Raw genomic sequence first — 128,215 nt, forward strand, 5'->3', positions numbered from 1 at the left:
CTGTAAGACAATTTAAAAGAGGAGTTGCATAGTATTTTATGAGGTGCTTATTATTCACATCTTGCTTCCCTAAATAGCAAAAACCCTGTGATGCACTAACAATTATTGTAGGCCTATGATATTTGATTTTTGTGTGTTGGACTGAACTGCTTATCATAAAACATTAGGTACTTATAATTCATTTAGGTATCCTGAATTTGTTATTCAAAGTACCTAATAAAAAAATTGATGTTGATTAGTGCTGTAAATTAAGAGGAAACAAATGTAAAAGTGTAATTAATAGAATAAAAAGAATACTGAGTGGAGCGGTAATCCTCCTAGAGCGGTTCCGAACCAGGGACCCTCCACATGAGAGGCGAGTACTCTACCTCTGAGCTACGCCCTGCCATAGCTCCTAGGCCATGTTTTACTATACTGTAGTTGAAAACCTACTTCTCCATTTAGTGGGGGAGCTATGTATATAAAAACTGCAAATTGTTATAAGAAAACCCCTTTTGGTATGAATGTAGGTTATGGTCCGACAACTAAAATAAGATGCGGAGGCATTGCCTAAAGTTGCTATAATCCAAAATGGCTGCCCGTATTTTGTGTTTACTTAGTTATTCACTAATAAAAGCTTGAAAATGGCATTAACACTATTAAATATTGGTATAATCTTAATCTGGAGATTCCGGCCTTTAATTTAATACCAAGTTTGTAATACATTACAATTATATCATCTCTATAATCTGAGGCTGAAAATGTACTCGCTTTCAGCCAATTCTGAAGGTCACCAAAAAGCTGTTTATTTAAGAGTTAATTTATCCCTATAACGTTTTATTTACAACGTGTTTTTCACCTTTGCCTACATCCATTTTGAGACATAAGGAAAATAAAAATAATGTGAAATTACTGTAAAGAGAGTTTCTTCTTCTTCCTTGAGATATTTTTTCCATAAAAATATAAGAGGATAAAAATGTAAACAAAATTATGACACTTTTTTTTTTTTTAACTTTATTTAATTTACAATCTGTTCAAGTTGAACAATAAGCAAATGATATAAATAGTAATACAAAAATAACTTGAAGAACATGAGCTAGTGATTGACCACCGTCAACACTAGCAAACAAAGAGAATTTTGATAACACTTAGCCGAATCTGAATGGTAGGTCCAATATCGTATGTCGCTTCAGTCTGTAGATGGTGTTGTGATTGTCCAATAAATTAAGTGCAAGATGATTTGAATGATTTTCCAATTTTATAATGTATTTTTCACTATATTTTGTAATTTCTTCTTTTACTGTTCGAATTTGAAGATCATTGTGAAGTGTTCTGTTGGTAACAAACCAAGGAGCGTTGACAATTTTACGTAATAATTTTGATTGGTAACGTTGAATAATTTCAATGTTTGAGGTACTTGCTGATCCCCAAAGCTGAATACCATAAGTCCAAATTGGTTTTAAAACTGTTTTGTACAGTAACAATTTATTTTGTGTACTGAGTTTTGATTTAGATCCAAGAAGCCAATTAAGTTTAGTTGTTTTTAAATTTAGATGTTGCCTTTTAGTCCAGATATGTGCCTTCCAATTAAGCTTTGCATCTAAGTGCATACCCAAGTATTTCATTTCCGTTACTTGAGGGAGGTGAATATTGTTCATGGATACTGGAGGACATGTAGCCTGATTTAAGGTAAAAGTAATATGTGCTGATTTATTTTCATTAATTTTGAACCTCCATGTTTTAAACCAATGAGAAATTTCATCCAAGTTTAGCTGTAAATTTGCTGTAGCTTGAGCTGGATTGTCGTGGACAGATAAAATCGCCGTGTCATCCGCAAATGTAGCAACCATAGTGTTTGCACTTTCTGGTAGGTCCGATGTATAGAGAATATACAAGTATGGTCCAAGCACGCTTCCTTGGGGGATTCCTGATTCTATATGGTAAAGGTCAGTTAAGTAATTTTGATGTTTAATTTGGAAAGTTCTGTTGGTAAGATATGATTTTAAAATAGGAAAAACTGAATGGGGTAGTAACTTCTTAATTTTGAATAGTAAACCAGAGTGCCATACTTTGTCAAATGCCTGACTGACATCAAGGAAAGCAGCAGAACAAAATTGTTTGTTTTCCAAACAGTTTCGAATTGTATGAACAACCCTATGGACCTGCTCCACGGTGCCATGTCTCCGTCTAAACCCGAATTGGTGTCCTGGAATGACGTCGTCTTCTTCAAAAAGAGCTTGTAGTCTTTTGAGGAACAATTTCTCAAACAATTTGGACACTATAGGCAAGAGACTTATAGGTCTGTAGGAAGTGATTTCATGAGGAGGTTTTCCTGGTTTTGGTATAACAATTAATTGGGCTTTCTTAAATTGAGTTGGTATGTGGTCTAGTCTCAATATAGAATTAAAGAGAAATGCAATAAAAATCATTCCTTTCCTTGGCAGTTCTTTTAACATTTTCCCAGTGATAGAATCGTAACCAGGAGATTTTTTCGGATTTAGCGATTTGTCAATGGTTGCCTTAATTTCTGTAGGTCTGAATTTTTCCAGAGGAAAGTCAAGTTGAAGTGGAGAGTCCAAGAATTCTATTATTTCTTCTTCATTATTGACCACACCTACATTTGGCTTGAATACATTGGAAAAGTAATCCCCGAAAGCTTCAGATTTTTCTATGTCACTCTTAGCCCAACTTCCATCCGGTTTACGAATTGGCGGGATTGAAATTTGGGGTTGCTTCAGCCTTTTTGTTACTTTCCATAACGAGTAATCCGTAGCTTCCGTAGCCGACAAAGATTGAGTATATTCTTCAAACCATCGGTTTTTTGTGTCGTACAATAATCTTTTCAAATTCCGTGCTGCTCGGTTAAAGTTGGCCTTATCATTTGGGTTTCTTGAGTTTTGCCAAATTCTTCTGAGTCGTCTCTTTTCTGCTATCTTTTTCTTGATATGAATTGGGTAGCCTAGGCCTATTTTCTCTGATTTTTCATGATTAGGTAGAGGTGTGGATTCTTTGGCAGAATTTTGAATACAGTCAACAAAGTGATCAACAGCAGCTTCTACATTTTCAGGACTACGTAGCTGTGTGTGTAAATTTAAGTTTTGATTTATAAAATTTCGAAATTGATTCCAGTCCGTGTATTTATTGAAAAATACGTCCCCTGGTTCTTTGTGAAATATTTCGGTACTTAAATTTAACATAACTGGTGAATGGTCAGAAGATAGGTCAAGACAAGATTTTACTTCAGTGTAATTTTGGTTAATACCTTTAGAAATAAAAAAGTCTAACAGATCAGGGATTTTTCGCATATCAGTGGGCCAGTAGGTAGGTTCACCAGTTGAAAAATGGGTGAACTGATTGTCATTCATTAATCTTAAAAGCTGTCTGCCTCTGGGTGTAGCCAAACGTGACCCCCATTCTTGATGCTTTGCATTAAGATCACCCCCTGCAATAAATCTATTACCAAGAGTGTTGAAATACTGTTCAAATTGATTGTAAGTTATAACATGCCTTGGAGGGCAGTACACAGCTGAAATTGTAATAGGACCAAGCCAATCTTCTAAAACAATGGTGGAAGCTTGAAGATAATCTTCCTTAAAACATGGTATTTCATAGTGTTTAATCGTGTCCCGAACTAGGATTGCAGTTCCTCCATGTGCAGTGTTGTCAGGATGATTAGTGTAGTACAATTTGTAATATGGAATTTTGAAATAGGTTCTGTCCGTAAAATGAGTTTCCGAAATAAGCAATACATCTAATTTGTGTTGGGTAATGAATAATTGAACCTCTTGGCTATGCTGAGCCAAGCCATTAGCATTCCATAATGCCACTTTAAGGAGAATATTCATTTTAGGCGGGCAATAACAGTAGTAAGAAGATTAAGTAAGGTATTAATCTGTTCTGCTTGTTTAGATAATATGCTCTCAAAGCGTGAGAAACAATTTTTTATAGTCTCGGACAGATTGTGAGGTTCTGTGGTTTGTTCACTAACATGATGATTACTGGTGTGGCCAACTTCACTACCATTCCGCGCAGTTTGAGCAAATGTTACCCCTTCTTTTACTAATGAACTTTTAGGCAAGGTATTACTGGTATTAGAATTGTCTTGTGTAAGACTCTGAAGACCCAGATTGCTTTGATTATTACCAAGAGTCTTTTTTCTGAGAGGGGGAACTGCTTATTTTGTATATCTCTATAAACAGGGCAACCTTTGTAATTTGCAGAGTGGTTTCCTGAGCACAACACACAAGACGGGGGTACATCAGGTGGTTTAGGGCAGTCTTTGGTATCATGTTCCTGTGTGCATTTAACACAACGATACTTGTTGTGACAGTAAGATTTAGTGTGCCCATACTGCTGGCAGCGATTACATTGGACAATTTCTTTCTTTTTCTGAGGTGGTTCAAATAAAACCTTAGCATTTAAAATTAATTGTGTTTGAAATATGTCCTTATTATTGTCGCTAGGCTCTAGGTCTATGAAAAAAGAGACATTGGTTTCTTCGAAAATTTGTTCCTTACATTAGTTATATTCCTTACCTTGTGTCCATTTTCCTCAATAGCAGCCTTCAAGTCGTCGATGCAAGTTGAATAGTGCATTCCCTTCAGTACGACCTTATAAGCACGTTCCTGTTTCAGCTGGTATGTATGGAAACATATTCAAATCTGTCAGCCCACGCACTATTTTCCTGTAGTCATCAGAGGTTGCAGGAAACAATTTAATTTTGTCTTGGGGAAGGCATTTGTAGGAATATCCATCGCTTGTCACCATCGTATTCAGAGATCTGATCATGGGTACAACGTTCGTAACGCCGGGAAGAAATATTGGTGGTGGTTTTGACTCTTTAGGCTTGTTAGTCACAAGTTCATCTTCCATTGCATCGGAGGACAGTGGTGCAAAATTGTTTTTGAGAGTAATTCCTTGTGAAGAACCAACATTCTTTGCTGTGGTTTGATGAATGCGATGGCGTTTTGGTCCATGTTCTGGTAACAGCATCAAGTTTCTTTTGCCGTTTCTTGATACAACAGTTTGCCAGTTGTTTTCTGAGTCTTCTTTATCACATTTGAGATCATCTTCACCGGTGATTTGAGAGTTTGGTATCTCTAGAATAACACTTGGTTCGTCTATCAATTGAGTATAGTCATGATCTTGTGCTGGTCCCGTTGCCATAGTTACAATAGGAAACTATACTAACCTTAATATAATTAACAAGTAAAAATGGTAAAAAAGTCCAAGAAAATTGAAACAAACACGGTTTTTGCTGATTACATCGTAAGTATGATCACTTTAGAACAAATTGAAACAAAAACTAAACAGAAATTATACTGAAATTAAATAAAATAGCGAATATTTTCTGGAGGAAAAAATAAACCTGTGTTCCTGCAAAAGCAACAGCTGGACTTTATTATGACACTTTCAATTATTTTTCTCAACCAGGTTAGCAATGCTAAATAGACAAATATTGCCAAACAGCTGATTCTACAGGTCATTGTATAATAATCATTGTCATAATATCATTGTAACATAATCATTGTATAATGATCATTGCATAATATTTACAACAGCTAAAAAAAAAAAAAAAACAGTAGAGGAAGGATTTAAACCTTGATAAAAAATTAGCCTGTGCTAAATACATTAACAATTCAAAAAACAAATGCAAGGCCGCCTGGGACATAATAACACAGGAAAATACAACCACACGCACATCTCATGTTAAACTTGACCCTAACAAATTAAAAACATACTTTACAGATTCAGTTGAGGAACTGGCCAATCAAGTGGGCCAGACTCAAGACACACCAAGAGAACTACTGGAATCTACACAAAAATTGGACGTCTCTAAATTTGAATGGATACCTATTACACCAAATGAGGTAACAAAAACAGTTTCAAAATGTTCAAATTCTAAATCTATGGATCACTTTTGGTTCTCAAACTACATAATCAAGAATATTATACACTACATATCTACACCCCTCTCCACTGTATTTAATAGTTGTCTCCGTAATGGCTATTTTCCTGACCAACTTAAAGTCTCAAAAGTAACTCCAATTTATAAAAAGGGTGATAAGAATCTATGTCAAAACTATCGCCCAATCTCGATAGTACCAATCTTATCTAAGGTTTTCGAAGCTCTCATGTTAAAACAGTTAAATAACTTTTTTGACTCTAATAACTTGGTGACTGAATCTCAATTTGGGTTTAGAGCTGGCAGATCAACTACGATGGCAGTCTCTCACATTTCCAATTATATTATTAATGCTTTTGAAAATAAAAATACTGTTTCTATGCTACTTTTTGATTTAACAAAAGCTTTCGACTGCATCCCGTTTGACATCTTGCTGGCTAAACTCAAATTCTATGGACTTAGCAAAAACACAATAGAAATGCTTGAATCATATCTGACTAATAGGAAGCAATATGTTAGTGTGGAGGGTAAACACTCTACAATGACCACAATTAAACCAGGTGTTCCGCAGGGCTCAGTCCTAGGCCCTTTCCTTTTTATAATCGCAGTAAATGATCTTCCATGTAACACTCCTATCGAATGTGTAATTTACGCAGACGATACCACAATTTTTTACTTCTGATAAAGACCAAACAAAGCTCTCAGAAGCTCTTTCTAAAGCAGAAAAGAGTGTTTTAAACTGGTTTTCTGCAAATAAACTGATCTGTAATCAATCCAAGACCCAGAAAATTGATTTCTCAAACTTTATTAAACAATCAGACCACTCAGTAAAAATTCTTGGCTTCCACCTCGATAGTAAATTAAACTGGAAAACTCACATCACAAATTTGAGCAAAAAACTATCGAGAGTTTCATGTTTATTCTGGAAACTCAAGCCTTATTTTGTCGATATTGAATATCTCAAACTAGCCTATTTTGGGCTGTTTCAATCCCATATTCAATATGGAATCCAACTTTGGGGCCATTCCCCCCATGTCCATGAGCTTCTACTAATACAAAAATACCCCCGCCGCAGCAAACCTGCAGACTAAGCGAATTTCCATTTGACTGATTGGATTTACACTGAAATGTCTACTTAAAAATATAACATTTATTCTCTATTTAAATAGAATTCGTTTAACTACTACTTAGGTTTGCTGCATCAGGGAGAGTAAAACTGTTTTTTTTTTTTGTAAAACGTTAATAGTTAGTAAGAAATAAAAACATTTTCCAAATTTGATCAAAATATGTTCATAAACAAGCAAACTACAACAATTTACTTATTCTCCATAAGAATAACATGGGAATTTTAAATTTACAATTTTTTGGAATTTTCTCCGTAACCATTAGGCGCATAATAACGCTTCAATATACTAAATTATTTGTTTTTTTAAGCTCTACAAAATGGTTTGGAAAGAAATTGCTAAATTTTATGTTTTTTGGGTCAAAAATTTGAAAAACCTATTTTTACCCCATAAAACCCCCCGTAAACCCCCGTTCCCATGGTCCGATCATGCTGGATCGCGAACTCGTTCGAATAAACGTAGGTTTACACGTTTGTACCAAATTTCATCAAAATCGGATCATTTTTGCTCGAGTTATCGTGCTAACGGACACATATATATATATATATATATATATAAATATATAAATATATAAATATATAAATATATATATATATATATGAATTTGAACGGATGGTGTTTTTGGCCTCTAGGGACCTCAAAATGAAAAAAAAAATCGGTCCCGCGTCCAGGTCTTACCATGAGTACTACGGTAATAGCTTATTCCCTATATGGGAAATTCGCTAAAAAGTCATTCGCACAATGTTAGGGGCTGACCCTGCGGAGCACTGCAAACCACTTTTTATCAAACTAAACATTTGCACAATCATTAACTTATACATCTACAATGTACTTATATACACTAGAGCTAATCTCTTTGAGTTTTCCACCAGGCAGAATTACCATTCTCACCATACACGAAGTAAGGAACAACTGGATATACCACATCACAGGCTAGCCATCACAGGTAATTCTTTCCCAGTTCAGGGGTTTTTTTTCTGATTCGAGTGAATGAAGATTGGACTCTAAAAATGGCGAAGCCGTTACACTTAGTTCCTCAGAGTGACTTGGGTAGATACTAACCAAAAGCTGTTGATCGGACCATTTTTATACTGTGCCAAAAGACAGATAATGATAGTTTGCTTTGTTCTGCAAAAAAATGTAAATGCTTGTAGCACCGGATATGTAACGCTTGTCAAAAACTTCAGAACTTTGATGATATAAATGGTTTACCCGCCGATATTGATATAGATATAAATGTTTTCAATGAAAAACTGTGTGGAATGAAATGAATCAAAAATACCCCCGCTGTAGCAAACCTGCAGACTAAGCGAATTTCCATTTGCCTGAGTTGATTTTCAATTAAATGTATTTAATTAGCATTAGGTTTTATGAGTACCTAGGCTTGCTGCAACAGGGAGGGTAAAAAAGTGTGTTTTTTAGTAAAATATCAATTACTTCGTATAAAATAAATACATTAACCAAGTTCGATCAAAATGTATACATAAACAAGCAAACTAAAACATTTTACAACATTCTCCATAAGAATAACATGGGAATTTTAAAATAACAATTTTTGTAATTTTCTCCGTAACCAATAATTGTACAAAAACACTTTTATATACCAAATTATCTGTTTTTTTTAAGCTCTTTAATAAGGTCTGGAGGGGAATTAAGAAATTTTGTGTTTAGAGGGTCAAAAATTTAAAAAAAAAAACAATTTTTACCCCATAAAACCCCCTGTAAAACCCCGTTCCCAAGGTCCGATCATGCTGGTTCGCGAGAACTCATTCAAGTTCATCCCGCCTTACATCTTCAAACCAAATTTCATCAAAATCGGACAAAAAATACTCAATTTAACGCGTTCACAGACACAAACACACAAATATATACATACAGGGTGGCTGAAAAGTAACTTAAATAAAACTAACTAAAAAAGTAACTTAAAGTAACTTAAACTTTTTTTGAAAAAATTGTAAAGATTCAACTAACAGAATATTTAGAAAGCAATAATTTAATAAATCCTTCACAGTTTGGTTTCCGCCCAGAACTCGGTACTGAAAAATCCATAACAAAAATGATTAACTACATTGCGGAAGCCTTGGATGGATCGCAGAAGACTGTGGGTGTGCTATGTGACCTATCCAAGGCTTTTGACTGTGTGAATCATGAGATACTCATAGAAAAATTAAGTATGCATGGAATAAAAAATACTGAATTAAAATGGTTCATATCATATTTAAAGACCCGAAAACAAAGACTTATTTTACAAAAAATGCAGAGAAATTATAAATCAGAGTGGAACATTAACCCCAATGGAGTTCCTCAGGGCTCCATTCTCGGCCCTTGTTTATTTATTATTTATGTTAATGATCTATGCAATGCTACTAAGATGTCCACCTTTCAATATGCAGATGATACCGCTTTAATATGCACAGGACAAAACAATGAGTTCATTCAAGCCTCAATAACTAAGGAATTTCAACTCCTTGGGGATTGGTTTGCAGTAAATGGCCTGTCCATGAATGTGGCAAAAACTCAACTAATTCAGTTTTCTGCATCCAATATTAACCAAGAAATAATTGTAAATACAAACTTAACTACAATTCATTCACAACAGTCAATAAATTATTTGGGAATAGAAATCGATTCACAACTAAATTGGCAAAAACACATTAAAAACCTATCAAAAAGACTACGCTCAGCAACATTTGTTCTCACAATAATTCGGGATACTACTAATCTAGAAACACAAATAGTAGTATATCACGCATATTTTTCATCGATTATGAATTATGGAATTACTGTATGGGGCTCATCAAGCCAGGCCAAAAAAATATTTATTCTCCAAAAAAGAGCTGTAAGATTAATGGCCAGAGTCTCCCGTAGAACACATTGTAAAGATTTATTTATTAATTTTAAAATTTTAACTTTTTTTAGCTCTTATATTTACAAATTGGCATTAATGGTTAAAAGTGATTTCGACACATTCATGGACTGTCAACAATCTCATCTACATAACACAAGATTCAAAAATATTATAAAACCAGTTCAACATAGGCTTAAAATCTTTCATTTATCCCCTCAGTATATGGGACCAAAAATTTACAATAAATTACCCGCTGGGATTAAAAACATTGCCTCATTCTCTAAATTTAAACTATCTTTAAAAAATTTCCTTTTGGAGAGGGCATTTTACTCGTTAGAGGAATATCTGGAAAATGAGTATATTTGAAAGATATTGCTTCTCCTATAGGTTTGTAGCTTATTATATGCTTTATTTATTTTGTAAGCTATTTTATTTTAAAATGTAGTATAGTATTAGTATTAGACTTTGTGACAAATCACCTGTCAAGAGAATTGATGTAATGTGATGATGTTTAATAAATAAATAAATAAATAAACTTGCACCCTCCTTAACTTTTCAACCATTTTAGATATTTGAAATCGGTTTGCGGAAACCTTCTTAGATATTAGGAGCCACAATATTTATGGTCAATTTTGAAAATTTTGCCTTTAAGGGTAGCGAGGGTAGGGAGTAGCTCAAAATTTTTAAATAACAAGTATAGTCGAGTTTGGTATCATTTTACAGGTCTTGACGAAACATAAACATTGACATAAAGAAAACCAAAATCGGCTCACTAATACCAAAATGGCGCCCTAAAACGTTTAAAATCCAAATAACCATGAGGGTGACAAAAAAATTAACTTGCATCCTCTTTAACTTTTTAACTATTTGAGATATTTGAAATCGGTTTGCGGCAAATTGTTTGGATATGAAGGGCTACAATAATTATGGTCAGTTTTTAAAATGTTTCCTTTAGGGGTAAGGAGTAGATTAAAATTTTCAAATAGCAAGTATTGTCGAGTTTGGTATCATTTTTTAGGTCTTGACAAAACATAACAACTACATAAAGAAAAAAGAAATCGGACCATTAACAACAAAACAGCAGCTAAAAATGATTGAGACAATGGTTATTTAAAATAATTTTGAACTGCCATTTTGTTATTAATGGTCCGATTTATATTTTCTTTATGTAATTGTTATGTTTTGTCAAGACCTAAAAAATGATACCAAACTCGACAATACTTGCTATTTGAAAATTTTGAGCTACTCCCTACCCCCGCTACCCCGAAGAGCAAAAGTTTCAAAACTGACCATAATTATTGTAGCCCTTCTTATCCAAAAAAAAGTTTCCGTAAACCGATTTCAAATATCTCAAATAGTTAAAAAGTTAAAGAGAGTGCAAGTTAATTTTTTGTCACCCTCATGGTTATTAGGATTTGAAACGTTTTAGGGCGCATTTTGTTATTAGTGAGCCGATATTGGTTTTCTTTATGTCAATGTTAATGTTTTGTTAAGACCTGTAAAATGATACCAAACTCGACTATACATGTTATTTGAAAATGTTATCACCCCCACTACCCTTAAGGGTAGAATTTTCAATATTGACCATAATTATTGTAGCCCTTCATATCTAAGAAGGTTGCTGAAAACCGATTTCAAATATCTCAAATGGTTGAAAAGTTAAAGGGGGGTGCAAGTTACTTTTTAGCCACCCTGTATATAAAAATGTGAACGAATGGTGTTTTTGGCCTCTGGGGACATTAAAATGAAAAGGTAAATCGGTCCCGGGCCTAGGTCTTACCATGCCACCTACGGTAATAACTACTTTCCTATAGGCAAATTAGCGAAAAATGGTGTTGGTAGAAATATTCTGCAACTTATAAAATATAGCGCTTTTTTATTTGGTGATACAAATGTTCTGTAAATAAATTTACGTTTATTACATTATTACTCAACTTATTTACTTAGCTCATACCTAAATACGTAAAAATTTATCAGAAACACCATTTTGCATGACGTATATCAAAAGAAAATATATAATACCCCCACCGCAGCAAACCTGCCGACTAAGCGAATTTCCATTTGTCTGAATTGATTTTCAGTTAGGCCTAAATATATTTTAATAACATTAGGTTTAACGAGTACCTAGGTTTGCTGCTACAAGGAAACTAATAAAGTGTGTTTTTGAGTAAAATATTGATGGCTTAGTACAAAACAAATAAATTTGCCAAATTTGATCAAAATATATCCATAAACAAGCAAACTACAACATATGACAGTATTCTCCATAAGAATAACATGGGAATTTTAAATTTACAATTTTTTTAATTTTCTCGGTTACTAATAATCGAACAAAAATACTTTTATATACTAAATTATTTGTTTTTTTAAGCTCTTTAAAAAGGTTTAAAGATAAATTGGGAAATTTTGTGTTTTGAGGGTCAAAAGTGAGAAAAACCAATTTTTACCCCATAAAACCCCCAAGTAAAGCCCCGTTCCCATGGTCCGATCGTGCTGGTTCGCGAACTCATTCAAGTTTATCCCGCTTTACACCTTTAAACCAAATTTCATCAAAATCGGACAAAAATTACTCAAGTTATCGCGTTCACGGACGTATATATATATATACAAGTATATATATATATACATATATAAAAATTTGAACGAATGGTGTTTTTGGCCTCTGGGGACATCAAAATGAAAAAGTAAATCGGTCCCGGGTCTAGGTCTTACCGTGCCACCTACGGTAATAGCTACTTCCCTATAGGGAAATTCGCTAAAACCCAAAATACGGGCAGCCATTTTGAAAAATCGGCGCCAATTTGGATTATAGCAACTTTGGTCGGTACCTCCCCATCTCATTTTCATTGCCTAACCTTAAACTACATTCCCACCAAAGGGCATACTCTTATCACAATTTGCAGTTTTCTTATGGTTTTTTTACTTTAGCTCCCCCACTAATTGCTTGTAACAGCGTTGCAATTATTAATTACATCAGTAAACTGTTATTATTCATGGTTTGTAGACTCAAAATTAGAAAATCACCAAACGGGTTTCTACCCGAATATTCTTATGCATGAATATTTGAAAACGTAGTACATAGAGTAGGCTACTTGAAAACATTCTAAACAAAATGTCCTTACGATTTAATTACATTCAAAATTTGAGCCTTCTTTTTTTGCTCGTGGTAAGCTTAATTTTATACGTCAGAATAAAACAAACTATAAAACTCACAGCGAATGCGGCAGCAACAGATCAACTTCCACCTAACTGTTGAGTGTTGAGCGCCGCAACTAGGCCTACAACCGGCTACTACAATGACCGTGTTTGCGGCGACACCGGCGCAGGCTCATTGATGAACATAAATAATAGCGGTTTGATAAATAATATGTTATTGTTTTACTTATATGTCTATATAGTTATTTTTTAAAAGAAGACAATGAGTTTCTACAGCTATTTATTTTTTGTATCAAATGGAAAAAATTCAAACCCTTTATGAAGCATCAGAAAACCCGTGATTGAGGTTAGAAATTAGTGTTGAGAGTTCACTTGTAAAGTTGGCCACGTGACTAGTAAAATACACAGGTAAATACTAGCGCAGGTATTAATTAGTATTTACTAGCGGTATAAAAATGTTTATGAAACACAAACTAGTAGGACAGGTAAATACGGAACGAGTATTTACTAGACTAGTAATTACTAGACTAGTATTTTTATGAAACAGGGCCCAGGGAGTATCTCGCATCCACAGTGCATGCCTATAAATATCCACAATTCAATAGAAACTGTATTCAATTACTGTTTTTGTCTTTTGATTTCAGACACATAATTGCTCAACACTCAAAATGAACCCACATTTAATTTTTTCCCACCTAAGATATCAGGCAATTGTGATACCAAATTTTCTGTGACACCAAAAAGTGTGACTACCACAAAAAAATGATCCAATCAGCTAATTACTTTATATAATTTTATAAATACGTACTGTTATGCACAAGGAAATAAATAAATGATCGACAGATAAAATATATTTTAATAGAACATTTCCACAGACAAACCAAGTTTTATTAGTAAAAATATTTTACAGTTTTGAAAAAAAGCAATATTTTTAAGTTTAATGAGCAAAGACAAACTTAGAGATTTTTCAAAAACCTAATTGGTCTTATAATTTGTACTAAACAATATTATGTAACTGTTACATATTATTTTCCTAATCATTACAGAGAGTAAAAAATTTATTGAAAAAAAAAAAACTACTGCTAAAAAATAACATATTTACAAGAACCTACTATACACACATTGTAAGATACATCATTAACTTCTTGAGGACTTCTCTTTAGATCAGATCAGCCACTGTAACAAGAAACCCCAAATCAATTATTAATAAACTTTAAAACAAAACTACATCAAATTCACTCAATTTTCATATCAGTCCACCACACAAAGCTTTTCACAGGTGGAATCATGACATTTACGGCTTTTCAGTGGTTAGATGGTTGAGGTAAATTAGAATAACAATAGGGGTGCACAAGTAACAAGAAAATGAAACCATAAATTGTTTATGATTGTGAATAGTAACGGGTATCCCAGTAAGACTGCCGGATTTCAGGAGCGTCTTAGCCTTATCTGTATTTCAATAGGAATTCCTAAATTATCAGCGATGTTAGCAGTATTAGGTCCCACTCGTAGTCATGAATCTACACGACGGATCAATACGTGGTCATAGTTAAGGTGCACTACAAGTTCGGGGAATGTTTCGCTGAAACTGTGCAGAAGCTTCGCGATATTTTCGGCCGGGACAATGTACTAAATGAGTGATCTGTCCAAAGATGGATTTCTAAGTTTGAAGAAAATAACTCAGTTTTGGACATTAAAAGACCAGTGCGCAGTCAGGCAGGTTGCCCCCTTGAAAATATTGAGGCTACGTATGTACATGATAGTGTAGAGGACAACGCAAGAACATCAATTCGTCGGCGTAGTCACAGAAAATATACTACTATTACCCAGAATGCTGACTGCTGGTTATAAGCGTTAAGTACTCGGAGAGAGCTTTGCCTGTTGCTCCATAGGCAGCGCCACCAGCATTGACAGGCAAGCGCTGTCAGTGCTGCCAACTGCACGCACCCTTATTTCCCTCTCTCTCCTAGCTAAGCTGGCATGGCTCATCTGCACTGTCTAGTGTAGCCAGCGCGCGCGTTACTTTCAAAACGGAATTGTAGTAGTATTCTCAATTGTCAATGTATATTTGTGTTTCGAAATAGGGTTTTTTTTAGTTGTTTAAGCTAATTGTTATCATGCCAAGGACAAAGTGTAGCTATAAGTCTTGTTCTTCAAGCCGGGAGGAAGGTGTCCGTATGTTCCGGTTCCCAAATTCACCATTAGCTGATATTTGGACGATTAATTGCGGTAAGTACTGAATATCATATATACATATTTATATATATATATTAATGTTTTCACGACACTTTTTTAAGAATTCAAAACTTAAATATTGTTTTGTATTGTGTATTGTGTTGTTCTATAAAGTTCGTACTAATAAGTAAACATTTCAAATAACATCGCAGCATTACGATTAGAAATTATTTGATTGCTCATAACTTCAAATGTATTATGGTGTATAAAACTGAAATTATCAGTAGAATTAGAGGTAATAATCTGGAACAAAAAAATAATTTGTCTTAAAGTGTTTCAGCGCGTTATGCGCCATTGCTTTGGTAATAATAAAAACTAACACTTTGAAATCAACTATAATTGTATTGATGTAGAAATTAACAAATAGGCTAATATTAGTGGGCTGTATAAATGAAACCGTTGTGAAAAAACTAATGTGGTTTTAACATAATGTGAATGAAGACAAATGAAATGTGTGGAGGGATCTACCTCTCACGTTCTATATGAAGCTATGCGAACTTAACAATGTGGTGCTCGTCGAAACAGAGACAAAAGACACCTCCCTTACCCAAGATTTGAGTTACAACATTCTAAGAACTGGCGAGGAAGGTTCTGTCCTTTCGTAGAAGGACGGTGATTTATTACTCTGTACCGCTGCTAAAAGCCGACAAGTGGCCCTAGCTGAAAGAACGTTAGACTCTACATTTTTAAATACTAAACTAAATGTGAAAACTAATTATCCTAAACAACATTCGGGTTATTGACATAATTTATTTATGTTTACAGGATTCTATACGAAAAAAAATCGTTGGTTTAGGAGGATGTCTCAAATAAAAGAAATAAAATGACCCAACTTAGATTTCTTAACACAGGTTATCAGTAAGGCAACAGTTTTTTTTTTTATTCTCAGTGCTTTAACAACTTTGTTGCAACATGTTGAAGCAGAACATTTAGCATGCATTAGAAGTTATCAGTTAAAACTGAGAGCAGAAATAATGAAGGTGAACCTTGACGGCGCAAATAGAGATATTTAAAATTAGTTTCCAAACAAGTTTTCAAACAACTCTAATATGTAACTAGAATTACTCTAATTAAAGCATAACGCTCTCCTCTGCGTTATGTTTCATACTATACGGCTCATTGAGCCGCACGCGTTCTCCAGTATACTGTAATAGGTTTTTTCTTAAAATAAAACAACAAGGCTGCTTTTGAAATGCTTGGACTGTAATTTGTTCTTTAATTCTTGAGACAGTTTATTAAATAATTTTTTGCCCATGTATGTTAGGTTTTTTTTTCTAGTAATGAAAAACGATGCCGCGGATACAGAAAGTTAGTTTTAAACCTAGTATAATACCTATGCTTAACGTTTTCACTACATAATTTTTCAAAATTTCCTTCTACCATCAAGTGTTTTAAAAATTGTTAAACTCGGAACAGTCATTACTCCTAATTCCAAAAAAAAAAGGCTTACATGATGTTCTCGATGGTGCAAATGTCATTATTCTTTTTAAAAACAATTCTGAATCTTAAAAATTAAATCAATGTTGGATGCAAAGCCCTAGAATTCAATTCCATATTGAAGAATTAAATAGAAGTATGCATAATATAACATGAAACGAGTTTTTAATTTAATTGTGTTTCTTTAACATATCATTTGATAACAAGCCGAATTCAGTCTACCAATTAAATTTTCAATGCTTTTGTTCCAATTTAAATTCGAATCTAAGCACAAAACGAGAAATTTTGCATCATCATCAGCTAAATTTTGGTCTATAAACTCTTTCGCCTGAGCAGTACAAAACTATACCAATTAGGTTTTATCTTGATTCATTTTTATACCATTAATGTTGAACCACTGTTCCAGTTTCCATAGGGCTTGTTTAACTTTGAGCAATAATTCTGAAATCATTTTTACATTTGAAAACTGCAGTTGTATCGTCGGCATATGAAATAAGCTTGTTAGAGACATTTTTAGGCAAGTCATTTATATACAAAATAAAGAGTAAAGGTCCAAGGATTGAGCCTAGTAGAGGAACACCAACTGTAATTTTTTCCCATTCTGATATTGATTTTTCATTATTTAAAAAAAATGTTGTTCTTTAAAATGGTTTGTTAAGTGTGAAGTCAACCATAAGACAGATTTTTTTTTCAAAAGTTATATTTAGCTTTTTGAAAATAATATCATGGTTGACAGAGTCAAATGCCTTGGATAGGTCACAAAAACACTCCCATTGTGCTCTGTGACCCATCCAAAGGCCATGAAACCTCACTAATGAAATCTGATAAAGCTTTCATTGTGCTTACACCCTTTCTAAAACCAATTTGTTCACTAGCCAAAATATTATTATCCTCAAGATAACTTGGGTTTTGTTTGGATGCTAGTTTTTCAAACACTTTTGAAAATGATGGTAGAAGCGAAACTGGTCGATAATTGTCCGGATTTTGTCTCTCGCCTTTCTTGAAGAGAGGTTTGAGCTCTGCATATTTTAAATGATTGTATTCTAATTATCAGGATAGTACTGCGGATAGTCATATGGTTCGGTCACCAGGTACTAGTAGTAATAAAACGCAAAACTATGTCAGGCAAAGATGGCAGGGTAACAGCTAGTATATATGAAATTGAATGTATCAAAAGAATCAAGTAAGTTGGGACATCAAAAGGATAAAGTAAATAAGTATTTTGTCTAGGTCTATATGGGAAATTCGCTAATATTTTCTAAATGGGAAATTCGCTAATATTCCCTACATGGAAAATTTGCTATAACCATGGGAAATGGATAACCAATCTTACATTTAAAATCATTTTTAAAGCTGAAAACTGGAATGTGTTTTGTTAGTCTGTTGACTATAAATCATGATAACATTAGTGTTTACTTACCATTCATAGGCATCTCATCTATCTGGGTTGAGTAATACTGTTCAATATCTCTCAAGATACGGATGTCATCATTTTTCACAAAGTTTATAGCTACACCTTTCCTGCCAAATCTTCCAGATCGACCAATCCTAGACAAAAAGATGAGAAAAAAAAATATAACTAAGATAACATTATATACAAATTTTGTAATTAGAAAAAAATCAGTTGAAAACATCCATGTGTCTAGAAACTACCAGACATTTAGTGGAAAGAACCACTTTTAAATAGGAGAATACTTGAAATAAAGTCTAGAGGTTTCCACTAAATATCAATGTTTTAATTTAACATATTTTTAAAAGTAATTAACAATTTATTGTTTAGTGCAAATAAAAATGATCCACTTTTGTTGGAAAAGCCTAAAAGAATGTCTCTTTGTTTATTTTTCTCTTCATAGCAACCAAAATTCAATCAAACTATTTAAAACATCTGTCAGCTGATAAATCTGTCAGCTCACTACAGGAGCCCTCTACGAAGACTGGAAGTCCATGGAGTTTCGGGAGGGTTCCGAAAAGTCACAAAAAAAAAAAAAAAAAATTAAAATTAAATAACAGCAAGGATAAACACAATTTTCATCAAACTGAAATTGGATTCATGAATCTCACTTTTCTTCCAGACTTTGTCGTATACGACTTTTGAAAATCCACATCTTTTGAAGTTTGAGATACAGTTGAGGGCTCAACATCATCATTCTGAAGGATATAGGCCGGTTTAACTCTGTCAAACTATCTTTAACATTAGAACCATTCACTTTTATTGTGATAGTTTTACTGTCTTTCTTGATCACTGGATGAGGTCCCGTGTATGGATGTTATAAAGATTTTCTCATACCATCCACTCTCAGAAAAACGTGTGAACATGTGTCCAAATCACGAAAAATGAAGCTTCGGTTAATACTGTGTCTCTTGATATTTGTTGGTTTTATTGATAAAATCTTGAGTCGTAATCGAGACACAAAATTAGTCGGACCCTCTAAGGGTGCCAGCTGGATTGTTGGCATAAAATACTCGCCAGGGAGGCGTAAAACCTCTCCAAAAACCATTTCAGCAGACGAGGTGTTCGGATCCACACGGAAAGCATTTCTTATTCCAAGAAGCACTGTGGGCAAGGATTCGACCCACGTGGAGGTGGAGTGGCACATGATGGCCGCCTTGAGTTGTCTGTGGAAACATTCCACCATGCCATTTGCACACGGGTGGTAACTTGTTGTCCTTAATCTTGAAAATCCACACAATTTTCCCAACTCAGCAAAGAGTGCAGATTCAAATTGTTTACCCTGGTCTGTTGTTATTCGCAAGGGAACACCATACCTTGATATCCAACAATTGAAAAGAGCTGACGAGACTTCTTCGGCAGAGATACCTTGCAAGGGGTGTGCTTCCGGCCATCTGGTGAACCTATCTACTACTGTGAGACAGTAACGAAGATTTCCAACTTGGGGTAATGGGCCAATGATATCCACATGAATATGTTCAAATCTACAATTTGGCAAAGGGAAATCGTTGATAGGTGTTTGAACATGACGAGTAATTTTTGAACGTTGACACTCTTGACAGGACAAGGTCCACTCTTTACAATCACAATTTATTGAAGGCTAAACATATCTTGAAGTTAACATTTTATTCATGGATTTTATCCCAGGGTGACTTAAGTTATGGAATGAATTAAACGCTTCTCTGCGTAAACATTTGGGGATATACAATCGTTCTCTACCGTTCTTTGTATCGCAGTAGACGAAAACATCAGAGCCAGGAACTGGAACTGGTTGAAGACAAAGTGAAGTACTGTTTTCGAGAATAGACTTAAGTTCCTCATGATTAGATTGAGAATCTGCCAAGAGATACAGATCAATTTTACTAAAGTCTTGTTGACAGAAATAGATTCTATCCTAGAAAAACTGTCTGCTACTATGTTTGAAGCACCAGTAACGTTACTATGTCAGTCGTGAACGTGAGATAAATGAAAGATGGTTAGTTTGAACAGGAGGTAGTTTGTCCTTCTTTTGTTGAAAAACTAAAGTGATGGGCTTGTGATCAATATAGACAGTACAGTTGTTAGCTTCTAATATATGTCTGAAATGTTTAACAGACGAATAGATGGCAAACAATTCCCTATAATAAGCGGGCCAACTGGCTTGCTTAGGTGTTAGTTTTTGGGAAAAGAAGGACAGAGGCTCCCATATTCCATCTTGATTCAATTGTTGTAGTACTGATCCTACTGCAGTATTCGATGCATCACAAAAAAGTGCTAATTTACCATTAGCGTTGGGGTGACAAAGTAATGTAGCTTCGGCTAAATGATCTTTACATTTACTGAATTTTTCAGTCAATACATCGGTCCAAGGGACTTTTTGATTCCCTTTTAATGACGAAAGGATAGTGTGGAGAGGGGCTTGAAATTCTGCAGCGTGAGGCTGCGGTAAAAGTTCAACATTCCCAAGAATTGCCTAAGACCTTTGGCAGTTTGTGGCAAAGGATATTTCTGAAGGGCGTCAATGCGATCACGCACAGGCCTGGTTCCGTCAGCGGTGACTTGATATGCCAAAAAAACTACTGAGTGAGTGTTAAATACGGATTTCTTCACATTTATAAGGACGCCATATTTGACTAACCTCTTGAACAGAATACGGAGGTGTTCTTCGTGCTCAACAGGGTCTTTTGAGAAAACAAGGATATGGTCAATGTATGGGAAACAAAAACTGAGTCCCTCTACGAAAAATGACTTCATCAATAAACCTTTGAAAAGTTTGACCAGCATTCCTCAATCCGAAAGACATGAAGGGGAATTCAAAGAGACCGAATGGGGTCGTTATTGCGGTCTTTGGCACGTCTCCTTTATTAACTGGGATTTGCGTATATGCCTTTACAGGATCTATCACAGTGAAAACTTTGCTACTGTGCAAACAATTTGAGAAATCATGGATATGTCGAACAGGGTAAGAATCTGGAATAGTGCGGGCATTCAATGCTCGGTAATCGCCACATGGTCGCCGCTCATCATTCTTTTTAGGTACCATATGAAGTGGTGATGACCATGGGCTTTTGGATCGACACTTAGTTCCATTTGCTACCATGGATTCAAACTCTAATTTGGCAATTTTATATTTATCCGGAGCTAACCTTCTTGGTCTTAATTAGAGGTGGGCCGATACCGATACTCAATACCAAAATACTCTCAATATCGTCGATACTCGATACTTGCCTGTTTTGGGTTCGATACCGATACTGACACTGAACTACTGAATGCTACGAATCGGTGCGGATTAAGTCAGTTCAGAGCGGGTAAATTGCCATTGCCGTTATAAATCCTTGCTGTTTGCCTACTTAGTTAAATATATTCGCAACTCGAGTCGAGTAGTAGAGGTTAAGCCGATTTCGTTAATGTTTGACAAGTAAATAACAAGAAAGGAAAATGTTTGAGTTTCATTTAATCCCTTAACAACCCCTTTCAATATTGACATACTAGGCCTAATAATAATCGGCAAACTAGACATCGCTTGCGTCATCCATTTCACTGACAGGGACAGCTGACACTGGGTGATAGCGATAGGTAGTGGTGTGCAGCGAGTGCGATGCATTGAAATTTCAATTCGATACATCGAATCCCGATTCGATCCAGCATGCATCGATTTGGTCACGATGCAGTTCTACAAAGGGATGTGTCGATTGTCGTCATCGATACCGCCATCCATTGGTTACCACTTGGACATTGGTATCGGTACCAAGACTCGATTGTCAAAAGTCTATTCCGATGATACCGACACCCGACAGGGATAAATATTTTATTTTAACATTTATTTACTTTATAGCTACAGTATTAGTTTTGTAATCACGGTTAACAATTTTCATAGCAAACTTAGAAACTATCTAGTTCAAAACCATCGACCAGTCATCAGCTGTCCTGTGATACATACCAGCAACCGGAGCAGCCAGTCGAAGAAGAAATAAAAGTGACACTATTTGAAGACAGTGTTATATGTTACATATCTGGTTGGATTGGGAAAAACTGTATAGACAAATTTGCCTGTGACACATGCAAAACAAATCTACTAAAAGAAAACTCTACCGTTTTTATACCGCGTGAACACCTTCTCCTGATGAAAACCTTCACTACGCACACCGGTGAATTAGCGAAGCTGTGCAAGCCATCCGATTTTCTCCACAAAGTTCTTAAATTTCAAGTAATTTGCTTTGCTAATCTTCTTCCAAAGGTAATTGCAAACACCGAAGTTACCAAGACATTGGTGGAGCAAATTTCATTACATACCGAGAAGATATATCCTCAGTGGTTGGTGCAGTGTAAAGAACATAAGTTGTACATGTTAAAACTCTTAGTGAGGTGCAAACTGTTCAACAGTGTAAAGTGGAAGTCAAACAAGATCAGGGACTCAGCATTGTTGAAAATAAGGGTAAAAAGAGTTTCACAGGACGACCACGTAAAACTAAACAAAAAGGTAAAAAAACTGTCTCATGTGTAACAGGCTACAAGAGGGAAAACAAATGCAAGGGTGTCCTCTAGATGTATTTAGTCTACTAGATTTTTTTTTCATTTCGATTTACTGAGATATGTACATATATTTTAATAAACTAATTAAATAGACAGGACTGTTGCACCCTAATTAAACAGCCAGTGTGTAAAATGATTGGAATTTTTTTCCATTTAAAATATTAATGAAATCTGGTAACGCATTATATTATTCGTAGTTGGATTCGTAAAATAACAAGGACTCTTGAAATTTTTAAAACTTACACAATTGTTTTTATGCAACGCACGTATTTAAAAAATTTTAAATCATTAAGCCTATATCCCGCAGGGATATCATTGCCACGCGGTTTGAAAATATTAATTCCGAGAAAAAAGTGTTGTAAATTTACTTTACCGGCTAACACAGACCGCCATTGAAAATTTCACGTTCGAAACCAAATCAAATCAACCGCGTTTTGGTAAGCTCGCCTAATTACGCTTTATCCCTACCTGTCCCAGTGTATATATCAGTGTCGGACGTCCAAATTTGTAAGTAATTTATGTTGTTTATGGTTATAGTTGTAATTTTTCAGTGAATCGCACATGTGTAAAATTTTCATGTTACATTTTGTTAATTCTTGTTATACAAGCACACTAGCTGTACCCGCGGGCTTTGCCCCGTTTAACTTCATATGTGAGCTCGTTCTCTTGGCTCAATCACGTCCTGGTTGAAGTTTGTTCGCTACGCTCACTCACCTTTGGGTTGGAGCTTGTTCGCTGCGCTCACACGTCCTGGTTGAAGTTCATTCGCTACGCTCACTCACCTTTACGGTTGGAGCTCGTTCGCTGCGCTCACTTGCCTTCAGGTTAGCTCGTTCGCTACGCTAACTCGCCTCCGGGTTGAAGTTCGTTCGCTGCGCTCACTCACCTTTTGGTTGCAAATTAGCTGTTGTCATAGATTTAAAAAAAATAATAGTGCTGCACTCTGTTGGTAATCCTAGTAACTTTAATGCTATTGAACATCACAGAACAGAACCAACTTGTTTAATTGAAACAGCTGTTATGATTCATTAATTCCATTTAAATATGAGTACTCATTAGGTTAACATGGGAAACTCCAGAGCCACTGGGGCGGAGCCCGAGAGTCCGATCAGAATAAAAACCACTCAGTTTTCCTATTTAATGCCTAAAGAATCAGTGTACCAAATTTCAGCCTCCTAGGTAAGTGGGAAGTGGGAGAATTAGTGATGAGTGTGTCAGTCAGTCAGTGAGGGCTTTGCCTTTTATATATATAGATGTCTCTAGATCTAAGTTTCGCAGGGGATTTTTATATCCGTTTTTAGTAAATCAATCAGTATTATATAGTAGACTGTAGTAATCTTATGCTTTTATATTAAATTAAATGAACATATTTTTGTAGGAAAGTAACTTGCAAAGAATTCTATCGCAACACAATTATTTGTAGAATCACTGTTGAATTTTGTTGTTAAATTTTAGTAAATATTTATTAAGAGTGCAACAGCCATTGTTTTGATTTGGGGAAAATAAATTAAACAATATTGAAAGTTGAGGTAGGCTGCAGGTTCGACTAGACACGGAAGTGTTAATTGGGATAGTGTGTGTGTTTCATAATAGATGAACCGCCATAGTACTCTTTAGCTATAAAATAATAAGCAGTCTTTCATCACATTTTACTGCGTTCAAACAGAAATACTGTTTAACCAGGTTGGACTACGAGACACGATCTTCACTTTTTAAGTCGTTGGCCAACGAAGGATTTGCGAGTACTGGTCATCTCAAATTAAAGTAAAATATCACACCTCAGTTGGCACATTCGGAGTTGGTTTGTAACCGCGCCATGTACTTCTCTTTCAAGGGGTTCATTCACAATTTTTGATTTAAAATATCTATGATTGTTGCACTCGGAATCTGAGATCTGACGTATATTACATTGTTATTAGAGTCGAAAACACTATAAACCAATCTTTAAGAATCCATTAAATCGTTTGTTGTTATCTTTAGTTTTTGTACAATAAATCGAATTGTTATACATTTTATAGTTTTCAATAACCTTGGTATTTCACTCTTAGCAGTACAATTCATTTAAAAGAGGTTTGGTAAAATACAGTAAATAAAAGGCCACTACAGAAGATTCACATTGAAGTGCAACACTAAATTTAGTGTAGTAGTGAGCAAAGTAAACTCAGTGTACTTTTAAGATTTATTTTCAGCTTTGGAAGAACTTCAAGCAGTATCAGGGACGTCCCCTAAGGATCTCTGGGAATAATTTGGGAACTCTTTTGAAGTTCTTCCAAAGTTGAAAATAAATCTTAAAAGTACACTGAGATTGGTTTATAGTGTTTTTGACTCTAATAACAATGTAATATACGTCAGATCTCAGATTCCGAGTGCAACAATCATAGATATTTTTAATCAAAAATTGTGAATGAACCCCTTGAAAGAGACGAGACCAAGATAGCAGGCTTTTTGGCAGAATTTAATGGCTTTTACAGCCAGAGAAATTAACTTCTGTTATAAAGGCGGTTTGCAGGACCGCCATTACGAAAGCCCCTAACCCCCTACCCTACCGCATACCCATTCGTAACTTGAGTCAGGAACGGTCTACAACATTTTTAGAACAGTAAAAGAGTTTTAAGCCCCTTAGGTATTTTTTTTTCAAAATTATTTATGCAAAAATGTTTGCTAGACAAAAGCTGACACTTCATTTAATATCCTTATACTTGTGTTATATATTAAACATAACAGATAAAAACAACAATCCATTGGTGCAGGTGTTTATTTTTTTTATAAAAACTATCTGGGACAGGGATTTACTCGGAGAAATAGTTATATAATAAAATATCATAATGGCTATATTTTAAATATGTTTTATATTTAAATAAAAAATATGAATTGAGTCTCAATATTGGTAGTGTCTTGAATTATTCTGCGTACAAAGGATACTCCCTCCAATTCACCCCCACCACAACCACAACAGAAATCACTTTCCTGCACGTAAATTTAAAGCTACAAGATGGTCTCATTGAAACAGGAATACATATCTAGGTCTATTAGTTAGTAGTTTCTGATTGTGCAAGATGAATTTGATTTTAAACCAGTTTTGCCGGATATCCTCTTTTAGTAAGGAAGTTATTCATTTTGTCGTTGAATTTTTTAAGTTCTATGTCAGAGGAGCAAATTCTTTTGGCTCTTATGGCTTGACTCTACAGAATTAAACACTTAGTGTTGGTTGGATGGCAGCTACTGAAATGAAGGTATTGGAGGTGGTTGGTCAACTTGGTATGTATTCCTGTTTTAATGACACCATCTTGTAGCTTTAAATTTATGTGCAGGAAAGTGATTTCTGTTGTGGATGTGGTGTGGGTGAATTGGAGGGAACTGAAATTGGAGAGTCGTCTATAAATTTAATGAGAACCTCCTCTAATTCCGTCCATATCATGAAGATATCGTCAATGAAACAAAACCAGCAGGTAGGTTGGGTTTTTGAGTTTTTAGAGCCTATCACCATGGCCTCTAATCCTTAAACACAATCCTAAAAAAAGGTTTTAAAATCCTCAAAGCATTCCCACACACCAAATACTTCTTTAAAAACCTCCCACAACTACATTCCGACAACCAGCCAATTGACAAACAAAAATGTTAGTTCACCCTTGACTACCAAATCCTAAAAAAGACCAAGATAAAGCTGCTGAAGGCTCATTTCCTTGTGACACTTCAAGATGCAAAACCTGCAACATAAATAGACCCAGCACAATATTCGCCAGCACGTCAACAGGAGAAACTTTGAAAATAAGAGGACAAAATAATACCTGCTTCACAAAAATTAATGTCTATCAACTTCAGTGCAACCAATGTCCATATTGGATTTTCCACCACCACCAGCTTCAGAACAAGAACTAACAATCATAGGACAGACATCAAAACAACCATCCAAACCAGTGCCTATTCATGTTGCCAGCTACAATATACAAGATTTAAACATCTTTTATAGTAAAAAATAATAAGATCCTTCCCTCCCACCCATCACAACTAAGGAGATGGGAACTTTCATACCAATGGTTTACCAAATCCAGGGAGCCCCCAAACATCAATCTCAGATAACAATATCTGTTCCCCTTTCCATACCTAAAGAAGGCTTGGACTCTTGTGTAAATATTAATTTATAAATTCATATTGTGTTAGCAGCACTGCTTCCTTTACAAGTGAAAGACTTCCAGAACCTAATGTGACTCTCAATGTTCAGAAAGGGGCCAGTGGCCTCAAAATATTCTGTGTTTCCTTTGTGTTTTCTTTTGTGTTAGGTACTTTAGTGAAGTCTAACATATGCCTACAATTTATAAGGTAAGCCTCCTTATCCTGTCCTTTGTTTTCTTAATTCTCAAAACAAGCCAATGTTTTTAAACTGTAAGTCAATGTTTTTGAAACTGCAGTGACTTATTTTTGGAAGGGCAGTAGGATGTAAACAAACCATAAATCACTGTCTCCAGCCAGGCACAGGCCCACTCAAGGTCATAGACCCTCCCCTTTTATAACTTCCATTTGTAATACAATGTTCAGATTGCAGACATAATTGTGTTACAGATGGTTATTAAAATGAAAGTAGAGTCAAAAAAATATATTTCTCTATTCATAAACAGAACACTGTTACAGATTATTTTCAAAGAAATTAATTCACGGCACGGTACCTGTAGTTTCTTATGTCATTGTGTTCAAATATGTTGGTTATTCATTGTGATTCCTGACAAATACAACATTCAGTTATGTTTTCCTACAGTCACCCAACAAAGTGGGCTTCCTTGCACAGATTTGGCGCACAGTTTTTACTTTGGCACACCTTTTGGATTTAACCTAACCTAAAAAACGTCTTGTACAGTGTTTGGAAGACTAATTATTTGTCTAATTTACAGTAACTGTAGGAAAAATATAATGTGTAACACGAGTGCAAACTACAAATAACTATTGAATGTGACATAAATATGTGAATTACCATAATTTAATACTTTCTTGTATTTACCCTTTTGTATTCAATAGTATTTTGCGGATTAATCACAATTTTACGTATTTGGAAAGCCTCAACTCTACTTGAATCGAGAATCGAGTACATGTTCTCATATTGCCACAAAGGAATGACCCACTCACCTATGAATGTACAGTTCTCTGTTGTTTGGTAGGTCATAGTTTATGACCAAGGAGACAGTCTGTACATCAATGCCACGAGCCCATACATCTGTGGAGATCAGCACTCGGCTGCAAGACAAACAACTCTATTATGCCTCAGTCAAAACAAACAACTTAACAACTTATGAAATCGAATTTGCCAAAACAAAAGCAATTTGGATGGAATTATATCTATTATTTTTATAAGGTATGTTGGTTTAGTTTACAGTAGAACGTCAATAACCCAGATTAATTGGGACCGGACCTCATTAAGATTGACAAATTATCTGGATTATCGAAACTGCCTTAAAAAAGGGCCCAACTTAAAAAAGGGCACTAACTTAGTTGGGTAAAAAACTTTTTTAAATTGCGTATTTTCTATTATAAGTACAGTAAAAAACAGATAAATTTAAAACATTTTAAATATTTGAGCACAGTAGTAGAACCTTGATAAACCAGGAGGCGGATCAAACATGGTCAATAGATGTATAAAATAACGTTGCATAACCTCATTATGTATGAAAAAATACTTTAGTGGAAAGAACCACTTTTAAAAAGGAGAATACTTGAAATAAAGTCTAGGTTTCCACTAAATATCATTGTTTTAATTTAACATATTTTTAAAAGTAATTAACAATTAATTGTTTAGTGCAAATAAAAATTATCCACTTTTGTTGGAAAAGCTTTTGTTTATTTTTCTCTTCATAGCAACCAAAATTCAATAAAACTATTTAAAACATCTGTCAGCTGATAGTGATAAATCTGTCAGCTCACTACAGGAGCCCCCTACGAAGACTGGAAGTCCATGGAGTTTCAGGAGGGTTCCGAAAAGTCACAAAAAAAATTTAAAAAAATAACAGCAAGGATAAACACAATTTTCATCAAACTGAAATTGGATTATTGAATCTCACTTTTCTTCCAGACTTTGTCGTATACGACTTTTGAAAATCCACATCTTTTGAAGTTTGAGATACAGTTGAGGGCTTAACATCATCATTCTGAAGGATATAGGCCGGTTTAACTCTGTCAAGACTAACTTTAACATTAGAACCATTTACTTTTATTGTGATAGTTTTACTGTCTTTCTTGATCACTGGATGAGGTCTGGTGTATGGATGTTGTAAAGATTTTCTCATAGCATCCACTCTCAGAAAAACGTGCGAACATGTGTCCAAATCACGAAAAATGAAGCTTCAGTTAATACCGTGTCTCTTGATATTTGTTGGTTTTATTGATGAAATCTTGAGTCCTAATCGAGACACAAAATTAGTCGGATCCTCTAAGGGTGCCAGCTGGATTGTTGGCATAAAATACTCGCCAGGGAGGCGTAAAACCTCTCCAAAAACCATTTCAGCAGACAAGGTGTTCAGATCCACACGGAAAGCATTTCTTATTCCAAGAAGCAGTGTGGGTTTAAGGATTCGACCCACGTGGAGGCGGAGTGGCACATGATGGCCGACTTGAGTTGTCTGTGGAAACGTTCCACCATGCCATTCGCGCACGGGTGGTAACTTGTTGTTCTTAATCTTGAAAATCCACACAATTTTCCCAACTCAACAAAGAGTGCAGATTAAAATTGTTTACCCTGGTCTGTTGTTATTCGCAAGGGAACACCATACCTTAATATCCAACAATTGAAAAGAGCTGACGAGACTTCTTCGGCAGAGATACCTTGCAAGGGGTGTGCTTCCGGCCATCTGGTGAACCTATCTACTACTGTGAGACAGTAACGAAGATTTCCAACTTGGGGTAATGGGCCAATGATATCCACATGAATATGTTCAAATCTACAATTTGGCAAAGGGAAATCGTTGATAGGTGTTTGAACATGACGAGTAATTTTTGAACGTTGACACTCTTGACAGGACAAGGTTCACTGATAACAATCACGATTTATGGAAGGCCAAACATATCTTGAAGTTAACATTTTATTCATGGATTTTATCCCAGGGTGACTTAAGTTATGGATTGAATTAAACGCTTCTCTGCGTAAACATTTGGGGATATACAATCGTTCTCTACCGTTCTTTGTACCGCAGTAGACGAAAACATCAGAGCCAGGAACTGGAACTGGTTGAAGACAAAGTGAAGTACTGTTTTCGAGAATAAGTTCCTCATCATTATATTGAGAATCTGCCAAGAGATGCAGATCAATTTTACTAGTCTTGTTGGCAGAAATAGATTCTATCCTAGAAAAACTGTCTGCTACTATGTTTGAAGCACTAGAAACATGTTGAATGTCAGTCGTGAACTATGTGATGTATGTGTCTAAATAAGTCTTTTCAACTCGGGTGTCACGTCTGCACCCATTGCAGTTTCCGGTTATGACGTCATCAAAATGGGGGAAAGGGCTAAATTAAAAATAACTATATTTTACATACCATGTATCGGATCGGAATGAACTTTTTTTGTTTGAAAGATAAGTTTACATACTATCTTTCATACATTTACACTTTTGTTGTATGTTTAGTGCATTTTTCGTAATTTTGGAAAAACCTATATTTTTAAATATTTTTGTGTTATTTTTGTTGATTACGTTTTATTGATACAACATATCAGAAATAACTTAAAGAGAAGGTTGTAGCACGTTAAAAGGGCTTTACAAAAATACCAAATTCGATATGCTTTACTCAAAGGGTCACATCAAGAAACTAGAAAAGTCTTACAAAACAACCTAATTTGGCGCAAAAACTCATATAAATCCGACATCGATGGCTGTGTACGAGCCATATATATAGACAGTTTTACCATTCAATGTTGATGTATGTGTCTATAGAATTGTTTTTAACTCGGGTGTCACGTCTGGACCCACTGCAGTTTCCGGTTATGATGTCTTTAAAATTGCTACATGTTACGATTTCACCAACTATTTTACTTAAAATAAGACCATTACCCCCTTTTATGCAAATAAAAGCACAACAAATCAATGTAATTAGTCCATAGGAATGTTCCCACTATATAAATACCCCGGGTGTAGCAATCCTGTTGACTAAGCGAATTTCCATTTGCCTGGGTTGATTTTCTAATTAATCTATTAAATTAACATTGTTTGAGAGTACCTAGGTTTGCTGCTAAATGGAAACTATAATAAAGTGGATTTTTTTATTGAAATATTAATGGCTTAGTAATTGGATAAATAAATTTGCCAAGTTTGATCAAAATATATCCATAAACAAGCCAACAAACACACAACACAACACAACATTTACAATATTGTCAATTAAAATAACATTGGAATTTTAAATGAAAAATGTTTTTATTTTCTCCTTAACCAATAACGCTCAAAAACACTTTTACATACAACATTATTTGTTTTTTCAAGGTCTTTCAAAAGGTTCGGAGAAAAATTGATAAATTTTGTGTTATAAGGGTAAAAAAAAGAGAAAATCCCATTTTAGTCCCATAAAACTCTGTTCCTATGGTCCGATCATGTTGGATCACAAAACTATTCAAATTAATCCCGCCTTAGCAAAAGCTTACCTAGTAGCAAGCAATACCACTATTGGCCAATTAAGTTAAGTTGTAACTTATTTAATTGGTATGTTACCTAAGTATCAGACGGGTAAAAAAAAACAATCAGGACAGTTATAAATTTTTCCTACAGTTACCTAACAATGTACATGTTCTCTCACTGATTTGATTAATTACAATTAATTGACTACAATTAAATGATTGGATTGGAACCATTCTTGTGCAACTTGTAAAGCCTGACTCTCATTTTTTTTAAGTTCCTTTAAATCTTTATGGCTGTTTAGGAGTGTTGTATCATCTGCATAAAGAACAGAGGTACAAGGAATATTGAAAGAGAAATCATTAACTGCAATGATAAATAGTAGTGGCCCAAGCACTGACCCCTGGGGTACACCATTTTCAATTTTCTTAAAGCTAGATTTGTCTTTGCCCTGGATTACCATTTGCTCTCTGTCACTTAAATAAGAAGCTAACAAATTCAACTCTTGATCCCTTATACCATAGCTGTACAGTTTCTTAATAAGAAGCTATGTTGCATACAGTCAAAAGCTTTTGTTAAATCAATTAGTAATGCGGACGAAAGAAGTTTATTATTACGGTCCAACTATGTTTATTATTTATGTTAATGATTTATCAGCATCACTTAGCAATGCTTGTGTGTCACCTTATATGTATGCAGATGATGTAGCTATTCAAATTAATTGTTCTAGTCATAGTTTAGCCAATCAATTGTTGTGTCATTTTAACTTAATAATAGAAGACTGGGTAGCAGCTAATTGCTTATGTCTTAACAAAGAAAAAACAAAAGTAATCAAATTTGATCACAATAATTATGATTTTAGTGAAGACGTTAAGTTTTTAGGTTTGTCTTTACAACCAAATATTAAATGGAACACCCACATCTCAAATGTATGTAAAAAAGTTTCTAGAAGCACTTTGTGATCAGAAGACTTAGTAATATAGTAAGCTTAGATATTTTGTTAGCAGTTTATTTCTCTCTAATTCAAAGTCACTTGATGTATGGTATTGTGATTTGGGGCTGTGATAATAATATTAAGAAATTGTTAGTGTTACAAAAAAGAGCTTTGAGAGTAATGTGTAAAGTAAGGAGAAGAACCCACTGTAAGCCACTTTTTAGAAAACTAGGAGTGTTAACTGTACCTGCATTGTATGTGTTAAATTTATTGGAATATATTAAGTCTAACATAAATGAGTTTCCTACCAATAGTTTAGTTCATAGTCATTGTACTAGACAAAATAGTTTTTTGAGAGTCATTCAGTGCAATTATCAAGCTACTATTAATTCACCTTTTGAAACAGGTAAAAGAATCTTTAACTCTCTTCCTCAAAATATTAAGTTGTTAGATGATAAGAAATTTAAACAGGGTGTCTACTACATTCTGGATAAAAAATTCATGGACAATTCCCGTACATTTAAGGACACTTTGCCGTAACCTTTGTCGGTGTCATTAGGCCTACCGAATAATTTTCCTGATTTGTCAAACTGTATTAATCTTGTTATTCACTGTAGTTGTACCAGAGAGAAAAGTAAATAATAATAGATAAGAGTTAAAAATAACAAAATAGAAATTTATTGAAAGTAAACAAACATAGGCCTACTATTTAGGTAAAGCTTTTACAGTAGAGCCCCTCTTAACCGACCCTAATGGGACCGAACCTAGGTCGGATAACTCAAAAGGTCGGATAAAACGGACAATCCCTAAAATCATAACAACTTAAGTACTGTAATTTATTAATTGATGCTTTCCAAATCCATCGTAATACAGTACAGAACCTTTTGTCAAAATTAAAGATACAAGCAACCACTTTGTTACAAGACAGGACGTTTATTTATAGCCTCTCACTGGAGGCTCGAGGCACCAAAACTATCTTGACCTTGGAGTAGTTACCCTTCCCTGCCCTTCCTACAAGTTGCGTTGTTTGTTTACTCCAGTGATAAGATAATCAGTTCTCAAAATCGTAACACACTTTATGATGTTATAAATTTGCCGCACAGATAACAATCAGATCAGATGCTTGAGCTACGAACGATGATGACAAACTGACAATAGGCTGTGCTATATTTTTTGTGATCAACACAAAATAACTTATTCTTAGTCATATCCTGTGGAGATAAGCGTATGGTTCAGTTCTCATCGCCCAGCGTGGGAGCGGAAATGCCGAGATTCCTAGAAAGCGGCAGTTAAACCGAGCTGCTCTCAAAGAAAGGTCGATTAAAACAAACTGTATTATTTTACGATCGAAGGCGGATAATCCGATTATCGGTTAATACGAGGTCGGTTAAGAGGGGGTCTACTGTATAGTGTAACAGAGAAACGCAATCATTGTCTCCTGCGATAGCGACAAATATCTCCATCAGTCACATAAACTTCATAACATAGCTTATCCGATCCAGGCCGATTAATTTGGCATGATTCGCCCTGGCACAACGTTAGGTTCTCGACTACTTTTGAAAAAAAAATCTTTAATGCATATTGTTACTCAATTCTTCAAGGTTTGGTTAGCGGCTATTAATAAGCAATGAGCACAGAGTAAGATTATTGTATTTTCATTTGCAAAGTTAATATCGACACATAGCAATCATTAGTTGTTTATCTTAGGCTCAATTACATTTTCTTAATATATTTTACAGCTCTTTCAAGAATCAAAATACCCAGGCCTAGACCTAATTATTTAGGAGGGCCTATATAAACTGAGTAACAAACAATGAGGTTATAATAGCAGCAAAGTCACTATCATCATTCTAGTTCATAAGATTTTGATTGCTTAAAGCATACAACTCAATAAATAAATATATGGGAAACAAAAAACATTGAAACCTGAATAGCCAACAATATAAGTCAAAGATACAGAAAATGCAATGACATAATTTGAAACCAAGCAGGCCTACATAGTGATAAAACATTAATGCAAACAACAATGCTTGTGGTTTTGTCAATTGAAAGATAAAATGTCCATAAAAAAGGGGTTAACTTACAAAATAAGACTGTAGATTATTTACATGTTTAATATGAAACCATAAACAGTTTTATGGCACTAGGCAATCGAAAGTACAAGTAAGAAGTGAAATTTAACAGCCATTATAAAGCTATTATTTTCACGATAAAATATGTTTGGGATCTAATAATAATTACCCTAGTAATAAAAAAAGAAGTTGTAAAGGAATAAAAGTGATACAACTTTTATGAGCTAGCTGCTGAGTCAACAGTTCTTGGAAGTACTTGACTTGACACTTGATTGTCGTGATAAAATATTAATGGGTTTGAGATTGTTAATAGGATTTTTATTGCATAATTACTCTAGTAATAAATTATGAAAATGTAAACAAACATCTGATAAACCTTTTATGTGCTCCTAACCAACTAGTGATCAATAAAATTATGGCCCATTAAAAATTTAAGGACATAGTCTAGCATTTAAGGACAATTCCCGTACATTTCATGGCCAGTAAAAATTTAAGTACAATTCCCGGTTTTCCCGGATTTCCCGGTTGGTAGACACCCTGTTTAAAACATGTTTAAAAAGTTTATTTTTAGATATTTGTATATATGATGTGAATGAGTTTGTAGAATATTTGTCTCGACCCAATCTATATTTCAACTTATAGGTCTAGTCAATAGAATGTTAAATAGAAGTCTTGGATGTATACTAGGCCTAATGTTAATTATTATTATACTGTATTCTTCCCGGACGATGCCATGCATGTAACATGTTTTAAAGGCAATAAAAGTTCTTGTCATTTGTCATTTAAGAATAATTTCAATTCAAATAAGAAACAGAATTTATATATCATATTGTATCACAAGTTAAAAACATCAATGAGGTATTTTAAAATAGGTAATCACTTGGATAAGCACTTCATCTGTCTGAAGTTTGAAGGTTATGGGTACTAGGGCTATCCTCTTCACTTAGTACATTTATAAAAATGATCAAGTCACTCGTCTCTGACAGACTGAAAATATCAAATAAAAACATAGTAGGCCTATTATCTCTAAATAAAATCCCACATTAAACACTTAATTTAAAATTAAAACACATTTCACTGTAGCCTGGTGTAGCCTATTTGGCCTTTCTTTATAAACTCACATTTTCTAGGTTAAGTTACAATACAAACTGTAGTTGTCATGTTTCTGCCACCAGATTGAAAATTGCACAATCAAAATCACAAACAGAATATGTTTATTTTACTTTCTATTAAACTTCCACTAACAAAATCAATTTTATTTTACGTTACAAATTCACTTCAAAGTAAAAACATTCAAAACTGACGTTAACATAACTTCACTCCAATCCATTGTTTTGTTTTGTTCTTGTTGTTGCTATGCGTCACCATCTTTATCTCTCTCTCTCTAGTCGGTCTGCTCCTGCTGTCTGCTTCTGCTTTGTTTTCCCATCAAACAGCTGTTTTGCAGGGCTGACGTTGCCATATTTATCATTACACCATTATGGTGAATGACGGCAAAATTATCATAAAATTGTTATAGCTTTTATTTTGTAAAAAAAGTTAATAGTTTGACTAATTTAAATCATGTTTATGTAAACTCATTAGAAAATTATACTTATAGTTTGTTTACGCCAATACCACAGTTGTAAAAGTACAAAAATTATCGTCCATCTGGCAACACTGAGTTTAAAGTGGAACTGATCTTTTCTTTCTGCCATTTGCCTAGACCCAATGAGATTGCGTCATTCAGATGCATCGATGTTCCTTGCAGTAACTTATCGGTTTGTAAAACTAAACACCAATACCGATTAATTTGAAAAAATATTATGCTACAATAGGTTATTTTTATTTGTTGTATTTCTATATTTTGGTATAAAATATTTTGTTATTTCTATATTTTGGTATAAAATATTTTTATGGCAGTTCAAACTAAATCTGATACTGTACTTTATAATATCTTCAAGAATCGTCTGCCATTGTTAGGCCTACTAGTCACGAGACTCCCTTGTTGACTATCGACTATTGCAATTCGATAGATTCATTCAATGCTTTATTTATTTCAACTTACTGTATCGTTATCGAGACGTATTGTTGACTGTTGTAAGAAAGTGAAAGTCTGTTGTTAGTAGTAGTAGTCCTCTTGCTAGCTCTGCCGAATGACGATGGGTGTTTGTTGAACATTTGGTTTACGCTGGTCTAACCTATATGAGGTTAGATAGTTGTTTGTTGTAGGAATGGGGATTAAATAAGGCATCAACACAAAACAAAATATAATTTATTAAATATGGATGTAGAAAATCGTGAATTGGCACTATTTATAACTACTCGACTCGAAATTTTCGAGTAGTAATTACTACTCGACTCGAGGTTGAGTATTTGAAAAAACTCGAGTAATTACTCGAAGGTCGAGTATTCGCCCACCCCTAAACGTGATGCCAGTCTATTATATTCTTTGGTCGCTGGTATTACCGCAGATTATGATAATTTTCTCAAATTGTAAAGTTCATCAATATTTCTGGTACTTTAATTTAATGTTGATTGATCCATTTTAAAAGGAATTTGTTAATGTTTTACAATACTTTTGAGTGTCATGCCATGAAAAGTAATCCAGTTTTTACATTAGACTCTTGACCAAAGAGGATGTTTTAAACGGTTTAAGTTCCTTCATTGGGTATTGTTCCTACTTTTGTTTGTTTAGTTGAGTTGTTATTGACTATTAATTGCTAAATATTTATCCTTAATTAGATAGCTATCCCTTGCACAAATTAAATAAAGAATTCATTAAGGAATTGGGATTTGTTAATTTTGTGTTTTGTTCAAGTTTTCATTTGTTAATTTTAATTTGTCTCGCCAGCTTGTAAACCCAGCTATTATATTTCAATTTTTAAAAATTATGTTTTTGGCATTAGGCCTATTTAATTTTCTACACCTTGATTATTTACATAATTTGAATTGGCAAGATTGGTATTATTGGTATACTTGACATTTCATTGAGTGAACGTAGCCTAAACTGTAATATTTTTCTTAATCGCGCACAAAAAGATTAGATTTTTGAAAAAATCGAAAAGATTCGAGATTTGAGGTTTGATTTTTTAAAGATTTGGATTCGGATTCGAGATTCAAAATTTCCGGATTCGACCATCACTAATGCTTACTCATACGCCCTTTGTAAAGTCAAGGAATCTTCTTGTAGAAGCCTTTCTCTTATCTCTTTGCTGTACAACCCTCTAATGAACTGGGTGTCAACTGGATTTGCATTTTGAACAGGAAAAATTACAGTGTAGAGTCATGCTACGAAGTTCTTTCATGTATGTGGAAATAGATTCACCCGATTGTTGTGAACGCATGTAAAACTTCATTTGGAGTTGGAAAAGGTAATCTTTGAGTAGCTTGACCAGTTCATTATACGATTTAGTACAGGGAGCGGCAGAAATATCTGACGGTTTTCAAGCGAGTACAGTCCGGCAGCCGAGTGGAGGAGGGTGGTGGGAAGCGGCTCATTCTCAAGGCCAAGTGACCCCATTTTAGTCGCCATGGAGCAGTGGACCGGTATACATCGCGCGTTTGTCGTTGCTTCAAGCTGCTGCTCTTGGAGCGCTCAGACATGCCAAGAGCAGCAGCTTGTCTACGCGCCGGGCGATGCGGGCTCGTTAGCACAGCTTGTCGCACTCGCTCCACGTTCTCCGGCGTCCTCACTGACCTTGGACGGCCTGTAGGCCTACGTTTCGCAGTTGATCCTGTGGTTCTAAAGGTATCCACCCACAATTTGATGGTGTTTTGGGATGGGATAGGTTCCCCACGAGCCACATTAAAATGCCTTCGAAACTTAAGTTGCATATCAACAACAGAATCACCATTTTTAAAATACGCCTCAACGACAAACGTGCGATGTATACCGGTCCACTGCTCCATGGCGACTAAAATGGGGTCACTTGGCCTTGAGAATGAGCCGCTTCCCACCACCCTCCTCCACTCGGCTGCCGGACTGTACTCGCTTGAAAACCGTCAGATATTTCTGCCGCTCCCTGTATTTGGTAAGTCTGGGGCGCATAAATCATTTAAGAGTTGAAAATTCTTTGGACTGAGGCAGCTAATTAACACCTGCACGTGTGTTTTGTCATCATCCTCTCCCCCTAATCCATTCAATTCAAGATAGTTAGTGAGCCTAAGTAAGTAGGTTGTAAATGTTTCATTACCTTCATCATAAGGTTCCAACTGTTGAAGTGGGGAACGAATCTTTTGTTCCTTTTCTTCACTAAACTTCTCTTGTAGATATAACAGTAATGCTTGATTTATTTCTCTTTGAGTCGTCGCCATTATTGTATATTAAACACCAACTTTAACAGGGTGTCTACCAGATTTCTCAAATGGAATTCCCGACTTTTTCCCGACTTTTCATTACCATTTTTATATAAATCCCGACCAAAAACTGGGTCCGTTCTCCATGTTACTACACCTTTTTCCGTCTCGCGATCACTCGCGACACAGCGAAATCACTGACGATCGAAACAAATCACATGCCGAGAAAATCCCGTATTAAATGTAGGGGTGTGTGAAGCAGCAAAACATTTCAATTCAAAGCAACTATTCGATTTAAAAAAATCGAAGCAACATGGAATTTTTCTATTCATACTTGTCAGTGGAGTACAATATCTGTTTTCAATCATACATTAGAAGAACCAGTATTTCTGGAAATATCAGTGAGCTTCTTGCCTATTTCATAATTTTTACTTGCAGCATCATGTTGTTAAGCATGTTACCTATTTTATTTTATTGATTATAAATAAAGATATGTTTGGGTGTAAACAAATAAAAACCTTTGTAAGATTTAAATACTGAATCTTTCAATTGGTTTACATTGATAAAATAAGAGGATAGAATCAGAACTACAAGGTATACATAACTTCTTGTATGGCGAAGCAATGTCTCAGTGTATGCCATGTACTTGGATGGCAATAACATGAATGGCGAAGCAATGTCTCAGTGTATGCCATGTACTTGGATGGCAATAACCTGTATGGCTAAGCAATGTCTCAGTGTATGCCATGTACTTGGATGGCAATAACCTGTATGGCTAAGCAATGTCTCAGTGTATGCCATGTACGTGGATGGCAATAACCTGTATGACTAAGCAATGTCTCAGTGTATGCCATGTACTTGGATGGCAATAACCTGTATGGCTAAGCAATGTCTTCTCAGTGTATGCCATGTACGTGGATGGCAATAACCTGTATGGCTAAGCAATGTCTTCTCAGTGTATGAAATGTACGTGGATGGCAATAACCTGTATGGCTAAGCAATGTCTCAGTGTATGCCATGTACGTGGATGGCAATAACCTGTATGGCTAAGCAATGTCTCAGTGTATGCCATGTACTTGGATGGCAATAACCTGTATGGCTAAGCAATGTCTCAGTGTATGCCATGTACTTGGATGGCAATAACCTGTATGGCTAAGCAATGTCTTCTCAGTGTATGCCATGTACTTGGATGGCAATAACCTGTATGGCTAAGCAATGTCTTCTCAGTGTATGAAATGTACGTGGATGGCAATAACCTGTATGGCTAAGCAATGTCTCAGTGTATGCCATGTACGTGGATGGCAATAACCTGTATGGCTAAGCAATGTCTCAGTGTATGCCATGTACTTGGATGGCAATAACCTGTATGGCTAAGCAATGTCTCAGTGTATGCCATGTACTTGGATGGCAATAACCTGTATGGCTAAGCAATGTCTCAGTGTATGCCATGTACGTGGATGGCAATAACCTGTATGGCTAAGCAATGTCTTCTCAGTGTATGAAATGTACGTGGATGGCAATAACCTGTATGGCTAAGCAATGTCTCAGTGTATGCCATGTACGTGGATGGCAATAACCTGTATGGCTAAGCAATGTCTCAGTGTATGCCATGTACTTGGATGGTAATAACTTGTATGGCTAAGCAATGTCTCAGTGTATGCCATGTACGTGGATGGCAATAACGTATGGCTAAGCAATGTCTCAGTGTATGCCATGTACGTGGATGGCAATAACTTGTATGGCTAAGCAATGTCTCAGTGTATGCCATGTACTTGGATGGTAATAACTTGTATGGCTAAGCAATGTCTCAGTGTATGCCATGTACGTGGATGGCAATAACTTGTATGGCTAAGCAATGTCTCAGTGTATGCCATGTACTTGGATGGTAATAACTTGTATGGCTAAGCAATGTTTCAGTGTATGCCATGTACTTGGAGGGTAATAACTTGTATGGCTAAGCAATGTCTCAGTGAATAACTTATATAATTAATGTCAATCATTTGAATAATGTCAATAAGTTATATGGATACTGATAGTCAAAGTAACACTATCAATGTAACAGTCAACTACGTATATGGATACTGATTCAATAACGTATGGACACTGATTCAAAAAGGTATTTGGATAATGATTCAATAACGTATATGGATACTGATTCAAAAACGTATTTGGATACTGATTCAATAACGTATATAGATACTGACTCAAAAATGTATGGATACTGATTCAAAAACGTATTTGGATACTGATTCAATAACACATGGATACTGATTCAAAAACGTATATCTATACTGAATCAAAAACGTATATGGATACTGATTCAATAAAGTATGGATACTGATTCAAAAACTTATTTGGATACTGATTCAATAACGTATATGGATACTGAATGCCCATGATTCAAATTGTTATTTTGATCATCACTGAATCAAATTGGAATTCCGATGCATTTTCGATTCATCCCACACCCCTTCAATGTAATCCCGTCCCAATGATCAGGAATATAAGATCCAGAATTTGTTTTAAAGTTTTGGGACCCGTTCATCCCTAGTTTTGAAAGGTTAGATTATTCCCGACTTTCGGCCGAAATTCATGACTTTTTCACGACTTTTCCCGACCTTTCAAAATCCCCGACTTTTTCCCGAATTTCCCGGAATTCCCGACTGGTAGACACCCTGTTTAAGAACAGTTATTTATTAAAAAGTTTAACAAGGTTCATAATATAAAGATGTAGTAACTCTAACTGAAGTCTTATTTTGTTTGTTTTTCATTCATAATAATCAAAGAACATTTAATTTAATATTATCAGCTGATTGTATGTACAGGATATAATAGGTAAAGTGTAGGATACTCCTGAGTGTGTTACTGTGTAAAAATGTAGATGTTTTGGAAGAACTTTAGTTTGGTTAGGTTTTATCATATTCCGGTTAATGTTTAGGATATCGCTTTTCCCACAGTTATTATCCTCCAAAACTTTTTAGGATCTATACACACTTTTTACACAATCTTCACACTTCAGGAAGTGTGTGTAGTGAAAGGTCTGGGTCCTAAATGTTTACCTAAAAAGCAAATAGATCTAAGAGTAAGGTGGGTGAGGTTCATAACTCCAAGTTTTCATAACTCCAAGTACTTTTAAATACAACATTTCATAACTCCAAGTAAAATTATGTCCAAGTAAATTAAAACCAAAATATCATAAGACCAAGTTTCATAACTCCAAGCGTTCATAACTCCAAGATTCATAAGTCCAAGTTAAAATAAAACCAAGTAAATTAAAATACAAAATTTCATAACTCCAAACGTACAGATTTGCAAGGACCACAAGTCCAAGTTTCAAAACTCCAAGGGTTCATAACACCAAGTTTCATAACTCCAAGTGACAATGGGTACAGTCTGTGCAGGAAGCGATAACGTACGCACACACACGCACCCATTACACACACACATGCTGGAAGAGAGTTTCCGATGTTGGCGAGATTATTCGAAGTGGTGCGTTCCCTGTCGCTTTGCACGTTCGTCTAAATTGTAATACAAATAGTGAGAGGATGAAATTTACATATTTAAATTCTGCGTAAACTGATGTTTAATACTATATAAATACAATTTAGTTCGTGCAGATGATTAATGTTTAATAATGGAAAATATGAAAAGGTTGTTCAATGTAAACATGAAAAAGTAAGTGAGCGAGGATTTTTTTTATTTTTTGGTCAGATGAAAACTTTCAGCGAGAAAAGTATAGATAATAAGATGTTCTTCAATTTTTTTTCCAAACATTTTTTCGTAAGACTTTTAGTTTGTCCAATAATCGACTTAGATGACCACCATGAGGTGAATGAATTAGTTTACGCGCACAGTATTTTAGCAATTGCCGTCTTCCAACAACAATATTAAGGAAATACAGTATTAGTTCACGTTTTAAAATTTCTAAACTATGAAAAATATTTAGTCTTAACTTCTTAATCTGTATGTACGAAATTTCGAAATTTTTTCTACATAATATTCGTGGTGCACAACGCAAATAAGTCGTAGTGCCTTTTTTTCCACAATTTTTTATCTCCTATTTTCGGAAAAATTTAAACAGTATTAATCCAGGTTAAGGATTCATCTTGTAGCATTCATTTGTAAATATAAAATTTGATTATAGTTACAATTACTTGTTCCCTCATAAATCTTTATTCCGTAACAAATATGAGAGTGTATGTTAGCAAAGTAAATTGTACGTAAAATGTCTGTAGTGCATAATGGGTTTAATAAAAAAATACCATATTTAAAATTTTAAAAATACTATCTAGACTTGTATGATCCAAACAAGCGGATATAATTTATAGATAGGTCCAAACATTTGGATTTCGTGACTAAATTATCATAGAAATAGGTTTTTGAGTAAATACATCTATACCTAATACCAGATTGTTTTATTTGAGTTAATTAGAAGGTATTTATCATTTAGGTATTATTGAAGTACCTTAATGAGTTAAGTACTTTAATATAAGAACTAGTGTACATGTTGCTCAAATTCGAGCAATTGCAAAGTATTACAGAAGTAATTTCAAAGCGAATAACAGTCATATTTACAATGAGTTTAAATGAGTCAAGTCAAAGATTACCGGTGTATAACTCATGGAAATACTCATGATGTATATAACAGTTCAATATACTGTAATCAACATTTCCTGTAAATATTTTATCATGTTTCATAAGCTGATACTGTTTTTTAGTGTTTTCTAAAAAATATTTCCTGACTTATATGAAACATCCAAAACTATACACAGTTTTAATACAGCATAATTTAAACATTGACTGTTTACAATTAACATATGTTCTTCTTCTCACTTTTAATATCCGACAACAGCTGGAGTTTCATAACAATGTTTGTTTCTCATATTAATCTTATGGAGAAATACGAAACTTTAAAGGGTCCGAGGGCCTCACACTCTAATTATTTCCCTAAAAAGAAAGTTTCCTGCACAACTTCACGTTACGCTCTTTTTAATGACACCAAAAACATGTCAATCGGTTCAGAAGTTTCGGAGGAGTAATTGTCACAAAAAACCTGCTTGCGTATTAAATAAATACTAGTGGTCGTCCTGTGGTCGAAACTCGACCAAAAATAATTAATGTATAGACTTCTCTATTTTCTCCCCACACTGTAAATAAAACATGTGATTGGAATTTCTTCCATTTGTTTTGATTTTCTGTTTACATTTTGTTGTTATTTCGTCACCATCATGACAACCCATATAGTCCATGTTAATTTTTTGAAGTTTTCAAATTAATTTTTTGTTCTTATTTGTTAGCCTATTTTAATTTTTAAAAGCATTCTGCACATCTACAGGAAAATATCTTTCCAACAGTATGCGTAGATTTTCCCTGCGATGCACACGAGCTGAGAAAAAAGGTTTTAAAGAAACATGCTTGCCTATTAATATATAGATAGATTTTCTGTTTACATTTTGTTGTTATTTCGTCACCATCATGACAACCCATATGGTCCATGTTAATTTTTTGAAGTTTTCAAATTAATTTTTTGTTCTTATTTGTTAGCCTATTTTAATTTTTAAAAGCATTCTGCACATCTACAGGAAAATATCTTTCCAACAGTATGCGTAGATTTTCCCTGCGATGCACACGAGCTGAGAAAAAAGGTTTTAAAGAAACATGCTTGCCTATTAATATATAGATAGATATAGATATATAGATTGATGTCGTCCAGTGGTCAAAACTCGACCACAATCCAAATAAAATATGAACTTATCTATATTCATCCCACGCTGAAAATCAAACATGTGATGATTGTGTACCAGTCTTCAATTTGTTTTGATTTTCTGTATATTATTTATCGTTGTTATTGCGTCACCAGAATTTTAACTCATAATCCAAATGTTAGTTTTTTGTTTGTGTTAAATTCGTTGTCGTACTTATTTTTCATCAAATTGTCTGTCACAATTTTATTTGTTCAATTGGTGTATTTTTTGTTTAGTTGCAATAACGTTAATTATATTTACCTGAGAAATGCAAAGTTAAAGACCTTCTGTTGTTCAGATGATTTTTGTTTCCCTTAGCATATGAATAATAACTAAAAGCCTTCAGTAAAATGATGGTAAGGGGCTCTTGGATATTTTCATAGGCTATTATTAAAATTGCTTGACTTTTATGAAAACTTAGATTAATGTCATTGACGTACCAGATTTATTTGGCTTTAGAGGGCTTTCCTCTGCAATGATTACAAAGTTAAGTCCATGTTTCCTAATAAAATTTGTAGCACTTCGGCTAACATCCTCGTTCATAGTTTGTAGGAATCTGAATCTTGTAGGTGTTCTTCATTATATAGGCTAATGACGATAGTTAATTCTTTAAAAAAATATTATCTCTATTTCTTCTACTAGGGGGCGTTCTATGACTTTTAATGTTTCAATAATTTGCAAACGGGTTCTTTCAATGATTTATTTTTCAAAGATTTAATTTTTGTAGGACGCTTTTCTTTGAAATGCAGTATAAATATTGACAGCAATTAAATTATACAGCTGATCAAAATTTAATTTTGTCGGTTGAACTCCTCCGCCATTTCTTAACCGATTTTATCCATTGACATCTCATTGGAAAGAACGTGTCGCGTAGATTTGCAAACTGGCCTTACATTTTTGAAAAAGTCCCTTGGGCTCTGCCCCAGTGGCTTTGAAAGTTCCCATGTTATCCTTATGAAGAACATAATTGTTTACATTTTGGTCAGCTGTTTAATTTAATTGCTGTTATTTATTTTTCAATTCAATGAAACCCATCGACTACATTTATTTACTATTTGAGTTTGTGTAAACATAACCTCCAAGACGGATTTTGTTAGTATGGTTGTACAGTATCTTAAATTTGTGTATTTATTTATCGTTGTTTTGTGTAGCTATGACGGATCGTGTTGGTACGATTGTAACATTTATCGTTGTTTTGTGTAGCTATCATTTGTTTATATGTTGTTTTTTTTTCTTTTATATGCCTCCGACGTGACGACAACAACACATATAGACAGGAGGCGTAATCGTGATAACGACCGCAGCTCACAGAACAGTGGCGAGTATTAGCATAGACAAAAAGAATTAAATATAGACTGTCAGCCGTGCTGCGGTTACCATGGTTACCATAAGTTCGGGAGCACACCGCTGTAGTTTACGTAGCGCGTACGCTGTAACTACCGTGGCGATCCCAGCGGTGTGCGCCAGAACCTAGGCTTAACTCATCACAGTCAGCACCTGACCCTGGACAATCTCAACTATTAGGTTACAAATGCCCCCTAACACTACCCCAAAACGACTTTTCGTTCTCAATTGGCCCTCTATAAATGACCTGTGTTGCCTGTACAGCGAGGCATTTTGAGAAGGAGAAAACCGGCCCGAATGCTTTAGGTTTATCAATAACGAAGATAAACATACCTAGTCTGAGTTACACACCGGTAATCTTTGAGTTGACTCTTTTAAATTCGTTGTAAATATGACTGTTATTCGTTTTGAAATATCTTCTGTAATATTTGCAATTGCTCGAATTCGAGCAACATGTACACTAGTATTTATTAATTCTTTTAATAATGACTCTAGAGAAGAGTTAGAAAATTAAAAGGTGTAGAACAATACAGCTAACAAAAGTGGTCCTGTAACATTTGGTCATAACTTGAACCCATATGACATTATGGATCCTTTCATGTTCTGGAATTGATGGAGAGTTGCGTGGAGGGGCGAGCAGGGGCGTGTGGGACTTTTTTAGTATCCATACTGGCAACCTGCCTGCCGCTTACTTCGAGTTGTCAATGTTACCAACATGACGTGGCTTCCGTGCCCCGTCTTCTGAACTGCCCGTTTAAAAAATGTAAATTTAAGTAAGAAAGGCCTATAAATATAAATATAATAAAAAAAACCATACTAATATTATAAATGAGAAAGTTTGGATGTATGGATGTATGTATGGATGTATGTTTGTGACAAGTGAACGCATTAACCACTGGACGGATTTTGCTGAAATTTGGCATGATGATAGCTCACATTCCCGATTAACATATAGGCATATTCTTATCTCAAAAATCCTTTCGGGCTCCGCCCCAGTGGCTCTATAGTTCCCCATGTTAACCTTATGAGTATTCATATTAAAAGGGAATTAAATAATTTAGTCAGCTGTTTCAACTAAAAAGTTGATTCTATGATATGCAAAAGCATTAAAAACTTACAAGGATTACCAACAGGGTGCAGCACTATTATTTTTTTTTCTATGACAACAGCTAATTTGCAACCAAAAGGTGAGTGAGCAAAGCGAACGAACTTCATCCTGGAGGCGAGTTAGCGTAGCGAACGAGCTAACCTGAAGGCAAGTGAGCGCAGCGAACGAGCTCCAACCTAAAGGTGAGTGAGCGTAGCGAACGAACTTCAACCAGGACGTGATTGAGCCATGCAAACGAGCTCACTTATAAAGTAAAAAGGGGCAATGCCCGCGGGTACAGCTGAGTGAGCGTAGCGAAAAAACTTCAACCTGGAGGTGAGTTAGCGTAGCGAACGAGCTAACCTGAAGGCAAGTGAGCGCAGCGAACGAGCTCCATTCTAAAGGTGAGTGAGCGTAGCGAACGAACTTCAATCAGGACGTGATTGAGCCATGCGAACGAGCTCACTTATGAAGTAAAACGGGGTAAAGCCCGCGGGTACAGCTAGTATTAATATAAATATAAATATAAATATAAATTAAAATATAAATATTGCATATAGATAATCAAATTAAATGTAAACTGTTATGGCAGTTTACCAAATAAAAATATAGGCATACAGCACATCAAACTTGAGCTTAGAATGTGCATATTTGCTGAATATTATAGGTATGGACTAATTTCTCAGGTCCCCATAGGCCGAATTCAACGGGCTACGTCTGTTATGCTTTCACAGTTTGAATAATTTAATTCTGTTCATTTAATGAAAGAGCTGGGCAATGCAATTAATTGGCGTTTGTTTTATTTACTTGAAAAAATATGTTTTTGATGCTAGGAAATATGTTCATCTGGGGGATTATGTTCGGACAAAAAAAGGTTGTACAAGTTTTGTAAGAGTATTGCTCACAGTTTTATTTGTAATGTATATAGTAATGAAATATAAATAGGCATGATTCAAATTGAAGAAATGTCATAAAACATCTTATTGAATGAAACAGAAGCATTGATATCGAGGACCTTATTTGTGTTATTGCTACACTAAGGTATGTTGTCATAGTCTTTCGAACTGAAACATACGGTATCGGTTATTGGCAGTCCTAGGGGTAACGATGTTTCTTGCAACACAAAATCATGAAATATGTCAAATGGTTATTGATTAGCATCGTGAAATAAATCACTCTGTGACGTTTTAATGTATAGTGTACATGTTGCTTGAAATCGAGCAATTGCAAAGAAGTCAAGTAGTTATTAAAAAACAAATAACTTTTTTGAAAAAGAATGAAAGTCATAATTTCCGACGAGTTTAAGACTCAACTCATACACTACGTACCTAACAGTTCCATATAATAAACATTTCTTGTAAATATTTGATCATTTTTATATCTTTGATCACCTTATATTAATTTACACACATGCGTTTCAATATTTCAACATAACTCAAAATAAAGGTCATTGTCATTTATTTACATAGATTTTTATGAAGTACAGGGTGTTTTTAAAAGAATGCCGGAATTTTAAACGGTCGTTGCTCGGGGACTATTCAAGATAATTAAACGATTTAAACGTCAAATTGAAGGAAAAAGAACAAAGTTTTTTCCTCATTCTTTGATACAATTTGGAATGATTTAATAAAATTCAGATTTTCATCAATCTTATATGAGCATAAACTGGCAATGTCTGTACGATTAGGGTGATCGGCAGGTTTATCTGATCTCTTCAACGAATCCTTTTAGGCACAAAGACTCTATCTTTTACAGAAAACCTCATAAAGTGACCAATTTAGCTTTGTTCAACTGAAGACTTCGTCAGGCAATTGATTTTTTTGGGTTTCTGATGCAGAATTGTCGGATTTCTTCGACTATGGCATTGCTTGTTTTTAGCTGGCCAGGTGAATGTCTTTTCAAAACACTACGGTGCCACGAAACTCATTAAACCAGCTTCAAGTTTCTTTATCATCAAGTAGATTTAAATTAATTTTAATTTAGTAATTGATATAAACTCTGCGAACCACAGATTACAATCTGTGCCTTCTGTTGCGCCGTAAACGTCATACTGGCGACTGCGTCAAGCGTATGAGTCACAATAGCGGCCTACCACCGCGCACCTGTTTTGCTCATGCCAAGGTCAAAATTTCCTCCCTTGCTACACGGGAAACAAAACTTAGTTGTTTTAACTTCAATTTGACAAATATTTAGTTACCTTGAATACGATTACAATTACTCAATCAATTGAGTACTCAATCAATTATTACTTAAAATCCCGGCATTCTTTTAAAAACACCCTGTATTTTCTGTGGACACCTGCATTCCATCTTTTCCTCTCATATTGGTTATTCATCGTTTAAAAAGCGTCCTCAGCAATTACTGTTTTGTCGTTTGGCATTCACCCAGCCACAGATGTGTAATTATAATTAATTAATTATTGTCCAATGTTTCACTACATTTAAAAACTATCTTGGCAATTTATAAAGAGTATTCGAATATCCATATATATGACACAAAACCAATAACAAGGATACAACTGGAAAAAGAATATACATATCTATTTAATATTTATATGTATATATGCGACATTTTCTTTTTGCCACCCTACACAGTGGTGAACACAACGTTGTAGGCTACCAGTTTTTCTTGTCAATGTTGGAAGAAAACCTGTGGCTCTCTAAAGTGATAATCTAACTATTATAATTGTAAGAAAATTGCAATATAATAATAACATCTTAAATATAGTATTACTTTTCAAAATTAATCCAAAGAAAATCAAAATTACTGTGGCAAGTGTCATTTATGTGAATTAACCAGCTGTACATTATTTCAACAATGGACATGGACTTCCAGAACTTCAACCCTTGCCTCTACACAGATCCTGCCAACTCTTTGCAGTGTTAACATCACTTTATAGGACATTGTGCTTGACTTAAATTAAATTTATCCCAAAGTGTAATCTAAATTTTAAATTTTTTTAAATCAAAAGTGCCTTGAAAAGTACCAAATTTTAACCAACCCCTATTTTATTTATTGCATGTGGTACAAAGGTGAAGACAGAGACTCCAAATTGGTAACCATCATCCATCTCGTTTAAATCACTAACTAAGGACAAATCGTCATTGGACATTTTGAATCAGCATAGCCTAATAGGCCCAATTATAACTTAAACTCATCAAGATCTGCATATTTAAAATTTAACCTTTATTCCAAATTTACACACACATATATTATATACAGTACAGCATATGAGTTTGAACGAAGTGTGTATTGTCCTCTGGCGCTCTTAAAATGAAGATAAAAATCGGTTCCGGGTTTAGGTCTTACCATGAGATCTACGGTAATAGATTATTCCTTATTATGGGAATTTCGTTAAAAGTCTCAATTAGAGGTGACGGTATCCCTGGTTTTATGTAGTAGTACCTGGGAACCAAGCCATGACAGGGTAGTGGTATTAGTTTATTTCCATTGAACCCCTACATTGAGTAATCTTCAGTGTAATCTTTGCTCAATAGTAACAACTGGTGTTTTCCCCTTTGCACTGCATTCGTTAATTTGCTCGTAAAACCTTGGTGAACATAACAACACACTACAACTTAAAATAGTTCTATTAGTCTATGGTCATGGTTACTTGGAAACCAATGAGGCCAATGTTAAAAATTATAGACTTTCAATTCAATTTTGTCGCGTAGTTAGTTTTTTGCTAGCAGTTTTAACTGCAGTAAACACGTTTTTAGGCCAGATATAAATTATTTATCAAATTAGAAGGAAATCGTATTAGCCGTTTTCGATATATAGAGGATTAACAACCATTAGTAATTGAACGGCGCAAAGCGAAGCTCTTATACTACTCTCCTCTTTTTGTTTTACAAATACCTCCTGAACGGCTGAAGCGATCTACACGAAATTTAGCACGATCATAGTAACCAACCATGGGAATGTATAAATCTTAAATGGTACAAATTGGACAACAGGGCTTTTCCCTACGTGAATTTTTTTTTTTTTTTTTATTTAACATGGGCCTTATGGGTTCATTGGTTGCTATGACTTTATTTGCGAGATAACACTAAAAAGATAAACAAGAGTTGCCACATATGTTAGTCAAAGAATCGTTTAAAAAGTACATTACCGTATAGGACACAGAAAAAGGGAAGAACAATAAGATTAATATCATTGAGCATAATTTACTACAAAATGAAAACAACCAATAATTATGGTCGCCAGAATAAGGCTGAAACACCTTTGACTTTAAATAATCTAAATATCCATTACATTTTAACCAAATATAAGCCTACCATTGAGTTATATTTCCATTTAACTTGCAATTCCAAGTAGGCTTTCCATTTCAGTGAACTAGACTTACAATTAAATAATGCAGACTTTGAATAGGTACTGCAATAATTAGGACTTCCATTAATATGAACCGAAGATACCACTGAGTTTAGATGCTGCAAGTAGACATTCCATTGACGTGAACAAGACGTAACATTGACTTAATATACTGCGAATCGGCACTCCGTTTATGGGAATCAAATTAACCATTTCTTTGGATCCTGCAAGTAGACAATTTATTTATGTGAACGATATGTACCATTGAGTTTGTATACTTCAAGTAAACAATTCGTTTAAGTGAACCCGACGTATCATTGACTTTGAATGCTGCAAATAGGCATCTTATTTATGTGAACCAAATGGACCATTGACATTGGATACTGCAAGTAAATTTCTCATTTTTGTGAAGCTGGCGTACTATTGATTTAGGATACTGCTACTGCAAATAGACATTTAATTTATGAGAACCAGATGACACATATATACTTTGAGGTAGACAATACATTTAATTGAACCAGACTTGTAATTGACTTTGAATAACGAAATTAGACATTGCATTCATTTGAAACAAAATATATACTAATGAGATTGGATACTGCAAGTATACATTTCATTTACGAGAAACATATGTAACATTGACTTTAGAAATTATTTGATTATTATGTCTGCTATCTGCTCAATGTTGCAAGCAGACAACTGCATTGTACACTTAGTGTAAATTACCTGAAATGTAAAGTTAAAACTGTGAAACACAGGAACGTTTCTCATCCAAAGTCCCCGTGCGATCTCTAGTGTTCACTTGGTAATACATGTGTATTACAAAGTATAGGGTGTTTTCAACTCCCCACGTGAGTGTTAACGTTTCGTAAAAAGTACAAGTTCCTGTATAAGGTAATGTTGTTCTTTTTGCGAAAGACTCTAAAAGTAATGAAAGGACATTTTTTATTTACATTTATTTCGATAACAAACAAGTGTTTTTGACATATAAATAAATTTGTTTGCACAAAACTTGTGTGTATTACGATCCCCCCCCCCTAAAAACTGTTTTTTTAGTAGTACATTTTAGGGAAAAATAATACCTTTACCATTCACAGACACATTATAATCTTTTAAAAATTATATATTTTCCGGGTATTACATATGCTAGTTATTCAATATCAAACAGTGCAATGACAAAATACATATTTTTTAATACAACAAATGGTTTATATGCAAAACTTGACCAAATACACACATAAACTGCAGTTGGTAAAAGAAATATATTATTTACATTGTATAACTTAAAATAAATAACTCTTTCATATTGGAAACAGTATACAGTAAAATAAAAACAAGCCCATGGGGCGTAGCCCAAGGGAAATATGAAAATTAAATGATATTATATTGCATTGTCTTTCATTTGTGGGCTATGTTTCAAGTTTCAAGTCTCTAGCTCATCGGGAAGTTAGTATAAAATTGATTGCAAAATTTGTACCGGACAAGAAAGCGAGCTAATAAAAACGTTTTAATAAACTTAAATAACAACAAAAAATGTTATTTACCAATTATTAGTGTTAATACAATTAATTATAACAAATATGTAATAACGGGGTGTCAAAAACACCCCACGCGAGTACATACGTTAGTAAAACCCGCGCGAGTAGTTAAAGGTTTAAGTACCTTTAGCATAGAAGTAAGAAGTATATCAATTAATTAATCTGTAAGTATATAACAAAATTACATAATCGTTTGACAGGCGACGGTAGGTATATGGATACAATGATGCGGCAAAGGCTGCTGACAGTATTACAGCGGAGCGGACAGCGCAGGAACTTGTGGCGCTGACTGTACTACACATTCCACTTGGAGATATGAGACTCGACTCAACTTTTGGAGTTATGACACTCTGCTTTAATTTTTACTTGGACTTATGAAACTTTGGAGTTATGATATCTTGGACTTATGAAACTTTGGAGTTATGATCACTTGCACTTATATTTTTCTTGGAGTAATGAAATTATCCCTTTTCGGGTACTTGTAGTTTTGAAACTTTGGATTAAATATAATTTGGAGTTATGATCTCTTGGACTTATGAAACTTTGGAGTTATGATCACTTGGAGTTATGAAACCTTGGAGTTATGGGATGATCCCAGTAAGGTGTACTAAGTGCAGAGTATATCAATTAAGTTAAAAGGTTACGTTCATAAGTTTACCTTTGGCCAGAGCGGAACTCTTTCATAATAGCATCTCTCTCTTTCTGAGGCATGTCACCGTGCATGGAACTAACTGTGAAGTTAGCCTCTCTCATCTTCTCTGTCAACCAATCCACCTGCACACACAAAATACACAAATTTGTATTTTGAAATGTCAAACAAAATTTTCTGGTTTTCTATAAAAAAAAGAAAAACTCTGCAAAATTGAGATAGGGTAAGGTAAAATTTTGATTTTTTTTGTTTAGTTTACGTTACAATGTTCGAAACTCAATCTCATTAAAATGTGCAACATCGTAAAAATGTCAAAATTATATTAACTGCATTATTTGTGGTTGCTGTTACGAATGTTGTTTGGTGTTTTATTCATCGAATAGATGTCCAAATAACAGCAAAACGAACAGTATATTTCAAAAAATTAGAAATTTCTCTGAGTCAGATTTGATACTACGAGAAATAACATTGGATCAGTAACAGATATCTCACCTGAATCTACAGACTCGGTTTCAGGATAACTAAACTCATAAAATAAAGTAAACGCTTCACAGCAGTTTGACGAGCCTTTCTCATCACACTCAGACACTACTACAGTTTGACTAGACCCACTTATTATGACAAAACTTTGTAGGTGGTGGCATCTGATAACGAATCAGTGAACTATTTCGAAGTAGTATGATATAGCACATACATTGTCCATTAGTTGCTCGATCTTTTACAGCTGTTCCAGAAATAGTGAGAGTGACAGTAACTGGCTTAATGTTTTTAAATATGTAAAACTATGAATGGTTATGAACCCTTTAAAGAATCATTTAATTGTAAATACTTACTTACTTACTGCCGTGCCTCCAAATATCTCAGTTGATTCTTCGCCTCGTGTACCAGCCTCTTCCACCCTTCTCTGTCTTCTGCCAAGTTGACATTTGCACCAATTGTCCTGATGTCATTCAATACTTGGTCAGTCCATCTCAATTTAGGCCTTCCCAATGGACGTTTACCTCCAGGTGTGGCTCTTCAAACATCATAAAGTCTTGTTCCTTGCTCTCTTCTTAGCACATGCCCTATCCAATTTAACCTTCCTTTAACCATTGCAACAATATCTGGGTCGGTGTAATGATCTAAGCTCTCTATTTTTCCTTATTCTCCACATTTTTCCCTCCTGCACTGGTCCAAATATGTTTCTTAGGACTTTACTTTCAAACACCATAAGTAGTTTTTCATTTTTCTTGGAAAATACCCATGTTTCACTATCATACAACAGAATACATGTATGTTGAATTATCTATATATATAATAGGCAAAGCCCTCACTGACTCACTGAATGACTGACTGACTGACTGACTCACTCACTCACTCACTCATCACTAATTCTCCCATTTCCCATTTACCTAGGAGGCTGAAATTCGGTACACCGATTCTTTGGGTATTGAATAGGAAAACTAAGTAGTTTTTATTCTGATCGGGCGTTCGGGCTCTGCCCCAGTGGCTCTGGAGTTTCCCATGTTAACCTTAAGAGTACTCATATTTATATGGAATTAAAGAATCTTAACAGCTGTTTCAATTAAACAAGTTGGTTCTGTTCTATGATGTTCAATAGCATTAAAGTTACAAGGATTACCAACAGGGTGCAGCACTATTATTTTCTTAATTTATGACACAGCTAACTTGCAACCAAAAGGTGAGTGAGCGTAGTGAACGAACTTCAACCTGGAGGCGAGTTAGCGTAGCGAACGAGCTAACCTGAAGGCAAGTGAGCGCAGCGAACGAGCTCCCACCTAAAGGTGAGTGAGCATAGCAAACGAACTTCAACCAGGACTTGATTGAGCCATGCGAACGAGCTCCTTTTGAAAATTAAGAAGTTAAACGGGGCAAAGCCCGCGGGTACAGCTAGTTGTCTTATATAACTGTATTTTGGTTCTGTGAGATAAAATACTTTTGATGAGATCGACTTCTTACAGGCTCCCAAACACTTATTGGCATTTGATAACTTAGTATCTTTTTGTCTTCTGAGTTTCTACTATTTACAGTTACTCCTAAATATTTGAAACTTTCTGTACAATTTATAGTTAAGTTATGTATGATTCTGTTTCTATTGTTAGCTTTTCTTCCAAAGTTAATAATTTAGTTTTTTCTACATTTACTTGCAATCCTATTTTGTTTGCTTCTGTGATAAGTACTTCTGTCAAAACTTGCCAAGTTTTTGACTGTTTCTGACTAAATGACCACATCATCAGCAAATGCCAATATGTATAGATCTACTCCTAGCTTAACACCCAATCCAAGTTCTTTTGTTTTCTGCAGGGCTCCAGTGCTAAGTTGAATAGTATGGGAGATATGCCATCTCCTTGTCTTACACCGGTGTCGATTTTTTGCCATATACAGTAGGACCTCAATATCTCGAATCTGAAGGGGTTATGATAAAAATTCAAGCTATCAAGTTTTTCAACTTAATGAGGTTCGAGTTATGAAGGTTCCATATGAAAAGTTCGAGATACTGAGGTGTTGGGGTCTGACAGTGATGTTACGTCACCGCCTTTATAACTCGACTTTAACGTGTTAAACCTTTATAAATCAAACTCAAACTGTATTTATACGTACTGAAGAGTAACTTGGAAGCAAAATAAAACAGTTTTAATTTACATAAAGTACTGTATTTATTATTTGGCAATAAGTTTGATAAATTACATAAAAATAAATACCCCCGCCGCAGTAAACCTGCAGACTAAGCGAATTTCCATTAGCCTGATAGGATTTCACATTAAAATGCCTCCTTAAAAATATCATGTTTATTCCCTATTTAAATAGAATTAGTTTAACGAGTACTTAGGTTTGCTGCAACAGGGAGGGTAAAAAGGTGGTTTTTTTATGTTAATAGTTTAGTAAGAAATTAATGTATTTTCCAAATTTGATCAAAATATGTTCATAAACAAGTAAACTACAATAGTTGACTTATTCTCCATAAGAATAACATAGAGATTTTAAATTTCCAATTTTTTGGAATTTTCTCTGTAACCATTAGGCGCACAATAACGCTCCAGAATACAGAATTATTTGTTTTTTTAAGCTCTACAAAATGGTTTGGAAATAAATTGTAAAATTTTGTGTTTTTAGAGTTAAAAATAGGAAAAACCTATTTTTACCCCATAAAACCCCCCATAAACCCCCGTTCCCATAGTCCGATCATGCTGGTTCGCGAACTCGTTCGAATAAATGTAGGTTTACACGTTTGTACCAAATTTCATCAAAATTGGATCATTTTTGCTCGAGTTATCGTGCTGACGGACACACATACAGGGTGAGTTTTAATTGTCCCCCCCCCAACTTTTATCTACATTTTTTCAAATATCAATCCCAGACCACTTCCAAACATTGTTGGGTAGTAAGTACTTAATTTTGACAAGGTGGTCATTTCCGGCCGCCATCTTGGATCCGCCATATTGGATTGAAAAATATTTTTTTCAAATGTAAAGGTGGGGTTGTGACCCATTATTTCGTACTAAATTTCTACCCTAATTACAATGCCGCAAACCGTTTTTAAAAATCTTGATTCATTCCAAAGTTATGAGGGTTTTTTTAAAACTTTATTTTTAGCCCATTTTAACATTGTGCATTTACAAACTAAGACCATAATCTCAAAATAGTGCTAGATAAAGATAAGTATACACTACCAGTCATTGTCGACCTATTTTCACTTGGTTATGACAGATGTATTTTTTCGGCCACCATCTTGGATCCGCCATTTTGAAATGTGATAATTTATTTTAAATATGAAGGGTGTGTTGTGACCAGCGAGCACATAATAATAATAGAGACGACACGGCGTTTAACCAAATGCACTGAAAGTGTGTGGCCAAATCCGCCATCTTGGTCCGTCATACAGCCTGAATCCAAGACCCGCGAGCTCAGTTCGCATTAAAAACCCCGCGACAAATACACGATCATAAACAACATTAATAGTTGACAAAAAATTCTGAAATTTTGCACACTTGTAGATATGATACTGAGGAAAACGATGGTGTTAATATAAAATTATTAGTTATGATAGTAATTGAGTTATAAATATGTTTAATACTTATGTAGTTTAATTTTTCAAATTCAGACATGAAAAAGTTGTATTGCGAGGAAATTTTTTATTTTTTGGTCAGAGAAATTTCATCAGCGGGAAAGTTGTGGATAAATAACCAAATTTAACTATGCGATTCACCAAAATTTTTTATCATCATCGGTTTTCTAAAAAATCAGGTACAAAAGGGATCCATTGCTTCGCGCCACGCCCGCTGCGCCGCCGGCCGTCTTCTATACATTTAGCGTGCAGTGTTTTAATGTTGTATACTGTTGTACTGTAATATTGTATATAAAGCAATTTTCAAATATATTGTCTATGTAGAATTTTCAACCGTTTAGCACAACTTTTTAAGGACTAATTAGCTTTCAATATCATCCAAGATAAACTAAAGATAATTCTGTAAGTTAAATTAAACTTCCCAAATATATTTGTAAAATTACACTCAATTTATTGTCCCAGAAAAATTACAGTTTTATTGAGATGTTGCCTGATTTTATTTTTGTGAAGACTTTCGTTACTTATTTTACAGTAGTAGGGAACTCTAACATTGGAATATTTTTGAGCAATAATTTTAATTAGGTACTAAACAAAAATGATTTTTGTCCATATTGTTTCATATCCTGAGAAATGTGTACTATTTGGAAACAAATTTACAACTACACATTGTCCAAGTACTCTGTTTGTCAAGTCCTCAATTACATTGTTTTCCTTTACACTAATATCATTAACTTTATATCTACACCATTCTCATCAAGCATAGCAGACGACTAGCGCGCTGCACACGCCGGGACTACTGTCGGGGAAATAAATATGTGCTTGAGTTTGAGCCTAACTCTTGAGATTAATTATCCGATTTTGTTGAGACAAAAATTAAATATTATCTGGTTTAAATACATTTTACGTGGTAACAATGAAAAAAAAATCCGTTTACCAGAAAAATGTATATAGTTGAAAGATCCTAAAAAGTACCGATTTTAAAGAAACTCTGCACTTACACTGAAGTTTAAAATTGAATAGTAAACAAACTACTCAGCTAATCTTTCTGGAATTGTTATGGCTTATTGGCAGGTTTATTGTTAACAGTTCCATGCATTTTAACTCACAATAGTCTTTATGGTGATGTTTATTTTTAAAACGTATGCTAACATCGTTAATAAGACGCTAAAAATGTCGTTCAAAATGCCATCGTGTTTGTCGTGACACAAGAAATAAAATAACACCAATATGTCAGATTTATAATGTGAAAAAAGATGTTTTTTAAACAGATATATATTTGTAAACAAAAATTTCTCCCGCGATAAAAAAATATATTTACTACGGTAAAAACAATCGATTTACTTTAAGACATTTCCAACAATATACTAATACGACAATGTACTTCCAGAAAAGAATAAGTAATTTTTATACAAAAGTATTTTTACATTTAAACAAAGCCTATGTAAACAACACTGACTCGAAGCATAGCAGACGACCAGCGCGTTGCAGACGACGGGACTAGGCTAGCGCCGCCATCTTTGTCCGTTTCGTCGGCTAGTCAGACTGCCACGCTCCTGCGCTCCGAGTAGCGCTTCTATTTTGTTATGTGTTCGCTGGTTGTGACCCATCATTTCGAAGTACTTTTTTAAGCTAAACTCAATGTAGCAATCCATTTTTTGTTATCAAGTTTTATTTATGATATATTGCAAACTTTTTGTCAAAAATGGCAATATTTCAAAATCAAAATATAAAAATGAAAAACGGATCATGGAATTGAGTTCAGCTTAAAAAAGTAATCTGAAATGATGGGTCACAACACCCCCTTCATATTCAAAATAAATTATTACGTTTCAAAATGGCGGATCCATGATGGCGGCCAAATAAAATACATCTGTCATAACCAAGTGAAAATAGGTCGACAATGACTGGTAGTGTTTACTTATCTTTATCTAGCACTATTTTGAGATTATGGTCTTAGTTTGTAAATGCACAATGTTAAAATGGGCTAAAAATAAAGTTTTAAAAAAACCCTCATAACTTTGGAATGAATCAAGATTTTTAAAAACGGTTTGTGGCATTGTAATCAGGGTAGAAATTTAGTTCAAAATAATGGGTCACAACCCCACCTTTACTTTTGAAAAAATATTTTGCATCCAATATGGCGGATCCAAGATGGCGGCCGGAAATGACCACCTTGTCAAAATTAAGTACTTACTACCCAACAATGTTCGGAAGTGGTCTGGGATTGATATTTGAAAAAAATGTAGAAAAAAGTTGGGGGGGGGGACAATTAAAACTCACCCTGTATATATATACCGTACCTATATATAAATATATATACATATATATATATATATATATATGAATTTGAACGGATGGTGTTTTTGGCCTCTAGGGACCTCAAAATGAAAAAATAAATCGGTCCCGGGTGCAGGTCTTACCATGAGTACTACGGTAATAGCTTATTCCCTATATGGGAAATTCGCTAAAAACATGTTAAATAACAAAAAATAGTTTAAATACTACTACAAAATACAAAACAATAATACAGTATACATTAAATCATCCATAAACGGAACTACATTTTCTGTGTATAATGTCTGTTTAAAGCAAACGTTAGTCAAACTCTTTATATATAGTGTAAAAACAAGCTACTGTAACAACAAAAATACTGAATAGCCACAATACTGTACATACAAAAAGTATGTAGAGAGTATTTAAAGGGAAAATACAGTACTGCACTAGTGTGATTAAAATACTGAACAAAATGCAACGTAAAAACTATCTCAACAACTGGCAGACTACTGACTACAGTACCTAGCCAAACAGACACATCAGGATTGGAAGCAAACACAGGAAGTTGGATTTTCACGTCTCGACAGGAATCAAAACACAACTGACTGCACTGTTAAGGCAAAACTTCGAATTATTGAGGCACATTCGTGCGAACTTCGACTTATAAAGGTAAACTTCGAGTTACTGAGGCTCAATGACGGGAAAATTCGAGTTACAGAGGTAGAATGTTACTGTTCAAAAGTTGTTAAAATTTGACTTATTGAGGTTAAACAGGTACTTTTAACATTATGATTAATGTGGATTTCAAGGGGATTTGTTAAAATCGAGATATTGAGGAATTCGAGATATCAAGGTTCGAGTAATTGAGGTTCTACTGTAGTTGTAATTAAGTTGTGAATTTCATTTTCCAATATGCTTCCTCCACTTTTGATTACTTCTGCTGGGATCCCATCCTCACCCGGAGCTTTGTTGCATTTTAATTCTTTGCTTGCTATTTTCACCACTTCTAACGATGGTGGGTCTATATGAGGCTGTACATGATGGAATGTTGTACCTTCATCGGGAATATTAACGACAGTATTCTAGCAGTTTAGCAGGCCATCAAAGTAGTCTTTCCATATTCTTAATGTTTTCTCTTTTTCTGTGGTAACTTTTCCTTCTTCATCCATTATGCCAAATGTTCTTGTTTTAAATCCTCCTTTGAAGAATCTTATAGTTCAATTATTATTTTAATTGTGAATACAGACCTAAAATTCTATTTGATAGCCCCCTGGTATTTTTTAATTCCATTTTGATAATGATGAAACTAGGAATTAAATCATTACTTGCACCAACACTTGTACCTAACAGCAAAAGGTAAAATAAGGGATGGTTTGGCACGATTTCGGAAAAACCTACTGAAGCAGGTTCCTTGAGTTCATCCCACCTCAATGGGTTAAAATGAACATAAAAGTCAATGAAACTTTTTTGTGCAAGAGGTTATCACACATATTTATACATTTTATTAAAAGTATTAAAAGCATATATAGATCAGCTGTACAAGACCCACCTTCCTCTTAGTGTTGCAGAATATCACTGCCTGAGTGATGGTGAGAGTATCGTACAAGTCACACAGTGTATCAAACTTCCATTCCTCTCGCTCGACGGCTACAAAGAACTGCTTGATGCCTTCCAGAGTCAACTCATCACTGGCAAACAGTAGGTACAGTCATATTTCAACAATGCTATTAAATATTGAAAAATAAAAGACAACTGAAAGTATTTAATTAACAAAGGAATTTACTCGCTGGATGACCTTCTTAAGTAACCTCCCTCTTAAATAAACTGATATAAAAAATGTATCATTAGAATAATAATTGATTGCAAACACTATTAAATTGAACTATGTACTTGGATTAATAAAGAGGATTGTCTATTTTCTATTAATACAGATCTTCCAAGCTAAGTGAACCTTTGAATTGAAAACATAGCCCAGTCAATGAATGCAATAATACACCCTTATTCGCAACTAAATGGTGGAATGCTGGATTTTTTATATGTGATGGAACCACATGAGAGGTGTATTTTCCCAAAAGTCCCCACTTCTACCCCTTGAGCTTTCCCCCCCACCACCCTCCAAACATAGAAATTGCAGTGTTTTACTTAATTGGTCATAGTTCGAATGCTATGTAAGCTATCGAGCTGCAATTTGTTTTGTTTTGTTTCTGATTAGTTTTCCTACAACTTTTATATTTACAACATTTTTCTAAAACAAGTACTTAGGGAGATATAAAATTTAAACTTCGTTAAAAACTTTGTTTCAGAGTGCAAAATTTTGGTTTTCTCTATGTATACTTTTAAATAGAAATAATACGTAAATATGGTTCAAACTAAGTTTTACTACGTTTTTCAAGGATTACAAATATATCATTGGTTAGACATCTAGATGACCGGGTGAAGAGCTGGGCGTCGGCAAAGAGAGCGCGTGCGGGCTAGTTGAACACTTCTGCATTGCGTCATCGCATCTAGCCCAGCCAATAAACGCACAAACTGCCTTTTTTCGTAGCTAAATAGTGGAAAGCTGAGTTTGTTATATGTGATGGAACCACTTAAGACGTGTTTTTTCAAAATTTCCCGATTTTCCCCCTTAAGCTTTTCCCCGCAACCCCTTCCAAGCCTGGAAATTACAGTCGTTCACTTTACTGGATATATTTCAAATTCTACGCATGCCATCGTAGTGAAATTTGATTTGTATTATTTGTAATTAGTTTATCTTCAACCTTTGAACTAAAGGTTTTCTTATAAAACTATACCCAAAGAGATATATCAGTTTAACTTTTTTTGATAATGTTTATGTTTTAGAGTACACAATTTTGTTTTACCATCTATAGTTTTTTTCCAAATAAAATGCGCAAAATGTTTCAAACAAAAATGTTGTGTATGTTTCTTACAGCTTATAAATATATATTTGGTTTGTTGTCTGAACGAACTGATGTAGTGTGATGCGTCGGCGAAGAGAGCGTGTGCAGGCTTCTTCAAAGCATCTGTGCAGCCTAGCCCCACCCGTTGATGCGTCGTGTCGTAGGCACCGACATCGCTAAGTTCTCAAAGGTTGTATACAAATGCTAAGGAGTTGTACTTTGTACTTTACAACCAAAACAATCTGTATCCTAGCTTTAACCGTGAACTGCAAAAACAATTATTATTTAGATGGAACCCAATAATTTACTTTTTTATAGCCAGTTTTGGTTCAGGTACAATTATCTCTACCTACTTACTTGTTATACTTGCAATACTTGTAATACTTGATTTCTTTATCTTTGACCAACGGAAGCTTGATAGATTGAGGTATAGAACACTAGACCTAATAAACACTTTAAAAATCACTATAAACATACTCTTTGCTCTTCCTTACGTTACAATGTGCTTTCCATTATCTACCACCAATGGGACTCGCTTTGTTCCGCAAGATTTATACTATAAACTGCGCCTCGCGGTCAGTAAAGATCTAAAGATTTGTACATTTCTTAAATTTATTGTTAGTCTTAACTCGTTTCTCATTTGAAATAATAATTTATTTAATTATTTCTGTCAACGGCTACACCTATTGACAATAATATACATGGATACATATATTACATTACATAAATCTGGGTAAGAAACATACTGAACCCAATGATGAGATGACCCAATTCGCCTATGGGTCTGAGGATGATTGCAGTGTTGAATCAAAATCTACCACCACTTACCTTTTATGTATATTTACAGTATTGTGAGTAACATTATAAGTGTAAATTTATGTTTTAAGTGTTAGGCTATTAGACGTATTTTCTTTTACTTACTTTCCAATTAATTAATGTAATAAGGCATATATCCAAAAGTTATAAATAAGTAAGTAAAACACTGTATTTGTGTCCCCATTCATGCAGGCAAGACTATTTACGGGTTACATACAGGCAAATTATTCAAATTTCCTTCCTTAACATATTGTGAAGAGGTGTCAATCAATTTGGTTTTTTCATAATCTTGGTGACGTTCTGTTCTCTAATATTTGATTGTTTTCATGTTATCTTAAAAATGAGTCAGCATAATAGTTCTTTATTGGTTATTGGTAGATATAATGCAAACGTTTAACATCGCTAATAAAGATGAAGGAGCTTATTAAGTGTTTTAAAATCTCCTCTATATAGAGTTAATAAAAAAATTGGTTTTAACATTGACTGGTTTTAATTTGTATTCATTATGATGATTAAAAATGGTTTATAAATATTACCGACAGTTTTCTACGTTGTTCGTGATATTATTTTAACACAGGCTTACAACTCATGGCAGAGCAGAGAGCTAACCCTTGCTAGCGGGAAGCGTGAAGAGAGGGACATAACAATAATAGGACGCAGTTTGTCAAGGATTAGAGGGTCGAAGAAAACTTTTTACTGACAGCGAGATGTTTCATTTAGTCACGGTTTAGCTTGGAAACAGATTCTTTTGGTAGTAAATTAGGCTACAAATTAGGAAGTCTTAGGATTTGTATGAAACAGTTGAGAACTTAGCAGTGCCGGTCCTTATGCATCGACGGGCGGTATTGCAAGTACAGGTGGTATCGATACAAGTATTGCAAGTATAACAAGTAAATAGGTAGAGATTAATTTACCTGAACCAAAACTGGTTATAAAAAAGTAAATTATTGGGTTCTATCTAAATAATAATTGTTTTTGCAGTTCACGGTTAAGCTTGGGATACAGATTGGTTTGGTTGTAAAGTACAAAGTACAACGCCTTAAGTATTTGTCCTTAACATTTTGCCAGTTTATTTGGAAAAAAACTATAGAGGGCAAAACAAAATTGTGTACTCTAAAACATAAACATTATCAAAAAAAGTTAAACTGATATATCTCTTTGGATATAGTTTTATAAGAAATCCTTTAGTACAAAAGTTGAAGATTAACTAATTATAAATAATACAAATCAAATTTCACTACGATGGCATGCGTAGAATTTGAATTATATCCAGTAAAGTGAACGACTGTAATTTCCAGGTTTGGAAGGGGTTGCGGGGAAAAGCTCAAGGGGGAAAATTGGGATTTTTTTTAAAAAACACGTCTTAAGTAGTTCCATTACATATAACAAACTCAGAGTTCCACTATTTAGCTACAAAAAAAGGCAGTTTGTGCGTTTATTGGCTGGGCTAGATGCGATGACGCAGCGCAGAAGTGTTCAACTAGCCCGCACACGCTCTCTTTGCCAACGCCCAGCTCTTCACCCGGTCACCTAGATGACTTACCAATAATATATTTGTAAACTTTGAAAAACGTACTAAAACTTAGTTTGAACCATATTTGCGTATTATTTCTATTTAAAAGTATACATAGAGAAAAACAAAATTTTGCACTCTGAAACAAAGCTTTTAACAAAGTTTAAATATTATATCTCCCTAAGTATTGGTTTTAGAAAAATGTTGTAAATACAAAAGTTGTAGGAAAACTAATCAGATATAAAACAAAACAAGTTGCAGTGTGATAGCTTACATAGCATTCTAATTATAACCAATTAAGTAAAACACTGCAATTTCTATGTTTGGAGGGGGTGGGAGGGAAAGCTCAAGGGGTAGAAGTGGGGACTTTTGGGAAAATACACCTCTCATGTGGTTCTATCACATATGAAAAATCCAGCTTTCCACCATTTAGTTGCGATAAAAAACATTTATTGACTGGGCTAACATTTCTAAGGATCAGGAAACCAAACTTTAACCCTGATTTGGCTGACCCTAAAATCATACAGTGGTGAACAAAATTCTCCTGCAAAATTGCTGATAATTTTAGATGGAACAGTTGAACATACAATCCTCCATTCAACAAACTAGGATTATGACTTTAAAACTGTAAAATTTTAAAAATTGTCTTGGTATTTTACTTAGGATAATGAGGTTATGTAGTGTAATTATCTGTTTATCAAGGTTACACTGAATTATGTTTGGTGATAAATAAGTTAAATTATTAATTAAATTAAATAACATTAAATAAGAATGAAATTTTGCTATTCAGTAAATGATATACGCTTTTTACAGATGTATATAGCCTAATTGCCCTAATTAACTTGCCGGCAACATCTGATGGTGAGCTAGGGCCTAGCGTTTGACATCATTTGTCGGCTGAGCTGAAGTGTCGTGAGAATATTTCTACTGCTGGGTGCTATGTATTCAAACAACCAACTTTCGAAACCAGAAGATTTTGTGAATTGTGATTTTCAAGAGAAAAAACAGTGGAACGTGGCTAATTCAAACTTCTATAAGTCAAAATTGTCTTTAATGACTATTTAGACATAGATATAGACATACTTTATTTGCACAAAACAATCCATACATGTCATAACATTTAGAATAGGTGCATTGTCAAAATTAAATCCATACATAAAATATTTAACATTTAAACTTTTAACTTAAAATTAAACAATTAAAATACAAAAAATTTATAAATTGTAGTTCTGTAAAAATCTTCAATTAAGTAAAAAGCCTTGTCAATAAGTAAATTATCTATTGTATCTTTAAATTTGGTTTTGCTTAATGACTTGTAGCATGGCGGAAGCACATTGTACAATCTCAGCCCAGCATACAATGGAGATTTTTCATATAGGGTCAAACGGTGTCTGGAGAGTCTAAATATATTTTCATTTCGGGTTTCATACCTGTGATTAAAATGTATTGTTTCCGGTAGCTCATTTTTAACTGAATGTATGTAATTTAATAATTCTAGAATATACAACCCCGTTAATGTATGAGTTCTTAAATTTTGAAAATGTTTCTTACAAGAACTGCGTGGATGAGAGTTGGTGATAATGCAAATAATACGTTTTTGTAACCTGAATAAAGTTTTAATACCAGTAGCTTGACCCCATAAAATTTTGCTATATCTTAACACTGACTCCACATAAGCATGATAAACTTACTTTAAGAGTCTCAATAGAAACACAGTCCCTTAAATGTATGAATAAAGATGATATCGACCTAATTTTGTTATGTAAATAATTCAAATGTGAATCCCATTTAACTGTGTCATCTACGTAAACCCCTAAGAATTTATGAGCTTCAACTAAATTAAAAGAACAGTTTTCCATATTTTTGTGCCTAGTAGAAAATTTAATAATATTTACACAGCTTTACAGTGTGTTTTAGGATTGTACAACATTTAATGAACTCTATAGTTCTTTTCTTATTATCATTTAAGTCCCCCTTTGTAAAGAAAGCTATTATAAATTAGAGGTGTGCGAGCCTGAGATTTTCAATCGAGTCGAGCCCGAACCGAGCTTTTACCGAGCCGAGCTTTTTTCTATTATAAATAAACGTAGTCACAGATAATAGTTAATCAGGCCTAGTCAAAAACCTTTTTTAAAATGCAATTTAATGTTAGGATGTAGAGTAAGTTAAGATTAAATATAATTTTATTAGTAATTTTCACCTTATTTTATTTTCTTTAAAAGGCCATTTTTTCAATAAAACTGTATTTGAGAAACCAAAAAGGCAAGTATTGATTCGATGATAAGAATGATTTCAATTCAATAAAGACACAAAATTTGTAAAAATCAATTAATTTATAAAACAGATAACTTAAATGACATGTATCATAATTTAAAAACATCAATATGCAATAAGGTATTTTAAAATAATCACTTGGAATGAAGTGCTGTCTTAAGTTTGAAGGTTAGGGGTACTAGAGCTATCAAGTTCTGGTTTATGCTAAAACAAACTTAAATATGTTTCGTACTATAGTCGAGGCGCTGAGGGGGTTTGAGCATGCATAAAAGTGTAACGAAATTTGACTTTTGATTGTTGCTATGGGTACCTAGTAGATGAAGAAAATCGATGTTGTCGCATTTCTAGTTGGTTAATAACATGGGGGGGGAGGGGGTGAAGTTGGGGGGCCGCCGCGCACAAAATAGCTTATATCTCGAGAACCTAAAGTCATATGAATACGTAAGACATGTCAAACTTTGCAGAGAAATGCATTCTACAAATAGATTATGTAGTAGTTTCACGGAAATTGACAACAAGTTACTAAAAATTATATTTTTTAAATTTACGATAAGTATAATCAGGAGTATAATGGTTTTTGTTGTTGTTTAGAACCACTATTTTTTTAATTGACAACTTTTGAGAGTAGTACACTATAGGTAAATAGTACTTCTGTATAATGAAACTATTGCGGTACATAACTTAACAGCTATACAATCCTCAGATCCAATAAACATAACACAAACAAAGGCGCAAAACGTGTCGCGGTCATTGTTCCTGCTGCCGTAACTATTAATGGCGAGTACAGTTCAAGCTGAGACTTATATTATACTTTTAGAAAGATGGAGATTCTGAGGATTCATTTTCATATATATAAAATAGTATTGAGGGACTATTATATAGCGAGAAATATAGTTTGTAAAAGAAGAGAGTTTAAAAAAATTTTGGTAGTTGTAGGCAAAATATTCATAATCATAATACCAGGGGGAGGGGGAATTTGGATATAGTACCACATAGGCTTACCAAAACTAAAACTTCTTTTAAACTAAATTGCATTTACTTTTTTAATAAGCTGCCTGAGAATGCAAGAGAGGTTAGTTTAAACAGGTTTAAATCTGTATTGTACACCTGGCTGGTAGAAAATCCCTTTTATAAACTTGAGGAGTTTTTAAATACACAAGTTTGTATTTCTTTTTATTACATTAATGTCTTGCTTTATTTTTATTTGCTATATGTTACATTTGTATAACATTGTATAACAAATTGACTTGTCCTATCTCTGTACAAACAGATCAATGGAAATAAAATATTCTTATTCTTATTCTTATTCTTATCCTCTTCACTCATTACATTTCCAGTAGAACCTCTTTAATCCGAACTAATTGGGACCAGGGGTAGTTCGGACTATTGAATAGTTCGGATTACAGAACATATTGTTGTTTTTACATAACAATAGCTAAAACATGGTGTTACAAGTCAGGAGCCCCGCGCAACAATAGCCAGGCGCCGTCTCAAAAGGGTTGTTTGTCAACACGGGGTTCTCCGAAAGACAATAGACCCATGTCAACGGACTACGTCAATAGGGTCTTTGACATCCACCAGAAGCTTCCACGGTGATCTGTAAACACCTTTGTCTAGGCTACTAGGGGTCTCCAGAATATTCCACGGTAAACTTATATAAGGGACCGTCTTCCGACACACGGCAGTTGAGTTGAGTTGAGCCTTCCGAGAATCGTCGCGGCAAGCGCCTGTCGGTGTTAGTGACCAGTGCTAGTGGCAGTGACAGTGTAGTGACGGTGTAGATACAGTGTAGTGACACTAGTGACAGTGTTGTAACAGAAGTAGTGATAAATCCTGTAGAGGCTAGCTGTAAGTAGAAACGTTGTAAATTAGAATAGGCATTAGCTAGGTTTAGATAGGGTTAGTTAGGTGTTAGGTAATTGTAATATTTGTAAATAGATAATAATTAGTGTAAATAAATAGTTATTAAGAAATCGCCAAGTTTTATTGTAAAGAACCTGCTAAGCCCGCAACAATTGGTGTCAGAAAGCGGCATTATTTTGGCGATTTTTATTGTAAAATATTGGGTTATATTTCAGTAAAGAATCAGGATTTTTGTTACATATTAGTAGTTTGTGTCGTAAATTTGTGTACAGAAAAATTAATTTATTGTTATTGTTGAACTTGTATTATCTGAAAAATAACAATTTATTGTAAAAATAATTGTAATTGTTTGGTAGAAAATGGCTTTTAAAGGTGTAAAACTTGATGAATTAAAAGTAGCTGATCTTAGAAGAGAATTAGAAGAACGTGATCTAGATACCAATGGAACTAAATCAGCCCTTCAGGCACGCCTTAAACAAGCTTTGACTGATGCAGGTGAAGCTCCAGATCACTTTTTATTTGAAACGTCTGATATGAATAAAATGCTTAAGAACCTAGAGTCAAAAATGTCGAAAACTAGTAAAACGTTAGAAAACCTAGAAGCTAATATCGAGTCTAAAATGTCAGAAAATAGCAAAAACTTAGAAGCTAGCATTGAGACAAAAATGTCAAATGTAGAATCAAAAATGCTGAACAAATTAGGTGAATATTCTAGCAAAGTTGATAGTTTAGAAAGTAGAATAAATGAAATTGATGAGAAAGTTAACTGTATCGAAAAGAATCTAGAAGATAGGTTAGTTGATAAGCTTAGGCAGGAGATGGCTGCATCGGGGAGCTTCACACCTGCGTCATCGGCTAGCACTGGCGAACTTCAGCAGGATAACACCCTAGATACAATCTCCAAACCAGCGCCCACCATTGCTGCCGTTGCCCCTCAGAACATCGTTCCTCACTTCGATGGCTAAACTCCCTGGGAGGACTACATGCTTCTCTTCGAGACAGCGGCTATGGTCCATGGGTGGACCGAGGAGACAAAGGCTTCAGCACTGTGCCTTGCACTACGGGGCGATGCATTAGCTGTTCTGCATGCTATGCCAATGGCGGAGCGGAAGAATTTCCCAGAACTAGTGAGGAGATTGGACATGCGCTTTGGGCATCGACACATGGACCAGCTCTACCGATCACAGCTGCGGAACCGGATCCAGAAGTCCAGTGAGTCACTCCAGGAGTTTGAAGCCGACATTGCTCGCCTGGTGAGAAACGCCTATCCATGGGTCACGGATGATGTCTACGAGAGTTTGGCGGTGGATAAATTCCTAGACGGTCTACGTGAACCTGAGACTCAACAGGCAGTGAAGCTCGCCAGACCAAAGACCCTGAGTGACGCACTGACACAGGCACTGGAGTTCGAGGCTGTGCGACAGTCGGTGAGGGGCCAGGCTCGAGTCCGCGTGGCAGACGCAGAACCTACAACTCCACTGGACATCGAGGAGGCTAGTAAAGAGAGTGCTGGAGGCACTAAAAACTCGTCACCGGCAGATACGCTATTGGAGCTGCGGACAGATGGGACATCCCCGGAGTAAATGTCCTTCGACCACATCAGAACCGAATCAGGAAAACTAAGGAGGGTTGATGGAAAGGGGCAACCGTCAGCCCGCGATTGGAAAGCCCCGAGGAAAAGTGGTAAAGTTGCTTCACTGGGAAGTCAGTCGAGCAGTTTCTACGTCGACGGAAAGGTGAACTGGCGTTTCCAAAGCTGTCTTCTGGACACCGGGGCGACTATGACCATCCTGAATCCAAACACTGTGTCGACAGAAGATATTTCACCAACATCATGGTCTCTACATACAGCTACAGGTCAGCTGGCTCAGGTCTATGGGCAGACGGTTGCTACCTTCCACATCGGCGGCTGCGTGTATCAACACTGCGCACTTGTTGCCGACATAGACGAGGACGTGATTTTGGGAACCGATATAATGGTGAAGTACGGACTGAAGTTGGACATGTCAAGAGGACTAGTGACTCTCGGAGACGAAGATGTCATACTTCGGCGTGGAAAAGATATCTCTGCACGCATACTTCTACTGGAAGACACAACGCTACCAGCGCGCAGCCAGGTCATCGTTAAAGCCACAGTCGAAGGAGATTGGACTAATGGGCAAAGTGTTCTGCTGGAGCCAGCAAGTGACAGTGAATCCCAGCTTGGACGTGGTGTCTTTGTCGCCAGATCCTTATTTAACTTAGGACATGAAAATCCAGTGCAACTGATGAACTTGAATGGTTTTCCTGTTACAATAAAAAGAGGAGTAACGATCGGAACGTGCGTGGCTGTTAATTCGGTGGTACGTCAACTAAAATCATGCCCGCCATCTCCAAATGGATTACCAAAGGAGCTAGAAGATTTCGTGGAGAGCACCTGTCAGGAGCTGACGCATCAACAAAGTGCAAAAATAAAGGACTTTATTACCAGATGGCAAGATGTCTTTGAGTACGGAAGTGGCCCTAGAGGAAGGACGAATATAGTACAACACAAGATAGACACCGGAGATGCAAAACCCATACGTCAGGCCCCTAGACGACTCTCACTGGCAAAACGTGACGAAGCCGAGAGAATCATAAAGGAGATGGAAGCGCATGGTGTCATCGAGCCTTCTAGCAGCCCTTGGGTGTCACCTGTGGTACTAGTGAAAAAGAAAGACGGCTCAACAAGATTTTGCGTAGACTACCGCCTTCTCAACAATGTCACCAAGAAAGACAGCTACCCTCTACCCAGGATTGATGACACTCTCGACACTCTGGGAGGATGTCAAATATTCTCAACCTTAGACCTCAGAAGTGGCTACTGGCAGGTCGGGCTCGCTTCTGAGGACAAGGAGAAGACAGCGTTCTCTATTGGGACAGGACTTTGGCAATTCACTGTGCTGCATTTTGGACTTTGCAATGCCCCTGCTACTTTTGAAAGGCTCATGGAGAACGTCCTCAGGGGATTGTCATGGGAAACATGCCTGGTATACTTGGATGACATTATCGTCCTAGGAAAATCCTTCGAAGACTACCTGAAGAACCTAGAGAATGTCTTCATGCGACTGCGGATGGCTAATCTCAAGTTGAACCCCAAGAAGTGCAACTTGTTCCGCAAACAGGTTAATTACCTCGGCCATGTTGTATCAGACAAAGGAGTATCTGTGGATCCGGATAAGATCAGAGCTATCACTGATTGGCCAATACCTCAGGATAAACACCAAGTTAGGAGCTTCCTTGGGCTGTGCGCTTACTACAGAAGATTTGTAAAAGGATTTGCTAATATTGCCAAACCACTAACTAAATTGACGGAAGACAAGAGAACCTTTGTTTGGGACAACGACTGCGAGAAATCTTTTGAAGAGCTGAAGGCCAAATTATGCAGCGCACCCATATTGAGCTATCCACGACCAGACGGAAGATTCGTACTAGACACGGATGCCAGCAATACCGCCATTGGAGGAGTAAAATCCAACGTAGTTTTCGGGCGAGAGCTACGTCTTCCATGCGATCTGCAGTATGGATTGAAGCCGGATGAATGTGTGGTTGGCGAGGACTACGTATCGGATCTGCGGAAGAGGATGGATGAGATACATGAGAAAGTTCGTCGCAACATATCTGGAGCAAGTGACAGGATGAAGGAGAGGTACGACGTGAAGGCAGAGAAAGGAGGGTTCACACCTGGAGACCTCGTGTGGCTACATAATCCCCGAAGGCGTCGTGGATATTCACCTAAACTCCAGAACTCATGGGAAGGACCCTATGAAGTTATTTCCCGTCTAAATGATGTCATCTACCGGATTAAGAAGCAACCAAATGGCAAACCCAAAATAGTCCATTTCAACAGGCTTGCACCCTACAAAGGAGATCACGGCCAACAAGATGAACAACAAGTTCGCAACATCTCAACCGAACCAAGAGACTTTGTGCCCGAGAAACGTGAAAAGGCGGAATTGAAACTGTTACATAAGGACCTCTTCACCTTGCCAGTGGATTATGCCTTGGCCCACTGCGTAGCAGAAGACCTGAGAGCGTCGCGAGGTATAGCCACAGTCTTCAGGAAAAAGTTTGGAGGGACTGAAGATCTTGAGCGTCAGAGACCCGCCATTGGCACCACCCTTCACCTGAAGCGCAATGGACAGCATTTGTTCTACCTCGTTACGAAGGAAGCGTCAAGCCAGAAGCCCTCCTATGAATCGTTGAAGAAAAGCCTGCAAGACCTGCGAGACAAACTTCTTCGGATTGGAATCAAAAAGCTTGCTATTCCAAGGCTGGGATGTGGTTACGACGGACTGGAATGGAAGACTGTAAAAAATATGGTGCAGGAACTTTTCGAGGACACTGGCATCGACATTGTGGTCTGCGTATTCAACCCGTGGGGGACCGGAGACGTCGGTCCAGAAGATCTCAAGCTTCGAGAGAAATCTGTTCTGGGGCAGAGTTTTTCTTATAGCTATACAACAGTCTTAAGGAGGGGGTAGTGTTACAAGTCAGGAGCCCAGTGCAACAATAGCCAGGCGCCGTCTCAAAAGGGTTGTTTGTCAACACGGGGTTCTCCGAAAGACAATAGACCCATGTCAAAGGACTACGTCAATAGGGTCTTTGACATCCACCAGAAGCTTCCACGGTGATCTGTAAACACCTTTGTCTAGGCTACTAGGGGTCTCCAGAATGTTCCACGGTAAACTTATATAAGGGACCGTCTTCCGGCACACGGCAGTTGAGTTGAGTTGAGCCTTCCGAGAATCGTCGCGGCAAGCGCCCGTCGGTGTTAGTGACCAGTGCTAGTGGCAGTGACAGTGTAGTGACGGTGTAGATACAGTGTAGTGACACTAGTGACAGTGTTGTAACAGAAGTAGTGATAAATCCTGTAGAGGCTAGCTGTAAGTAGAAACGTTGTAAATTAGAATAGGCATTAGCTAGGTTTAGATAGGGTTAGTTAGGTGTTAGGTAATTGTAATATTTGTAAATAGATAATAATTAGTGTAAATAAATAGTTATTAAGAAATCGCCAAGTTTTATTGTAAAGAACCTGCTAAGCCCGCAACAATGGCTAAAATTGATCAACATTATTTTGGGGAAAGTGAACAAATGTTTTATAAAGTAAAATACAGTGTTTATTTAATACAGTAGTTAAACATGGTGAATAAAACGTACTGTAAATTAAATACAGTATACAATAAAGAACTGCTGTACTGTGTATAGAGTACAGCAATGAGGGGTTCGGATTAGTGGACGTTCGGATTACGGGGGTTCGGATTAAAGAGGTTCTACTGTATAAGAATTATATAAGTCACTCGTCTCTGACAGACTAAAAATATCAAACAAAAACGTAGTAGGACTATCTTGAAATAAAATCCCACATTAAACTCTTAGTTTAAAATTAAAACACATTTCACTGTAGCCGGGTACAGCCTATTGCTATTTGTCCTAAACTCACATCTTTCTAGGTTATGTTACATACAATCAACTATTGTTGTCATGTTGCTGCCACTAGATTGAAAATTAGGTACTTTCCTGTTAAAGGGAACATTCATTATTATCAATGATTTTTTTTCTCGATATATCGATATTAACAAATTGAAACATATCAGCTGACAACTACGATAAATATTGTTCAGTATCAACAAAAAAACAATAATGAAATGAAACTGTTAAAAAAAAAAATAACCTAACATAACTAACCAAACTTGCTGTGTAACATTCCATGTTTAACTTGCCTTTTCTGTTATCAAAAGGAATTTTTAAATAGTACAGCAAGTTTGTTTGGTTATGTTAGGTTAGCTTAGAACAGTTTAATTTCTTAATCCATATAATAGACTATTTTAGCCTAAACAAGATCAGTTGTCAATATGTAATGGATCGGTAAACCAAAATATCGAAAAAATCATTGATAATAATGAATGTTCCCTTTAACAGGAAAGTACCGAAAATTACACAATCAAAATCAACATTTGATATGGAGTGAATTTTGATATGGTATGTATGTTTAGGTAATGTATTGATGTATAGTGAATTTTTACCCACACACTAATAGCATAGATATGTATTTGGTAATTATAGGTAAATAGACCTATATAGGTGTTTGATACTTATAGGTAATTGGTAGTTAACCCTTTTACCGCCACGGACATATGCAACATTGCGCGCGAAGACCGCGGAGCGCTACATCAGCTGACTGTCTGAAGGTCGCCAACCCAACAGCTGGCGACAAGACTGAGAATCGCCGTGGCGAAATCCACTAATTTGCCGACATCTATTGAAACGATCATAGCTCGACTAATAATAAATAGTAAATAATAGCTAGACCTTTAATTTTTTTTTGTTTTGTTTGTCTTTAACTGCTCTACGTGTATATAGATAGTTTTGAAAGCTTACACCCCTTTTTAGTTTTATTAATATGAAAAAGTTTTTAAAAAATTGTAAATTTACTATAAAATTTCAATTTTGAAATTTCATAACGTGTATATGTATAACTTTTTTATGCATAAACTATACATTTTCGGAAACATAATTATCTTATGAGACCACAACAACAGTTCAAAGAAGAAATATTCATAAATAAAGATATACAGGGTGATTCAAAATGAATGACCCAGTTTTAACGCTTTATAACTTTTTTACTATTAAACTTACCGCTATAAAATAAACATCAAACGAAAAAGCAACTCAAAGAGTTTATGCCTTCCAAAGGCACGTCATTTAATAAAATCGATCAAGCAGAACTGTAGATTTAATTGTACAAAGTTAAAAAGTAATCTCCAACTTTTTTTACAACTAGAAATTTGGAGGTTACTTGACGTTTTTGCAAATAACTTTTAAATGGTGAGGAAACCGACCAAAGTGGAAGGTAATATTCCGAAAGAGAATAAAATTTTCTACAATCTACTATCATGCATTTTTTGAAAATACTCAAGAAAGGTACCAAAAATTGCCTCAAAATAAGAAAAAATTGAAAATCCCTGTCTTGAATGAAGACATAAACATAGCAAACGTTAAATTTCACACTTTTTTATTTTAAGCCAAATATAGGCTACATTTATAGAGTATTTTCAAAAAATGCATAATAGTAGATTGTAGGAAATTTTATTCTCTTTTGGAATATTACCTTCCACTTTGGTCGGTTTCTCACCATTTAAAAGTTATTTGCAAAAACGTCAAGTAACCTCCAAATTTCTAGTGGTAAAAAAAGTTGGAGATTACTTTTAACTTTGTACAATTAAATCTACAGTTCTGCTGGATCGATTTTGTCAAACGATGTGTCTTTGGAAGGCATAAACTCTTTGAGTCGCTTTTTCGTTTGATGTGTATTTTATAGCGGTAAGTTTAATAGTATGAAAGTTATAAAGCTTTAACACTGGGTCATTCATTTTGAATCACCCTGTACTATTAAAAAAAACAAAAGGTGTATTTTTCACAAAAAGGCATTTTTGGAATATTTGCTAGGTACAATTATTGCTCTGTAACAATTTAGCCATTGCAGTTTTTTTACGTGAAATTATTACATCTAGAAATATTTTTCAGTTAAAAACAACCTACCTCATAGCACTATAAAATTAAATTATAATTCTAAATAGTTTTGAAAATTATCTTGCTGAAACTCACCAAAATATTCCTGGAGTTGAAGTTTCTATGTTTCTATGTCCAGGGAGTTGAATGACACACACACAAATTAAAGGAACACACAACTAGTTTTTAAAGAGTAAAATGAAAAAAATTGATTAATATTTACATGTTTACATACACAAAGGCAATTATGTCTATTGTTGACACTTGTGACGGGGCAGACAATCCAAATGGCAACCGGCCTTGCAGTTGACACATACGGTTCTGCTGCGTCTTCTCTTGCCTTCCGGGTTATTTTTGCCACTACATACACAGCATATTTTTTCCTTGTGTCCTTCGAGTTTTTCCACCCCAAACCCTTTCTTGTTTCTGGGACCATCGCCGCCGCCATCACCACCATGAGCATTTGCCGCGATTTTGGCTGTCAGCCATTCATCTGCCAGGGCCTCGATTATGGAGATTTGAAATTGTAGTCGGGAAACAGGCTTGTCAGTGTTTTGTTTGTATAACACATAGGCCACTAAGTACCATTTGGCCGAATATATTAAAAATAACCTTCTTCCAATGTTTCATACATCTTCTTTCATCCAAATACGTATACAACATTTGATCCGTCCCGTCTATTCCCCCTATTCCATTATTATATTGGTAGACGATGTCCGGTTTATTTTTGATCACAACCCTGCCAGATCTTTGTATTGCATATCTTACGTTCCTTGCCACAGATTTTGTTGACAGTAGAATAAATTGAGATTTGTTAGTGGCTTTCTACCGGAATGCCATCTGCAAAACCGCTCCCTTCCTCACATAAACCTTTTTACCAACTGGGTACTTTCCTTTGAGTTGGCGAGGAATACCCTTGCGATCCAACTTTTGTGTTCCGGTTAGGTATGTAGATTTGCTGTACAAATATTTTTTTGTAACAAAAAAATTGTCTTAAAACAAGTGATAGCCCTTGTTCAGAAGATTTGCCATCTCGAGTAGTTTTACCACAATTGTCGCCCCTAATCCATATTTATCTCCTTGCACTGTCGGTTTTGTACCTAGCACCCTTGTAGCAGTAAAACTGTGAGCAATATTTGGTTAGCATCGCACAGGACCCAAAGTTTTATGCCCCTACAATGGTGTTTCTTTTTGGGGATGTACTGTGTCATGGCGATCCGTTTTTTTGTCCCCACCAAGGATTCATCCACTGACAATATTTCATAAGGGATATAGTAAAGGCGAAAAAGACGGTTGCAATGGTCAATTAGCGGTTGAAAACGCCCACATGGGTCGTAGTTCGGCTCATTGTGATTTGGGAGGGTGTTTGGGTCAACCAGATAAAAAAACTTCAATAAAATTTTGAATCTGTTTCGACTGAGTAACTTGCCAAACCAGGAGTTAGATTGGGAAGAACTGGTAAACCAGTAACTCTCGACAGTAGGTTTTTTGATGATTCCTATGTTTAGGATTAGGAAATGAAATCTTTCATTTCTTCCACGCTTGTGTTTACCCAAGATCACAGTCGGCTTCTGGGGCTTATATTACCCTCACGAGAACTCAAATACCCTTGTGCATATTTGTTAATTTCTACCGCAAATGTGTTCAACAACACATTGGTAAAAAATATATAAAAGTAAGCTATTGGGCTGGAGTTTCGGGGGGGACAATCTCAGGGTCCGGCCATTTCCAAAAAAGGAAACATTTCAGGATAGCCAGGATCTTGACCATCTTCCATTTCCTCCCACTCACTACTTTCACAATCAGAAGTTTGTGCCGGTACTCTGGGTCCTGTAGGTCTATTTTGATTACGTCCACGTCCACGTACACGTACACAACCACGTCCACATCCAATGCTAGAACCTTGTCCTCTTCCTCGAACGATCGAACGATTTTCAATGCGTTGCATATTCTCTGGAATGCCTGGGACGTCCTGCTCTGAACTGCTATGCGTTGCAACATCTGGAGGCCTCTCTAATGCCATGGTTTGATTTTCCTCAGATCGTTGAGACACTAAACCGCCTGAAGGTCCAGGTAAATTTATATCAAAACCTATAGGCCTACGCCGACAATCCATGTTCATAGATAACAGGGATTCTAAACGAGTTTGTTGCGGATCCGGATCATTTGACGGATCTTCATCTGTATCATCCACAATGTCTTCAGAGACGGAAGACGATATATCGTAAAGAAGGGAATCACGGTCTTCATTTTACTAAGTACATCGTATCCACTCGCAACTATCTGGTTCACAAGTGTATTTTCACTTAAGGGCGAAGCGGGGCACCTTTTGTTACTCATTTCTAACACTAGCACAATATAAAAATTACCATAAAACTTTGTTATAACTAACAAAAGGCGAAATCACAACATCACTGACCACATACAGCAGTAAACAGTAAGACAATGACAGAAATCCCGCCAATAGACAAAATGCCGCCAACGTCAGGTGTCGTAGACAGAGTGGCGCCAAGACGTTTGCCGCGAAGCCACGGCCTACTTGATCGAAACAACTTTACACGTTAGTATATTGTAAAAACTAACTTTAACAATAAAAACAAAAAGAACAGCCATTTATAGTGATTCCATGCCTTTAACAAGACATTAAATTAATGGAAATCGGTCTATAAATAAACGCGCAGTAATAAAAATACGAAAATACGATCTAATCGGCCCGTGGCGTTTCTCGCACTGAACTGCAGCGACGATCATATCGGCCCGCAGCGGTCTTCGCGTCAAATTTGCGAGCCGATGAGATCACAGGGTGTCTACCAGATTTCTCAAATGGAATTCCCGACTTTTTCCCGACTTTTCATTACCATTTTTATATAAATCCCGAACAAAAACTGGGTCCGTTCTCCATGTTACTACACCTTTTTCCGTCTCGCGATCACTCGCGACACAGCGAAATCACTGACGATCGAAACAAATCACATGCCGAGAAAATCCCGTATTAAATGTAGGGGTGTGTGAAGCAGCAAAACATTTCAATTCAAAGCAACTATTCGATTTAAAAAAATCGAAGCAACATGGAATTTTTCTATTCATACTTGTCAGTGGAGTACAATATCTGTTTTCAATCATACATTAGAAGAACCAGTATTTCTGGAAATATCAGTGAGCTTCTTGCCTATTTCATAATTTTTACTTGCAGCATCATGTTGTTAAGCATGTTACCTATTTTATTTTATTGATTATAAATAAAGATATGTTTGGGTGTAAACAAATAAAAACCTTTGTAAGATTTAAATACTGAATCTTTCAATTGGTTTACATTGATAAAATAAGAGGATAGAATCAGAACTACAAGGTATACATAACTTCTTGTATGGCGAAGCAATGTCTCAGTGTATGCCATGTACTTGGATGGCAATAACATGAATGGCGAAGCAATGTCTCAGTGTATGCCATGTACTTGGATGGCAATAACCTGTATGGCTAAGCAATGTCTCAGTGTATGCCATGTACTTGGATGGCAATAACCTGTATGGCTAAGCAATGTCTCAGTGTATGCCATGTACGTGGATGGCAATAACCTGTATGACTAAGCAATGTCTCAGTGTATGCCATGTACTTGGATGGCAATAACCTGTATGGCTAAGCAATGTCTTCTCAGTGTATGCCATGTACGTGGATGGCAATAACCTGTATGGCTAAGCAATGTCTTCTCAGTGTATGAAATGTACGTGGATGGCAATAACCTGTATGGCTAAGCAATGTCTCAGTGTATGCCATGTACGTGGATGGCAATAACCTGTATGGCTAAGCAATGTCTCAGTGTATGCCATGTACTTGGATGGCAATAACCTGTATGGCTAAGCAATGTCTCAGTGTATGCCATGTACTTGGATGGCAATAACCTGTATGGCTAAGCAATGTCTTCTCAGTGTATGCCATGTACTTGGATGGCAATAACCTGTATGGCTAAGCAATGTCTTCTCAGTGTATGAAATGTACGTGGATGGCAATAACCTGTATGGCTAAGCAATGTCTCAGTGTATGCCATGTACGTGGATGGCAATAACCTGTATGGCTAAGCAATGTCTCAGTGTATGCCATGTACTTGGATGGCAATAACCTGTATGGCTAAGCAATGTCTCAGTGTATGCCATGTACTTGGATGGCAATAACCTGTATGGCTAAGCAATGTCTCAGTGTATGCCATGTACGTGGATGGCAATAACCTGTATGGCTAAGCAATGTCTTCTCAGTGTATGAAATGTACGTGGATGGCAATAACCTGTATGGCTAAGCAATGTCTCAGTGTATGCCATGTACGTGGATGGCAATAACCTGTATGGCTAAGCAATGTCTCAGTGTATGCCATGTACTTGGATGGTAATAACTTGTATGGCTAAGCAATGTCTCAGTGTATGCCATGTACGTGGATGGCAATAACGTATGGCTAAGCAATGTCTCAGTGTATGCCATGTACGTGGATGGCAATAACTTGTATGGCTAAGCAATGTCTCAGTGTATGCCATGTACTTGGATGGTAATAACTTGTATGGCTAAGCAATGTCTCAGTGTATGCCATGTACGTGGATGGCAATAACTTGTATGGCTAAGCAATGTCTCAGTGTATGCCATGTACTTGGATGGTAATAACTTGTATGGCTAAGCAATGTTTCAGTGTATGCCATGTACTTGGAGGGTAATAACTTGTATGGCTAAGCAATGTCTCAGTGAATAACTTATATAATTAATGTCAATCATTTGAATAATGTCAATAAGTTATATGGATACTGATAGTCAAAGTAACACTATCAATGTAACAGTCAACTACGTATATGGATACTGATTCAATAACGTATGGACACTGATTCAAAAAGGTATTTGGATAATGATTCAATAACGTATATGGATACTGATTCAAAAACGTATTTGGATACTGATTCAATAACGTATATAGATACTGACTCAAAAATGTATGGATACTGATTCAAAAACGTATTTGGATACTGATTCAATAACACATGGATACTGATTCAAAAACGTATATTTATACTGAATCAAAAACGTATATGGATACTGATTCAATAAAGTATGGATACTGATTCAAAAACTTATTTGGATACTGATTCAATAACGTATATGGATACTGAATGCCCATGATTCAAATTGTTATTTTGATCATCACTGAATCAAATTGGAATTCCGATGCATTTTCGATTCATCCCACACCCCTTCAATGTAATCCCGTCCCAATGATCAGGAATATAAGATCCAGAATTTGTTTTAAAGTTTTGGGACCCGTTCATCCCTAGTTTTGAAAGGTTAGATTATTCCCGACTTTCGGCCGAAATTCATGACTTTTTCACGACTTTTCCCGACCTTTCAAAATCCCCGACTTTTTCCCGAATTTCCCGGAATTCCCGACTGGTAGACACCCTGGATCAGTCCGTGGCGGTTTTCACGACATCAGGTAAGTCCGATCTAATCGGCCCGTGGCGGTAAAAGGGTTAAAAGAGACTTTTATATAATTTGGCGATTGGATGGAGAACAGTTGGGGACTTTCTTTAGATTTTTATGGCTTGGTGGATAATTGGAGGATTTTTGTTTTAGCTGAGGATAAAATGAGGATTTTTACCGCTCAGAAAAGATACTATACACATTTGATATGGAGTGAATAAATAATGTATGTATGTTATAGTAATATATTCATGTAGAGTGAATTTTTACCCACACACTATGGCATAGATAGGTATGAATTGAGGATAATTGGTAGTTAAAAAGGATTTTTGTAGAATTTGGCGGTTGGATAGCGGAAAATTGGGGACTTTCTATACAGATTTTTATGACTTGATGGATTACTGGAGGATTTTTGTTTTGGTTGGGGATTTTCCTTACTCAGGTGGGATAATTTTCATGGGTCCAGGGTGGCAACACTGATTGCTACATTTATAGTAGACTGCATGGAGTGCTAGTGCTCAAGTAGGTATTACAATTATAGTAGCCTGCAACAAACGTGTTAACCCTTGTAACAATTGGCTAGAGCCATCTCATATGGATTTTTATTTTGCTTAAGATATTATGAGGTAAGTAAGTATTTAAAAGAGTTTTAAATAACTATATGCCTACTGTAAAATCTCAAAAACTATTCTAACTAAAAATCAAACTTACCGTTTCACCAGAATGCGGATTGGGTCAGTCATGAATTTACTAGTCATTTCAAGGATTTCATGAGGCAATGTAGCAGATACAAGAACAACCTGCAAAAATTAAATACAGTAGAATGTTTATAATTCGGACGTCAAAAATCCAGATCTTCAATCATCTGAATTTGTCTCTAGCATGGAAAACAATGTGTCAAAGTGGGGTTATGTTGCGACATACAAGTAGGCCAACCAAAGTTTATCTTTCGTCTTTCGTGTTTTTATTTGTGTTTAAAATATATTGTAACAAGTTGAGAAGAACAAGGACGTTCGCATATTTATTATGAAATAACCTCTATGAAGAAGTGCTGAAGATGGCTTTGTAAAGCTGAAACAGCTGTACACTAAGTACAACACTGGATTGCTTCAAGACAGTAAGTCTTATGTATAATATTTAAAAGTAAATCCTGGTCAGCCAATCACAAAGTATGTAATAAATAGAATTGTGAAAAATACTGAAAAATTCTACAATAGTGGGGGTTATGGCCGAATAGAGCATTGAAAGTCCCCTCTCCATTATTAGGTATTTCCATGATTTTTTATCTATTTCCATGACCGACTATCAATGACCAGAATTTTTATCCATGGACTATCCCTAAATTATGATTAATGGCCAATTTTTAAGGTAATTTTGATAATCCAGATAATTTGATAATCCGGATGAGGTCCAGTCCCAATTAATCCAGATTAATTATGTTCTTCTGTAATATGATCTATTTCAAAGAGTAACTCTTTTTATTGGCTGGATGAGACATTATTTAGCCTAATTAAACAAAAGTAAGATGGTAAAATGTATTTGTTTTTAATTTCCAATAAAATAACTACTCATGTTTCAAAATTTGTGCATTAGGATATAAAAAGTTTTTTCTCTGTGAAAAAAGCTTAAGGACTCCTCTAAACATTCTCTTGTCAACTATGATAAACAATTTTTTAAATAGATGGTTTGGAAACAAACTGAGCGAACAATCTATATAATATAATATATAACATGTACTGTAGTGCAAGAGAGAAGTTAGTTACGGCAGAAAACTTCAATATGGTTTGCTAGAATTTTACCATAGACTAAGCAACACAAGTAGACTCATCATCCCATTGTAAATTTTGAAGCTTGTTTTTCGTGTCTAGTTCATGTACGTCCACACTGATTGCTGGGGTAGACAAAATTTTGTGTCTATTATTTTAGGGTTTATTTTCATGATTTGTACTATTTGGTTATAGAACAAGGGGATGAGTTATTGTTTATAAATTATATCTTTTTATTTGGTTAAATGAGGTTTTAAATTACTGAAATAACAAGAAACGAATTGAAAACAAAACACAACCTCTACAGTTGGACGTACAGAACTAACATTAAAATTGGCTTCAGCTGTTCCATAAGGATGACAAATCTACTAAGGGAGTAAGTTTTATCTATGATTTTACTTACTCAATAAGCCTAACAATCATACAAAACTAGGACACCTGGCCTGCTTTGCTGTGGCTTCACTTTGTCTCTTTCACTCTTATTTCTTTTTCATTTGACGTACGATGATTAATCATTGATAAAGAAAACCCCTCAATATATTTCATATAGGCCTAAGTTTGCCAAAAGACTGTTTAGTAATTAATATATAAACAGTCATATGTTTTTCAATTGTTTTTGTAAACAGAAAATAGTTTAGTATGTTGTTTTGTTGAATACAATAAAGAAGATACCTAGTTTTTGTTAAAATTTATTTTGTCATTTCTAATGTTTGATATTAATCGTCCGTGATATCAAAGGAATTGAATCACGTACAGTATAGTGACGATATCAATTGGCGACCGTGACAGGACTTTTAATTTAGAAATGACAAAATTAGGAGTTAAAGATTTTACAACTGAAATGCTAGAGAAAGGCCTGGAAGAAGGTGAGCAGAAGGAGGCAGGAAGCAAAGCCTACGACCTTCGATCACGGGTAGGACGGAATACCCAGTTGGCAGAACAAATACCACAACCTGACCCGGTGAGTACTCTACTGTCCAAAATTTCGGAGAAACTAGATATCCAATCTGAGAAACTTGACACACAGTCGGCAGATATTAATAGTAAAATGTCATCATTTATGGAACAAATTTCTCACAACTATTCAAAATTAGACAAAAGAATTGAATCATTGGAGTCAGATGTTGTCGTGACCATTGATAAAATTACAAAATTAGAAACAAATTTTGATGGTAACTCTGATAAATTAAATGAATTGGAAACTAAAATTGATTACATGGAAACTACATTTCACAATAAAATTCAAGCTATTGAAACACAGATATCCTCACAGGAAAAGACAATTACTTGGAATAATCCAGAGTACCAACCATCATTCATGCCTGCTGTGGATCCCAAAATTATAAAAGACAGCTTACCGGAATTTCACGGCAGGTTAGAGGAATGTCCCACAGCGTTTTTAGCTACTAGCGAGTCTTTGTTAAAACGGACGTGTATACCGTCAGAAATATATGTGCAGATTGTGAGCCAACAGTTGAGAGGTTCGGCAGGTACTTGGTGGCAAAACATTAAGGGTCTAAGTCTAGAATGGGACACATTCAAACATGAGTTTATGCAGAGATTTAATTCAGAGGCTGTCAAAGCATTAATCACAAAGAAATTCTTGACGGATGTTCAACCTAGTGGCATGAGAGCTGGAGCATTTGTTATTCAAAAGTTACAGTTGTTTAAGAGAATGAATTATGGTGGGAGTATTGACGAGAGTGTTACTTATATTGTGGAACTTTTACATGATAAGATTAGGTCTCTCGTTAAAGTAGCTCAACCAAAATCATTTGACGAGTTTAGGAGCATAGTAGCAAAACTAGACGAAGAGGTAAGCTTGTATTCCTCAAAAGCAAGATCTTTGAACCTTGTTAATTCCTTTAAATGCTATCAATGTGGGCAAACTGGGCATGTGAAGGCCCGTTGTCCGGAGAATTATCTAGACCAGAACCATTCTAATAGGGACGAGAATGGTTCAGGAAGAGTTTCTAAGTCCCAAAACTACAAGTCAGAACGAACCTATATTGGTCAAATTTCTAGTGAGAGTGTGGGTAATCCCCGACCGGCAATTGGTTTACAGATTGGTGACAAATATTTTACTGCAATCCTTGATACTCAAGCATCACATTCGTTTATTGACATGACGGTGGCAAAATTGTTAAAACCTGTTCGTCCAGACGGCGTAACTGTTGTCAAAGGTGCAGTACAAGATATAAATTACAAAATCGAAGGATTTACTTTTCTTGAAGCCAAATGTTCTCAAGAATCTATTCACATTCCGGTAAAAGTGATTAAGGATTTAATCCCGGAAATCATACTAGGGCATGATTTCCTTGTAAAATACGGTGTGTTGATAGATTATACAGCAAATGAAATAATTTTTGGCATTAAAAATAGAGTCAGATTGGGATGGTTAGAGGACAAACACTTTGATTTGGGAGCAGAATTAGAAAACAACATTTTGGATGAACTGAAAACGGGAATATTGGATCTCAATCAAAGAACAGACTTGAATAATTTACTCAGTATCTTTCCAGAAGTAATTACAGACAGAATTGGGTTCACTACTACGGTAAAACATAAGATCTCTTGTAAAGATGACACTCCTGTCAAACAGAAACCTTACCCTCTTAACCCCGACAAAGTAAAGGAAATGGATAATCAAGGGCTAATTGAACCGTCATCTTCAGGATGGGCTTCACCAATAGTATTACCCAAAAAGAAGAACGGAGACTACAGGCTTTGTGTGGATTTACGTCAAGTCAACAATAAAACTATTGCTGATAGCTTGTCAAGAAAACCGGTAGACAGTGGTGAGATATCCAAAGAACTCATGGAGAGGGAAGTTCCAGTCCCAATGAAGTTAAGACAGATTGAGCCTGTTCTTATGGTGGCACAACGGGAAAATTGTGACATTGACTTGGAACTGATAAAGAAATGGCAGAATGAAGATGCAGCTTGTAGTAGAATGAAATCCTGGATAACCAAACGTTACAATAATTCCGAAGCTATCCCATTCCAGTTTAAGACATGCTATAAGAACCTTCGCTTGGAAGAGAGTTTACTTATGTACAAATCTCATCTATCAGAATCTTCCCCTGTGATTGTAGTTCCGAAGTCTCAGAGTGTAAGTATTCTAGAGAAGTACCACGACAGCCCTGAAGCTGGCCATCCAGGACAAGATGAGACCTACACTTCGATTCGGCGTCGTTTCTTCTGGGTAAATATGCATCGGGACATTTATTATTATTTATTATTTTATTTATTTATTATTATTCTTTGTCATGAGAGCCGAAGCCCCCTGACTACGTACCCGGTACCTGTCGTGAGACTCAACCCGGGCCCCATGATGTAGGCCGAAGCTTACGCATCAACCTTTAGCACATCATGGGCGGATGACTTAAGGTCATCAGGCTCGCCGGCTGCCGAAGCAGACCCTTCGGAAAGAGGGTTGCCCCTCAATCCTAACCAGGGATTCCGGCTGCTACCCTATGCATCGGGACATCAAGAACTACGTCCAATCCTGCACTATCTGTGCCTGTACCAAGGCTAACAACCAAAAAGCTAGTACAAGCATGAGTGGACGTCGGCCACTTTTCCTTGGTCGGGAAATAAAAAGAACTGGTGATTGGAACTTCATGCATGAAAAGTCTCCTGAAACTATGAATTTGACTGCATGGCATAAAGAAAACGTAAAACAAATCAAACATATGAATCGACAAGCCGAAGAGAGTTCGAAGAGCAAGAAGCTGAAGACCATAACGATGCTTCACCTGGGTATAACTTAAGGTCTAGAAAGAGGAAGATTTGAAATATATATTGAGGGTTTTGGGGGGGGATGATTGACGTACGATGATTAATCATTGATAAAGAAAACCCCTCAATATATTTCATATAAGTTTGCCAAAAGACTGTTTAGTAATTAATATATAAACAGTCATATGTTTTTCAATTGTTTTTGTAAACAGAAAATAGTTTAGTATGTTGTTTTGTTGAATACAATAAAGAAGATACCTAGTTTTTGTTAAAATTTATTTTGTCATTTCTAATGTTTGATATTAATCGTCCGTGATATCAAAGGAATTGAATCACGTACAGTATAGTGACGATATCACATTCTCTTTCATCAAATTTTATTTCAACTGGATTTTCTAACTTTGATTCAACTTAATAAATTATTCATGAAACACTGGATTTAAAATACTATGTCAGTTATTATTGTAGGGTCTTTACCTGTGTAGCAGGAGGCAAATATCTGTAAACATCATAGATTTGCTCTTTGAATCCTTTGTTCAACATCTCGTCAGCCTCATCCAGCACCAACATCTTGATGGAGCGAGTACGCAGCACACGACGTCGTATCATGTCAAACACTCGGCCAGGAGTGCCTGATACAACGTGTTGGCCGTAGTCCAGCTTGCGGAGATCTTCGCCCAGATTGGTTCCTCCAATACACGCATGACATTGCACATTCATGAAGTCCCCCAATGCCAGAATAACCTATCAAAATTAACATTTAACTAATTATTGATACTGTTTTCATATTGATTTGATTTACTATCCGCGATTAACTTTATTTCCTAAAAAAATAATTATTTTATTTTATTTAAAGGAAGGTTTTTAAACTTAAATCCCTAATTTTGTAAGCCATTTTCCATTTGTGGTAGCTAAATAGCGAACTAAAAAAAAAAGCCCCGAATCCCAAGAAGAGGAGGATCAAGTGCGGAAATGGCACCACGTTTAGAAATACGATAGAAAGGCAAGCCCATACAAAATTTTAAGAATTGATATTGAAGGTTTTGTGGGAGATATTTTCATACCTACTATACTTCATTCACAAAATCTAGGCAGTTTTAGGGGAAGAAATCTATCCCCTCCACCTTTGAAACAATAGCTTGACAGCTGACATTTGGCAGTTTTGATTTGAAAACTGCAGACATTATTTTGTAGTTGTATCGTTTATACCACCGAATACAGTAGTCGCAGTAAGTCTGGGCGCGCGGACCCTTGTGTACTAGACATCCTGAGAATTACAGCTCACTCACCCCCACAGCTCACTCACCCCCACAGCTCACAACCCTCAGCCGCTGAACTGACGTTTTTTTGGAAATGAGCAATAAACACTCCCCTCTACACCCCACGCCCTAGTGCGGCCGCGCTCCCAGACTAGCTGCGACTACTGTACACACAAGCTGGCAGCAATGGAGCAAATAGATCCCCACTAACACTGATGAAACAAGGAAATCATATTCTGAACTAATACTTTATCAAACTAAGAACCAATTACCCCAGTACCTAACAACATTCTATCTAACGAATTTACAAATTTAGTTAAATCAGTTGGTATTTAGTATGAATTAACTACTACTAAATACTAATAATAGAACAACTTACAATTCTGGTTCAATATTGATATTTATTAAAGACAAATAAATATTGACCACTATATTTTTGTTTTGTTCATATAATATTTAAAAAATGTTTGAGTCAAGAGTTTAATTTCTTTTAGCGATTGTTGTTTATCAAAAACATAATTTTTGTGGTTTTAAAGTGTATTAGTCACATATTATTGAGCGAAGCTCTTATACGTCGACTCTTATGCATTTCGTAATACGCAAACTCCTCCTAGACGGCTGAATCAATCGTTTTCAAATTTTGCATGGTGATAAAGACCATACTGGTGAGTGCCAAAATCTATATGGCGTTAAAAAAGTCTCTCAGGAATCCGCCCCGCTGGGTCTCAAAGTTTCAATGTAATCCTTATGGAAGCAGTATTTGACACATAAACAAAGACATATGATCAGCTATTGACTTTTAAATGCAGTAGATAAAGAAAGAGCTAATAGCATTATTCCACAGATATTAGAACAGAAACGGTATGGATCATAAATGTAATCAAATGACGACACTAGCTTGAGGTCCGTGACGTAGGAAGTGGTGAAGGGAGTAGTAAAGGTGAGCAGTCTGGAGTGTGGAAACTGTTTATGACGATTAGATTAAGGTATCTGCATTCCTAAAATTCTATGGGAAGGGAGGAAAACAGGTCTGCGACGTAGGATTATGAGAATGTGGTGAAGGAAGTAATCAAGTTGAGCTGTCCGGAGTGTGGGAACCGTTTATGACAATTAGATTAAAGTATCTGCAATTCTAAAATGCTAAGGAAAGGGAGGGAAACAGGTCCGTAACTTGGAAGTTGTGAAGGAAGTAGTAAAGGCGAGTTGTTCGGAGTGTGAGATCTGTTTATGACCAATAGATTAAAGTATTTGCAATCCAATAATGCTATGGGAAGGGAGGAAAACAGGTCCGCGACACCTTAGGAAGTGGTGAAGGAAGTAGTCAAGGCGAGCTGTCCGGAGTGTGGAAATTGTTTATGACGATTAGATTAAGGTATCTGCAATTCTAAAATGCTATGGAAACGGAGGGAAACAGATCCGTGACGTAGGAAGTGGTGAAGGAAGTAGTAAAGGCGAGCAGACCGGAGTGTGGGAACTGTTCATGACGATTAGATTAAAGTATCTGCAATTCTAAAATGCCATGGAAAGGGAGGGAAACAGGTCCGTGACGTAGGAAGTGGTAAAGGAAGTAGTAAAGGCGAACAGTCTGGAGTGTGGGAACTGTTAATGACGATTAGATTAAGGGATCTGCAATCCTAAAATGTTATGGGAATGGAGGAAAACAGGTCTGGGACGTAGGCAGTGGTGAAGGAAGTAGTCAAGGCGAGCTGTCCGGAGTGTGGGAACTGTGTATGACGATTAGATTAAGGTATCTACAATCTTAAAATGCTACGGGAAGAGAGGGAACAGGTCCGCGGCGTAGGAAGATGTGAAGGAAGAAGTAAGGTGAGCAGTGTGGAGTGTGGGAACTGGAAACCGTTTGTAGCAGTTAGATTAATGTATCTGCAATGCTGAAATCCTATGAGAAGGGATGGAAGCATGCCCACGACATAGGAAATGGTGAAAGAAGTAGTAAAGGCTAGCAGTGCGGAGTGTGGGGAATGTTTGTGGCAATTAGATTAACGTATCTAAAATACTAAAATGCTATGGAAAGTGATGAAAACAGGCCCACGACGTAGGAAGTGGCTTAGGAAGTAGTAAAGTATGAGCATGATTGATTGATTGATTGATTGTAAGAGGGTGGACTCATGGTCCAAGCATGTCAACCGAAGCTTATTGTGCATCCCACTTGCCACTAACTGGGTAAGCCTATGCCTGTGTCTTTAACTAGGTACAGGAGCTTTTGCCCAATGTTAGCGTCTGGTTCCTCTCCTGGCTGCTTTAGACCAAACAGAGCCCTTCTCCTAGCCCGTAGTCCATCACAGTCCAGAATAATGTGTTTTGCAGTCTCATCGGACTGGTTACAAAGTCGACACTCCTGCTTGTCATTGACAATTCCTAGAGTGTGCAGATGTTTCCTGAAATGGCCGTGTCCAGTGATAAGAGCAAGTACTTGCTTGACCTGCCCTCTCCCCAGCTTTAGCAGCCAGCGAGTGAAGAGGGTGCTAGGTTCTGAGAGCAGTTTTTTGCCAAGTGATTGTCCAGGATAATTACGCCAACGCTCAAGATGTTGTCCCCTGGACCATTTGTTGATTACATGTTTAGCGGCCGCTTTGCTGATGCCACAAAATGGCTCTGGTCCAAAGAGTGGCATGCTCGCACCTTTTTTTGCCAGCTTGTCTGCACTCTCGTTGCCGCCAATGCCTACATGGCCTGGGACCCAGCCGAGAGTTACAGAGTTCTGTGATGCAAGTCTGCAGAGGGTGTTGAAACACTTCCAGACCAGTTTTGAGGTGTCTTCGTTTGAGTCAAGAGCTTTGAGAGCAGCCTGACAATCAGATAAAATCATTATCCTTTTGTCTTGGTACCGTCTGGCTAGTCCTAGGTTGGCACAAGCCAAGATGCCATAGATTTCTGCCTGGAAGATGGTACAGTATTATCCCAGACTTCCTGATAGTTCTGTTCTGGGTGATTGACAGTAAACCCCAAAACCAGATTTTCCATCGATTAGGGAGCCGTCTGTGTACCAGACGAAGCTCTCCATATCTTGGAGATACCCTTCCTGATGTTTCCACTCATCTCTGGAGCGGAATTCAACATTAAAGGGTTTGTGAAAACTGCTTTCTTGCTTAGGAAGTCCGAGGTCATGTCAAGCACAGGACACTCAGCCAAAGTCTTAGCGATGGCGAAGTGACCTGCCCCTGACAGGCCTTCCCTCCACAGATTTGCAGCCTTCAGACGGTAAGCTGCCTTGAGGGCCTCAGATCTGATGAAGATGTCCAGTGGTAGCAGCCCAAGAGCGACTTCTAGAGTAGCTGATGTACTACTCCTGAAGGCTCCAGTGGCCTGTAGCGTGCCGAGCCTTTGCATGCTTTCTAGCTTGGCTATGACAGTTACCTGATTCACCTTTGTCCACCAGACTTGTGAACTATAGGTAATCTGAGGCCTGACCACAGCCTCGTATAGCCAGAGTGCTATGTGGGGTTTAATTCCCCAGGTGGTTCCTGCAAACCTCCTGGACGTCATGAGCGCCCATTTGGCCTTATGCAGCGCGTTATTCAGGTGGTTGTTCCACGTCAGCTTGGAGTCAAGTGTCAGTCCTAAATACTTGACCGCACTCGACACTCCCAGCTGAGTAGTGCCAATTTTCAACCTGGAAAGAGAATCCAGGTTCTTTTTCCTGGTGAAAGGAACTATGACTGTCTTAGAAGGATTAATGTTGAGTCCTTCTCTGAGACACCATTGTTTAACACATTGTAGGTTGCCGTTCATGGCGTCAGCTACAATGTTTGTGAATTTTCCTTGTACCATGAGGACTACGTCATCTGCATAGCCCTGGACAAAGATGCCCTTGCTGGTGAGTTCAGTTAAAAGACCGTCCACCACAAGGTTCCACAGTAAGGGTGAAAGTACACCTCCCTGTGGACATCCTTTTGTGGGTGCGATCACAATTTTTTCACCAAGAAAGTCGGCTACGGTGCGTCTTGAGTTAAGCATAGACTCTGTCCAACTACACAGAGATTGCTCGAGTCCACGCTCACAAATTCCCCGCACCATTGCTCCGTATGTTACATTGTCGAAAGCTCCTTCAATGTCCATGAAGGTGCATAGGGCTATTTCCTTAGCAGCCAGGCTGTCCTCAATTCTGCTGACCAATTCGTGCAGAGCGGTTTCACAGGACTTGCCTGGCTGGTAGGCGTGTTGATTGCGATGAAAGTATGAGCATAGTGTGAGAACCGTCTGTGGCAGTTAGATTAATGTATCTTCAATCCTAAAATGCTATGAGAAGGGAAGGAAACAGGTCTATGACGTAGGAATTGGTGAAGGAAGTAGTAAGGCTAGCAGTGCAGAGTGTGGGAACAGTCTTTAGCAAATACGTATTTGCAATCCTAAAAAGCTATGGGAAGAGAGGGAAACAGGTCCACGACATAGGGGGTGATGAAGGAAGTAGTAAAGGTGAGCAGTGTTAAGAGTGGGAATGGATTAATGTATCTGTAATGCTAAAATGCTATGGGAAGAGACTGTAGACTGTAGGTTAAAATGATTACGAAGCACGAATCGATACATATTTTTGATACATTCAATCGTTTACAATCGAAATTTCCAACTGAGTTGACAACAGCTGATGTTTACTCCATAGAGGCTAAAAACAATTTTTACTCCCTAAAGAGTAAAAATGCTACTTTAGACGTGCCATTTTACTGACTCCAAAACACACTCAAAACTGACTGAGTAAAAACAGTCGTTTTAATGCATGCGTCCGCAGTATGACAAAAACAATATAATATAAACCCTTGATGACTCCGCTCAATTTTGTGGATGCCTTTGCGAACGCCACCTAGTTTTATTGTGTCACGGTCAGGAGTCAGTTTTGATTGCATAATAATTAATACACTTTATTAATACCTGTGACTAGGCAACGAAAAAAAGGTTCATGTTTATTAGGGGTGTGCAATGCATCGAAAATGCATCGAAATTTCGATTCGATTCGATTCATCGAATCGCGATTCGATTCAGTGGTGGTCAAAAAACGATTCGATTCATGAGGGAGTCAGTATCCATATACGAAAACGCCTGCAGAAAGTCAATGCAATACCCGCAATACAGGAGCGCGTTGCTGTTGCGTTTCCTTTACGAAGGCGTTCTTATTTAATACATTCTTTGCATTAAATAGAGCTTTAATTGTTTTATATTATTTTTTGTTTTGACATTGCAAATGATGAGAGGTTTTGTTTTTTGTCTTAATGTAAGCAGTGTGAGAAATATTTTACTACTGTAAACCTAGCCAAAACAAGATATGTTACTCCAAAATCATTTTAAAAATAAGTCTGAAAAATTGTTACTTAATACTTAACTGGTAAGATTAATGTTATAGACTGATACATTTGGTATTTTTGTTAGGGGTCTGTTCGGGCAAACTAAAAAAAAAGAATAATTTATTTCCAAAGAAACACTTATATTATTATTATATCTATTATTACAGAGGAATTAAAATGTTCAAATGAGAATTAAAGATTAAGTTGGCTCACGACCTTTAAGAATAAAAACACAACAGAGCAATTGCCGCACTGCCACTAGCCAGAGTCAGTCTAGTCGTCTACTGACAAGTGACAAGACAAAAGCCGTGACGCAACACTAATAGTGCAAAGAAAACAAATTCAAAAGAATAGAAAGACTATTTATTCAGACATACTAGTTTAATCATTTATTGTTTATTCCATACCTAATTAAAAATATATTTTAGTATTTTACATAATAAATTATAAACAAAAGAAATATCTGATATAGTGAACAGATCTGTATCTTGGTTGGATGGGGTTAAAAAAATTTACAACTCACAAATTACAATGAATTAATTTCTTTGAAAATGATCTGTAACAGTTTTGTGTTTTTGAATAAAGAAATATATTTTTTTGTCTCTACTTCCTTGTTTCATCACTTGCATTTTGTCAGCAATTGAATAGTGATGTGACGAGTTGAGTTGGCGAGTCGAGTTGACTCGAGTCAAGACCCGAGTCGAGTCAACTCAATTCCAACTCGAGTTTCCTTTACAAACTCGTACGGAGATTGCCGAAGCTACACGAACTCGTAACGTTACGAGTCCGACTCGCAAAAGCCGAGTCAAGAAACCGAACTCATACGGAGAAAGCCGAACCTTAACGAACTCGGGACGTAACGAGTTGACTCGAGTTTACTCGCACTCGCTTTCGGCCAATAGCGTCACAGCTTTACGAGTCAACTCGCATAGATTCAACGCTATTGGCCGGTACCGAGTCGGCCGACTCGCAAAACTAACGAACTCGTACGGAGAATGCCGAACTCACACGAACTCGGAACGTCTCGAGTCGAGTCGAGTCGACTCGTAAAGCTGACACGCTATTGGCCGGTACCGAGTCGGCCGACTCGCAAAACTAACGAACTTGTACGGAGAATGCCGAACTCACACGAACTCGGAACGTCTCGAGTTGAGTCTGACTCGACTCGTAACTCGAGTTCACGGCAGTTGGCGAGTCGAGTCACTCGAGTCAGGAAAGTACCCGACTCGTCACATCACTACAATTGAAGCAACTGGGTAGCAACCGGGTGGTTTAAGAGGGGAGGGGGAGGGCCTATGACCTTGAATGCACACATCATTGCCGGGCCTGGCTGGTGAGAGTGATTCATTGTTTTTGTTGACATACTACTACCCTTCCTTCAGAGAAAAAGACCCTGCTGTTCCAAAAACATTGAGGGTAGTTTAAAAACATTGACCTGTGTTGCCAAGGGCACTAGAAGTTAGCATTTAACTTTCTTATCTCTTGATTTAATATTATTTTAATCTTCTATATATTATTTAAGAGTTACTTTTCAGGTAATTAGGTACTCGAAAAGTAACTCTTAAATAATATATAGATGTAATATTGTGATATTGTTTGGCTTTATTTTATGGATTTTTAATTCTTTTCAAAATCAAAATCAGTTGTTTTAGGATTTTAATCTCTTGCAGTTTAGGTCTATACTACTATATGACATGATATGCATTTTTTACATTCCTTAATAATTATACCATAAACAATGTTTGTGTGTTATTTACTGTTTTTGAGTTTTATAGTAAATTAGTTTACACAATATATTTTCTTCAATGAGTTCTCCACTTGTCATGTTGCTTAGCCTATTACTATTTTAGGCCCTATAAAAAATAATGCCTATGTAAAGCTGTAGGCCTACTGATGCCAATAATAGATAGTTCTTTATTTATGATGATGTAACAAATAATGTAAGTGTGAGGTTATTATACTAAGGAGGTTAGGAGGCAGGGAATGAATGATACATATTGCATGGTGGAAACATATTATTTTTATTTTCTTCTTACTTGCAGTCCTGAAGCCGGTCCTCAGGCTCTAAACTTGTGATATGTAAATTTATTTCTTAATGGTCTTTTTATATTAAGTTCCATTCAAATTTGTTGTAATTTAGCTACCGGTACCTATTTAGTTATTTAAACAGTTATTAAAATGAGAATGAATGTCTTGATAAAAAAATATTTTCTTCTTTCTTGCAGTTGAGCCAATTCCAAGTAAAAATTATGAAATAGGCAAGTAAAGCAGCTCACTGGTATTTCCAGCAATACAGGTTATTCTAATCCCTATGATTGAAAATAAATATTTTTTCACATAAAATTCATATGTTAAGTATGAATAGGCCTAATACCACATCAACAAAAATTTGTATTACACAAATGTGGTAAATTTTAATTATTGTTAATCCACTCAATTGACAATTATGAATAGAAAAATACCGTATCGCTTCGAATCGAGTTGCATCGAATCGAATCGAAAATCTTTTGAATCGAATCGTTGCTTCGAATCGAAAATTTGTTGCTGCTTCGCACACCCCTAATGTTTATGTTTTAAGATTTGAGATTAGGAATTTGATTTTTGGATTTCGGTTTTGAGATTTGAAATTCCTGGTTTCTGCCATCACTAGTAGACTTAATATGGAAAACATTGCCCTTCATAAAAAAAACTGAGTTACTTACAATTACCTTTCCTAAATCGATTATGTACTATAACTATTAAAACATTAATTTTTTGACCAGGTAGTTTCCGAATTGACATGTCACGACTATGAGTGAGGTAGAGAAGAAAAAAGCCTCACTGACTACGGACATGAGGATTATCTTGTTAAGATTTTCTTTTTAAAGCGGATTTTCTTTTTAAAGCGGCACATGCTGTAAGTAGTTTGGGTTGGTAATTATTTTACTCCAAAATTATTGTTATGGGCTAATGACAAAATTAGATGTTAGATTTTAACATCCAAACATAAAAAACTTTTTAGGATTGTACTTGAACCATTACTTTTGCCAAGATGCCAAACAAAATACAGGTTAGCCTCTAATGAGTCCCTAATTTTGTCACCCTATAGGCTAGATATTAACAAAAATAAGGTTTAGTTTAGGTTGGAAAATGTCTAAATTTAAAACTATATAATTGTAGACCTACTAATTACTGTTGATCAATATTTACATGTACAAATCATTCCAAATAAAAAATTGAACATATTTAGTGTCGGTGTTGGAATTTTTTACCCTAACGGGTATTATCAATCTCACTGTCAGAACTTTCGTCCAGTTGGTTGATGTTGATCTGTTAAAATCGTAATCATCAAGCATTCCGATTTCTTTGGCTTAAATCATCATCTTGAATTTTGTCAAACCTAATCTTCCTTATTATTGACATGTTTAAGAGCTTCTTTAATAATCTGTGTTCCACTTTTTGAGTACTGGTACCTTCTTTCTTTTTATGCTATGACAGTGTGTTTATCTTTATACAACTTTTATGCGGTATTTAAACCAAGTATTTCTTTTTAATAAAAGTGCAAATGATATATATTGTAAATGAGTAAATATAAACTAACATTTATTCAACCCTTCAATCAGCTGCAACATACATTCAGCAACCCCCCCCCCCCCCCCCCCGCAAACCTGCAAAATAAGCGATTTTTTGTTTAGCTGTATGGATTTTCACTCAGATATCTTCTGAAGAGCATTCATCATCTTAGTTGCATTTTGGGGGTATGGCATTGGAGGGAAGGTGGTGTGGACAGGTTAGAGCAGGGTCAATCTAAAACATTGTAAAGATGCGACTCGGCACACGCACAGTAGTGAACTTCTTTACCTTTGGTTATCGAGCCACACAAATAGATCTTATATCACTGCTCTTCCTATTTAGATTATTTCTTATATTTGAGAGTCAAACAGAGCGATTCAGCCTTACAAAAAAATTATGGCTAAGCGTGTTATTATCGGTGTGCACAGAAAGAGCCTCCGTAAAGATTGTGACCATTACACGCTAGGAACGACATCAAAATCGGGCGCACCCGCGCAACACTGACATTTCAGCGGAAATCCTTCTACAACCGGAAGACTTCGAAAAATGAATCTACCTAAACGGTCTTTTTCAAGGCCATTAGTAACGATATCAATTAATATCGAGGGAATATTGAGAGACAAAGAAATATTACTGTCTGATATGTGCAAGATGTACGAATGCGACTTCCTCCTAGTGCAAGAAACATACCGGGGCATTTTAAAACCTAGACCCAACATAGAGGGAATGAGACTGATTCTAGAGAGACCTCATGATCAATATGGTAGCGCTGTTTTTGCCAGACCATACATTGACATCACCTCAGCTTCGCTCAGGGCCTGATTACCCATTAGGCTAATTAGGCTGGAGCCTAGGGCACCAGTCAGCCAAGTGTTTTAGGGGGGCGCCAGACAGCTTAGACTTAAAGTTGGGACCGGGGGCGTAAAAAATGTTTTATTCCAAAAAAGGATTCGTGCAGATAGGGAAGGAGGTGGGGAAGGGTGCGTTCGGCAGATTTTCATAATCATTATATCCATATATAAAGCCCAAAGTACCCATGAACTTTTGAGAAAACTACAAGTCACACCCCCATAAACCATATACTTAAAATATTCGTAACGACGAGAAACCTTGTGCAAAACTATCCATTATTTCATCAATTGCCCTTTAAATCCTTTCTAAAGGGAACTTTCCATATACCTAATGTTAAAAATACCTCAGCTGTACTTATTTGTTTATTTCAGCTTAACTTAACCAATCAATAGTTTTATTAATACTTATGAAGTCAAATGGGGTGAAGCCCGTGGGTTACAGCTAGTTTATAGTAATAATTGATTTGTAAAAACATTTAACGATACTTTTTGTTGCAGATAAATACGGATTAATGCTGTAAACTAAGTAATTCCATCTAAAGGTCCTAATAAAATTGGTTTAGGCCTAGTCAATTAACAGAGTTAGGCCTAATTTAGAAAGTATGCATATTATTGTTTGGTTTTTTTAATATTTTAGGTTAGGACTACTTTTATTTAATACAATCATATGTTTAATAAAATGTAAAATAAATACATTATTTTAATAAAAAAGTTTTACATTCCTTGAACAACCGATTTGTTACTATTTTAAAAGTTCCCAATCAAACCATGCATTATAATTATTTATGATCAGTTTTCTTTTGTTTTTAAATAAACTGAATATTAGTATAATGCCTTTGGCCATTTTTAATTTTGAATTCAGTATTAGTATTCATTCTTTGACATTTTGAAAGTAGTAGCGGAGAGGAGGGGTAGTGGAAGGGAGGAGGGGGCGCGAAAAACGTCAGCCTACTGGCGACTAGACCCTTAATCAGGCCCTGGCTTCGCTGACTGAGAGGAACAATACTTAGATACTAACAGTCAGGACACCACAGTACAGTGTCACCTCTTTGTATAAGCCTCCTGAATCTCAGTATGTATTTACAGAGCCCGATAATCTATGCTATGATGACATTAATTTCGTCTTGGGGGATTTTAATTGTCAGAGCATTGCTTATTGCTTGGGGATACAAAGAAACAATTGAAAATGGGACAAACCTTGAAACCTGGGCTGAGACAAATGACCTGCAGCTCATACACGATCCTAAGCTCCCTTGCTCCTTTAACAGCGGTAGATGGAAGATAGATTATAACATATAACCCTGACCACATCTTTGTGAGCAGAGATGGCTTTGATAGTCGGGAGAGCTTTGATGCCTCATAGTGTGAAAAGTCTGTATGTGATCTGATTCTCTGAACTCAACACAGATTTATGCACAGTTAGTGATGTTGTTAAACCTGAAGTTGTTATGACGCAGGTTTAATTTCAAAAAGGCCAACTGGATGGGTTTTAGGGAGATCATTGACAGAGAAATCAAAAATATCCCTCCACAACCTGATATGTATGACTCCTTTGTCAAGCTTGTCCAGCAGGTTTCGAGAAAAATTATACCTTGAGGTTGTCGAACCCATTACATCTCAAGACTCTCTGAAGAGGCAAAGCCACTGCTAGAATGATACTAGTGATGGTCGGATCCGGATATCGGACTACCGGATCCGCCGGATCTGAGCTAGAACCGGCACCGGATCGGATCCAAAAAATTCCGGATCTTGGGCTGGATCCGGTTTTGATGGATCCGATTTTTTCAAATTTTTTCCCGATTTTTTTCCTAACACAAAGCTGTCTGTATCCATGTAAGAGACCGATTTTTTTACTAACACAAAGGAGACTGTATCACTGTACAACCCCGATTTTTTACTAACACAAAGGAGTCCAGTCTGTATCACTGTAAAACCCCGATTTGTTTACTAACACAAAGGAGTCTGTATCACTGTACAACCCCGATTTGTTTACTAATACAAAGCTGTCTGTATCCATGTACAACAACGTTTTTCCCCGAGTGTTTCTTGCCTGTCTCTTGAAGGCAAATAACTTATATGACAAGGCCATGTCTCGATGTTTGTATCTAGATGCAAATAACTTATATGGCAATGGCAAGGCCATGACTCAGTGTTTGTCTCGAGATGCAAATAACTTATATGACAAGGCCATGTCTCGATGTTTGTATCTAGATGCATATAACTTGTATGGCAAGGCCATGTCTCAGTGTCTGCCTCTTGATGCAAATAACTTATATGGCAATGGCAAGGCCATGACTCAGTGTTTGTCTCGAGATGCAAATAACTTATATGGCAGGCCAAATAACTTATATGGCAAGGCCATGTCTCAGGGTTTGTCTCTTGATGCTAATAACTTATATGGCAAGGCCATGACTCAGTGTTTGTCTCTTGATGCAAATAACTTGTATGGCAAGGCCATGACTCAGTGTTGTCACGAGATGCTAATAACTTATATGGCAAGGCCATGTCTCAGGGTTTGTCTCTTGATGCTAATAACTTATATGGCAAGGCCATGACTCAGTGTTTGTCTCTTGATGCAAATAACTTGTATGGCAAGGCCATGTCTCAGTGTTTGTCTCGAGATGCAAATAACTTATATGGCAAGGCCATGTCTCAGTGTTTGTCTCTTGATGCTAATAACTTATATGACAAGGCCATGTCTCAGTGTTTGTCTCTTGATGCAAATAACATATATGGCAATGGCATGTATCTTTCCGAATCGAATCCGACCCGATTTTTCGGATATCTGCACACCTCTAGTTTTTTGTTTTGTACCTAGCTATCAGTACTGTGGGCTTGGAACGAATTTAAGGAAGAGATTAACAAGAAGTGATCCAGGCATAAATAAATTGGATGCTGCATGCAAAAACCACGATGTAGTATACTGAAGATCGAACTATTGTAAAATATACACAGATACAGATACAGATACACAGATAATTTTTCAAGATCCGGATCCGGATCCGTTTTGGATTTTTGGATCCGCCCATCACTAAATGATACCAAAAAAACTAACATTTACTGTATCTTTATTGACACTGACATTTTGAAGTACGGCAGTGTACGATTATTTCGTCGTACAAGGTTGGCATTGCTCCGTGCAGTGGGCGCGGCCGGGTTAGCAATTTCCAGAGTTAGCGAATTCCGCCGCGGGACAAAATCGAGTAAGCGGGTTCTGGAGTTAGCTAATTCCTAACTGAGACGGTTAGCCAGTTCCAGAGTTAGCCAGTTCCGACACACGACCGAGTTAGCGAGTTCCTGAGTTAGCCAATTCCTACGTCTCCAATGATCCCTCTGCTTAGGACATACTTCTAGCAGGTGAAGAGCTTATGTCAGTCATTGCCTAAAATTGCAAAACTAAGTGGGGTGATCTTGTGGAGAGTTTAGATATGCAGGTGAACAGCAGACGGGCCTGGAAGTTCCTCAAGAAAATAAATGGAGATGCGACAAACCCAAAAGACAACTTTACAACAGTTACTGCCGATCAAGTTGCTACCAACCTTTTTTTTTAATGGCAAAACCTATGGAAATACCGGAAGCCTGTTGTGCCTAATGTGGCAAGTGAGAATCGCTTCCTGGAGGAACCATTCACCATGTCCGAGCTAACTGCAGTCATTACCGGCTTAAAGACTGGCCCGATGGTCCTTTAATCGCAACTGCATTGTGCGGTATCAGTAAAACTGTGATGGCCTCCAGTGATCGTGAGTCACTTATGATGTTAAAAGAGGACCAATGGATCGCCGGCAATGAATTGAGTCTCTTTGGCTATTGGTGATCATTGTAGTTTTTGGTCCATACTGAATTCGAGTAGAATTCTCGGTACCAGCCCGCCAGATATCCTGTTTAAATATGTTGATAGTACACCTCTCTCCCACGTTCCACGTTTTGTCCAATTAGAGAAAATTAGCTGTAAGCATGCACCTAGTGATCGAGCTATCTTAATTCAGATCTTCCAAGTTAAGTGAACCTTTCAATTGAAAAAAGGATAACAAACTTTAATCCTGATTTGGACTTTAAATTGGCAAATACAAAATTCTCCCTACAAAATTGCTGTTAATTTGAGTTTTATACTCCTTATAAGTTCATTGCAAATTATTTTGATAGTCATTATAACTAAATGTTCCAATCAAGAAAACTTGATTAAAATAATCTTTTTAAATCTTAAAATGAAGTAAGAATTCGAAAATGAATCAAATTATGTTTTTTGGTCGAGTAATACAGTAGGAAAATATATGCCGATGCTTGATGAGAAATCTGTGCGTGCATACCTTCAATTTGAGACCTCAATCATGAAAATTGGTCGGGTAGACCCCCGACTAATAGACATACTAATTTATTTACTACTAGATTGGTAATAGAAAATGCCATGTATTTTTGCCTCTGTCCACACAACTGGTTTTAGTGGGCAGTCCTTTTTCCAACAACCAATGTACTACTAAATTATTTGTAAAATACCCCCGCCACAGCAAACCTGCAGACTAAGTGAATTTCCATTTGCCTGATTTTATTTTTAATTAAATCTATTCAAATAACATTAGGTTTTAAAACGAATACCTAGGTTTGCTGCCTACAGGGAGGGTAATAAATTGTGTTTTTTAGTAAAATATTAATAGCTTAGTATAAAATAAATAGATTTGCCAGGTTTGATCCAAATATAGGCCTATCCATAAAAAATCAAACTACAACAGTTTACTTATTCTCCATAAGAATAACATGGGAATTTTTATTTTTCAATTTTCTGCTTAACCAATAATTATACAGAAACACTTCAATATACTAAATTATTTGTTTTTTTTACGCTCTTCAAAATGGTCTAAAGAAAATTTGGAAAATTTTAAGTTTTGAGGGAAAAAACGAGAAAAACCAATTTTTACCCATATAAATCCCTCCCATAAAACCCCGTTCCCATGCTCCGATCATGCTGGTTCGCGAACTCGTTCGAATAAATGCAAGTTATGTTTGTACCAAATTTCACCGAAATCGGATTTTTTTGCTCGAGTTATCGTGCTAACGGACACATATATATAATATATGAATTTGAACGGATGGTGTTTTTGGCTTTTAGGGACATCAAAATGAAAATGTAAATTGGTCCCGGGTCCAAGTCTCACCATGAGACGGTAATAGCTTATTCTCTATATGGGAAATTTGCTAAAATTAGGCTACAGAAAATATCATTTAGGCCTATATTGCAGCAGGAGAGGACATGGTAGTATCAGAAATGCTGAAAGGAGGGGGTAAAATATGTAGTGAACAAGTCAATTACATAAAATAATACTAAAAGAGTGGAAAGAATAAAAGATGCCAGAAGAATGGCAAGAATCAATCATTGTTTCATGTTTAATCATCATCAATCATGTACCGTACTCATTACAATTAATGTTATTAAAATAGGAAAAAAATCTGACAATTTTAAGGAAATAATTTAGTGAAATTCCAGCCAGGTGGATTGAAATTCGCTTAGCTTGCATGTTTGCTGCAGTGGGGGTATTATTTAATATTATTCAAATTTACAGTCATGCGTTAGATTTGTTTTACCTAATGAGTTTAGTTTGTTGTTTTATTCATGTTAAACCCAATTTTGTAATCAATTTTAGATGTTGTCATTGACTGAATTTTATTTCTGAAATCTGGAAATCATTAAAAGTCAAAAGTTAGGACCCTTTTTCTACAAAAAGGAATAAAACCCCATTGAAGTTTACTATTTAAAATATGCAAGTTACAGTAAAAATACCCCCACTGGAGCAAACCTGCCGACTAAGCAAATTTCCATTTGCCTGCATTGATTTTCAATTATTCTATTAAATTAACATTTATGTAACGAGTACCTAGGTTAGCTGCTACAGGGAAACTAATAAAGTGTGTTTTAGCGAATTTCCCTATAGGGAAGTAGCTATTACCGTAGGTGGCACGGTAAGACCTAGACCCGGGACCGATTTACTTTTTCATTTTGATGTCCCCAGAGGCCAAAAACACTATTCGTTCAAATTTTTATATATGTATATATATATATATATATAGACTTATATATATATATATATATATATATATACGTCCGTGAACGCGATAACTTGAGTAACTTTTGTCCGATTTTGATGAAATTTGGTTTAAAGGTGTAAAGCGGGATAAACTTGAATGAGTTCGCGAACCAGCACGATCAGACCATGGGAACGGGGCTTTACGGGGGGTTTTAAGGGGTAAAAATTGGTTTTTCTCACTTTTGACCCTCAAAACACAAAATTTCCCAATTTCTCTTTAGACCTTTTTAAAGAGCTTAAAAAAACAAATAATTTAGTATGTAAAAGTATTTTTGTTCAAATATTAGTAACGGAGAAAATTTAAAAAATTGTAAATTTAAAATTCCCATGTTATTCTTATGGAGAAAATTGTCAAATGTTGTAGTTTGCTTGTTTATGAATATATTTTGATCAAACTTGGCAAATTTATTTATTTTGTACTAAGCTATCAATATTTTACTCAAAAACACACTTTATTAGTTTCCTTGTAGCAGCAAACCTAGGTACTCGTTAAACCTAATGTTATTAAAATATATTTAACTGAAAATCAATTCAGACAAATGGAAATTCGCTTAGTCGGCAGGTTTGCTGCGGCGGGGGTATTTTATTAAAATATCAATAGCTTAGTATGAAATAAATCAATCCGCCAAGTTTGATCAAAATATATCCATAAACAAGCCAACTACAACATATTATAATATTCTCCATAAGAATAACATGGGAATTAAAATTAACAATTTTTTTTTTTTCTCCGTAACCAATCACCGTACAAAAACACTTTCATATACTAAATTATTTTTTTTTAAGCTCTTTAAAAAGGTCTGGAGAAAAATTGATAAATTTTGTGTTTTAAGGGTAAAAATGAGAAAACCCAATTTTTACCCCATAAACCCCGTTCCCATGGTCCGATCATGCTGGTTCGCGAACTCATTCACGTTTATCCCGCCTTACACCTTCAAACCAAATTTTATCAAAATCGGACAAAAATTACTCAAATTATTGTGCGGATGGACACATATATATATACTAGCAGTCATACCCGTCCTTCGTACAGGGTTGGCAGTATGACACATCTTCAATAGTCATAATTATCTACCACTTCACCTAAACAATAGATAAAAACAAATTATAAAAATTTTTTTAAATATCACAAGTTATTAATGAAATAAAAAAATAAACATAACTGTAAACAATCTTACTTTGACAGTTCTCATTGCTTATCACAGTTTTTTGCTGCTGCTTAGTTCAAATTAGCTGTTTTCATAAATGCAAAAAAATAATAGTGCTGGACCCTGTTGGTAAATCTTATAACTTTTTAATGCTTTTGCAAATCATAGAACCAACTTTTTCAGTAGAAACAGCTGACTAAATTCTTTAATTCCCTTTAAATATGAATACTCATAAGGTTAACATGCGGAACTACAGAGCCACTGGGGCAGAGCCCTAAAGGATTTTTGAGATAAGAATATGCCTGTATGTTAATCGGGAATGTGAGCTATCATCATGCCAAATTTCAGCCCAATCCGTCTAGTAGTTAATGCATGATTAAACTTCAAACAAACAAACAAACAAATAAACAAACACACAAACTTTCACATTTATAATATTAGTAAGATACTAGCAGAGTACCTGTCCTTCGTATGGGGTTAGCATATAAGTATAAAATGCTTATTGCAGTTATACTCAATCTTTGCGTTTGGAATGGGGGAGGACACAGTTTGATAAAATTAGCTTCTTTAAATTTACAGTATTCTACCACATCTACACATCTACCATAGCCATAATGTTCTACCACTTCGCCTAAACAATAGAGAAAAATAAATTATCAAAAATTTGCATAATATCACAAATTATTCATTAAATTAAAAACATAAACATAACTGGAAACAATCCTATTTTGACAGATCTCATTGTGTAACACAGTTTTTTGTTGCTGCTTAGTTCAAATTAGCTGTTTTCATAAATGCAAAAAAATATAGTGCTGGACCCTGTTGGTAAATCTTATAACTTTTTAATGCTTTTGCATGTTATAGAACAATTTTTTTTTTGTTGAAACAGCTGACTAAATTCTTTAATTCCCTTTAAATATAAATATTTATAAGGTTAACATGGAGAACTACGACGATTTGAGCCACTGGGGCGGAGCCCTAAAAGATTTTTGAGAAAAGAATATGCCTATATGTTAATCGGGAATGTGAGCTATCATCATGCCAAATTTCAGCCCAATCCGTCTAGTAGTTAATGCGTGATTGAACTTCAAACAAACAAACAAACACACAAACTTTCACATTTATAATATTAGTAAGATAAGATAAGATATATATATATCTATATATATATATACATGTATATAAAAATGTGAACGAATGGTGTTTTTGGCCTCTGGGGACATCAAAATGAAAAAGTAAATCGGTCCCGGGCCTAAGTCTTACCATGAGACCTACGGTAATAGCTACTTCCCTATAGGGAAATTCGCTAATAAGTCTTTCTACATACCTTTTGAATTTGAACGGCAAGCTCCCTTGTTGGTGATAAAACCAGTACTTGAGTGTCACGTAATGTGGTATCCAATGACTGAAGAATAGAAATGGAAAATGTTGCTGTCTTGCCGGTACCAGACTGAGCTTGAGCAATCACATCTCGTCCTTTCACTATTGGTTTGATTGACCGCTGTTGTATTGCAGATGGCTTTTCAAATCCTGTAATTTAGTGTAAATCACTATAGTTACTCGGCTACCCTTACAATTAAATAGGTAATTATAGGTAATGTTATTTACTTGCAGTGAAACACAGATCTTAAGAACAACAACAAATAGAGTAAATATCTTGTAAACATATTCATCCGGGGGATCTAGAGGGTATGGAATACCAGTAAAAGGGGGGGGGGTCTAAGCCCTCTCCTGGAACAATTGTTTAAAATAAAACCCTATAAACATGTGTTTAAGCTACCTGAAGCAATTTCTTTAACACGTTCGCTGCTATGGACGTTCCGGAACGTCAGCGGGGCCACGGCGCCAGGACCTAGGAACGTTCCGGAACGTCACCGTTCATTGTTGTTTAATGTTTCCATGGATCAGCCAGCTCGTCACGAGCGTCCTATATTTCTTTGTAGCTCGTGGGGACGTACTTTTCTGACAATAAAAAATATAGTTACCCAAAATCACCACCAGGGTCGTATAGATCAGGGCTTTGTCTCACCTTTTTCCTGCTAGATTTAAGATAGCGACACTACTTTACCAACTGCAACCTGGGTAGTGCAGCTATCTATCAGAATCGCTTGGTACTATGTCCAAAGCCAGTAACTCTAAAATTTTGTTTGAATTCTTATCAGTCCGAGGGCTGCATGCGGTCCGTGAGCCGCGTAGTGAGGATGCCTGGTCCCTGCATACTGAATGTCATATGAGGAGAACTATTAGCGCTGTGGTAGTGTGTGTGATATTCTCTATAGACCAAAGGCCTTAAAGATACAAGGTTGAGGTCTCCACTAAAGGCAACAACATACAGCGGAAGGCCTACAGTCACCTAGAGCGGTGTTTCCCAACTTTCGTTAGCTAGCCTACTCTAATAGTTGGTTACATGGCCAGTGACCACCAGTACATAATTTTTGATGTCCTGGATGGTCATCAGAGACAAGTAGCAGCGTTTCATCAAGTGCCCGTTCGATGGAATATTAAAAAATTGGCCGTGGCAAAATTCAATGAAGCCATCTTACGAGGAAAGCCGGTGGTTCCTCCCGCAACTAGCGTGGCTCACGCAGACGCGTTAGTTACATCCATGATGGGACTGATCGTCTCGGCTTGCGATGAGTCTATGCCTCGCAGGAGATCCCGGTGTAAAAATGAGTATGTGTGTAATAATGTAATAATGAGTGTGTTAATAAGCGACCTGTGTACTGGTGGACTGCCGAGATTGCGGAACTGCGTCGGGCAGTATTGAGAGCCAGAAGACTTGATACCATGGCCAAAGAACCTGTAGTAAGTTGGATGCTTACAGAGTGGCTAGGAGGTCTCTTCGTCGAGCCATCGGAGTAAACACAGTTGCTGGGAGACAAGGGACGATGTCGATTCCAATCCATGGGGCCTGGTAACCAAGAAACTTGGCGCCCACTCTCCACCTTCCGTCATGGATGGGGCCACTATGGAGAGGATAGTCGAGTCCCTTTTCCCGGCTCACACGTTGCTCCCACTGCGGAATTTCGGAAGGGTGGATGATGTACCACTTTTCAGCCTTGGAGAGGTGGAGGCGGCCGTCCTATCCCTTAAGAACAATAAGGCTCCTGGACCCGATGGGGTACCCGGCGACGTCCTCAAGAAGGTTTTGACTACTAACCCCTTGATCCTTTTGCGCATGTACAACGCCTGCCTAGCCGAAGGAGTTTTCCCCTCGTGCTGGAAAACAGCTAGACTTGTGCTTGTTGGGAAGGGGAAGGGGGAGACACAGACCTGCCATCCTTCTACAGACCTCTGTGTATGTTGGATATGGCTGGCAAAGTCCTCGAGAAGTTGATCCGTTCCCCGCTGAATTCAGCTGTGGTCGCTGCGGGGGACCTGTCCCCTCGTCAGTATGGATTCAGGATGGGGCGATCTACGGTTGACGCTGTTGAGGAGGTGAATCCAAGCCGTGATGAGAGCTGAGGATTTTAACCACTACTCTCGTAGGATTGTGCTACTCGTAACACTCGATGTGCGAAAAGCATTTAATTCCGCGAGGTGGAGCGATATGCTGGATGCTATGGAGAACACCTTCCACGTTCCGGCATACCTCATGCGTATCATAGAGGATTATCTCCGGTTCCATAATCGGCCCAGACCTCTGGAATGTCGCGTATGACAGCCTTCTGAAGTCTGAAGCCTGAGGAAACTGTTTTGAAAATGAGGCCTAGTCTCGTCAACTAGCCTAGGAGCTATATTAAATAATATAGTAAGATTGCAGTCCAGTCACGAACAGTCCGGTCATGTTAACGGAGCTGTTTTTCCGTGACCGGAATAATAGATAGAGTAATATAGTGCCAAAATGTATAATAATGGCAGGTTGCGTTTATTTTATTATGTTATTTGATATTCTAAATTTTACTAACAACACAAATATTAAACTTTAACTAAAAATAGTTTAAAAAAAACTAGGCCTAAATTGTTATACGAAATTTGTTTCCAAAATATCCGGAGGTATGAATGAATTTCCGTTTTAGTTTTTTGTTATATATTTAATATTTGTCGTTTACGATTCTATGGTCAGTTTTTAACCATATGTAGGCCTAAGCTCAAATATTCGCATAACAGGATGGACGCATACTCAAAATCTTAGTTTTAGGTACGACGGCGGCAGCCCGGTCACGGTACTGATTCATACAAATTAAGAAAAATGCATTGGTAATTTTTTTTTTTTTTTACAATAGGTACCTAGTTTGTAAACTAATTGTATTTCAATGCTACTGAACTTTTTTCAGATACAAGTAAATATTTAATTAACTATGATGGATTTTGTTGACTTTTAAGAGGAGTTTCTATTTAATTTCACCTTTTTCAATCACTTTTCATGAAAAAAACAAACATTTAGTCTTATAAAACTATAAAACCTGTTGAAATAGTCTTATTTCCTAATTATCATTATGTTTGTTTTTTTATTGAACAATATTTACTGTTTTTTTTTTATAACAATAGGTGTGACCGGACTGTACTTGGTGACCTGAAAAATAGAAAAAAATAGGCTACTAAATAAAGATTTTAAGCTCTGCTGCTGATTGATTTGTATTTCTGAATGGTTACTTCTTATAATAACTTAATATTAACAAAATATTTTATAAAAAAAAGTTTAAAAAAATGGCAAATTAGGCCTATCACATTTAGTGGCAATGACCCATACCTTATATGTCAAGCATTATTTCTATGACAAAACCAATTTTTTTCAGCGATTCCCAAAAACAAGATGGCCGGCTATCACACTTGAATCCCGCTGTCACACTTACCCCACTCCACCCTACCGGTACATTACCTTACATAACCGAATAGGTACAATCTAACCTAACCTAACCCAACCCAACCTTGAACCCAACGTAACGCAATCAGCGTCTGCACAATTTTAGATACCTAAAATGTGTGTGTTGAAATAAAATAATTCTTCATCGTTTTTCCGGGAAACGGCACTTTTCCGGCCGTATCTCCGTTAAAATCCATCGGATAGCCTATTAAAAAATTTTGTATTCTGGCTCAGCTCACTCTATACTGGTTAATTTGAGTAGGCCTATGTAGCCTACCTCATGACCCATTTCTGCAAAAAATGTTTTTCCCCTTCTCCGGGGAAACAGTGTTTTTCCGGGGAAAACGACAATCAATTTTTATTTAGGATGTTATTAGGCCTAGCATAAGAATAGTAAAAAAAAATATAGGCCTAGGCTAATTTTGGCGAGGCGTCCGTGATTGATATATACCATGTCGGGCTTTTAAGTTAGTAGCCTACATACTTAGACTATAAAAACATTCTTCTACAAAACAAAACAAAAATTGCTCTGTTTTATCATAGGCCTAAGTTATTTATAAGTTAAGTTAACTTAGGTACGGTACGTACAAGGGAAGTTATGACATTTAACAAATAAGTAACTTTGTAAAATCACATGTTTTTTCCTGGCAGTACACAGTCACCATATGCTAAATAGGCTAGTGCTGGCAGCAGGTGGCCAACACTGCTATATTCGCTTGGCAACATCGCGATGGAAAATAACAAAACTACCTTGCAGCCAAAGGGTTAAGCAACCTTTAATTTGAATTGAGATGAAAACAGTGTTTGCTCCAAAAGTGCCAGGTAAGATGTTTCGGTTGCACTTTAGTTTACGTCCTAAATTTACTATAAAGTTATACATTAACTAACTTACCAGCTGATTATAAAACTAAACTGTTCCAAACCACTTAAACCTAACCAAACTGCGGTAACTTATGTGAGTAAATGTAGGACGTAAACTAAAGTTTGAAGATCTTCTTAGAATTGCCTAAAGGCGGGGACACACTTGTCATACACTCTTCCGATCCTACTACGATCCGATTTGCGGGATTCCAGAAGGATCGGTGCGGGATCGGAGGGGGTGAACACACTTGTCATACACGCTTCCGACCCATGCCCGATTTCCTCCACCGGTCGATCAACACTTGCCAGTCTGATTTGTAAACTACGTGCAACAGAAGGTGGTAAACATGTTCGAAAACTTTGGACTTCGGAATTCAGCCATGATGGCGGTTTGAAGAGGAAGAAAGTCAGACATCTCTGAAGGGCAGTGGAAAACGAAGAATTTGGGTTCATTCTGTATGGAAAGAAAGTTAGGTGGCTTACTTAAGTGCCCATCTTATACAGGGTGTCCCGGAACTCTCTACCAATATTAGGGCATTGCTCCTGGGTAAGAAACATACCTAAACATCATATTTAAATTGTCCGGAAGTCCTTAGTTACTCACACAGCCGCCATTTTGTTTTTTTCAGTTATTAATTTTTGGTTAAACATGGTTAAACATACGAAATTGAAACTTTGCACAAACATTTATGACAACTAGACAAAGCTACAAAAAAGTATGATGATTTTTCAAATTCACAAAACAAAATGCCGGCCATTTAAAATGTTTATCAAATCAACGGTTTTTGAGTTAATTAAGAAACAAAATTTTAAAATTTTAAATGGCCGCCATTTTGTTTTATGAATTTGAAAAATCGTCATAATTTTTTTGTAGCTTTGTCTAGTTGTCTATAATGTTTGTGCAAAGTTTCCATTTCGTATGTTTAACCATTCTTTAGAAAAAAATTAATAACTGAAAAAAACAAAATGGCGGCTGTGTGAGTAACTAAGGACTTCCAGACAGTTTAAATATGATATTTAGGTATGTTTCTTACCCAGGAGCAATGCCCTAAAATATTGGTAGAGAGTTCCGGGACACCCTGTATATTAAGCACATTGGGTTTTCTTTCTCGAGTTCGTTTGGGTCTTCTACCCGTCCGATTTTCATGATCGAGGTCTCAAATTGAAGGTATGCACGCACAGATTTCACATCAAGCATCGGCATATATTTATCTTAAACCATTATTCTTAAACCTTAAGAATAAAGGTGATTTTTAAGAAACAACCCGTCCTGCATCCGACAAACGAATAGACTGCAGTGTCGGTGCGTGATCGGAGTCAAAATCGGAGTAGGATCGGAGTATGACGTGACGCGTGTCGGAGAGGTGTAAACAACCGCGTTCAATGTTATGTACCATTCCCCTCTCCGACAGTCGTACCGCAGTAAGATCGGAGTCGGATCGGAAGGGTGTATGACAAGTGTGTCCCCGCCTTAAGTTATTTAGCAAAATACCGGTACCTAAACTAAAAGTTAGAGAAAGTCACATGAGTAGCCCAACTTAATCCCGCTCAAGTTAACCCTTTGAGTGCCAACGTCCGGGGAACCGGACGTTTTTAAAACGAGCCAAAAGTGCTGACGTCCGGCCGACTGGACGTTTTTAGAACGAGCCAAAAGTGCCAACGTCCGGCTGACCGGACGTTTCGTAATGATCGAACAGTTGTCATAACAACCGAATGGATACTCGGATTCTTTTAACCCATATATTAACATTGAGTCGAAAGTTACTAGATGCGATACATCGATTTTCGTTGGTCGAAATATCGAAAATTCAATTTTTACGAAATTTTAACCTAAAAATCGCCAGATTGCGCTCGGCATTTTTAGCGCGACCTTCGGGAAAAATCATCGGCATTTTTTGAGCGTTAACTTACTTTTATTTCTCGCCTGGCACTCTAAGGGTTAAGTTATGATCAGGCTAAGCCTACTAAACAAATCTTGACTTAATCGAGACTAAACTTCTAAACTTAGGTAGGCTAACCAGCAGTGACATTTTATAGGTGCCATAATTACCCATCTGAGTTAAATAGGCCTTGGCCTAACTTATAGCCTAACAGTTGTCTACCTAAGTTGCAGTCATTACATACAGCGTCCCTAAAAACTGGTAGACTTTTACTTGTTTGCACTTAACACGTAGAGTGCGGCCGTTCCCGATCGGGTACGGAGCTTGGCCCCCGTACGGTGCGTCCGTACCCCATCAGGAACGCTCGGTAATGCCTTTTGTATATCTTCGTTTTTGCTCTAGCGTCGGCCGAAAGCGGACCTATACGACGTTAGCGTGTGAGTATGTGACTTGCATTTTGTTGTGGTGTAGGTTGGTAGTAAATTTCCCCGTAAAATTCCCGTCTGGCAATCTCAAAAGTCTTCTTTATGTCCCGTCTTTTTCCCTCCATTTGGCAGTACAATTCCAATGGGACCGGCTACGTTCCAAGCAGTGCTGCTATCTGTAGGTGTTTAGCGAACTACATCGACTCTCGTTGTAAAGCAGGACATCCCCTCACGTTATTTGCTATTCGTCAGACCAAAATTGAAAAGGCCAATCACACGCGGCAATCGGGTTTACTCGACGCTGAGGGCTGCGCCGCACTGGGGTTACGCCCGCTATTTGACGTGCCGCAGCGAACGTGTTAAGTTGAATTATTAACTTGTAGTTGCTTGTAAATACTTTAGTTGTTTTCACTGTAAGATAATCAATAGGCCTATGTTTTATCAATTAAGATTAACTTAATTTGACTTAACTAATGTATGTTGATCTGGCCTAATAAATGACTTACTACTTAGTATTATTATTAAAAAGAGGAATAAGTTTGGCTAGCTACTTTTTAAAAGCATTCAGATTGAGGGTTTTGCCACGGGCCACTGTAGCCCAAGCCAAGACCTGCTACTGCTAGGCCTAGGCCTATCGGCATGTTTTGAATTGTTAAAAGCTGAATCTCACTGGAGTGTCATAGGCCTGACTTAGGTTAGGAAATGATTGATTATTCTTACCATAAGCATATATACCCCGAAGAAGTTCTTCCCGTAACCCCATGGTGTTGAACGTGGTAATAACTTCAACATCTTCACTTGTCTCAAACTCAACGTTTGATAGATCTTCAGTAACCACACGTCTGACACGAGTTTCAGACATGTTGCAAGACTATTTCCCTTGGTAAAAACGAACAATTGTAAGTTATTTATTATTGCACAAATCAGCAATTTTACTCAATATCTCTATCTTATGGGTAACCTACAAACAATGTCAATTTTGCCAAAGCCAAAGCCAATGCAATGCAAGCAATGCACAAAAATACAATCACGACTCACGAATCGAATCACCCACACACACTAACTAAGCACTACCATGGCACTACACACTACAAACCGTAACCGTACACTGTTACACTACGACTAGACTACGAAATACCCCCGCCGCAGCAAACCTGCAGACTAAGCGAATTTCCATTTGCCTGATTGGATTTACACTAAAATGTCTCCTTAAAAATATCACATTTATTCCCTATTTAAATCAAATCAGTTTAACACATACTCAGGTTTGCTGCAACAGGGAGGGTTAAAGTGTTTTTTTATGTAAAATGTTAATAGTTAGTAAGAAATAAAAACATTTTCCAAATTTGGGCAAAAATATGTTAACAAATAAGCAAATTACAACAGTTTACTTATCCTCCATAAGAATAACAAGGGAATTTTAAATTTACAATTTTTTTGAATTTTCTCCGTAACCATTAGGCGCATTAAAACGCTTCAATATACTAAATTATTTGTATTTTTAAGCTCTACAAAATAGTTTGGAAAGAAATTGTAAAAATTCAAGTTTTTTGGGTCAAAAATGGGAAAACCCCTTTTTTACCCCATAAATGCCCCCATAAACCCCCGTTCCCATGGTCCGATCATGCTGGTTCGCGAACTCGTTCGAATAAACGTAGGTTTACACATTTGTACCAAATTTCATCAAAATCGGATCATTTTTGCTCGAGTTATCACGCTAACGGACACATATATATATATGAATTTGAACGGATGCTATTTTTGGCCTCTAGGGACCTCAAAACGAAAGAAAAATCGGTCCCGGGTCCAGGTCTTACCATGAGTACTACGGCAATAGCTTATTCCTTATATGGGAAATTCGCTAAAACGAGACCGTTCATGTTGTAGGAGTAGGACGGAGGACCGCAACCCCACACTACATGGGGTCCCACCCATGGGACAGCGGAATTGGTATCGGAACGGAACACGGAGCATCCAAACTGCACGTGGCAGGCACGATATGTTTTTCAGGATTAATTTTGCCAACAGTGTCATTTGGAGGGGTCGCTGTCAATGCGCCACCACGTCAAACCGCCACCTCGGTGTTTTGGTCAGAGGCGTCAACCCACCACCACAAAAAAACCGAGGTGGTGGGTTGACGTATACGTACAGGTCAACCCGCCACCTCGACAACAGGCCACAACGACAACCCACCACCACACAATTTTCCGAGGTGGCGGGTTTTCGTACACACTCAAGTCAATGAGCCACCACGACAACATGCCACCACGACAACCCGCCAACACCAGTTTTTATCAGAGGTGGTGGGTTGTCGTGAAGCTCCATGTTCGATGTCGGCAACCCGCCACCTCGTACGTAGGCGACAACGTGCCACCCCGTCAACCCGCCACCACTCTTTTACGAGGTGGCGGGTTGACGTGTACGCTCAGTGTTCGGTGCCGTCAACGCGCCACCTCGCTCATAGGCGACAACGTGCCAACTCGACGAAACGGCACACGGAAGATTTCTCAGGTGCCGTTTGACGTCACTAACTGCTGACGTCACTTTGAGGTAACACGAATACCGCAACGATACGACTTTCAGCCAATGGCCTCGGTGGTGCAGTGGATAGCGTTGCGGGCTGATAATCCGGATGATCCGGGTTTGAATCATTGCCGGTGGCACTAACTTTTTATCAACATTTTTTTCATATCAGCAAGTTTGGTTAGGTTATGACAGTTTAATTTTATAATTAAAAGATATAAAATTGGAATTTTAGACAATTATAATTTTATTTTATGAACAAAACTATTTTTTAGATTAGTAAACCTTTATTCGATTTTTCCATTATCAGCACGTTTGGTTAGTTTGGTTAGGTTATGACAGTTTAATTTAATAATAGAAAATTATAAAATTGTCTGTTTCTTCAGACGCAGCAGTTAGTGTCGTCAAACGGCACCTTAGAAATCTTCCGTGTGCCCCACCGGCCAACTCGACAACCCACCACCTCGCGGTTGGATTTATTAATAAATAAATCGGTTGGATTTATCAATAAATAAATCTATTGGATTTATATTCTGTAGCATTAAATATATTGTACTTTGATTCAGTTAATTTAGATAAAGTTAATGTAGCTAACTCTTAAATAGCATTTCTGGACATTTTATTTTGATTTTACAAATTTGACTTAGGATTATAACCTGAAAAAAGTCAAAGCCAAAGTCCTTTATTTTTGTTAACCTGATTTTTCTTAGAAAAATTTTTTTTTGCAAGATAATGACTTTTGGTACTATTTGCCTCCGTTTAATAACTGATCAACGCTGTTAGGCGAAATAATATTACATTTGGATGTTAAAAATGTAACTGGCCTAAGCGTTTATTTCAAGTTACGGCCTGATTTATACGTTGAAGTACGGTGCTACTTTACTAATAATGAATGTTTGTGTGTTTGTTTGGGGTTCAATCACTCAATAACAATTCATTGGGCAAATCGGGATTAGGCTGAAATTTGGCATATGATAACACTTTCCTGATTAAAATATAGGCTTGTTATTACCTCAAAACTTTTTTCTTTCTTTTTGCCTTTTTGAATATCTCTCGTATGTATTTAGAACAATAGCACAATATGCCTCATTATTAAAAAATCAGAAACGAACCACGAATTACTGGGAAAGGTGAACGAAATGCATGTTGTAAAATGTAGACATGGACACCTGGTGCAAAGTATTTGGCCGATTGTTTAATATAAACAAACCCATAACAGTCAGTACTGGGAACTTTAAAGGAAATATTAGGGAACAGAATACAGGGGTGTCCCGTTAATCCCCTCGCACGTTTCTACGAATGGACTTAATCTGGCATTTCTTAGATTTTTCTTTTACATCAACAGGCCATTCCAGTTATTGAGGTGTCGGGTCACTCAGGTCAGTTCACTTTCCCGTAGTTGCGAGATCAAGATTGTCCTTTAAAATTGTACTAAAACGTCACATAGTACGTCCCAATATGGTTGATTTGATAGGGTTGGTAGAACTGTTCTACCTGTGACGAGAGGACGAATTATGGATAGCGCTGGGTTCACAATGATATGGTAGGCATTCGGTTAAATATCGAGCTTGTTTTCTACCGGATGACAGACATCGACTTTTTAGACGAGACCTTCAGACCTAGACCACCGACCTACGGCTGTTCAACGTATCGTTGCGGTCACTGAGCTAGCGGTAATGGTGTTCGCTCGAGCAGTGGTGGGTGGTGGTGGGCGGTGGCGGTCTGTCGGCAAGGGTTAATCTTTTACGAATCGGCTCTGGCTCACCGGCTGTCTCATGGTGGAAGTAAACTATTGCCTTGGTGCCTTCTGCTGCAGCTGCTCCTAGCTCATATGTCTGTCGTCAAACGTCATAATGTGGCCTTGGCGACGGAAGGCCATAATTTAATTCACAATCAGTGAGAGTGAATGCAAATAAATAAGTACAACATAATATCTGAACCTGGCATAAAATTTGCCAATGAAAATGTTTATTATCCAATTACAGTAAGGCTAATAACCAGCATGATGAATATATAAGAACTTAAATTACGGAGGAATTTTAAAATTAATATTCCAGTAACTTGCGCAATTAACGCCAGATAAATTACCACCCCCCCCCCCCCCGCCCCTTACTTTTAAAAGCGTTTAGATGCCTTGTTTTTTTGTTGGTGCCTTTGCAGGCACCATGAAACTGATCAAAAGGAACAAAGTTGGAATAAATTAAATAACATAATTAAATCAAACTAGTGGCCTATAGGGGCCGTAGCCCCTAATTTGGACTACAATAAAAAACCATACTTATATAAAATGACAAATATTCGAAATAGGCCAATGTTTTTAAAATTAAAATACAGCCAAACATTGCACATCTTTTCTAGTTTAAAATTTGAAGATTTGTTTTGTAATCTTACGAATTCTGTTATAGTTTCCATTTTGAGAACCACATGTAAAGGTCAAAATTATTATTAATTATTATGAAGGAAACTCCCCATTTCGTGGTAGTAAGTCAGAAATATATCTATGAATTTGTCCCTGAATTTTAAGACAGTAAGGCCCATTTCCCGGAATCTCTTTTTGTGTAGCGGAAAGCGACGCACAGGCCATTGCACTGTTGTATTGCCTTATGTTTTTTATGAAGTTCGAATCATGTAAAAACAGTTATTTTAGTTCGTCATTTACTTGTGGTTGTGGCATGCCCATTGTGGCAGCATGCGTTGAAATGTCCATTTGTGGCCTCATCTGCGAAGTGAAATGCGCCACAATGCATGCAAGTGCTTTAAGAGGACCTAGATTGTGAGAAACAACACTCAACTCATTTTTCAGCGTTCATCTAAAGACACATGTTGTAAAACAGCTTCTGGATTTCTTTCACAGTTAGGCCCTACATGACGTTCTCTTTTGCATTTCTTAAGTCTGTTGAATTCCTGGACACTCTTCCACGTCTTGAAGGTCTTCCCCTACCCTGTCTAGTTACTGCACTCATTATAAAAACGGAAAACAAAAAAATTAAACACAATTCATTCTGAAGCATTATTTACCAACGTTGACTTTCGGAATAAATGTAAACATTGCAAATAAATAAGTAACAGCTGATAGAATGCAGACGTTTTTCAGTCCCCATGCATTTCTTATGGTGGATATTTTTCGTTATATCTCGTTTTCTGGTAACTTTATGGGAATTCTGCTATTTTTCCCGAGTCCCTGGGGTCAAGACCTTTAATTTAAGACCCCTCCCACTTTTCTGCGACTTACCTACCAGACGTCCACAATTTTCTGGTAAAGATTTGGTCTTACTGAATTATATATATAGATATTTTCCTCTTCTTTTAGGCTAGTGCTAGTAGTTTTTGTTGTCTCTGTCCTCTTTCTTCTGTCTGTCGGTGTAGGTTGGTTTGGTTTTTTTACAATCTGTCTTACATTAAACAATAACATTGATACGATGACATTTTTATAAATAAAATAAAAAATTGGAAAACATGAGTTAGCAGCTAAACTCGTTTGTTCACGTTTTGGTTGGTTGGTTGCGCTCGCAATGGAAGCCAATCGATTTACGATATTCGATATAGTAGTTGTTTTCATACTACGATGATCGATACTTAACCGTATGCCTACCATATCGTTGTGAACCCAGCGCTATCCACGAATTATCGCTGCTGATATATTAGACTTTTAGTGGGTTTACAGCTGATATTGAAGATATTAAGTGATACACAGTGACATTTTATAGTGGGCATATCCCCGTGGGCCAAAATATTACGGTTGCTACGTTTGCGGATGATACTGCATTTCTCTCCATTCACGAAAATCCTCAAGATGCTTCAAATCAATTGCAAGTTGCATTAAATGATTTCGAACTGTGGCTAAAAAAATGGAGAACTAAAGTTAATGAAACAAAATCTTTACATATAACATTCACGCTGAGACAAGAAAACTGCCCTCCAGTTACTTTGAACAATATAGTGTTGACAGAAGTGGACAGCGTTAAGTATTTAGGATTCCATATGGATAAACGATTAACTTGGAAAACACATATTTGGTGTAAAAGACAACAAATGGACTTGAAGGTTCGTAAACTCAACTGGCTTCTAGGCAAAAAATCTAAGCTTTCGTTGACCAATAAACTCACACTTTACAAAGTTATGATCAAACCTATTTGGACGTACGGGATACAGCTTTGGGGTACGGCAAGTAAATCCAACTTAGCAATTATTCAAAGATTTCAGTCAAAGGCGCTACGAAGAATAGTTGATGCTCCGTGGTTTGTTTCGAATCGAACAATCCATGAAGATTTCAGAATACCTACAGTAATTGAAGAAATAACAAGAATTAGCAAGAACTATCAAGAAAAACTCGAAACCCACCCGAACAATATAGCCGTTAATTTGCTGGACACAGGGCCGGATTTCCCAATAGGCCCTGTAGGCCCGGGCCTATGGGCGCGAGCTCCCAGAGGGCGCAAGGCCGAGAGGAAGACATATTTTTAAAATATTAAAAAATAAAAATAAATAGTCATAGTTGATAGAAAAAACTCTGGCTAATAAAGCATTCTGATTCTGAAGTTTATAGGAAGAAATAATTGTTAGAAGATTTAAACTATTTTTCAGAATTACGCATCAATTTCGTTACAACATTGGTAACGAACATTGGTACGGGAGTAGGCTGTAGGGATATTGTCGAGCGCCCGAGTGGTATGCATCGTATTGCCACTATGTTGGCTCGGTGCTACTGATCGGAGTGATTAGGGTAGCATGCGTGCTAGACACTGTTACCACCAAACACACAAAACAAAAGTTATTGACTAATCTTTTGATTAGTTTACAACAATCTGCAGGATCCAGTTAAAATATATAATACGTTGTGTTGAATATATAAAAAAATGATCAATTTATCTTTAAAATTAACAAAAAAATATTAATCTCAGTTTGCAACAGGTTTTTGACAAATTAAATACCTTCCAAAGCACCATTAATGCTGTAATTTTCTCCTCAGACCTAAGGATCGATATGGTTATAGTAATACCAGAAACAAAAGAACCCTGGGCCGTTTCGAGCCGCGCAGGTTTGATAGCCGGAATATTGCTCTGTTTTGCTTTGGAAATATAACCTAGATGCAGTACCACCATAGATTAAATATAACTCAAGTCGACTAGCTATCACATTGTTGATTCATTATTTTCATGTCTAGTTCACGTTGGTGACACTGAACGTTAGTGTTGACATACTTTTGTTTCTATAATTTTAGGGTTCGTTCTATGATGTGTGTTTTAATTTCTTGTAATATAACCAGGAGACGACCTATTGTTTATGATTACATCGTTTTATTTAGGATAAACTAAGTTTAAATAACAAGAATTGTTATAATGAGCTAGTCCATAATGATGACAAATCTACTAAAGGAGTATGTTTAATCTATGGTATCACGTACTGTATGGAGTTCATGTTTTTGGGCCTGAAATTGGAATCAATGGCCATGTTTTTTGCAGGAATGCTCGGTGGGTTGAGTTGTATTGTTTCAGTTCCACAAACGTGAGCATTTACTAAAAGCATAAAATTGCTAAAAGTGTTTAAGACTGCACTTTATTAAGGAAAACGAGTCAATTCTTCAAAAAAACTTGCAATGATAAAATTCCCACCAGGGGCCCATTTCATAATAAAGTACAAACTAATATTATTAGTAAATCAGCTGATCGCCCAATGCAAATCTAATGGAAATTACAAGTTACAAGTTGTAACTTGTAACTTGTAGTTTATTATGAAATGGGCCCCAGGAGTGGTATTCAAGCAATTAACTTAGGCCTATGTGCGTGATAACTGTGGCCAGACTAGGGGCGGAAAATTATTTGGGCCTAGGGGCGCCAAAATGCTAAATCCGGCCCTGGCTGGACAATAGTGATTTTCCCAACAGACTGAAAATTGTGAAAGTTCTAGAACTCCCATACCGATTTGTATAGTTTTAGTTATGACATGACTATTTAATTTTGCAAGATCTTTCACAGGGAAGATTCTTGGTCAAGACACTTATTTATATTATCCCTTTTACTAATTGTTCAAAGTACTGAACAGATTGTAAAATAAAATTAAGTTAAAAAAAAAAAAAAAAAAAAAAAAAAAAACATTTTATAGTTTGTTGGTTATCTTTATTACTTCAAATGGACCTAGTAAGTAAATAGGACCGCATTTAGCAGAAGGGAACCAACCCACAAAATTTAATATTTTGAGATATTGTTTGTTTTGTATTTAGGAAATCAATCTGTGTAAAAAAAAAAATTGTTTCGCTCATCAAAACGACATTAATATTTAAAAAAAACAAACACAATTTTGTTTGGATTAGAATCCTGTGTATGAATTTCGAAGAAAAGAACCAACATTGGTTCCACAAAAATACTCAATTTCGATTTTTGGAGAAAGGAACTAATCCACTTCAGTTCTGTCCTTACATGTACATGTTACATCCTTACCCATATTATCTATTTCAGCAGAAAGGAACCACCCTAAAACCAGCTGCTACTAGAACAGCTGATGTTTTGTGTGTTGATGGAACCATTGACTGTCTATGATGGAGCTGTTTGTTGACTAATTGTTTTAACTAATATTATTCTTAATCAAACAAATTTTATATTTATATAAGAAGAAGTATAATTGTATGAAATAAAATACAATGGTATTGTTATGTAGGCCTTATAACAGAATGATTTTTGAACCGTTGGCCAATGTGTATGTGCATAGTTTGTTTATTTAACTTGAGTAGTAAAGTTGTAAGTACGGTACCAAGCCTATTGTGATGCTTGTGAAATTAATTTAAAAATGGCAGAATTGCATAGTAAATATTATGTAATACAATATTTATTTTTTATCGTAATTGTTTCTTTAATTTGAACCTTTAAAAGATACTGTTTTTAAGAATACATTAACCAAAATTATAAAAACAGCGAGAACTTTTGATATTATTGACCAATTTGTTGAATTTCTATTTGTTTTGGGAAAAATTGAAAAAATATTGTTATTGCGCCAGCCATAGTCAGTAACAAGGCTATAAGATCGCGCAACAATCATGACAATCATCACACTCATCCTTCATTCATATTCAGGTTAAAATACCCACTAAGTGAGGTCCCTGTCTTAAAATAGTGATATAGCTGACGTAACCCGCTTCACTGGGTATTTAAATTAAATAAGAAATTACAGCTTTCGATTTACGTTAGCAGACAAAATTCAAAAAGTATAGTAAAAATAATAAATTGTTTATCAGCTGTTGGAAATTAAACACCTTTATGTATGTTCAACTCTTCCCTTTTATTTAGATTTGGGTCCTTAGGAAAAACTAGTTCGAAAAATGAATATGTTACCTCCAATTTTCCCATTGAGACCTTTCATCTAAGTATAAGGTTGATGAATGCCAGACTTATGGTTTTCTCAAAAGTTAATGATAATCGAGGCTTCATAGATAGAAGATAGAGAATGTGTCTTAAAGAACAACTGGCTTTAAAACAAAATGTGCCAAAGAATTTCAGAGAAAAGAATCAACCCTCTAGACCTTTTCTGCTAATTTATATTCCTAGGAATTTTTTAAAAAGCTGAACGGAACCAACCCACAAAAACATAGAATAACAAATTAAATTACAATACCTAAATGTATACCCTTTACACATAAAAAATCTAGAAAAATAGTAATTCATCAAAACAATTCCTCTATCTCTTGGTTAAAACAGTGATTTATAGTAATCAATCAAATTTATAGGCTTCTAACTCAAAATTGACCCAGTGTGGGTTGGTTCCTTTCTGCTAAAAGCGGTCCAATAAATGTTGAAAACTGTGTAACTAACACTGCAATAGGCCTGTCGGAAAAACTAGCAAGTGAAATAAATACGGCTGCGCATCCCATTCCGCGCACGCCGACTTTCCTGCTGGCTGCAGGGTTGCCAACGTAGCGATACGAAACGTCTCCACCGTCTTGTCCACCACCAATTTGCTTCGCCGCCTGGCCTCAGACGCAGCCACCACATCATTACCCCAGAGACAGTTGCCGCTTGTATATTTGCAGGAACCACGCAACACGGCTGGAACACTTTGCATATTGGGTCTATGCGAATGGAATTGAATTTTTTTTCTCGTTGATGACTAACAACATAATAAACATTCTGGGTTATGAAATTTATGTAACTGTGTATTTCTATTTGGATGTTTTTTTTTTTTATTAAACTCCTGAATAAATGTGTATTTCTTATTTATGTAATTGGTTGTTTTAAATTGTTAAAATGCGGGAATTTTGGAATATGATGTATGAAGTTTCAAATCTAGACTCGAATTCTGAAATAATAGCGTCTAATCTCTGTTTGGATTTGTCAAACTTATCTGCTAACTATGCTGACATTGATATAAGTAGTTTAGTAAACAATGTCGTTAACTTAATAAAACATCTTGAAAGTAATCTTGTATGCAACAAAGAGCTCTCTGAATGTAACATTAAACTAAAAGAGGAGATAAGCCATCTTGAATCTCTTCTTATTGAAGAAAAATGTAGACGTAATTTAGATATTAATAATTCTCTGTGCATCCAGGATGAACTGGAGAGTGAAAAAGGCAAGCTAGAAAATACTAACCTTTCACTGCAACAGCAGATTACTGAATTACAAACTACTGTAAAAAATCTTGTCAATGAAAAGAAGGTAATAATTGACCTTCTAAATGGTAAAGAAAGTGAATGCACTAATTTAATTAATAAATTAAGCGCCTCTACAACAAAAATTAATGAATTAAATTCTCTAATCCTCAATATGAAAAATGACCTGCTTCAATCTAAGGATCTAGTATGGGATAGTAGTAGGTGGCTTGATGACAGATCAATCCAATCATACTTTGATGCTTTTAGTGTAAATAGAAATCCAAACTCAAAGTGTCTGTTCCTTGGGCCAACGGTCACTCAAATCCTTATACATGGGAATCAGTCTGATGTTTAAAACATGTTAACAGACCTTAGTTACAAAACAGTTCAGTTTGCTTTTTGCTGTATAAATAACCGTACGTCTAGTGGTAATGAGAAATGTGGCACTCATTGGAGTCTTTTAATTGTTGACATTGAGTCTAATACTGCCTACCACTTTGACTCTCTCGCAAGTACCAACCACACTGTAGCACTTGACCTAGCTCAGCGTTTAGGTGTAGATAAACAGATGTTCACCGACGTGTCCTACTTGCAGCAGACAAACAGTTTTGAGTGTGGTTTGCATGTGCTAGTTAATGCAAAAATAATTAGATATGGCTATTGTAGCCAGCCCAAAGAATTGCGTCAAAAAACAAACATCAGTGACTGGTTTGTAGAATTCAAACCAGCAAAACACTTTAAAAATTGTAATGATAGGTTAACGGTGCCAAGCACAGAAAGTATCTCTTGTAATAGCAGTAGTCTTAGCGATAAGGCGCCCATCAGCAATAGCAAACCTGTAAACTTAAAAATAAATATGAAAAAAGGTTGCAATGGCAAATGGCAGGTTGTTAAGAAGAGTAAGCATAGCTGCAAGTTACAAGTTGTACCTCATAACCAATCAGTCTTAAGTACAAATAGATTTAGTGTTATATCTGTCCCCGAAGCTTGTGTAGGTGATTGTAACAGTAATATTTCAGCTCAGACTAAAGTTGGAGTGAGCCAGACTCCTGAAGTAACAAGGTCTAAGCATGTGAATCCACCCCTAAAGACTGTCAAACCTGGGGTAACACAAAAAAATCAATTAAAAAAACAATTTAGAAATGGTATATCTAATGTAACTAAATCCCGACCAGTAGTCAGAGTTCTCTCAGATAGCCATGGACGTTTTATAAGAGAGCTCCTTCATGATAAGTTAGGTAATAAGTTCAATGTTAGAGTTACGGTAAAGCCAAATGCTAAACTAAAACAAGTCCTAGAAGGGGATCTCAGTGAAATCCCAAGCATGTCTATTAATGATTGTTTAGTTTTGTTAGGTGGTACCAATGACATTGTCAGTCCCGGGCACGGTAGTACCATATGTAATGAGCTGGACGGAGTGCTGAAGGTGGCGCAGAATACGCGGGTGATGGTGGTGGGTTTGCCCTCGCGGTATGATCAACCATCATTAATCCCTACTGTCAATTCAATCAACAGCCAATTAGAGTCCCTCGTTGCTGCTCATAAAAATGCCTCGTTTGTATCCCTGGCCTCACTGGACCGTGCATGCTACACCAGGCATGGTCTCCATCTGGGTCCTCGGGGCAAGCGGCGGCTATCTGAGCTGTTACGAGATAAAATTTGTCCATCTGCGCCCCTTCAAGCGGACTTGGTCTCCGGGGGGACGGAGCCCTCCAAGCCTGGACACAGCACTGGGCATGGGCAGCGGGTCGACTCCGGCGGACCGGTGAGGAAGGCTCTGGGTGGCGCCAGTGTTTTCTTTAACAGGTCTTTTTTGGAGGCGTCTCGGAAACAGTACGGAGTCCCATGGATGGGTCCCAGGAAGACGTGGGGAGCATGCTTCGGAGCCGTATAAAGATAGTACATCAAAATATTAGAGGCATTGCTTCGAAATTAGAACTGTTGCAAGTTTTCCTCGACACAGAGATGCCAGATATTGTTTGCCTTACAGAACACAATTTAAAACCAAACGAATTTGAAATATTTAAACTGGTGGGGTTTAACAACGTTTCTTCATTCTGCAGAAAAGATCTTGAGAGAGGTGGAGTCTGTATACTCGCCAAAAATGGCCTTTGTTGTCAAAAAATTGATTTAGATCTGTATTGCCACGAGGGCGAGTGTGAATTAGCCGGAGCACTAATCGATTGTGGAGGAGAAACAGTTGTTCGCGTTGCAGGCTATAGACCACCTACAAATAACCATCAAATCTTTCTTGACTGCTTAGCAGAATGCCTCGATAAATACAATAATTACAAAAACAAAACCATAATCGTAGGAGATTTTAATATAGATTTGGCCACTAAATCGTTTACAGCCTCTCAATATATCACTACAATGGACTCCTTTGGACTGACCAACAGAGTTAAATCCTTTACTAGAGAATTCAAAAGCTCCAGAACTCTTATTGATCACGTGTTTACAAACAGTGAGGATGAGAATTTCAGATGTTCCGTGATAGTGTCAGCCCTCTCAGATCACCACGCCCAACTTGCTACATTAATAATTCCAAACACAAAAACATCGTCAGCGCCCAGATCAATATTTTGTAGAAAGTTTACACACTCAGCTAAAGAATATTTTGAGATATTGTTAAAGGAAGAAAATTGGGAATCAGTATACTCCCTAGATGATGTAAATGATAAATATTCAGCTTTCGAGACAACGTTAATTCACTTTTTTAACACCGCGTTTCCCAAGAGAGTCTTGAAAAACAAAATAGCAAAAGATAGGAGGAAAATAGTTCTTGGACCTGATACAATTGAGTTAGGAAGAACTGTTCGCGAACTTTATATAAAAACTAAGGATCTTGACTCAACACATTATATGAGACAATACTACTTTCACATGAAACAAAAATATAGATGCCAAATTAGACAGATAAAATCAGCCCAGATACTAAAAGAAATCAACGGCTCCGACAACAAATCTAAAGCAATATGGCAAACAATAAAGAAAAATAAAAAATGTAAGGACAATGAAATGAAACCGATTAAGATTATCAATGACATTGGTCAAGTGGTAAGCGATCCCACCGCTGTTGCTGAGATGTTTAATACATTTTTCTTGAACGTTGGAAACAAGTCCAAAGGAGTCCACAGCTTAAACACTATAAGCTCAGTAAGAGACTCGTTTTTCCTCTACAAAACAGATGAAATTGAGATCTTAAGAATAATTCATGAGATGAAAAATAAGAAGTCTTCCGGGGCGGACGAAATTTCTCCCAATATAATTAAAGAAATTGGACATATAATAGCAAAGCCCCTAGCCAACGTGGTCAACAGTTCTTTTGAAGCAGGAACCTTCCCTGACCTATTAAAGACCTCCGTTGTTAAACCACTGTATAAAAAAGGCATACCAACCACTTGCGATAACTACAGACCTATCACTCTAGTTTCGACCATTTCGAAAATATTTGAAAAAATAGTAATAACAAGATTAGTACAATTTTTAGAAAGAAATAATATTATGTTTAAGAACCAATTTGGATTCGTAAAAGGGAAATCAACCACCAATGCAATGTTTACACTTATAACA

The 128,215-nt window shown here is 36.3% G+C and overlaps 1 protein-coding gene across 1 annotated transcript; it reads right to left on the reverse strand.

Annotated features, from left to right (window-relative positions):
• Nucleotides 1-13,850: 13,850 nt before the first annotated feature.
• On the reverse strand, nucleotides 13,851-114,610 carry LOC128982549 (eukaryotic initiation factor 4A-III). The gene is made up of 9 exons (XM_054401506.1): nucleotides 114,259-114,610; nucleotides 106,893-107,095; nucleotides 87,862-88,128; nucleotides 82,589-82,677; nucleotides 61,080-61,218; nucleotides 53,200-53,315; nucleotides 27,765-27,872; nucleotides 18,105-18,232; nucleotides 13,851-14,188 (listed from the first exon to the last, which is right to left on the reverse strand). The coding sequence occupies exons 1-9, from the start codon at nucleotides 114,398-114,400 to the stop codon at nucleotides 14,172-14,174; spliced, it is 1,209 nt and encodes a 402-aa protein (XP_054257481.1). The 5' UTR covers nucleotides 114,401-114,610; the 3' UTR covers nucleotides 13,851-14,171.
• Between the last annotated feature and the right edge of the window lie 13,605 nt (nucleotides 114,611-128,215).

This window comes from Macrosteles quadrilineatus, unplaced genomic scaffold, assembly GCF_028750875.1.
Source record: "Macrosteles quadrilineatus isolate MER2022 unplaced genomic scaffold, UCM_ALF_1.0 Scaffold_1__1_contigs__length_201487025, whole genome shotgun sequence".
Lineage (NCBI taxonomy): Eukaryota > Metazoa > Arthropoda > Insecta > Hemiptera > Cicadellidae > Macrosteles > Macrosteles quadrilineatus.

Excerpts from the sequence above, each read along its gene's own strand:
- LOC128982549 (XM_054401506.1), bottom strand. The coding sequence starts at position 114,400 with ATGTCTGAAACTCGTGTCAGACGTGTGGTTACTGAAGATCTATCAAAC. Across the intron at positions 88,129-106,892 it reads TTGCCGTTCAAATTCAAAAG|GTTATTCTGGCATTGGGGGA; the intron begins GTATGTAGAAAG and ends TAATTTTGATAG. Across the intron at positions 53,316-61,079 it reads TCTGCAACACTAAGAGGAAG|GTGGATTGGTTGACAGAGAA; the intron begins GTGGGTCTTGTA and ends TTGTGTGTGCAG.